This window comes from Notamacropus eugenii, chromosome 1, assembly GCF_028372415.1.
Source record: "Notamacropus eugenii isolate mMacEug1 chromosome 1, mMacEug1.pri_v2, whole genome shotgun sequence".
NCBI classification, from domain to species: Eukaryota; Metazoa; Chordata; class Mammalia; order Diprotodontia; family Macropodidae; genus Notamacropus; species Notamacropus eugenii.
This window is the reverse complement of record NC_092872.1, coordinates 137,404,929-137,523,796: the sequence shown is the minus strand read 5'-3', so window position 1 is coordinate 137,523,796 and position 118,868 is coordinate 137,404,929. Positions and strand designations below refer to the sequence as shown.

The 118,868-nt window shown below is 37.2% G+C and overlaps 1 protein-coding gene and 1 pseudogene across 3 annotated transcripts; one reads left to right on the top strand and one right to left on the bottom strand.

Annotated features, from left to right (window-relative positions):
• The first annotated feature begins 11,751 nt into the window (after window positions 1–11,751).
• MINDY2 (MINDY lysine 48 deubiquitinase 2) lies at window positions 11,752–118,518 on the top strand. 3 transcript variants are annotated; one of them, XM_072615679.1, is made up of 9 exons: window positions 11,752–12,684; window positions 31,345–31,402; window positions 49,534–49,598; window positions 60,306–60,464; window positions 70,782–70,884; window positions 87,257–87,399; window positions 100,435–100,608; window positions 114,187–114,393; window positions 116,294–118,518. In XM_072615679.1, the coding sequence occupies exons 1-9, from the start codon at window positions 11,872–11,874 to the stop codon at window positions 116,417–116,419; spliced, it is 1,848 nt and encodes a 615-aa protein (XP_072471780.1). In that variant the 5' UTR covers window positions 11,752–11,871; the 3' UTR covers window positions 116,420–118,518. The 3 variants fall into 3 exon arrangements, with proteins under 3 accessions (XP_072471780.1, XP_072471776.1, XP_072471781.1); XM_072615675.1 differs by having other exon boundaries at window positions 116,291–118,518; XM_072615680.1 differs by lacking the exon at window positions 60,306–60,464 and having other exon boundaries at window positions 116,291–118,518.
• Window positions 73,575–74,315, bottom strand: LOC140529095 (RELT-like protein 1 pseudogene; annotated as a pseudogene).
• Window positions 118,519–118,868: the final 350 nt, after the last annotated feature.

The window sequence follows — 118,868 nt, the reverse complement described above, 5'->3', positions numbered from 1 at the left end:
TCCATTTCTGGGTGGTTGCTGTACGTAAGTGGTACCACTTACATCATGGTAGTCATGATGCATGTTACTTTCCTAGACCTGCTTACTTCACTTTTCATCCATTCCTTTCTAGTATGTCTTTACACGCTTCTCCTGCAGTCATCCTGCTCCTGGTTTCCCACAGAACAGTAATATGGGATGACATTAATGTGGTAATATCAATAACTAATTGCAAAGCCATTTATAAATATCGTCTTGTCCTCCCAACAAACGTGAGAGGTAGGTTCGATTATTATCATGCCCCTTATGCAGATAAGGAAACTGAGGTAGGCAAGAATTGAGGACTCGAAATTCTCATAACTGCTGTATGAAGCAGGTTTAAATTCCTGTCTTCCTTATTCCAGGTCCAGCACTCTACCCAATACGCCACCTAGCTGCCTGTCATGCACCACAACTTCAGCCGTCCCCCAGTAGATGAACAATTACATTCTTTCCAATTCTCTGCAACCACAAAAAGTGCTACTGTAAATATTTTGTATCTATTTAGCTTTTATTTTTGTCAGTGACTTCCTAGGACTCTATTCCTAGCAGTTGAATACTTGGATAAAGAGTATAAATAGTTGAACCACTTTGTTTCCATAAATCCAAATTGCTTTCGATCACAATTGGACCAATTCACATCTCCACCTGCGATACTTTAGTATGCCTGTCTTTCCACACGCTCTTTAGCACAGTATTGACTATTCTCATCTTTTGTAACATTTGCCAGTTTACTGGTTGTTAAGTGAAACCCCAAAGTTATTTGAGTATCTTTCATATGGCAAGTTTTCTCTGGAGGATGGTTCATGTCCTTTTACCATTTTTCTATTGGGCAATGGCTTTTGGCTTTACCTATTTGTTTGTATTGCTCAAATATCAAAGCATTATCAGACAAGTTTAATGCAAACATCTTTTCCCAGTTAATGCCCTCCCTTTCTTATCCTAGATGCAATAATTTTATTTGTACAAAATGTTTTTAATTTCATGTAATCAAAATTATCTATTTTTGTCTTTGGTAATTGCTTCTTTCCTATAGTTTTTTTATAATCTACTTTTCTAATTTTTTTAATGGTATAATCTTTAACACTCAGGTCATATATCCATTTTCAATTTGCAGAACATAGTGTAAGATGTTGGTCTAAATCAGACTGCCTTCCAGTTTTCACAGAACTTATCAAATAGAAGTAGCTGATGTTTTATGGGTTATCAAACACTCTTATTGAGGTCAGTTATTTCTGATTATTTTTTCTCTAGTTTGTTCCACTTGTCTACTTTTCTATTTTTTAAACATCACAATATGGTTTCAATGATTTTGCTTTATAATGAAGTTTGAGGTTTGGAAGTTCTCATACCCTTTCATTCCTATATTTTATTCATTATTTCCTTTGATATTCTAATTTTTTTGTTCCTCCAAATGAATTTTATTATTTTTTTCTAACTCTGTAAAATATCCCTTCAACAATTTTATTGGCATACTATTAAAATGATACCATACTGCTAAATAACTTGTATGGCTACAACCAAAAACACAAAAGCAGTCCTCCATATGTCATAAAATTCAGAATAAACTACAAGTCAGACATAAATACAAAGTTCTTCCAACAGTAAAACTACCTCCATTGGAAGTCAGCGGACACACAATGTCTACGCATGCTGTTGTGTGCCACAAAAGAAGCAAAGGCAGTGGAAATAATTTTTTATCTCACTTTAGGTCCTTCAGGATCTTCAACCTAGAAAGTATTTTTTTTTTTTGCATTAGTCCTTCACATTCTACACATAGGTTGCAACACCTAAATCAGGAATTCCCTAATCTCTTCTCCCTTCATTCCCCAAGATGCTGAATCTTGGTACACTTTTTAGATGGTTTCTCAATAGGAAAACATGTAATCTAAAACATTTTTTAACCTAGAACTTCTTTCTTGTACCTGTTTTGATTAGTCATTCTTCTGTTTTGCTTGAAGCAGTTGAATGTGAAGGAGCGTATTATTTTTATTATTACATTATTATTATTAATAGTAAAGTGTCATTCTTACAGTTTTTTAACAATAACATGTGAGAAGTTTAAAATGCTTTATTTTAAACTGAATAAAATCTAATCAGAGTCATGTAAATATAATTTAAATTTTCTGGTCAGGAAACTGATCATTTGGGGAGGCGGGGAAGGGTATATTAAAGAAACCCCAAATTAACTGAAAATTTCTAATCAAATGTGTACAGTACCATAAGTAGCAGGATATGATGAACATTTTTTACCATGGGAAAAGCGTCCCAACCTTAAAGCACAGCTGCTCTTTGGATTTTATATGAGAATTCTGCTATTTGCAGGGCCCTAGCTTTATTTTGTTCTCTTTTAGTCATTATTTTCATCAGACAGTATTTTTCAGGAAAAAAAAAAAGAGAAGGTATTTTTATGAATATTCACTGCACATTTTCGCTACCAACAGTCATGATTGCTTGGGAAAGTAACAAACTCCCAGACAAACTCATGGTCTCATGTTCCTTAATTGTAAGTAAAGTGGTTGTTTGAGATGATCTCCAAGGTCTCTTTCACTTCCCTGTTCTATTCTTTGAGTCTATCTAAATGAGAGGTTCTTAATATATGGATAGCTTTAAGGTAGTGTCTGATAACTTGGATGGGATAGAAACTACATTTATATTTCCATTAATATCTAACAGAAATTTAGGTTTTCCTTCACTTGTAAAGTTTTTTTTTTAAACTATTTTCAGATAGTTTCATAGACTTCACCAGATAATCAAAGAAAGGCCTCAGTGACTTTAAAAAAAAATGGTTAAAAAATCCCTGATCTAGATTATAAAAACCTAAAGGACAGGGATCTCATATGTACTTTACTTTTTTGTAAATCCCATACCATGGCTTTTAATGTTTTTAATCAACTAGTGATCTTAAAGATTTGACTACTCCTTAAGTGCTGAAGACTCAAACCTCTCAATCAACCAGTATTCATTCCTATCAGCTGGAGTCAAGAAGAGTTCAAATCCAGCCTTAGACATTTGCTAGCTGGGTAATTCACTTAACCCTGTTTGCCTCAATGTCCTCACTTGTAAAATAAGTGAGAGAAGAAAATGGCAAACCACTCTAGTATCTTTACCAAGAAAACCCTAAATGGGGTCACAGAGAGTCAGACACGACTGAAGAACAACAATAAAAATGAAAGGAAAACATCTGGACCCACAACGATTTTAAAATGCAGCTGTAACAATCATTGACAAGATAAAACTTACTTATCTTTTTTTGACTAGTAGTTATGTACTGTAGTATGTCTTATCTCATCAATGAAGCCGCAACAACAACGACAAAGGCATTGTTAGAGACTTTACTGGGAGTACAAATAAAACCATCCCTACTTACAAGAAGCTCGCATTCTAATGGGGGAGACAACGAGGATACCTAAAAGTGTATACAAAATAAAAATACAAAGCATACATCAAAAATAAATACAGACTTGTTAATTACAAGATAGTTTATGATAGTAGGCACTACCAATTGGGAAGAATCAGGAAAGATTTCAAGAAGAAGATAGAGAAGGAATTGTATCTTAAAAGAAGAATGGGACTCTGAAGTGGAGGTGAGCCTTGCAGACATGAGGGACCCCCACAGCAAAGGTCTAAAGATGGAAAACTAATTTGTCTGGATTGTAAAGCATGGGAGAGACAAATTACTGTCAATGAGGCTGCAAAGAAAGGCTGGAGACAGGTTATGAAGGGCTTTAAAAGTTAAACAGGAATTTATATTTTATCCTTGAGGAAATAGCCACAGGACTTGCTTGAGTAGGGGAGTGATATGGTCAGGTCTTCACTTAAGAAAAATCATTTTGGCAGCAATGTAGAGGATAGAATAAAGCAAGGAGAGACTTGTGACAGGGAGATCATGTAGGTGGGAGGCTATGACAATCTAGGTGAGAGGTAATGAGCACTTGAACAAAGGTGGTAGGTGTCAGTAGAGAAAAAGGCTGGAAGAGATATTGTGGAGACAGAAATGGCAAGATTTGGCAACTGACTAGATTTGTAGGTTGAGGAAGATTAAAGAGTTGAGGATAACACCAAGGTTACAAACCAGGGAGACAAGAAAAAATGATTAGCCATTTGACAGAAACAGGGAAATTTGGAAGAGGGGTGGAGGATTGTCCATGGCTTTTCATAAATTCTCTACAAATGATTTACCTAATGTACTGGAGAACTTCTTTTTAAATTTTTTTTGGTACCAGTTCAGCATTCCAGGTGTCTTGTTTCATTTATTATTGCCCATGGTACCCCTCTTCAAATAATAAATTATTATGGTGTTTTTATATCACTTCTTGTAAAAAAGAAAAGAAAGGGAGAAGGAAAAAACCAAGCATAGGATCATAAATCTGAGGCTATAAAGGAGCTTAGCAACCATCTAGTCCAACTCCCTTATTTTTTGGATAAAGAAACTGAGGCCCAGGGTAGTAAAGTGATATGTCCAAGATCACATAGATATTAATCTGCTAAAGCCAATTTATAACCACCAAAGAGTTCTCCATTATCAAACTTCAAGTTACCTGCAATTTGATTCTTCAGAGATCCTGGTGGTCACATATAATATATTCAAAAGAATATTAGTTTAAAAAAATAGATTGTGTGTGCGTGTGTGTGTGTATGCGTGTATATGTGTGCATGTAAAAGAGAGAGCATCTTGGGACCATCAAAAGAATTGCTCAGTATTTCTGTGTGTGTGTGTTCATCCTTTGTTGCCCAAGAAGACCATGCCATCAGAGAAATAATGACATGATTTGCACTTGACTTTGTTTAGAGTGGGGTAGGACTCTGCAGGTCACTAGCCTCACTTCTCCTCCAGAGCCATCTGAATCCAGTGACCAGATATTCATCAGGATGACTGGAGATGACCCCAGGATGAGGCACAGTTGGGGTTAAATGACTTGCCCAAGGTCACACAGCTAGTGAGTGTCAAATGTCTGAGGTGAGATTTGAACTCAGATCCTCCTGACTCCTGCACTGGTGCTCTATCCACTACACCACCTAGCTGTGCTCCATATCCCAAATGCAATACAAATGACTCTTCTCTTCAGTTCTGGGATTAGCTCATTGTTCATTTGCAGAAGCAGTCCAAAATACATTACTTATTCAATTTATATGAGTGACTCACTATCCAACTTAAGTCAAAGCATATACTCTGATTTATAGGTATGGTAGATGATAAATATTTGTTGATTGTGGGCAAAATTATGAGACATATTTATAGTGAATTACTGTTACCACCACCAATTTTTATTCCTATCAATTAGTCTAAATCATATAAATTAATCTATTAGTCTATCCTGAATTTCTTGTGTTTGATACTGTGTTTGACAGAGTAGAGAACAATATGAGGAGTAGAAAACCACCCTTGAGGATCGTCAGAAAAATCATTTTAGAGGAAAAATAGTAATATATGAAACAATGACAAAATAATGATTATGTATTTTCTACATTAAAAAAAGATGTAAATGGTCAATAGAAACAGAGGGGGAAAGAAGCATTTATTAAGTGCCTAATATTTGCCAGGCACTTTACAAGTACTATCTCATTTAATCCTCACAACCCTGGGAGATTGGGGCTATTATTATTTTCATTTTAAAATTGAGGAAACTGAGGCAGACAGAGGTTAAGTAACTTCCCCAGGTTCACACAGCTAGTATCTGAGGCTGAATTTGAACTCAAGTCTTCCTTACTCTAGGTCTCTCCACTGTGCCACTTACACTTCATGAAGTACCCTTAGATTTCATGAAGAAGATAAAACAAGTTTTACTTTGAGGAATGACTTTGGAAAAACAGAAAATAAAAGGGAGAATATTCTAGGTTAAAGATACAAGGAAAACTAAGGGAGGAATGTCTGAGGGGCAGTAAGCAGATCATTTTAGACAAAGTAAGGATTCTTGTTAGAGATAGTAAGGAGGTAGAGCTCAATAAATGTTGGCGATTGTGAAGGATTTTGAATTCTATCCTAAAGGGTTTTATCATACAGGCAACAAGAAACCATTGAAAATATTTGAATTTGGGAGAAACATACTGAAAATTACATTTAAGGAATGTTCATCTGGCAGTGTACTAGATGGAAGGGAAGAAGAGACTAGAGACAAAAGACCATAGCAAGGTAGGATTGTGGATTAGGTCACTGTGATAAGATCCAAAACAATAACGCAGTAATTGGAAGGGAAAATAAAGGGTAGAGAGGACTCAGAGACAACTTTAACCTGGGTGACATTGCTGGAATCATTCACCTAAATAGAGAGGCTAAAAGCAGGACTGATTTGGGAGAATGATATCAGTATAATTTCATTAGTATTTAGATGCAAGCTTGATATAATGGTCCATTTAAAGACATATATCCAATAGTTAGCTAGACAAAGACTGAATTTTAAGAGAGTCAGATAAAATATTGGTAATCATCTATATAAAGATGATTTCATAAGTTGTGAGAGTAGATGAGCTGGGAAAAAACATATAATAAAGACGCCCGTAACTTAGTCTTGGGAAATGCCTAAAATTAGGAGATAAAAGAATAATGGAAAATAAGGTTAGATATTATTTGGCCCAATTATGGAGACTAGTAAATACCAGGCCACAGAATTAAGTGTATTTGATAAGCAACAATGAGATATCATAGTTTCTCTAGTAGAGGAAATGACATAGTAAAAGTGAAATGACATAGTAAAAGTGATGTTTTCAAAATATTCCTCTAGGAAGTGGGGGGGGAAGATGGATACAGAGACAGGAATCAGGAATACCAATGAGGAAGACATTACAATAATGCAAGGATAAGGAAGGCTGAGGTGAGGATGGTAATTGTGGGAATATAGATATAAAGTTCCCCTCCAAGGTTTCTATCCTGAGAGACTGAAAGAATCATGGTACTAATTATTCCATCATCAGTATGAGGAAATAAAATCCTTGTCTTCTAGGAGTTTATATTATACTGGAAACTTCTATAGTGGTAAATACAGAGGAAGACAAAATAAGTCTGGAAACAACAAATATAAACAGATAAGTAAATACAAAGTAATATCCGGAAACAATGTATAAACAGATAATAATATACAAAATAATACCAAGTGCAGTAGGGGAGAACACAAATAACAGGAAGGAAATGGAAAGCTAGCATTTAAGATTTTAGTTGACTTGAACCCTGAAGGGAGCTGAGGATTGCAGAAGACAGGGTAAGGAGAGAGAGTCTTCAGGTGTAGGGAATGGAGGGAAAGCCTAAATGTTTACTCATCAGAAGTGAAGTTTAAAGAATTTGAGGACAGACAGCTTTACGTTTATTTATATCTTGAGCTAGAGTTTATAGCCTGAAGGCAGTTGTAGAAACAAGATCAAAGTTACAGATTTGGGGGTCTTTGGGTAGAGGTGAAAGTGAAAAGCAGGATTTCTCAGGATTAAAGGCAGAGAAGATCAAGAACTTTGTCTAAAATATATCCAAAATACTACATGAAAGATTGTTGTTGTTCTCGAAGAAAACCATGATATCAGGAAGATGATGTCATGCATTGCAAGTGAATTGGATTTAAGCCTGGGAGAAAGGTAACTCGCTTTCTCCTCTGGAGTCATCTAGGTCCAGTGGCAAAATATAGATCAGGATGACTGGAGATGGTACCAAGATAGTATAATTTTAAGGAAGCCAAAGGAAAGGAGATATTCAAGTAATATTGTCAAATACCACAAAGAGTTTAGTCAAAGTAGAAGGAAGAAAAAGACATTGGACTTAGGTAAAACAAAGTTATTGGAAAACTTAATTTTGAGAGGTTATATAAACTCTTTGAGGGCTGAGATTATATAAATCCTGGAACTAGTCTTCTCTGTCTTTGGAAATTCCGACCTTTATTCAGGTCGATTTTAAACCCCATTTTCCTGATCATCAGTGGTGCCAAACATGGCAGAGGCAGTGAGTACTAAAACTACTAGCCTCTGATATGTCTATACAGTGGTGTAAGGAAGCCAGGCTCAGGAGAGCTGAATATTAAATTATCAGTGTGAGTGCTTATACCTCAAAATCTTGCTACAAATTAGGGCTTTATTTATTGCTTTGCTGATTGGATAGACTTAAGAAAGTAATCTAGAAAATGTTACTAATCCAGACTAAATTTAAAAGTGTTCAAAATGTGTTCAAACATTTACAAATACACTCCCATGTCTTCATCGCTCATTTTGAGTTTTAGTTATCTTTTTATTATTATACACTAGATTTTAAGCACATTAAAGAAAACTATGTCTCATACCTCTCTTAATGGACTTATTCAGTCAGGTGGTGTTGCCAGGTACATGGTAAGTTATAAGAAATAAGTAAGTGACTCATTCTCTGAAGCATTTAGTAGAGCTCTTCTTTGGAAAGGGATTATATCTTTCCTGGAAAATTAGTTGTAAAGTAAAATTCTGGCTGACCTCTAAGGTCCTTCCTAACACTATATCTATGATACCATGATACAAGATGCAGTTTTATCATTGACTCCCATTATTAAATTAGAAATGTATTTCTCCAGAAAAAAAAAGTAATCCTAATATAATAAACTCACATAAGAATATAACAAGCCTGTAAAATGAACTTTAAAGAATGTGGATAAACATAAATCGGAAAATATTACAATTGAAATGTCAGTTGATTTCTGTGCAAAATGGGGATTTGAAATCCTAATGGTTTCACCATTTTTCAATCTTTCCTGCTTCACACTACGTTAAAAATTCTTATTTAGCCTCAATAATTACACTTCCCTGTACTTCCTTCACTTACACTTCATAACCTCTTCCCAGACATTTTTGCCTTCAGAAAAATAAATTCTGCTTACAGATTTTTTTCATAGCATACTGAACCAAAAAAATCAAGCCTGTATATCTTCATATCCTTATGTCAAATTTCATGAAAAACCCATCAAAAACGACATTATATGCCTACGTGAATATTCTTACTGCTTTCCATTTTAAGGATGGTAGACTGAATGACAAATCCACCAAAACATAGCTTGATGTCTTTTATTAGTATATCGAGTTTTTTCAAAATAGTTTAACTCCAAGAACTTTTGGAAGGAAATATTAGGTGTCTAAGTTAAAAGAAACCTCGCTTTTTCAGCTACATGGCCAGGGCAATATATTGTGGAGTCTTTATCCAGATCATTGTGTCCAAAGATTACATTAATAACTTTCCTTTCTTTCTCTAACACTCTTAATGCTGTGGAAGCCCAGTAGAATGTAAACTCTTTGGGGGACAGCTTATTAATTTTTTTTTTGCCTCCTCAGAACATTCTAGACTTGTAAATACATTCTTGATTATTATATTTTAGCAATAATAATAGCTGCTAGCATTTACATAGTGCTTTGAGGATTGCAATATGTGTTATATACAACTCTATTTTAAAACCAGAAAAATACTATTTTGGATTCTCTTGCTTTTTAAAGTACATATTTGAGCATTTGAATGTATGAAAATCTTTTAAAAAAATTTTACTAGCTGTAGTGGGCTTTCTTTTGGGAAGGGTCTTTTACAGTGTCCCTTATTATATGTGTTAAGGTTTTATTAAACTGTGCACATGTTTATTACATAAGTGTTATTAACACTTGTCATGAGTAATACTAGATTCATAAAATGCTTTAAGGTTTACACAACCCTTTCTTCACAACTTTGGGGAATAGACAATGCAAATAGTATCCCTATTTTAAAAATTTTGAAGTTAACAGTCAGTGTCAGGACTGCAACCCAATTCTCCTGATTCCAAGTCCCGGAATCTGTCTGTCATAACATATTGTCTTTCGAGAAGTAATACTTAAGTTTGCCACTGATCCATTTTCTCATAACAAATTATATGGGGGAAGGGAAAGGAATAAGTATTTACACAGCGCCTACTACAGTACGGTACTAAGCTAAGCACTTGATCCTAACTAGGACCCTTCCAGGTAATTGTTATTATAATCATTTTACAGTTTAGGAAACTGAGACTAAAAACAAAGGTAAACTAAATCCACCCAGGGTCACTCACACAGCTATTAAGCTTCCTTATTGCATACATAGCACTTTCTTCACAACAATCCTGTCGGGTAGACCCTGTAAATACTACCACTATTTTATAAATTTTCACGTTAACAGTCAAAGTGTGGATTGAAATGGAGGTCCCCTGATTCCAAATCCAAGAAGAATGGAAAGGTGGGAGTAGGCCAGCTTATGCAGAGCTTTGAAAACTAAAAGATTTTTTATTTGACCGTGGAAGTAATAGGGAGTCACTGTAGTTTATTGAATGAAGGGTGACGTGGTCAGCCCTGAGCTTTAGGAAGATCAATCTGACAGCTGAGAGGATTGACTAGAGTGAGAAAAGACTTAAGGCTGGGCAAAATAGTAAAAAACAAAACCTCACAGAGTCTGGTTTAAGGGAAGAAAAAGCTTCCCCACTGTCTTCTACCTGGAGAGCTGCATAATATCCAAGTGTTCTAAGTGTGATTCTTCAAAAGAGATAATAGTTTATATTGCCCATTCGCAGGAAAATGCCCCTAGCAAGCGCTCGATAAACACTTCACTCCTGAGCAGTTTGGGGTTTGGTTTTTTTTGTTTTTGTTTTTTGGCAAAGTTTTAGAAAGCAGTAATTGATGGGCGTTAAACAGGAAGAAAGCCCGGCAAATCCACCATCCCGGCTACTTTCCCAGGACAACTTGGGTAGAAAGGTCCTGGATCCCTCCGCCGGCGGCAGGGAGAAAAAGTTTTCGATTTTGTTTTATTTCTCTTTTCGTTCTGTTTTCCCTAAGTCTCCCGTCAAGTTCCACAACTTTCTGGCTTGAAAGGAGCCGCCAAAGCTTATAGGAAACGACGTCCTCGCTGCAGACCAAGTGACAACGCAGAGCCGAGCTGGCCAAGCCGCAGCGACCGGGGCCGGGGCCGGGGCCGGTACGGGGAAGGGTTCCGTCTGGGCCTCCGACGCCGCTCCGGAGGGGTCCTTTCCGCGGCGGGTCAGCACTGAGCCCAAGTCTCCTCCACGTGTCAAAGAGAGGGAGAACCGAGGGTTCTGGTGGAGAGCCGGGCGGGTCGGGCTTTGGATCCACCTCTCCCCAGCCCCCTCCACAAAGCGTGACCACAGTCCCCGCCCAGGGAAAGACAGACGGACAGAAAGAAGAAAGGAAGGAAGGAAAGAAAGGGGGAGAGGAAGGAAAAACGAGAAAGGAAGGAAGGAACGAAGGAAGAGAGAAAGAGAAAAAAGAAAGGAACGAAGGAAGAGAGAAAGGAAGGAAGCAAAGAAGGAAGGAAGGAAGGAAAGAAGGAAGAGAAGGGGTGTTGCGGAGAAACCAGCCGCGTCCTCTCTGCGCAAGCCCGGCCGCGCTCAGACCCCATTTCCTGCACGAGAAGATGTTTTCCTACTCCCGCAGCCGCACGACTCCCGGCGACGCCGCAAACCTCTAGGGCGCGGACGGGCGCGCCCCCGGCGCGCCCCCGGCCCGCCCCCTGCGCTCTCGGCGGAGGGTGGGGCGCTGCTGGCCCACCTCTTTCGGCAGGGACGCGGGGGCGCGCCCGTAAGAGCTCAAGGCGGTGCTCTGGGGGCTGGACCTCCTTCTCCCTCCCTCCTCAGCCCTTTGGAACCCGCCCCCTCGCCCGCTGCCCTATCACCGGGCGCGCTGCCACGAAGAGGCGCGCCCGGAACCCGCCGGCTCGCGGGCAGAACGGGCCTGGAAGGGAGGGGCCCGAGGAGCCCGGCTTCTGCTCCTCCGCGCGCGCTCCCGCCCTACACCCCCGTGACGTCCCGCGCCGAGGCGCTGTAGCTGTCCGTACCGCTGTCATGGCGTCTACGCCTCTCTGGGAAGAGAAGCGGCCGAAGTCTAGATAGAGTCGGGGGCTGGCGGCTCGGCATGGAGAGCAGCCCCGAGAGCCGGCAGCCGCTAGGACTCGGGGCGGAGGCGGCCGCGGCGCCGGCTGCCGGGACGGCTTTTCTCGAGGGAGGGGCAGATGAAAACCAGAACAGCGCCGGGCACAGCCCTGAAGCGAAGCCGTGTGCGGAGCCCGGCGGCGCCCGCGATGGGCAGGGGGCGGCGGCCGGCCCCGGGAGCCTCCCGCAAGCGCCTCCGCCCGGGGTCGCCGCTCCGGACCGCGGAGCCGGCGGCGCCCGGCCCGGCCCGGAGCGGAAGCACGAGCAAGGGAGCCCCGCGGCCTCGGAGGCTCCGAGAGGGCAGCGCAAGGTGACCGCTGCCTCGGAGGAAGCCGAGGCCGGAGCGGGAGCGACTCCCGCGGGGACGGGTCCGCCGGCGCCGGCGGCCGCAGATGCCGGCGGCGGCGGCCTGAGCTGCGGCAGCAGCCCCAGCAGCAGCAGCCCCAGCAGCAGCCCCGGCAGCAGCAGCGTTCCGAGCCCTCCGGGGGAATCTCCGAGCCTGGATTCCCTGGAGTCCTTCTCCAATCTGCATTCCTGTCCCAGCAGCGAGGACGGCCCCGAGCCCCGGGGCTCGGGGGAGGAGGAGGCTGCGCCCGGCGGAGCGGCGCCTCTCTGCCCGGGGGAGGGAGAGGCTGCCCAGGTGCTGGCGGCCTCCAAGGAGCGCTTCCCGGGCCAGTCTGTGTACCACATCAAGTGGATCCAGTGGAAGGAGGAGAACACGCCCATCATCACCCAGAACGAGAACGGCCCCTGCCCTTTGCTGGCCATCCTCAACGTGCTGTTCCTGTCCTGGAAGGTACGTGCGGCCGCCGGCGGGGAGGCTCGGCGGTCCGTCCTGCCCGTCTTCTCCCGTTGCACGGAATCCACTTCTGTAAAGGGAGATTCTCAGATGAGTATCCGGTGTTGTCCTCGACGCTTCCTCGTGTAGTGCTTTAATATTCGTTCAGATTTTGTACCTAGCAGCTAAAGCATCTCCCCCGCAAAAAACTTACATCTTCCTACTCCCTGCCCATTTATGAACCTCAGGTGTCGTCTGTTTAAAATGAGAAGCGTTGAGAAGAGTAACTTATAGGTGTCACTATGAATCTGATGTTGTTTTAGACCGAGTTCTGCAGGTCTTCCCTATTTTTAAATCTCTGGTCACTCAATGTGGGATAGAGAAGACCCTCACACTTTTTTTCCATTTAAGGAAAACTGTTGGTCTTGAGCACAAAGAGTACTGTAGTTTCTTTAATTTCTCTGTGCAAAGCCTGCATTCTCTTTGCTCTTTACTTGCTGGATGTTTTATGAATACTATCACTTTGCTCTCTGTTTACTACATATATGTAATGTCATGTATACTGCTGTGTATCGCTAGTTGTACACTACATATTACCATCAGCAGTAATAGATCTCTATGCCACTGGGGTTAGTAGTGATGTCAGAGTTCAAAAAACAAAATCCAGAAAGGGGATAGAGGAATATTAAGATATGAGACCACGATATAAATACTTGTAATTCTGCAAGGAGAAACAGTTTAACTAGGTCATATTAAAGTAAGCATATGTGTGATGTTTACAGTACAGTAAAACCCCAGTAATTTGGGACCAGTTAGGGTGAAGGTCAGGTAAAAGTCAACGTGCTTTTGTGGTTACTTCTTTAGGGATAATAAGTGGAAAACCGTGCATGCCCTTGAACTTATTGTCTATTTGAACACACAGTTTATTTTATTAGAACAGCTAGAGAAAACAGAACAAGACATAGTGCTAGATCCTGTGGTACAGACTACAAATGCCAGATGAACTCCTAGAAGTGAAAGGTCATTGTGGATTAGAGTAGAGCCAGACAGCTTGTCGGAATAGCTGGGTTTGAGTTCTTGTCTGGGATAGAGTACTTCAGGTGGAGGGAACCCCGTAAATGAAAGTTTAAAAGCCAAAATGAACTTGGAAGTATCAGGTTGTATTTTTTTTTTTTGTAAAACTGGAGGAGTTGATATCGATTTTAGAGTAGGAAGTTCATGTTTGTGAATAGTAAAAGGGAGGAGTAAAGTGGACACAGTTGATGGAGACCTTGGATAACGAAGCTGAGGAGTTTAGTTAATTGTTTTAATCTAAGAGTCTCCCTCTAAGAATCTAAGAGTATTTTTGAGGAGTTACTTTTTGTAAGATGAAGATCATTGTAGATTCTAGAGTTAGGATGAAACCTGGAAACCAATTGGATGGGGGAATGTGCATCATTTGAAAGCTGACCAAATCAATTAGACCATTGCAATATTCCCAGTATCAAAGAATGTTAACTCAGTTCAACAAATGTTTATTGAACTCTCCTATTTGCAAGTCTCTGGGGATACAAAGACAGAAATGAACGAGGCACTTATGTTCTACTGGAGGATACAACATAAAACAAAAATAAGCAAATAAGAAGTAATTTCAAGAGAGACAGTGTGCTAATAAATGGGTTGTGGGGGGTCATAATAAAGCTCTCATGTAAGGGATGTCCATTGAACTGTGCTTTTGAAGGAAGCTTTGAAAAAGGATGAGGTAAGGTGGGGATCAGTGGAACACAAAATGGTTATCTTCAAGAATTTCAAAGGCCATCACATGGAAGGAGGAGGAGAGAATATATCTGAGAAATGGAGGAAACATAGCCAAGAAATGGAATGTAATTTATAGGGAAGAGTTAGTAGGCTAGTATGACTGGAGCCTAGATCTTGTGAAGGAATATAAAATGAAATAGGACTGGACATGGTAAACGGGAGATTGCCAAACAGATGATTTTATCATACAGACATTGTATTCTATCCTACAAACAACAGAAGACATTGAAAAATTTTTTAAGTTTTTATTCATGTCTTTTCTCATAATTTTCCCCAGTATACCTCCCTCCATCTCTCCCAGAGAGCCATCTTATATAACAAATATTATTTCTAAGAGGAAAAAGTAAGAGGTAGAAATCACTATAACTGATTTTAAAAGTCTGAAAATACGTGCAATGTACAGTACTTGTAGGACCTCCCACCTCTGCCAAGGGGTGGAATGGGAGTGTTTTCTTATATCTGTTCATTCTAGCAATGGTTATTCCTAATAATTTTGCAACATTCATTTTTTTAGGTAATTCTTTATATTTACATTGTTGTCATCTTTGTGTATATCGTTTCCTTAGATCTGCTTACTTCATTTTGCATCATTTCATGTAGATTTTCTCATGCTTTTCTGTATTCATCACATTCATCAGTTCTTAGAACATAGTAATATTCCATTCATTCATGTACCACAGTTTGTTTAGCCATTCCCTAATTGAGGGTCATCCACTTTGTTTCTAAGTGGTCTTTATCACAAAAATTCTGCTATAAATATTTTGGTTTTTATGAGAATTTTCTTCTTATTAATGACCTCTTTGGGGTATAAGCCCAGTAGTGGAATCCCTGAGTCTAAGAGTGTGGATTTTTTAGTTACTCTTATTTGCAGAATTCCAAATTGCTTTTCAAAATAGTTGTACTGCTTTACTGTCCTACTAACCATGCCTGTCTCCCCACGATCTCATCCAGCATTGATTATTAATGTGTCTTTGCCAATTTGCAGTGTGTTATGTGAAACCTCAGGGATGTTGTGATTTGAATATCTTCTTACTGTTGATTGGGAGCATTCTTTCCTATGATTGTTAGTAGTTTACAATTCTTTTAACAATTTTCATAGCTTTTGACCACTTGTTGCAACAACAATCACCACCTCCAAAGCAGATGGAATGAGGAAGACTTTTCTTCCTAAGTTCATATCCAGACTCAGACACTAGCTGTGTAACCCTAGGCAAGCCACTTAACTCTGTTTGCCTCAGTTTCCTTATCTGTAAAATGAGTTGGAGAAGGAAATGACAAATCACTCTATTATCTTTGCCAAGAAAACCCCAAAAGAGGTCATGAAGAGTTGGATGTGACTGAAAAATGACTAAACAAATAAGAGAAATTTAATACAGATATTTTCCCCATTTTTTCCATTTCCCTGATTACCTTCTTAGTCTGAGTGCAATAATTAATAGTTTGTGCAAAAGCTTTTCAGTTTCATGTAATCAAAGTTATCTATTTTATCTTCTGTAATTGCTTCCATCCTTCATGAGGTCCAGACTACATCTGACCATAGATGTGAGAGGTATCTGATTTTCTACTCTTCTGTTTTTTATAGTATGATCTTTACTATTAAAATTATTTATCCATTTAGACTGTATCGTGGAATATAGGATGAAATATTGGACTCAGCTTAAAATTCAGGCTGTTTTCCAGTTTTACTAGCAGTATTTTTAATCAAAGAATGTGTTGTTTCCTAAGTAATTTATGTTTTCCACTTTATTGAACCCGAAGTAAATTGAGTTCGATTGTTTCTGACCCTCTAGTCTGTTCCATTGAGCTGCTTCTTTACTTTTTAAGCAATGCCAAATGATTTTGATAACTACTGTTGCTTTAAAATATAGCTTGAGGTCTATAAGTATATTCCTCCTTCATCTCTATCTCATTTTATCATTTCCCTTGATATTCTAGATCTTTTATTTGTACAAACAAATTATTTTATTGTTCTATCAAGTGTCCCTTTGATAACTTGATTGGTATAGCATTAAAGTGTAAATTAACTTGGTAGTATTGGCATTTTTGTTATATTGGAACAGTCCATTCAAGCACTAAATATTCCTCCACTTATTCAAGTTTTTTTTCTTCAAGGAGCATTTCATAATTGAATCTATACAAGTATTTTGTGTGCTTTGGTATAGTGATCCCCAGATCTACATTTTGTAGTTATTTGGAATGAGATTTCCCCTTAATCATTACCTCTTGGTTTTTGTTATTATTACATAGATTTTTAAAATATATATTATATATTTAATATAAATAAACATATATTTAAATATATATATAGCTGAAACTATTTTGTCAGTATTATTGCTGATTCCCTGGGATTTTTTGAAGGAAACCATATCAGCAAATAGAAATAGATTTATCTCCTTTTTACTTATCTTTACAACTTCAGTTTCTTTCTGTTGTCTTATTGCTAAGTTCATTTCACAGTTGCATAAAATAATTGTGAGGAGATTGGGCATTCTTGATTTACTCCTTGATTTATCAACAATTGTTGGGGATTTTTGAGTCAGAGGGTGACATGGTTATATTTTAGGAATATCAGTTTGGCAGCTTTATGAAGAATGGGTCATTCAGGAGAGAAACAGAAGACCCAGAGACCAATTAGGAAGCCATTTTAAGAATCCAGGTGAGAAGTATTGAGGGTCTAAATAGCACAGTCTGTGGTTTATGCTACAGTAGTGACTCAAAAACTAGGACCAACAGTATGGGGTGTTATATGCCTCTGTAATCTCTGCTACTAGGGTTGTTGTTGTTCATCCTTCCTTCTTTTAGAGGAGCAGTGACATCACAGAGTGATGTCTTGACTTGCTCATGAACTGCATTTAAGTGAGGCAGAACTGCAAAAAATTTTGAGAGTCCTCAAAGGTGGGTGGATCACTTGAGTTCAGAAATTCCAAGTTTCAGTAGGACAGAAGCTAATCATTGTCCACATTAAGTTTGGTACCAATATTGTATAGTGAGCCCCAGAGTAGGGAGAGTGAGGACTCAGTGCACTAGGCTTATTAATGAGGAGCAGTTTGGAAATAGCTTCTGTGCCAATCAGCAGTGGGATCCTGAAGGTTAGTGGAAACTGTAGTTCCAGCCTGGGCAAGATAGGGAGACTCAGTATCAAAAGAACAGACGGTCCCAAGCTCGGATATATTTCACCAAAGAGGACTTAGTGAGCAGGTAAGGAAGATGAAGGAGAAGGAAGAGGCACTGTCTTCAGGACTTTGAAAATTGGAATCCTTATAGTGATGCAGTTAACAGCAATAGAAAAGCTGAATATTTTTTTCTCTTTTTTATTTTGTATCTCTTTTTTATGAGAGGGAGAAGGAAGTATTTTGAAATGAAGATGGTATAAAAAGTGAAATCAATTAAAAAAAAACTTTTTAAAACAATGGAGAAGTTGGAAAGGGGAGCCAGTTTATGGGAGGGAAAAATGAATTCTGTTTTGGGCATGTTAAATTTTAAATAGTCTGCAGATTTTTTTGACATGTATATGTTGATTTGTAGATTATGTGATGATCTACTTTGGGTGTCATCAGGACATAAGTGATAACAAATCATTGGAGTTGATGGGCACTATCTGCAAACACTTAATTGAGTATCTCTTCTGCCCAAGTTAGTTTTAGGTGTGGGGCTGTAATGCAGTATAAAACTGAATTCACTCTCAGGGAGCTAAAAATTCCAATGTCAGTAGTGGTAATCCAGAGATATTTATAAAATAGCTTCATTTTGTACAGCATTTTAAACTTTGTGAAGCACTTTGGCTCTTTTGATCCTCACAATAACCCTGTGAAGTAGTATTATTATCCACATTTTACAGATGAAGAAGCTGAGATATAAGTGAAGTGGTTTGTCCAGAATCACATAACTGATAAATATCTGAGGCAGAATTTAACCTCCAGATAGGTTTTGATGACTCCGAAACCTCCAAGTATGTCTGCTATTTTATGTTACTTTTGAATAATTAATGCCACCTAGATTCAGAAGAGAGAGAGATTAACATGAGCTATGGTACAAATGAGAAAAAACCTCAAAGAGGTGGTAAGACTGAACTAAGTCTTGAAGAAAAAGTGAGATTTAAAAAGAAGAAGGCATTCCAGATATGAGAATGTGATTCGCGAAGCTTTGGAAGTGGGAATGAGCATGACATATTTTGGGAACATTGAATAGAAGAAGTTTGCATTGTAGCGTAGTGGGAGATAAGGATAAAAAGAGAATTGGGGTGAGGTTATTGAGAACGTTGAAAGGCGGAAGAGTTGAGACCTCATGCCATCACCGATAAGGAATTTATGATGTAAGGAGCAATCACTCAGATAAAAGAGGTATTTCAGAAAACAACTTGCAGTAGTATGTATGATGGACTAAAGGGAAGAGAAAGTACAGTAAGAGAAACCTGTGTTGCAGTATAAAAAGTACTGGATTTGGAGTCAGAGGACCTGAACTTGAATTGTTGCTCTGTCATTTAATATCTGTATGACTTAGGGAAAAATCTCAGGGCCTCAGTTTCCTCATCTTGAAAATGAAGTAGTTGGACCAGATGTGTTCTACAAGACTTCTTCTAGTTCTCAAACTATGTGACCACTGAAGTAGGAGAGGGCCTGAATTAATGTTGGCAACCAAATAGGAGGAGAATGTGAGAAAGAAACAATTTTTAGTTTAAAAAGTACATTTTAATGTCTTTTGTCTTTACATCATAATCATTTCTTCCTGTCCTTAGTGAACTCTCCCCTGCGGAACAGCAAATGGAGTTAACCAAAAGCATCTAGTCAAAGAGAGCATGTCTGATAGAATAGTGTGTATACTGTCAGACATGCTCTCTGTGTTCTTACCACTATGATAAACATTTTGAAGGACAAATTGACATGAATGAATTAAAGGAATGTAAGGAACAAGGAAGGTTAAGTTGAGTTGTGAAGCCTGTTGGTGGTAGATCAAGAGAGTGAGGTTATAATAGGGAATGATGATGAAATTGATTTTGGAAATGTTGAGTTTGGGCCATATTGGGCCATACAGATGAAAATATCTAGTTGGTAATGGCAATATAGATTCAAGCACAAGTAAGACGGAATTGGAGAGAAAGAGGTTTAGGAGTCATCTGCATTGGCTGCATGAGAAAGGTTTTCTAGGGGGAGAAGAAAGGACCAGGGCCTGAGTTTTGAGGAAAATTCCAACAGTTAAAGAGGAAAGGAACCAGTGAAAGCTTTCTGAGAGACATGGAAAACTAGAATAGTGATAAAATCACGGAAATAAGCAAAAGAGAGTTTCAAAAAGGAATGTAACAATTTTAGACAAAAATGGAACCGGGAGATGTGAACCAGGACCCTTTAAGAGTCAAGAAGAGATAGAATCAAGAGCCCACCAAGGCCTATCTTCGTCTTAGCCTACATTAAAAAATATGAGAGGATTAATGGAGAAAGGTAAGGTTGTGGTGAGGTGATAGAGGAAGCAGGAGAAATTCATGCTGCATAGTTTCAGTCATTTTGACAGACTAAAATTAGAACTCATCAGAAACTGAGTATTTTTGTTGTAGAGAGTAAAGTTTAAAGAAAAAAAGTCTGGCACAACCTCACAGATAATAAACCAAGGATTCCATGAAGGATGTGTTAAAATGCTCAGCAGTAGCCATGGCTGAATTGGAGTTTTTTAATATAAATACAATTGACCAAGTCTACATGATTTTGAGGCTTTCCTCAGCAGTTATTTGGTATTTGGCAACATGAGTAGGGGAGCTCAGAATGAGTATTAGTTAAAAGATGAGTTTGGAAATGGGTAGAAATGGAAAATCAGTTAGGCAAGTGAGTCCATCTGTGGCAAGGGTCAGCAACTTTTTAAAAAAAGGAAGTGCCATTTGTTATAATATTCTCAGCATATGATGTTGTAATGGTATCTAAGAATAGTAAGGTAGAGGATAGTAACTAAGGAGAGAAGGCCCAAGTGGGAAGAACAAGTAAAGGCTTTGTGCTTTGGGCAGTATTGAGTATAGGAGGTGAGCCACAGGGGGATCCTGAGAACGCTTACCTAAACTTTACTCATATTTAAGGCTTCTGCAGCTATATAAATCAAGACATTTGAAAAAAAAAAAAAAGCTTTTTTTTTTTTTTGCTAAAAGCTACACATATGTAATTAAAGAACATGTAAATATGTATTATGTTTTATTAATTGCTAAAGCATGACCATTGGGACCTATGTATGATATAGGAAAAATCAGACGTAACTATAAGAAAGGTAACAGTCTATTTGAGAGAATTTGAGTTTTCAAAGTAGTGCATAGGTCAGGATGAAATATAATAGGTTAGATGGCTTAAGATCAGAGATTCTGAATGTTGAACTGGAAATTTAAGTGGTGAAACAGTAGCTTGAGATTAAAAAGTGTAGCATAAAATCCTTACAATTTGAGACCACGCAGTCTCTTACTGATAATTATACTGTATTCAAGCAACACTGCAAAATTGAAATCTAAATTAAATTGCCACTTTAACTGGCATCAGGTCAACTCGCATATTAATAGATTGTATTTTCTGGAATATTTTGGCAGTAATTTAAAGTACATCTGGTGTTTTATCTTCGTATTTTTCTCATGTCCTCAATTTCTTTCTTAAGAAAGAAAAACATTTTAGGATGTTTTTAAAGATTATGAGCCCATATAAAATAGTGTGTGTGTGTGTGTCTGTCATTGCACCATTGCTTTATAAACTACTAAATTCATTACATTATTAAGATTGACAAATCAAATAATTTCAGCAAACATTTCTCAAGCTCTTGGTATATACAAAGCACTGCTCAGAAAAGAGGTATAAAATAAATTTTTTAAAAAGTGATACTGTAATCTAATGTGAAAAATAAAATGTACATAACTCTAATGCAAATTATGATTATAGCAAGTGAATAAGAGAAAGTGCAGAGTGCTAAGAGAATGCAGAAAAAGGAGGTCACTTCCTGCTGGGTGAATTGGAAAGGCTTCATGAAAAAGAGAGCATTTGAGCTGGGCCCCAGATGATAAGTAGAAAGGAGAAAATAAATTCTAGACATAGAGAGTAGCATGAACAAAGGCAGAGAAGCAAGAAAAAATGAAGATGTTGTAAGAAATTAATACTAAGTCCAGTTTGAGGCATACAGTATTTGAAGAGAGTAGTGTAACATATGATTGGGAAAAAAAAGTAAGTGGTTACAAATTGTGGGGGACCTGAATGCTAGAATAGGGAGTTCAAACTTTACTCAGAGGATAGGAAGCCACTGAAAGATCTGGAGGTGTGCTTTAGGAAAATCAGGTAGTGGTACTTAATCTCCTTGAGAGGTGGGGTTATTTAATGTTTGTGGCTTTGTACTGTCAGCACTCAGTCACAGTGTTTAGTACTTAATAGGCACTTTTACACTTGCTTGTTGATTAATTTCCTGGAGATAAATCTGGAGTAGTTGTCTAAGCAAAAGTGAACAAGAGCCTGAACTGATGGTGTTGCCAGTGAGAATGGTAGTAAGGGAGCACATATGAGAGACATTAGGGGAATGCAATAGCAAGAGTTGGTGGCTGGATGATAAGAATAAAGGAGAAATGATCAACAGTAACTCCTAAGTTTTTGAGCCAATCAACAAAGATAATGAACTTTGTCAGTTTTCTAGAAGAGCGGGCCTTAGAAGAAATAAAGAGCAGGGGATGTTGGTTTCAGATGCTTGCAAGATATTTAGATGGTTAAAATCCAGTAAGCATTTGGAAGGTAAAGCTCAGAAAAAAGTATTCATTTGGAGATAGAGATGTAATAATATAATAATATATTATTTAATATAATTCTATTGACCATAGAAGTAATAGACATGACCTAACGAAAGGGTATAAACAGAGAAGAGGATTAAAGCAGAATTAGTAAATGTTTACACTGAGAGTGGAGGAGGGAGATATGGAGGTAGAGGAAGGGAGAGAGAAGATTCAGTCAAAGAAATAGGAAGAGCAGCTAACCAGTCACAAAGTATTTAGTAAGCACCTAACATGTGACAAGCATTGCTTGCTACTGGGGATACAAGTACGCAATGTATGAAGCAATTCCTTCTCACAAAGAGCTTACATTAATTTTTATTAGCATACAGTTTTAACCAAAAATAATATAATCTTACATGGATACTAATAATTTATAAAAGTAACCATAATAGCAATATTAACGTGTTGGTTGGAGTTGTATTATGGTATATTATATGTTTCAAAAAATGGTGTCTTTAGAGACAATGCTACTCATAGTTTTTTTTTAAGTATTTAGTTTTTTTCCTTTTTACTAATCCATCCCTCCTACTACCCTAACCTCTCACCCATTAAGCACTTTAAAAACCGAAAAACTAAAAATAAGGCTTCCAAATGCATACTTGCAGTTAGGCAAACAAATTCTTATATTGGGCATTCCTGAAAACATATCTCTTTCTGAATTTTAAGTTCATCACCTCTCCTGAGATGAATGGAATGTTTCATTTTCATTCTCTTATTCTTTTGCTGATCAGAATTCTAAAGTCTTTCAGAGTTGTTTTAGGCTATGTTATCGTTGTATAGATTGTTCTGTTAATTTTGCCCATTTCGCCCTGTATAAGTTCATAAGGTCTTCCCAGTTTCCTCTGAAACTGTCTACTTTATCATTTCTTATGGCAAAATAATGTTCCGTTGCATTTATAGACCACCTTTCTTTAGCCATTCCCCAATAGGAGGACACCCCCTTAAGTTTCCAAAATTTGGCTACCATGAAAGAGCTATTAACATTTTTATACACATATGTCTCCTTTTTTGGGGGGTTATTTTGTTGGGTTTTTTGAAGGTAGAGTTCTAGTAATGGTATTGCTGGGTCAAAGAGTGAACACAGTCTAGTAACTTTGGGGACATAGTTCCACATTGGTTGCCAGAATGGTTAGAGCAGTTCACAATTCCAAAAGTGCAAGTAGTGTGCCTCTTTTCCCACAGTTCCTTCAGTATTTGACATTTTCCTCTTTTGTCATCTTTGCCACTCTGATACATATGAAATAGTTGCATTAATTTGCATTTCTCTAATTAAACTGGTGATTTAGATAATTTTTTAATGATTGTTGCTAGCTTGAATTTCTTCCTTTGAAAACTTCCTGTTCATGTCTTTTGACTATTGGAGAATGATCTTAATCTTATGAATTTTAATCAGGTCCTTACATGTCTTAGAAGTGAGACGTTTATCAGATAAATTTGCTGCAGATTTTTACCTCCAGTTATCTGTTAAGCAAGCTTAAATTTTTAAAAATTCAGTTTTATTTTCAAGTCGACATTCTCTTCCTCCTTCGCCAGAGTTACCAGTGTCCCTCTTAACTTCCAAAATCTAATGATGTTTTCTCAATTCTCATCTTTCTTAACCTCTCTGGAGCATTTGACGCTGTTGGCCATTCTCTTGTTTTCTGGGGTTTTATGACATTGCTCTCTTGGTTCTTCTATTTGTGTAACTTTTCTTTCTCATGTTTTTTTGCTGGATCACCAGCCTAACTCTGGGTGTATCGCAGGGTTCTATCCTGGATCCTCTTTTCTTTACTTTGTGTACAGTCTCAGTGACCTCATTAGCTCTCAGGTATTTAATTGTCATCTTCACGCAATGACTTCTAGCTCTCGTAACTAGAGTCTAGTCTCTTTCCTGAAGTGAAGTTCCATATTACCAACTACTTATATTATTGCTAGGATCAAATTCAGATTTCTCATTGGAAATTTAAAGTCATTCACAATTTATCTCCAACCTGCCTTTCCAGGTTTATTATACATTACTTCCTTCCTTTGCTGTTCCTGATAAAGAAAATTCCATCTGTGGTCTGTGTGACTGTGTAGACTGACTCCCAGGAATGTACTTCACCTCACTGCCACCTCTTAGAATCCCTGGTTCACTTCAAGGCTCAGTTACACCCTGCACTTTGATCCTCAGTTGCTAAAGTCTTACCTGAAACTATCTTGTATTTAAATCCTGAATATTTTGCAAATAATATATATCCATTTTATTTCCCCTTATACTATAGAATGTGAGCCTTGAAGGAAGATATTGTTTCATTTTTGTTTTTTATTCCTTAGCACCTAGCATAGTGTATAGGAAGTAGCAAGTAGCTTCACCTCATAAATGTCAGTTGATTGATTCAAACAGTTGTTTGGTTCTGTCACTTTTTCCTGTGAAATATCTTTTGGATTTTTTTCCTCATATTCCGACTAGTACCCAACCACTGTTGTCCAAGAGTAAGACAAGTTGACCTTGTAAAAACAATCTTAAATAAAAGACCTTTTATAAATTGCCAGATCAATTTCACATTATTTAATTTAGTAATAATTTATCAAATGGTTACTGTGCTCAGTGGACCTTTGATCCAATGATATTATTGGATTAAAGGGTATGCACAATTTAATGGCTTTACGGGCATAGTTCCTATATAGCAAGTCCAGTTCAAAATTCTATCAAAGGTACATGAATGTACCTGTTTTTTGATAGTCCCTCCAGGGTTTTTTTTGGCCAGTTTTGCCAATGTCATGGAGGTGAATTGAAACCTCAGAGTTGTTTTAATTTGCATTTCTCCAGTTAAACATTTTTCATATGGCTATTGGTGGCTCAGATTTCTTCTTTTGAAAAGAAGTTTTTCATACCTCTTTACCATTTATCAGTTGAGGCATGACTCTTACTTTATAAATTTGAATAAAATCCTTGTCTGTCTTAGACCTTCATCAGAGAAACTTATTGCAAAGATTTTCTCCTCTTTATCTATTAAATAAATGTATTTCTGTACCCAGCTGTGTATGTTTGTGTGTGTGTGTGTCACACAGAAGTGTCACCCATTCCTCCCATCTACTTTGTTTTTGTTTATTCTGCTTGCACACCTCAATTATATGATATAAATTTTCCCATTCTTTTTCTCTCTTTTTGCTCACTTCACTCTGCATTAGTTAAAACAGGTTCTTAAAATCAGTTAAAACTATTTTTTTTCTGAAGCCATTTCCTTCATCATCTCTTATACAACCATATTATTCAGTCACATTTCTATAACATAACTTGTTCATCTCTCCTTTTGATGGGCATTCCCTCAGTTTCCATCGAATCTCATTTGTTAGGGTTTATTTTACTTATGACTGGTCTCTCATTCCAGTTCCTCCACCACCCGTAAAAAAGGCAGGCACTGTGATATCAATTTATACTTTTCATTTTTAAAAGATCATTTTATATTTTTCTTGACTTCCATGTTTAGTCTTCAAAGTTTCTATTCAACTCTTGACTTTTCACCAGGAATTCTTGAAAGTCCTCTGTTTCATTGAGTCCCTTTTTTTCTGGTTATTTATTCTTGGTTGTAAGACTATATCTTTTGCCTTTGGAAATAATTGTATTCCAAACTCATTTATGAAACCTTTAAAACTCTTTTTAACTCTTGTTTCATCTCTTCCAGTAATTCTAGTTTAATTCATGTTCACACTGTGTTCTTTGAGACATTTTGCTCATAGCTATTTGGAGCCATCCTCTTTGAGTGTCACTATAATAGTTTTTTATAATAGATTTTGTTTGTTTGCTCATTCTTCCAACCTGCTTTCTATCTTTGGACTTGATGTTAGGGCAGAACTTTCTGTACTTCTGGAGGGAAGATCTGGGCTGGTCCTGTAGCAGTGTTCTTGAAGGTATTGAGTACAACTTAGACTGGATACCTGCAAGTTTTCAGTGTTCCCAAAGTAGTCTGATCCAGTGCAAAGTCTGATTTTTGCCCTCCTGGTTTCAGTTCTGCAAGCTCCTGGTATGGGTTTGGGTTTAAATGACACGTCTATGAGCTTGTTCCTGATTGGAATTTCTTGTTCAGGACTCAGTTTGACACATTTTCTAGGTCTGAGATCTGTATAGGAGTTGTGTGGTAGAGGTTGGCTGTACATCTCCTGCTGTTCCATCATCTTGGGTCCGCTGAAGACCATTCGAAGCAACCAGATGACTGATGTTTCAGAAAATATCAACATCTCTCTGAATGACTGGTTGGTTATTTTGAAGACCTCCAGAGGAACTCTTGTGAAGTGATTTTGATCATATCAGTGTTGAATTCAATGTCCCTGAAATTTTTTTTTTTTTCAAAAATAGGGTTGAGAGAAATACACAGTAATTATAACTGAAAAAAAAATCTACAGCAAGTTTCTCTAAAAAACATATAGAGGACTGGGTCAAATTTTTTTTTAATAATAAGAGCCATTCCTCAATTGGTAAATGGTCAAGAGGTATGAACAGGCAGTTTTCAGATGAAGTAATCAGAACTATCTATTAACATATAATAATCAAAATGCTCTAGATCAGTATTGATCAAAGAAATGCAGATCAGGACAGCTCTGAGGTGCCATCCCATACCTATCAGATTGACTAGTATGAGGGAAAAGAAGGGTGGCAGATATTGGAGGGGATGTGGGAAAATTGAGACACTAATGCACTATTGGGGGAGTTGTAAACTGATTCAGCCATTCTGGAGAGCAATTTGGATCTATGCTCAAAGGACTATAAAATCATACATACCTTTTAACCTGTAATACCACTACTAGATCCATATCCCAGAGAGATTTTTTAAAAAAAGGAAAAGAACCTATATGTACACAATACTTATAGTAGCTTTTAGTGGTGACAAAGAATTGGAAATTGAGAGGATGCCCTTCAGTTGGGGAATGACTGAACAAGTTTTGGTATGTGTTTGTGAAGGAATACTATTGTGCTATAAGAAATGATGAGCAGGATCTTCTCAGGAAAACCTGGAAAGACTTACTTGAACTGATGTAAAGTGAAATGACCAGAACCAGGAGAACTTTGTACACAGTAACAACAATATTGTACAATGAAAAACTGTGAATTACTTAGCTATTTTCAGCAATCCAAGAAAGATTAGAAGGTCTTATGATAAAAAATGCTATCTATCTCCAGAGAAAGAACTAATGAAATCTGAATGCAGATTGAACCATACTTTTCTTACTTTAAAATTTTTTTATTATTATTTTTTGGGTCTGTGTTTTCTTTTACAACATGACTAATATGGAAATGTTTTGCATGACTGCACATGTATAATGTATATCAGATTGTTTGCCTTCTCAATGATGGGGGATGGGAGAGAGGGAAGAAAAGAATTTAGAACTTAGAATTTTCAAAAACAAATGTTAATTGTTTTTACACATAATTGGGGGAACATAAATATATATGTATGTACACATATATATTTTAAAAATTTAAAAGTTGCACATAACAAATGATGGAAAAATATGAACTAAGTTACAGTTTACCTAATCTATAATAATATGCAAAGCCTGATCAAAGGCATTTTTGATGCAAGAAGAGATCTTTCTCCTCTGTCAGTGTTGTTATTCAATGGAATGGCTCACTTGTCAAAATCAAAAACTTCTTGGTTTAAAAATATATCTGCAAATTATGCATGAGACCAGGTGTTACCATTGCCAAAAGATGAGTTAATGCCTAAAAGAAATGATACAGAATTTTGTATTAAAAATCAGCTGTCCTGGTCCAATAGTCTATAACACTTAAAGGGGAAAAAAAAGTTAGGAAAAATTTGGTTGGAATCTGTATCTAAGAATGTAACATTGCAACTTGATGAATAAATTCTAGAAATTATCAATATTCAATAAACATTTATTAATCTCCTGCTCTGTGCCAAACACTGCGCTAAGCGATGGGAACATAAAAGAGTGATCTCTGCTCCTAGAGGCAGTAGGAAGTCACTGGAGTTTATTAAGGGGTTGGGAGATGGTACGTGTGACATGATCAGATCTACATTTTAGGAAAATCACTTTAATGGCTGAATGGAGAATACTTTGGAATGGAAAAGGACTTGAGACAAGCAGACACACCTGCAGACTATTGCAGTAATCAAGACGTGAGGTGATAAGGGCCTGCAGTAGAGTGGTGACAGTGTCAGAGCATAGAAGGGGACATATTTGAGAGATGTTACAAAAGTGAAATCAGTTAGATCTTGGGGACAGAGTGGAGATCAGAGATAGTGAGGAATCCAAGCTTACTCCTAGGTTGTGATCCTTAAGGACTGAGAGAATGGTTTTGCCTTCTACAGGAATAAAGAAGGTAGGAGTTGGGAAGGGTTTAGGGGGAAAGAGCATGAGTTCAGTTTTGAACATGTTGAGTTTAAGATGTCTATTGGACCTCCCATTTGAGATGTCAGAAAGGCAATTGGAGATGTGAGATTAGGAGAAGGGAAAATAGATTTGAGAATCATCAGCATAAAGGTGGTAATTAAATGCATGGGGACTAATGAGATCACCAAGTGAAGTAGTATAAAGGGAGAAAAGAGGAAGACCCAAAATGAACCCTGAGGGACACCTATGGTTAGAGGGTTTGATCTAGAAGAGGCTCCAGAGAAAGAGCAGTCAGATAGGTAGGAGGAATACTAGGAGAGAAAAATGTCCTAAAAACCTAGAGAGAAGAGAGTGTCAAGGAAGAGAAAGTGTTAAAGGCCAAGGACAATGAAGATTGAGAAGAGACCATTGGATTTGACAACTAAGAACTCCGTAATAACTTTGGAGAGAGTGGTTTTGGTGGCATAATAAGTCTGAAGCCAGATTATAAAGGGTTAAGAAGAGAATGAGAAGAGAGGAAGTAGAGGCATCTGCTGTAGAAGGCCTTTTTGAGGACTTTTGCTACAAAGGACAGAATGAGAAGAGAAATATGACAATAGTTATCAAGGATGCGAGGATTTAAGTGAGGGCATAAGTGAGCAAATGGCCTCATTTTCTTTTTCTGTAAAATAGGAGACAGTGTTCTCCACTGAGAGAGTGGGGTGGGATGAGGTTTAAGTAGGGTGAAAAAATCCAGAAGAGCTGCTGTGGATAGTGAGGTAGCATGTTGATAAAGGAGGTATTGCCTAGCATCAGTGAGGACCCAGTTGTGGTTCTGTTACAGGTTTGTAGTGGACCCAGTCAGAACCGTTGTGTCATTTTCTCTGTCTTTGTTCAGTAGCATGAAGGTGATGAGTAGCAAGAGTAAGCCAAGACTGAGACTTGGCTATGCATAATTTGTAATATGATAAGGGGGCAAGCAATTCAAGAAAGGAGGACAGTATAGAGGTGAATTGCTTCACCACAGAGTCAAGATGGAGAGAAAAAGAGAGGGTGGCTAGTGCAGGGGAGATAGCCTGAAAGAGAATTAAGGGGTCAAGGGATTGTTCACAGTGAGGATGAAGAGAAGAGCTATATAAGGGAAGAAAGAGGGAGAGGTGAAAAGCCAATAGATTATGGTTGAATAAGGGAATTTCAGAATTCTTGAACATAGAAGTGGTACATTTGTGGGTGATGGCAAGATTGAGAGTATAATCATATTTGTGTGTGGGTAAGATGGGATGGAGGAGTTGCTTTTAGGAGAGTAGGCTCAGGAACTGAGTGACTAGGATGTTTGAGGGAGAATCAGTAAGTATGTTTAAATCTTCTAGTATGAAGGCAGGAGTTGGGGAGGTGAGAAAAATGATAAACCATGTATTGAGCTCATTGAGGAAGGAAGAGTAGTGACCTAGGGTTCTGTAGACAACCACTACCAGGATTTTGAGTGGGTGATAGATATGAATAGCATGAACCTCAAGGAAGTTACTCAGTGAAGGAAGAATAGGGAGCCTAGAAGCCTAGAGGAGAGCAAGGAGTATTCCAGCTCTCACCCCTTGACCAGTGAGCTGAATGAAGGTGCAGATAGTACTGTAAAGAGTGGCCAAGGACACAGTCATCAGGAGAAAGCCAAGTTTCAGTAAAAGTTTGTAGGTGGAAGGAGTGGGAAAGGAATAGATTTAAGATGGAAAGTAGTTTGTTACTTATGGAACAGGTATTCCAGAGGGCACAGTGGAAGAGCTGGGTAGAGTTAGGATGAAACTTTGGGGTAGGAGAGTTGAGGGGAATAAATAATTAGGTGGTGAGTTTGAGTGGGGTTTGGAGAGTCACTGAAATATGAAGGGTCTGAAGGTGTGAGAATGTGTCACTGAGCATAGGGTGCTGCTCTTCTACCATCAAAGAACAGGTGCAGTGGGAGATGGGAGGTCTGAAGTCAGAGGGAGAGTTACTCTTCTTTACATCAGATGTTCTCCACATCCTGTTTGGGAGATTAGACTGGCAGCAGAAGGTGGAAAAAGACTTGTGCTGGTCCAGATGAAAGTGGTTGTTTTGGTGCAGATGGAAGATTTCTGGCTTCTCCTCAGAGAGCCTTTCCTCAGGGAACATCCTGGGCCAAGTAGGGGATGGAAGGCTCAGGGTGTTAGCACATTCATGATCTGAGGTCTTCTCACTTAAGGAGGATGGTTGTACAGAAAACAGGAAAGGCAACGTTCTGTGGACTTCAGATTTATTTAACTGTTAAAATATATTTGGTAAAAAAGAAAAGAATAAAAGAAGACATTTTCTCTCCTTAAGGAACATAAATTACAAAAGTGGGGTTAAGATATATAAATAAAATGTAGCAAATGCAAAAGAGAGATCCAAACAGTTTTATGAGAAATTTGTGGATAAAGAGATCACTTTCAGATGGGGGTGGTTCATAAAACATTCTGTGGAGGAAATAGGCTTATGAATTAAATGACAGTTTGGTACCTTTTAGTGGTTTTATAGGCTGCACAGGCTAGTTGATGATTATAGCAGATGACTGCTAGTCTGTACCTCAGGGACTGAAATTTTCATGATACCTATGCCATCTTCTTAGCTAGTTGGTTTTATTATAAGAAATTTTGGTAAATTTACAAAATTTTGTCAAATGTAAGGCATCTAAAAACAATTATTAAAATATTTATGTCTGTATACTGTAAAAGATGTAGATATATCAACTTTTATCAACTATATTAAGCAATTAAAATTTATTTTTATGAAATGCTTTTATTTTATTGATGTAATCCTTTATCTTTCAGGTAAAACTGCCACCAATGATGGAAATCATAACTGCTGAACAACTGATGGAATATTTAGGTTAGTGTTGAACAAAATAGATTATTTGTATCTCTTTCAAAGGAAAACATTTTAAAAATTTATCGTGTTACAAGGTTTGTTTGGGGGTACTATAAAAAAGCATAAATTTAAATAATGAAATCAAGTTATTTGGTTTATTTTTAAGTTATTGTTCTTAGACATTATTTCCCTGCCTTTCTGCCTAAATGTAAGATTATATAGTGGCAAAAAGAAAATGCAGTATTTTAGAAAATTATATAATTCATATTAATTCCAAAACAGTAAAAATTAAATACTTAATGGTAGAATTAGGGTTTGTAATTTTATTTGTACATTTTCACTTCTTGTCATTAGGTTTTTAGTGTATGATATAAAATCAGCTCTAAAACAACTTCTCTACTGGACTCAAAGTCTTGCAATATTCATTCTTATTCAGCTTTACCACTATAGAGCTATGTGTCTTTGAGGAAGTTACCCTACTTTTCTGAGCCTCAATTACCTTGCATGTAAATGGAACTATTAAAAATGGACACTTGATAGGTCTGTGATTTCATCAGTGTTAATCATTCTCTCCAAAGATATGTATTGCAATTTATCAATGCCTGTCCAGCATAGATGACTTGCTCACATCCTCCTATAAATTTACCTCCAACTTTCCTCATCTGTAAAATTTGGATTGTATCTCTTAAAGTTCCAGCTTGCTCTATAATTCTGATTCTTTTATAACTGTTACTTCTAATAAAATAGAAAAATGTTGTCTTATTCAGAGCCAGGGTTACCACTCCACAGGGGAAAAAAAATCAAATTAAAACAAGTTTAAAAGTCACTTCAATTGTTTTCTTTAAGAAGAAATAAATTGTTTTAATAATGTATATTTTAGATTGACTGGACAGCATAGCATAGTAAAAAGAGATATACAGATCTCACCACCGACACTTAAAATTTATTAGTTGTTTAATCATGGACAAGTCACTTAACCTCTTTCAACGTCAGTTTTCTCATATATAAAATAGGAATAATACATATATATAAAATGGGAATAAAACATAGGAGTTATTGTGAGGATCAAATGAGATAATACAGGCTTTGTTTTATAGCACTATATAAGTGTCACCTATATTTGAGTTGCTGTAATAGAACTAAAGTCTGATTTATATCTGATGGTAATCACATCTCCAGATTAAATTAAGATTATATACCTGTAATTTATATGGAGTCTATTATTTTTGAAGACTAGTTAATATTTTATGCTTGAAATTCAAGTCTATGAATTATTTCCCCTGTACTCATTAGATATCTTATTATTTTTAGCATTGGTAGGGACTGGATTTGATTTTTTTAATTTCCATGGGGCAAAGAAGTCTCTAACTCCAAATCTAAGTTAAATTATATGGGAGGTTCGAGGGGCCCACAGGGAGGATTAGAGATTTCCAAATTCTCCCTCTGTTTCCAAGTTTATTGCCTGAGAATCTGAATTAAAAAGAAGAACATGTAGTGTTTTTACTTCAGTTCGGATGGCATTTATTAATTGCTCATTATGTGCAAGGCAGTCTGGGTGCACAGACAGACATAATAGTTTCTGCTCTCAAGTAATTTGCATTCTGCTGAGATACAAAGTAAATTCAGAACAAAAAATTCATAAAGGTATACAAATAGGACAATTTTGTTACTGCTTTGTTCAATTTAATATACATTTCTTTTAAAAGAAACTATACATTACAAAGGTTCATGGGTTTCATATGCAATTTTTTTCTTTATAATTACAGTTTTTGAGTTTATTCATGATTAAATTCATAATAAAAAGATTTTTTTAAAAGAAATTTCAGAAGGGAGGGAAGCAGCACCAACGTGTTGGGAGGATCCAGAAAGATGGATAAGGAGGTGACACCTCACTGAGTCTTGAAGGAAATTGGGGATTCTTTTATTTGTGTATGCTTTTTAAAATGGATTTTTATTGGTGTTTTTTTACATTACCTACATTTCCTCTTATATTCTTCCCCCTCTTCTTTCCCTTATAACAAAGTTTTTTTCCAATTAACATGTGGGAAAAAATCTGACATTATTTGCAGAGCTTCATATCTGTAGACCCCCTTGTATGAAAAGGAATGGGTGTGGGGATAGAGAAGAGGTATCTACTCAGACATCTTCTTTTGGGTCAAGTTTTTCCTTTATAATTTCATGACATTCAGTTTTAATTATTTTGTGGCTTTTCTTTCCATTAAAATGTCAGTGTATATTGAAGTCTTTCTGTGCTTCTCTGTATTCAGCATGTTTAATTTTTTTTCTTATAACACAGTAATACTCCGTTATATTCATATACCACAATTTAAGTATTCCCCAATTTATGGACATCTTTGTTTTTTCAATTAGTTACTATCACAAAAAGTACTGATGCAAATATTTTGATGTACCTGAAACCATTCTTTTTATTAGTGACTACTTTGTGGTACATACATATATATCTCGGTCAAGTATTTATTTGTATACACCAATTTATTTGCATAAATTCAAATTGGGAAACTAGAAACTCTGTGAAGTAGAAGTTTTGTTGGAAAATGCATTCCAGGAATATGAACCAGTCTGTACAGAGGCACAGAAAGAAGAGTTGGTATGTTATATTCTGGGAATAGATCACTTTGACTGAATGTGGAGTGCATGAAGAGAAGTAATTGTGAAGTGAATTTAGAAAGATGAATTGGACCCAAATTGTGGAGGGCATCAAATGCTAGGTTGAGAAACTTGTATTTTATACTAATAGAAATAGGTAACCACTGATGATATTGATGGTCTTATATCTTTAAGATTATCTTGGCTGCACTATATAGAGGACAGGTCAGAGAGCAGAGGCCTATTCGTTATTACTATAGTCAGTAGTCAATAAATGCTTATAAAGTAGCTACCATGTGTTAGGCACTGTGCTAAGTGCTGGGGATACAAAAAAAAAATGGCCCCTGCCCTTAAGGAGCTTATATTCTAATGGGGGAAGACAACATGTAAAAGAAAACTGAATGGGGGAGCAAGGGAAGGTACCCAGTGTGAGAATATGGTGGAGAGATCTCAAGGTAGTATAGCCAGGTGGGAAGTGAGGTGATGAGGGCCTAACCTAGAAAAGTAGCTATGTGGGTAAAGAGAAAGAGATTAATTGGGAAATGTATTGTGGGGATAATGATGGGCAAGGCCTGATGATTGATTGGATGTAAGGATAAGGAAGAGAAGAGTTGCAAATTTTTGGTAATTAGAAGGATGATGATACCCTCAACAGAAATAGTTTTAATGAAGAACAGTTTATCAATTGACTTAATGTACAGTGCCTTTAGTTAATGTCTGATTATTTATTCACCTTAGGATAGTCATTTAACCTCTCTGGGTTTCTGTTTTCTCACATGTAAAATAAGAATATTAAATTAGATAATCTCTGTGGTTTTTTCCTAACCCTAAACCCTTTGTTCCTCAATGTATGCTTTATTAATATTTGCTACCCTAGTGCTGTGGATTGGTTCAACTCTTCTGGGGGGAAAAATGGAATTATTTGGAAAATGTAGCTTAATTGTATGTATCCTTTGGCCCAACAGTCTTACTATTAGACTTGTACTGCAAGGAGGTCAAGGACTGAGGGAAAGGACTCACATGTAAGAATATTTATAGCAGCACTTTTTGTTGTAGCAAAGACCTGGAAACAAAATAGGAACCTGTTAATTGGAGAGTGGATGAGCAGTTTGGGGCGTATGAACATAATGGAATTTTATTGAGCCATTAAAAATGATGAATATGGGAAATTCAAAGAAATTTGGAAAGACCTATATGAACAAGTGAAGAGTGCCATATAATTATTTAATAGAATTGATGATATTTAGCCTGTAGAAGAGAAGATTTAAGGGAGACATGGTAGCTTTTAAGTATTTAAAAAATTGACTTTCTTTTTTTTATTCTGTTTTTTTTTTTTTATTTTTATTTATTTATTTATTTATTTAGTTTAACTTTTAACATTTATTTTCACAAAGTTTTGGGTTACAAATTTTCTCCCCTTTTCTCCCCTCTCCCCCCAAACCCAAGCATTCTAATTGCCCCTGTGACCAATCTGCTCTCTCTTCTATCCTCCCTCTCTGCCCTTGTCTCCGTCTTCTCTTTTGTCCTGTAGGGCCAGATAGCTTTCTTTACCCCTTAACCTGTATTTCTTATTTCCTAGTGATAAGAACATTACAGTTGATCCTAACACTTTGAGTTCCAACTTCTTTAGCTCCCACCCTCTCCACCCCTTCCCTTTGGAGGACAAGCAATTCAATATAGGCCAAATCTGTGTAGTTTTGCAAATGATTTCCATACTAGTTGTGTTGTATAGGACTAATTATATTTCCCTCCATTCTATCCTGTCCCCCATTACTTCTATTCTCTTATGATCCTTTCCCTCCCCATGAGTGTCAACCTCGGATTGCATTCTCCTCCCCATGCCCTCCCCTCTATCCTCCCCCCCACCCTGCTTGTGCCCTTATCCCCCACTCTCCTGTATTGTGAGATAGGTTTTCCTATCAAAATGAGTGTGCATTTTGTTCTTTCCTTTAGTGGAATGTGATGAGAGTAGACCTCATGATTTTCTCTCGCCTCCCCTCTTTATCCCTCCACTAATAAGTCTTTTGCTTGCCTCTTTTATGAGGGATAATTTGCCCCATTCAATTTCTCCCTTTCTCCTCCCAATATTTCTCTCTCACTGCTTGATTTCATTTTTTTTTTTTTTGAGATATGATCCCATCCTCTTCAATTCACTCTGTGCACTCTGTCTCTATGTATGTGTGCGTGTGTGCATGTGTGTGTGTGTACTCCCACCCAGTACCCAGATACTGAAATGTTTCAAGAGTTACAAATATTGTCTTTCCATGTAGGAATGTAAACAGTTCAACTTTAGTAAGTCCCTTATGACTTCTCTTTGCTGTTCACCTTTTCATGGTTCTCTTCATTCTTGTGTTTGAAAGTCAAATTTTCTTTTCAGCTCTGGTCTTTTCATCAAGAAAACCTGAAAATCCTCCATTTCATTGAAAGACCATTTTTTCTCCTGAAGTATTATACTCAGTTTTGCTGGGTAGGTGATTCTTGGTTTTAGTCCTAGTTCCTTTGACTTCTGGAATATCCTATTCCATTCCCTTCGATCCCTTAATGTAGAGGGTGCTAGATCTTGTGTTATCCTGATTGTATTTCCACAATACTTGAATTGTTTCTTTCTAGCTGCTTGCAATATTTTCTCTTTCACCTGGGAATTCTGGAATTTGGCCACAATGCTCCTAGGAGTTTCTCTTTTTGGATCTCTTTCATGCAGTGTTCTGTGGATTCCTTGAATATTTATTTTGCCCCCTGGTTCTAGAATCTCAGGGCAGTTTTCCTTGATAATTTCATGGAAGATGATGTCTAGGCTCTGCTTTTGATCATGGTTTTCAGGTAGTCCCAGAATTTTTACATTGTCTCTCCTGAATCTATTTTCCAGGTCAGTTGTTTTTCCAATAAGATATTTCACATTATCTTCCATTTTTCCAATCTTCTCGCTATGTTCTGTGATATCTGTCTTTCTCATAAAGTCCTTAGCGTCCATCTGTGCCATTCTAGTTTTGAAAGAACTATTTTCTTCAGTGAGCTTTTGAATCTTCTTTTCCTTTTGGCTAATTCTGCTTTTGAAAGCATTCTCCTCCTCATTGGCTTTTTGAACCTCTTTTGCCAATTGAGTTAGGCTAGTTTTCAAGGTGTTAATTTCTTCAACATTTTTTTGGTTCTCCTTTAGCAGGGAGCTGATCTGCTTTTCATGCTTCTCTTTCATCCCTCTCATTTCTCTTCCCAGTTTTTCCTCCACCTCTCTAACTTGATTTTCAAAATTCTTTTTGAGTTCTTCCATGGCCTGAGCCCATTGGGTGGGCTGGGACACAGAATCCTTGATTTCTGTGTCTTTGTCTGATGGTAAGCATTGTTCTTCCTCATCAGAAAGGAAGGGAGGAAATGTCTGTTCTCCAAGGAAGTAGCCATCAATAGTTTTATTTCTTTTCCCTTTTCTGGGCATTCTCCCCAGCCAGTGACTTGACCTCTGAATATTCTCCTCACACCCACCTCGCCTCCTGGTCCTCCCAGCCAGCGATTGGGGACTGGGATTCAAATGCTGCTTCCCGCCTTAGGGCTTTTGGCGGGGGCAGGGCTGCTATTCAGTGTGAGAATTAAGTTCAGATGGTCAGGTCGGGGCAGGGCCACCTCTCAGGCTCAGTTCCCTCAGGGGGTTTATGTACAGACCTTCCACAATGGATCCAGGCTCCCGCCCGCTTGGGGAGCCCCTGTCTGCAACCGCCTCTCAGCTTCTATCTCCCGGGGGGGCCCGAGCCATGGGGGCACCCCACTGCCCTCTCGACCCGCCAAAGAGACTCTCTCACCGACCCCCGTCACCTGTGGGTGGAGGGGCTTGTGCGGCCGCTGGAGATCCCGTCCCTGAAGCCTTCTTGGATCTGTACCTCTCGGAGCCGCGGCCGCCGCAGGTCTGGGCTGGGCTCCGCGTCTGCAGCGCGACGGACCTTTTGCAAGAGGTTTGCAGGTCCCTCTGTGGGTGGAGGGACCCGCATGGCCGCTGGAGATCCCGTCCCGTAGCCCGCTCGGATCTTTTCCTCACGGTGTCACAGCAGCTGCAGGGCTGCACTCAGCTCCCAGTCCCGGCGCCCAGTCCGCAGCACCAAGGACCCCCCGCGAGAGGTTTGCAGGTCTCTCCAGAACAGAAATCTCCCTCGCTCCAATATTCCGTGGCCTCTGGGTGCAGAATTCACCGTGAGTTGGTCCCCTCTAGCGGTTCTGTGGGTTGTGGGTTCGGAGCTATGTGTACGTGCATCTTTCTACTCCGCCATCTTGGTTCCGCCCCCCTAAAAAATTGACTTTCGAAAATGAGATTGATTAGATTGTTCTACTTGGCATTAAGAGGCAGAACTAGTGGCAGAACTAGGAGCAGTGGAGAAAATTTGCAGAGAAACAGTTTTAGGTATGATGTAAAGATAGAAATTTCATGGGTATAGCTGTCCAGATCTGAAGTGAGCTGCTTCGGGAGTAAGTATCCCCTCACTGGAAGTCTTCAGAGCAGGTACTTTTTAGAGAAACTGTAGAGAAAATTTCTGACCAAGTATGTCAGACTAGGTGACCTCAGAAGTCCCTCCCAGCTCTGAGCACCTGTGATGTCATAAACCAGACTCATCACTTTTTCACCTGAGCCTGCTTGCTTTCCTTACTCTGCCATTTCTGTTGTTATGCTATTCTGTTCCTTCAGGCTTGAAGCTTGGTTATTTTTCTTCTCTTTTCACTTTGTTCTTTAGACCAATGAATCAGTTATGTGCCAAGCACTGTGCTGAGCCTGCAGATACAAACAAAAAGTCAAATTAGAGCCTTCCCTTAAGACACATTCTTACAGAGGAGGCAACACATTTATACATATAGTTATATACCAAACTGATACAAAATAACTTTGGAGAGGGAAAGCGCAAGCAAGTAGGGTATCAGGAATGGTCTCTTGCAAATGATATTTGAATTGAGTCTTAAAGATTCTAGGAGTTGGGAGTGAAAAGGGAAAGCATTCTAGGCAAGACTGATGCCTAGTGCAAAAATAGTCTCTCTAGATAAGAGGTGGAACATTGTGTGTGAGGAACCACAGGTAGACAATGTGGCATGATGAGAGAGAGAGTCATAATGTGTAAAAAGACCAGGAAAAATAGGAAGGGACCAGATTATGAAGAGTTTTAAATACCAAAGAGAGGTGTTTTTATTTGAGTCTAAAGATAATAAACCACTGGAATTTATTGATTTGGAGATAAGTTTTTACATTGTCAAACCTATGCTTTAGGAATATCAATTTGACAGCTGTGAGGAAGATTGGATTGGAGTGGGGAGAGATTTGAGATAAGAAGACCAATTAGTAAGCTACTGCAATAATCTATGTGGGAGGCCTGAACTAGTGTGGTAGGTGTATGAGTTAGAGAGGAGACATGTTAAGGGAGCTTTTGAAGGTAGAAATGTCAGGATTTGACAACCGATTGGCAATGTGGAGTCAGGTAATTTATGGATGACGCCAGAATTGAACACCTAGGTTACCTGAAGGATGGTAGTTAGAATTTAAAGCCATTTTAGATAAAATTTTATGATCTGACCTAACCTCATCTCCAACTTTGTGTTCTGCTTTTTCACATGAACTTTCTGCTCAATTCTAGCTAGTCTTCTTAGTGGCCTTCCATATAGCCTGTTTCCTGTCACCTCTGGTTTCACCCATGACATTTTCTCCACCTGCGCCATCCCCACTTAATGAAGGAGCACTTCCCTCTCTTCCATCTAGATTTTTAGCTATTCAGACCTATTTCAGATTCCCTCTCTTTCTTGAAGATTTTGTGGAAGATTCTAGGCATCAGAGCTATTTTTCTTTAATAATTCCTCAGGAATTTCACTAACACTACATTATATGCTGTCTTATTCTTCAGTTGTTTTTTCCTGTGTATCATCTTAACACCTAAACTCTAGTCTTGGCCCAGTTGCAATATTTAATTGTATTTCAACTTGTCAGCAGATCTGTAATCTCACTGATGTGGATTTCCCACCATTGGTGCAGGTTGTTAAATATCATGCCCTCTCATCCTTCATGATTGCTGTCCATATAGTCTCCCGTAGAACCTCCACAAAAGAGCCTGCTGGAGTCCACAGCTTTTCGGTCTTCTTACTTTTGTGGGTTCCATTGCACATGCAGGCTATTTGTCTGTTGCTCCCTGCTCTTACTAAGTGATTGACCTACCACTTTTTCTAATTGTGCATTTATTTCCTGGGCAGTATTTGTATGCCACATCTTATATGTAGGTAATTTTTGGAAATATGGTAGGGATTTTTGACAAGATACTGGGATGAGTGGTTATGACTCAAGCTGGCTCCCCTTACACCAACCCAAAACAACAATAAATGCAGCTTAGTTTTTGTTTTGTTTTTTTTAATTTATTTTTAACACAGTTTATAACAAGTAAAGCAATTCCAACTTTTGGTCAGGTGATACTTCTTTTTAAAGCATTTACAATATGGACCACAAAAGAAATTTTTTTTTTAAACATTAACCAACTGAGACACAAATAATATTTGCGTTGCTAACTTCACAAGCTCTTGACCTAATTGTCTCCACAGTATTACTAAGAATTAAAGGACCCTAACTTATTGTTGTTGGTCTCAAGTCCTATGCCTGATAGCTTAATTTTAGACAACCTCGGATGTTCCCCTACCCATAATCTATAATTGAATAGATCTGGTATTAAGCTTACAAACCTTTTGACTATAGGAAATTGCAACCAATAGAATGGACTTTGCAGGGATACAATATTTCCCCAACTTCCCGTCAATTCCAGGCAGAATTAGATTATCCACTTGCATTCAATCAGGCTTAAAGTCTGCCAGGTGTCAGTGGGGAAATTGAGTCAGGAGAATCCCACCTCAGCCCATGCTGAACAGCCACTCTCCCACCCTTCCCTTGAGATCACCTATACAGTTCATACTAGCATCTCATCAGCTTACTTGCATCATGTATTGGAGGCTCAGATCGCTTTTCTTGCTACCCATACCTGGAGTCAGACTCAGAAGAACAGTCACTTAATAGTCCCATAGCATCTAAAAATGGCAAGTTCCAATAACCAGGTTTCAAATATGATTATAGTTTCACTAAGGAACATCATTTGAGGCAAGTCTTAAGTGGCCTACATGCCTTTCTATACATGTTCTTGTTCCTGGTTAAATGGCAATCATAAAATCAAATTTACCATTAAACTTGACTTTTCCATCAATGCCAAATTTTACCCAAGGTTACCTTCCTCTAGGAAATTTAGACTGAAATTCTTTTTTCCAAACTAAAGATGTCGTTGATTTATTCTCAGTAATTAATTCAGTCTATTATTTTAATACTAATTGCTTTTACCTCACTTTGTAACATGTCCAATTTTTCTCCCCGTCACTCCCCTCCCCCCGCTTCCTAATACCTTGCATTCTGATTACTCCTTCCCTCAACGTACCCTCTCCTCCACACCCCACCCCTCTCCTATCCCCATCTTCTCTCTTTTCTTGCAGGGCAAGATAAATTTCCATACCCCTATCCCTGTAGTTCTTATTTCCAGAATATATGCAATAAAAATTCTCAACATTCATTTCTAATACTTTGAATTCCTACTTCTCTCCCTCCCCAGCCCTACTGAGAAGGCAAGTAATTCAATACAGACTAAATATGTGTTGTTTTGCAAAAGACTTCCATAGTAATCATGTTGTGTAATACTAATTATATTGCCCTCTGACCTACCCTATCTCCCCTTATTTTTCCCCCCTACAATTGACCTTGTTCCTTCTCGAAAGTGTTTATTTCTAGTGACTCCCTTCTCCCATTTGCCCTCCCTTCTAACATTCCCTTCGCTCCACTTGTTGCCTCCTCTCCTACTTTCCTGTGGTGTAAACAGATTTTCATATCAAATTTAGTGAGCATGTTATTCCCACTTTCAGCCACACGTGGGGAGAGTAGCTTTATTTTTCCCCCTCTCCCCTTCTCCCTTATCTCCTCCATTGAATAAGATTTTTCTTATCTCTTTTATGAGTTATCGCATACCCCATTCCATTACTCCCCTTTCTCTTCCCGGAATTTTCCTCCTTCACCCCTTAATTTTTATTGTGTGTGTGTGTGTGTGTGTGTGTGTGTGTGTGGATGGATATCATCTCTTCTGATACAACATACCCTGTACTCTCTATCTCTATGTATGTGTGTGTATGTATGTACAATCTCTCCAACTACCCAAATACTGAGAAAAGATTCAAGAGTTAAAAAAGTTCTTTCTATGTAATAATGTAAATAGTTCAGCCTTAGAGAGTCTTTTATGATTTTTCTTTTCTGTTTACCTTTTCATGCTTCTCTTGATTCTTGTCTTGGGAAATCAAATTTTTAAATACAGATCTGGTCTTTTCCTCAACATGAAATCTTGAAATTCAACTATATCACTGAATGACCATTTTTTCCTTTGAACTATTATATTCAGATTTGCTGGGTAGGTGATTCTTGGCTTCAATCCCAGTTCCTTTGACTTCTGAAATATCCCACTCCAAGCCCTTTGATCCCTTAATGTTGAAGCCGCCAGATCCTGTGTTATCCTGATTGTATTTCCACAGTACTCAAATTGTTTCTTTCTAGCTGCTTGCAGTATTTTCTCCTTGATCTGGGAACTCTGAAATTTGGCCACAGTATTTCTAGGAGTTTCTCTGTTCGGGTTTCTTTCAGGAGGTGATTGATGAATTCTTTCAATATCCATTTTACCCTCTGATTCTGTAACATCAGGGCAGTTTTCCTTGATAATTTCATGGAAGATAATGTCTCGGCTCTTTTTTTGATCATGGCTTTCAGGTAGTCCAATAGTTTTTAAATTATTTCTCCTGGATCGATTTTCTAAGTCAGTTGTTTTTCCAATGAGTTGTTTCACATTATCTTCTATTATTTCAAATTTTTGGTGTTGTTTACTAATTTCTTGGTTTAACTCATAGTCATTCGTTTCCCTTAACTCAATTCTCTCTTTCAACAAATTATTTTGTACAGTGAGCTTTTGAACCTTCTCCTCCATTTGGCTAATTCTGCTTTTTAAAACCTCCTCCTCGCTGGCTTTTTGGACCTCTTTTTCCAATTGAGTTAGCCTCTTTTTAAAGCTGTTATTTTCCTCAGTATTTTTTTTGGTTCTCCTTTAGTAAGCTGCTAACTTGTTTTTTAAGGTCTTCTATTGCCTGAGGCCATTTTAAGTTCCCTTTGGAGGCAGAGGCCTTGACTTCCTCTGACAGTATGCCTTGTTCTTCCTCATCCAAAAGGATGGGGGGAGACACATGTTCCCCAAGAAAGTAACCTTCTATGGTCTTATTTTTTTTCCCTTTTTTGGGCATTTTCCCAGCCAGTTACTTGACTTCTGAGTTTCCTCTCCACAACCACCTTGCCTCCAGTTCCACCCAGCCAGCGCTTGGGGGCTGAGATTCAAATGTGCTGCTCCCAAGCATTAGGGGTTTTCAATGGGAGCGGGGCTGCTGTTCAGTGTAAGATTAAGTTCAACTGCTCAGATCGGGGCAGGGCCACCACACGGGACTCAGTTCCCTCGGGGGGTTTACGAAAAGACCTTCAACAATGGATGTGGGCCACTGCCTGCTTTGGGAGCCCCTGTCCGCTGCTGCCTCTGCTGCTGCCTCCTGAGGGGGCCTGACTTATGGGGACACCCTGCTCCCCCAGCCAAAAAGACCCTCTCACTGACTTTTGGCGCCTGTGAGTTGAGGGATCTGTGGTGCTGCTGGAGATTTGGTCCCTGAAGCCTGCTCAGATCTGCTCCTCTCCGTGCTACGTGACCAAGGCAGTGCTGGGCTCTGCTCCGGGTCTGGTGCACGACAGACCTTTCCCGTCGGTTTTTCAGGTCCTTCTGGAACAGAAATCTCCTCCACTCCATTGTTCTGTGGTTTCTGGTGCTCTAGAATTTGTTGAGAGTTCTTCTTTACAGGTATTTTATGGGCTGTGGGGTAAGAGCTAAGCGTATGTGTATCTTTCTACTCTGCCATCTTGGCTCCTCCCCTGCAGCATAGTTTTTTAAAACAAACTATTAGTTGAGGAAAAAAGCCTTCACAAAAAATGTTAGAAGAAAAAATTTTCACATGAAATAAATGAGTAAACAATGGTTTTGTGTTGTTGCCTTACAAAGCTCCAGGACCATGAATAAAAACTGTAAGTTAAAGAACACAAAGAGAAATCTTCAGAAGGAAAGGACAAGAACTCAACAATAATATCCACCTCTAAAATAAAGTAGGGACATGCAGTAATATGCCAGGAACGTAGTAGTAGGTGTTTAATAATTACTTGCTGATTGACTTATTGGTTGATTTAGACTTTTCATAAGATAGAAAAAGAAACATATCATTCATATAATTAGAAGTAGATTGCTGAAGGAAAGCAAATATAAGAATTGATCATGACAGTGGAAAATGAAGCAGTAGACTTCCAAAGGAGCAGTATCACTCAGGTAGAACAACAACAAAATGCAGTGATAGAAGAACAAATTGAACAAAATCAGGATGGCAAAACTGAAATACCTTGCATCTCTACAACCTAAAGGACAGAATTGGTGAGACAATCTGAGAACTATTGATTTTCCAGTAAAATAAAAAAAAAACTATTCTGAATTCTGTATTCTAGGAATTCATACAAGAAAATTGCCTTAAAGTATAGGAAACAGTAGGCAGAATACATATTTAGAATCCATAAGATTCCAACAGAAATGAACTCTTAAGTTGAAGTTCCAGACTTTCAAAGACAAAGAGAGAATCTTCTAAGTAGTCATTAGGAAACAATTGCATAGCAACAAATAAAAGTTCAGTAAGGAGAAGAAATTAAAGAAATTGCAATACTATGGACCAAAAAGTAGAGAAATAAGCCTCCACTTTAGAATTTACTATCCTACAAAATGAATATACTTCACTATGAAAAAAACATGGTTCTTTGCAATTATTTGTTGGTAAGAAATCCAGTACTGGAGAGACCATTTAACATGCTGCCGAAACTTAAATAAAGTAATCTAGGCTTGAGTGCAAGTAAGAAGTACATGATGTGAACATTAACATAGATGTAGAGAAAGGCAAGTCTCCTGTAGATTTTAAGTAACACTTAGTAGCATGATAATAATAGCTAGCAATTTCTATAGTGCTTTAAAGTTTGCAAAGTACTTTACAAATATTCTCATTTTATCCTTGAAGCAATCCTGGGAGAATGAAAGGAAGTGATTTCTAAATCACGTTCTTATTTCGGCTTTTCAGGAAAAGAATTTTAAACGATTATATCATTAAAAATAAAAGGATGGTCTGTCTTTTATGTGACTGCAAGAAGAAAAGAGGAGGGTCAAATAAGGTTGTATTCTTAAAGAGAGAGTTAGTGTGAATAGAGTTCTGGGTTTGGAGTTGACAAGATCTCAATTCAGGTCCTGCTTGTAACACTGATTGTACCCTTTGACAAGTCATTCAACCTCATTGAGATTCAGGCAACTTCAGGCAACTAGTAGATAGAACTTATCTACTAAGTCATAAGTAATTGGCAAAGGGAGTTCCCAAAGAAAGAACTCTGTGTCTGTATTGGTGTGGTCAGGGAGGTGGGGAGGACAGAACTGGTATTTTTTTAGCATATTTTAGTATAGGTAATCAGACTCTGCTTTTTAAAACAAAATACTATACTGCCTGTGTGTGTGTGTGTGTGTGAATGGTCATAATCCAGAATATCCAAGGGCTAAATTCGCCAGTAATAAAAATTAGCAGAATAAATTAGAAAACCCCACATTTTGCTGATTAGTGGGGAAAAAATTACTTTAAAAGCCAGTGATTTCATACAAATTATAAGTCAAATAAAAGCTGTCATTTCAGCTGAATTTTAAAAAAAGACAAAATTATCATATTAATCATGAATTCAGGTAAGGCAGTACATGCCATTAAGAGAGACAAATGGGTAAACTACATGATAGACAAATGCATTTAGAGTTGAAAGAGACTTTAGAAGTCATCTAGTCAAAGCCTCTCACTTTATGGTTGAGCGTACATGTCCAGAGAGCTTAAATGAATTGCCCAGTGTCACAGAGGTAGTTGAAATTGTAGAATAAAAGATAAGATACACAGTATTGACCATATAAAAATAAAAAACATATAAAATGCATAGAAGAGAGATATGGGCTAGGAGAAAAAATCTTGTAACCAAATATCTGAAATTTAAAGAGAACTGACATAAATCCCTGAGTTACTCCTAAATAAATAAACGTTTGAACAAAAAGGCGCACATATTTCTCATAAGAAACACTATCAATAACCATCTTTAAAATACTCGCAATTACTAATAGAAGAACACAAATTAAGTCAGTTCTTAAGTTTCCATACTTGTCAAATTGGCATAGATAGTAATGGAAAAATTCATTGGGGAAAATGTGGCTCAGTAGAGTCACTGATTCACTGTTGGTGGAGCTTGAGTTGGTGCAGCAGTCTTGGAAAATGATCTAGAAAAATTAGAGAATTGTTCTTTGAGCCAGATAGCCCACTATTTGTGGTTATTAGCCAAAGGCTGTTATTAACAACCAAAAGGACCTATCTATTGAAAGTAAAAACATTATTCCTTATAATAGGAAAAGCCTAGAAACAAGGCTGCATGTTGGACATTTGAAGAGTAGCTGAACAGATTATAGTATATTAATAATATTTGATAAAATATTACATCTTACCACAAGGAACAATAAATACAAAGAATTCAAAGAAATGTAAGAAAGCATCTTTAAAGTAACGTATGATGAACCATGCAGAACCAGAAAGAACAATATGTACAGTTACAATAATCATGCAGATCAAAATTTTAAGTGGTAACAAAATTTAGATTTTCCTTTTGAGTAATAATGGAAATCAGTAAAAAAGTACTACTTTGTGTCCTGACACAGTTAGCACATTATGCAAAAAGAAGCATAAAAATAGTATGGGAATCCCTCTTCCATTGAATGCTTTATAGGACATCTTCTATAAGAACAGAGAAAACTTTTGACTAGTGAATTTCGCCTTGTTTTCTGTCTTCCTTGAGACAGATTATCAAAGGATCACTGAATATAGTTATCTCCTTGGTTTCATTAATGAAAGAATCCTTTATTACCTTAAAATTAATCTGTTATGATCATTACAAAAAAATTTGACTCAGTACAGGAAAACCTTAGATTCTTCTCCAGTTAATACATATATTAAGTATCTACTATATCCCAAGCTCTCTGCTAGGTACTAGAGATACAAAGACAAAAATTAAATAGGTAACTATCCTCAAGGGGCTTATGGTCTTTTTGGGGAGACATCATGTATATAAATAAAAGTGTGTGCCAAATAAAAGGATTTTTGAACAAGACAAATTTTTTGAATACCATAATAGCTGTTTTTCTTCTTATTTGGTAATCAACGAAAAGTAAAGGTATGATTAGATTCTTATACTCTCATTTTGGAAATCAATAGAGTTTGAATAGGTGAGATTCTAATTGTTGTAATTATGGATAGTGTCTTCTTTAGTCTTCTAATTTGATGCTGATTTTGATATTTTAGTTAGTTGTGTTTCTATAATGATGTGGTTTGGTGTATGAAATTGTTTATAAGTGCTTGCTTGATTCTTTCTTATACTTTTATCAAACTTAGCCTTGGTATATGTTATAACATGTTTATAAAGGTTTTTTTTAAAAATGAGAAAGGTAGTTATATATGTCCTCTCAATTACTTTTTTGAGTTAATATTATATACATTTTCCCCCCTATTATTTTTGTGTCTTCTTCTGAACCCTAGAGATCTTGTTAGGTGGCACAACATTTTTAGGAGCAGTTAGTTGGCACAGTGGGTGGATTGCCAGCCCTGAATCAAGACTCATCTTCCTGAGTTCAAATCTGGCTTCAGACACTTACTATCTGTGTGACCCTGGGCAAATCACTTAACCCTCTTTGCCCCAGTTTCCTCATCTGGAAAATGAGCTGGAGGAGGAAATGGCAAGCTACCCCAGCATCTTTGCCAAGAAAACCCCAAATGGGCTCAAGAAAAGTCTGACACTAATAAAACAATTTCACAGCAACAACAAGGTTTTTAAGATTGTGTCAACTACAAGATTGTTGTATACTTTGTTAGTAAACATCAAAATTCTAGTATTAGGTCCAAATATGGTAATTCCACTATTGTTAATATTGAAAATGGAGCATTACAGAAGCATCAACCATTCTTTTCCTTTCCCCATCATTTTTTTGTCCTGTTCCTTTAATTAATGAATGCTCTTGAGAGGACAGGATACTCTTGAGTCTCAAACCAGTAGAGTCTTTATGTGTTATGAATGCTCTTCACAATAGGATTGAATTGAAGCCCTTTTGAATATCTTAGAACCTGCCACAATTTCCACTTTCCTTGCATAATCTCTGAGAGTCTAGGCCCACTTTTATTTCACAGTGAGCCATCAGAATAGAACTTTGTAGAAAAGTTTGGGTATAAATATATTTATACACATGTATACATATAATTAGCATATATCTAAATATGTTAAATGATAATTAACATATTTATAAATAATTAATGTTGAAATATACAGAATATATCATTCTGACACTCCTAAAAGGATATCTAAGGAACCTTGAATGATTACAACTTTCTACGTTATCCGTTATCTTTCAGGTTCACCATCAAATATGGACCTACTAGGTTAGAGGAATGTGACAGTGCTTGTTTATTTCACAGTATCCATAATATCCTAGTATGAATATGACTTTCAGTAATGAAGATTATAACTCCACTGTGCTTTCTTTGTCCTGAGCAATTAATTGGTGCCTTTCCATAAATCCTTTATACCTAGCATAGTGGAGGTCTCTTTTGGGCCTTTTAATATTTCATGAATGTCAATGCAGTGCTTGGGCTGTTTGGCTGCTATCTTCTATCTCATTACATGGCTTGCCTATCACCTTTTTTGGCCATATATATATCCTTTATGCCTTTGATGACATTTGTCATGTAGAGGTGATTTTGGTGGTTTATTCTAGCCTACATCTGTCCACCATACGTCTTTCCATTGTCCTTAGAGTCACTTTCAGTTTTGATTTTTCTGAGATTGTGGTGAGTTTAATTTATAGCCATGTAGCATCATCAGGAAAATATTGCTATTAAAAAGCTGTGTTTGTGGAGTATAGAACTATACAGTGTCCAAAATGTGATCTAACCTGTTCTCCCATTCTGTTCTGATCCTTGCTTGTTCTCTTACCCATTGGCTGTTAATGTAGTACATCAGTATATACATCTTTACAATTCACAGTCATTGGAGTAAATAATACAAAACATTTGCCTTAAAATATGATTTAAGATACATGCTGTTTTAAAATCTTATATAGTACAAAATGTAGCTTCTCATAAATCATTTTGACAACTTTTATCTGACTGAATAAATTGCTTATTATATTTTATGTTAAAAATAATTTTAAAATGTCATTTTATAATGTAAAATAATTGATTTTAAGAATTATGTTACATGTTATTTTGTTTCCAGAGCCAGAACACTTGAAAACATATGCCAGTTTTTAAGTTTACATTGAATGAAATTTTGTTGTTTGTTTTTATAGGAGATTACATCCTTGATGCAAAACCAAAAGAAATTTCAGAAATTCAACGTCTAAACTATGAGCAGGTAATTAAAAAAGGTTGTTACAAAAAGGAAATAATTTTGCATGGTTTAATGTAAATTTAGTATCCCTTGATATATATGATACTGTATTCTTGAAAAATGACCTTTAAACTTATCTCAGATGTTATTTTCTCATTCACATTTTTAAATGGAAAATGTGGCTTGAACAAGAAAATCGGGAGTGCAGTGTTTAGGAAGTGTGAGTGAGAGAGTGTGTTCTTCTTTTTCTAAGTCCCACTAGTTGCACACTGTGCACAGGTAAACCCAGTAGTTTTATAAGGAAACAGAATTTCTTCCGTAGTTGTCTCCTCTTCACAGTTGTTAACTGGCTTGGTAGCAGAAATGGGAAAGAGATTAGAACTGTGTTTGTGACCCTGGACAAATCATTTTACCTCTGCCTGCCTGAATTCTTTTTCTGTAAAATGGGGATAATGCCTACCTCATAGAGTTGTGAGGATCAAATGAGAGCATTCATTTAGAGCACTCTGTGACCATCACAGTGCTATATCAGTGCTCACTGTTATTTGAAGGAAAGAAGGAAAGACTTCGTAATAAAGAAGGGACAGGGAAAAAGTAGAGGGGAAAAAATGAAAATATAAGTCTAGGGGAAATACACATTTAAAAATTGTAATTGTGAATGTGAATGGGACGAATATACCTATAAAATGGAAGAGGATAGTAGAAGGAAATAGAAAGTAGAATCCAAAAATATTGTGTTTATAGAAAATAAACTTGTAATGTAAAGATATACAGTTGGAATTAAAAGGGTTGAAGGAAAAAATCTGTTATCCCTTAGCTGAACTTAGAAAAGCAGAGATAGAATTCATCAAACAAGACAAAAATAATAGATTTGATTAAAAGATAAGGAAACTATTTTGTTGGAAGATACTATAGACAGTGGATGAATTTTAGTGCCTAGCTCTATATACCAAATGGCATAGCATTTAAATATTTAAATGAAAAGCTAAACAACCTATGTAGAGAAAAACAGAAAAATTCTAAATGTGGGATACTTCACACACCTTTCCAGAATTAGACAAAGCTAATTTAAAAAGAAAGAGATTAAGAATCTGAATAGGAATTTTAGAAAAGTTTGGTATGATAAATCTCTGAAAACTAATCATTTGGAATAGAAATACATTTTTTTTTTTTTTACTGTGTATGGTACCTTAACAGAAATCAGTCATGTACAGGAATTGAGTCAAATCTAGCTCACCTCTTGTTTTTTATACAGTCTGCAAGTGAAAAATTGTTTTCAATTTTAAAATAAAGTGTTAACCCCTGTATCAGAGCATAGAAACCTCACAAACAAATATGGTAAAGCAGTGATACTAAACACATCCTTTACTGACTGCAATGCAGTAAAAATTATATTTAGTGAAGGGTCATTGAAGAAAGGACTAAAAATTATCTTAAACTAAATAACTTAATCATAAAAAATTAGTGAATCAATAAACAGATTGTAAAATGATGGATAATTTCATTAAAGATAATGACAACAGTGAAAAAACATGACAGGTTTGGGGAAGTAGCCTGAGTAGGCTTTATATCTTTGAACACTTTTGAGTGGCAGTGAAGAGAATGAACAGATCAGTAAACTGAGCATAATGACTTTTTAAATAGAAAACTAATCAGTTTTAAAACCCAAATTAAATGGAACTGGAACAGTGAAAATTAAGCAAATGATTAACAGAATTGAAAGCATAAAGACAATGCCATTAATCAAATTAGCAGTTTAAAAAAATAAAATAAATCATTAGTTAATTTGATTGAAAACAAAGACAACCAAATTACCAGTATCCAAAAATGAAAAAGGAGAATTCACAACAAATGAAGAAAGTAGTTTTGACAAAATACAACAGTCATTTCTCTTAGAAACACTAAAAAAACTCGAGGAATAAATTGAACTTTCCTTAATATTTTAATTAGCATTAAATAATATAAATATTAAATATTTCTGTTTATTATAAATAACATGCATCAGGAAGAAATAGAAAATGAGATTCCGTTCAAAGTTAATATAAAATATGTAAAATACTTGGAATCAACCTACCAAGATACACAGAAGAACTTTTTAAATATAATTACAAATCACTCTCTATGGTAATAGTGACAGACCTAAAAATCTAGAGAAATATCAATTGCTCATCATAGTAAACCAGGCCGTTATAAAAGATGACAATATTAAATAAATAAATACAGTAAAATATTAATTTTCTCAGCGGCGTACCAATCAGGCTACTAAAGAATAACCGTATGTAACTAGAAAAATCAGTAGCAGAGTTCATGGAGAAACAAAAGGTGATGAATTTCAAAGGAAATAATGTGGAGATGGAGGGGGAAGTGGGAAATGGCGTAGCAGTATCAGATCTCAAACTTTACTACAAAGCAGTAATTATCAAAAGTATTTTTTTCTGATTGAAAAATACAGGGGTTGAACAATGGAACAGATTATGTAGACAGCATACCAAAGCAATTGAACCAAGCAGCCTCTTATTTGATAAACTTAAAGACTCTAGCTACTAGGGTAAGGACTCGCCAATATTTCAAAATTAACTGACAAAACTGGACAGCAGCCTGGCAGAAAATAAGTTTGGACCAACACCTCACACAGTATACTGATGTAAGTTCCAAAGGATACCAGATATAAAAGGTCATATATCATAAACAAATTAGAGAAGCAAGAAATAAAATATCTTGCAGGTCTATTTATAGGTGGAGAATTATAACCAGTTGAGGAATAAAGAGGATCACAGAAAATAATATGAACAATTTTGATTACATAAAATTAAAATTTTTTCACAAATAAGCCAATATATGTAAGATTACGAGAAAAACTGTTAAATTAGGAAATAAATCTTTGCAGCACAACTTTCTCTACTAAAGGTCATTTTCCAATATATATAATAAACTAATTCAAATTTATTAGAGTGAAGAGCTGTTTTCCATTTGATAGTCAAAGAATATGAACAAGTAGCTTTCCAGTGAAGATATCTAAGCTATCACTAGCCATATGAAAAAAATATCCTAACTCACATAATTAGCAAAATGCAAATTAAAACAGCTCAGAAGCAACCTTATACACATCAAATTGGCAAAATTGACAAAAAGTGAAAATAAATAATATTGAAAAGACTGTGGAAATCAGACACATCATTGGTGGAACTAAAACTTGGTCCAGCGATTCTGAAAAGCCGTTTGGAATTATAAATTATGCATACCCTTTGACCCAGTGGTACCATTACTAAGAGATTAAAATGCATTAGAAAGAGATAAAATACATTAATTAATTAAAGAGGAAATGTTCTACATGTACAAAAATATTTATGACAACCCATTTATAATAACCGAGAGCATTATATACAGTAACAGCAATGTTGTTTTAAGAATGACTGAGCAAGTAAGTTATTTTGTCTATTACAAATACCCAAATTAACTATAAAAAAGACGTATGAAGAAAGATGCTATCTGCATCCAGAGAAAGGACTGAAAAATAGAAGTTTGTATAGAATAATTTTACATATATTGTGTGTGTGTGTGTGTGTGTGTGCATTTGTGTCTAATGGTAGCTGTCACTAGGGCAGGGAAGAGGGGAGGGAGGAAAGGGGGAAAAAACAAATTTGCTTAATAATTTTGTTGTGTATTTTAAAGGAATGGCAAGTTGTGCAGGACAGATTTGCAGTTTCATGTGCAACTTTTTTTTTGTACTGTTATGGAAATGCTTCTTTTATTCCATAAATTAAAAATAAAATTTTAAAAAATATTTATAATAGCTATTTTTGTAATAGCAAAGAGCTGGAAGCTACAGGTATGCTCATCAGTTGGGAAATGGATGAACAAATTATAGTATATGAATTAATGAAATACTCTTGTGGTATAAGATACTATTGTGGTAAAAGAAATGATAAAAAAGAAAGTTTCAGAGAATCATTCAGAGAATGATTTGTATAAACTTATGCAACATAACTGGACAAACAATATATACTATAACATCAGCATTATAAAACAGTTTTGAAAACTTAAGAACTCTAATTCGTACCGTGATCTACCATAATTCTAGAGGATCAGTGAGAAAGAAATTTAGACATCTTCTGAGAGTTGATGGATTAATATGCTAGTTATATGCAGGATACAAACATTTTTGTATATGACCAGTATGTTGTTTTGTTTGATTATATTTATTTATTGAAAGGGTTTTGATTCCTTTTTTTCCAGGGCAGGGGGAGAGGGAAGAACAGTTACGACAATTGAGAAATGTGAAATTTAAAGACAAAAAATTCATAAATGAAGTTGCAAAACTGGGTGACTTCTATTGGAATAGGCCAGTTAGAAGGAAAGTTGAGGCTTTCAGGAAAGATAATGAGTCTCTTTTGGACGCATTCAGTTGTAGATTAAGTCTGTGGGAATAGCAAGGTGATGCTGTTTACCAGGTAACTGCACATGTGAAGCTAAAACTCAGGGGAGATAAGGACTGCATTTGCGGATGCAAGAATTATCCATATGGAGTCATTGAACTCATCAGAGCTGGGAAGACTGTACAGGCTTTTGGGATTCCTTGTAACACAGAGGGTGTAGTTTGTCTTCTTTTGGGTCAGGTTTGCTTACTCCTAAGTCACCCTCTGGGCGCTCCATCCCTTGATCCGCCACCTTGGCGTCTAGATTTCTCAGGCTTTTTCCAGCTGAATTGCTGTTTACTTTGTTGTTGCTTTTTATATTGAGTCTGTATTCTTTTCTTTCCACAAATAACTCCCAGGCTGTTGAGTTTCTTCATGATTGGGTTGTCCTGTTGTTTAACTGATGCTAATTCCTCCTTCATTTCCTTAGTGACTTTTGTTTTTTAAATCCAGTTTCATGTTTTTCATGGGACCCGTTTGACTTTAATTCATTATTTTTTTATTTTGTTGTTTTCATTGTTTTTCCTTTCTTTTGTTGTTCATTTGGAGGTCTTTGTTGTTGTTTTTTCCTTTTGATTCATTTCTTCTGCTTTTTCTTTTCTGAGAGATTATTCTGATTTGAAGTTGTTTGATTACATTCCTCTGTGCATTTTAGGGCAGGGCAGAATTTGTCTTCTTGTGGGGAATCTGACAAGTGTAAGATCTCTTGTGACTTCACACTGTGCTATCTTGCAGGAAATTAATTTTTTATTGTGACATTTGTCTTTTTAATTATATGGCCACCTTATATTTGAGGTCATATATTCGGGCCAAAATGTGGTCCTTAAGTTCTCTTGAATTTTAAAATCATCAAATATTTAGAGTTGGAAGAGACCTGAGAGGCCATCTAATAGAACCCATACCTGAGCAAGCATGTCATCTACAACCTGGGGGTCTAACATGTAGCATCCCGAGGGCATGAAGTCCATAATATTCCCTAATTCAGCCAAACCAGATTAAAATATAATTGGGGAATATTTAGTTGAGTAAATAAAAATACAACAAAACAGATAATATTACTATTTGGTTTTCTAAGTCAGTATGTACCCTTGGTTTAGTGGTTCCCACTTCAATTTGTTTGATACCACTCCTCCACAATACTCCTGAGAATTGATCATAACTTTATTTAAAGGATTCAAGTGAAGGGGTTCATATTGCTGTTCAGAACAATCTCATTGTTAGGATGTTTTATCTATACTGAATCTAAATCAGCCACTTTACGACTTTCACCAATATTTCCTAACTCCCCTCAAAATAAATATAGCTCCTCTTCTAGATGATAACCTCTTCTCCCTCCCCTCCCATCTCCCTTCTTCACTCTCTTTCCTTCTCTTCCTCCTTCCTTCTCCCCAGGTTTCTTTCTCTCTTTCTTTCTCTTTTTCCTCCTTCTTCCCTGCCTTCCTTCCTTCCTTCTTCCCTCATTTTTTTCCCCTCTTTTCCTTCCTCCCTCCCTCCCCTCTTTCCTTTCTTCCGTATCAAGAGTCATGCTTCTTTCCCACTCTCCCACAAAAAAATAAACAGAAACAAAGGAAAATAAAACTCTTACAAAAAAAATAGTAAGACAAAATAAATTCCTGCATTGACCATGGCCAAAAATATGTCCATTTGAATCTTGTGTTTATCACTTCTCTATCAGGAGTTGCATGTTTTATCATCAGTTCTCTGGAATTAATGACGTATTATTTAACAGTTTTTTAAAAGTCTTTCAAAGTAAAAAAAAGTCTTTCAAAGTTACTTTTCTTTGTTATTGTAAAAATTGTTTTCATGGTTTTATTCATTTCATTTGGTATCAGTTTACTAACATGTCTTTTTATGCTTCTCTTAAATAGTCCCTTTCATTATTTCTTATGGCACAATAATATTCTATTACTTTCATACACAACAACTTGTTCAGCACTTCAGTATTTGATAAGTTCTCTCTTAGTTTCCTTTTTTTGCTAGAATAAAAAGAACTGTTATAAACCTTCTTCTCTTTTCTTTTTCTTTTATCTCTTTGTGAGATAGATATAATAGTAGTATTGCTACCCACCATCAAAAAGTATGTATAATCTAGTTATTTTTTAGATGTAGTTCTAAGTTGATTTCTGGAATATTTGGAATCCCAGGGTTGGGGAAACCTGTAGCCTCAAGACCATGCCCTTTGAATCCAAACTTCACAGAACAAATCCCCTTAAAAGGATTTGTTCTGTAAAACTTGGACTCAGTTAGTGTTCAGAGTCCTTCTAGGTCCTTGGGTGCAGCCTTTTGACTGAGGGCTGCACTTGAGTACCTAGAGGGCCACATGGGTTCCCCACCCCTAACCAATTCAAAGCTCCACCAAAGAGTGCATTTGTGTGACTATTTCCTCAAGATCTTTTTAGATCCCGACTCTTGTATTGCATGCCATCCATGTTGCTGAGAACAATTTTAAACAGCAAGGTCAAGGACAGATCCTTGGAGTGCTCCACAAATCTCCCTCCAAGTGAATATTAGTCCTTCAATACTTTTTGGACAGTCATGCAACCAATTCTAAATCCTCTTCATTGGTATTGTCATCTATCTTTCTCCCTGTCTTGTCTACAAGGATAACATAAGAGACTTTGTTACTTACTATGCTGAAACCTAGGTATAATTAGCATTTCACTGAAATAACAATGGGGTAATTGTCCAAAAAAAAGTAAAACAAAAGACAAAAAAAAGGAAATTAGGTTTACGTGGCATGATTTGTTCCTGATATCAAAGCCTTGATGGCTTAATAAATAGCATTTCCCCTTTAAAATCTTCACAAACCATCCTATAGTTGATAATCCATTTATAAGGCATTTCAATGTTTATAAAACTTTCATTTTGTAATAAATATATTATAGAATTTTGCCAGGAATAGAGGTCAAGTTTTTTGGCCTAGAGTTTTTAGTATCTACTTTCTTTGTTTTTTGAGGAATTGAGATAATTGCCCTTTCCTAATACCTCACTCATTCTGCAGCATCTTTCAAAGATCACTAAATCTTTGAAAAATTAAAAAATATTTTTTGGCTTAAAATCACATCTGCTGGTTTTTCAGTACCTTGGGATTGATCCCAGCATAGGACATGCTATCTTTCTCTTTTCATATTCCCCCTCCACTAACTACTTTGACCCTACTCCATTGACAGTGACTTTGCATCCCAGTTACGTAGAGAGTAGGTATTTTTAAAAACTTCATCATACAAATGCAACAATTTGGATAGTTACATTAATATTTTAGCATTGTATATAGTTACAGCACCTGAGGAGTGTACCAAAGAATCTTTGTTAAATTGATAAGACATACGAATTTGTTGAAGGCCCATTAGTAAGTCAGACCAGTTCTAAGCTGGCGGCTAGTACACAAAAGCCGATGGTATAATGTTTTTTATTAACATAAGTTTCTGCCTATGTATTCATCTAAGCTGTATTGATATAATTGAAAACATGTTCAGTAAGCTTGTAATGAGCACAAGTTGACTGAGGAAGACAGGCAGTTTATACTAATTTGTACAAATTAAGGAAACAAAGAGTGCCTCTTGGGATAAAATTCCATAGGTACCAATTGAAATGTGAGTGACAAGTTACTGGTATAGCTAACTCTTTTAATATTCAGGATAATAGGGAAAAGTACAGACATATATTCAGGACCCTTGATGCCTGACATCATATAGATTATGTATTAGAAAAGGCAGGTTAGGTCAATAACTATAGATTATTTAAAAATGTTTATCAATGCACCTTCCAAATATGCTTCATTTTTAGAGTTCAATTTTACCTTTAGAAACAGAGTTAGTTGTGTCATATTGTGGCTTAAAATTTATTTGCAGCATTGTAGAACTAGGCAACATATCAATAATTGATTAGAGCTCTTTTTTGTCACTTTTAACTTTTGTTATTTTTTGCTTTTTTTCTTTTAAAACAAGCAGTGTCTCTACTAACATATTAATAGGGTTATAGCACATAAAAATTGAGAATTACTCTTTTAGCTTTATCAGCTTCTGGTTAGGCCCTTATTGGAATTTAGTTATCTACATTTACTAGGAGGATTAACAAATTGGGGAGATTCCTAGAAGCAATAGAAAACATGCATAGAGTGATATATTAGGGGAGTGTGGAAGAAATTACATGTCAGATCTTTGGATAGGGGAAGAATTCATAACTAAAGAAAACTTGGGAAGTAAAATAGATAACTTTGATTACATAAAATTTAAAAGGTGTTGCAAACAAAGTCATACAGTTAAAATTAGAAGGAAACTGGGTGGAAATTTTTGCAGCAAATTTCTCTGATGAAAGATCTTATTTCTCAAACATATAGATAACTGAGCCAATTTTATAAGAATAAGAGCTATTCCCCAGTTAACAAATAGTCAAAGGATACGAATAGGCAGTTTTAAGAAAAAGAAATCAAAGCTATCAATAGTCATATAGAAAAATGCTCTAAGTCACTCGTATTTAGAGAAATTGAAATAACATCTCATACCTATCAGAAGGGCTAACAAGACAGAAAAGTACAACAACTGCTAGAGGGGATGTGGGAAAATAAGTATACTACTGCCACTATGGGAGCTGCAAAGTAGTCTAGCATTCTGGAGAACAATTTGGAGCTATGCCCAAAGGACTGTAAAACTGTGTATATCCTTTGATCCATCAGTACCATTACTAGGTCTGTATCCCAAAGAGATCAAAGGAAGAAAAAATTTTTTATAATGGCTCTTTTTGTGGTGGCAAAGAATTGGAAACTGAGGTGATGCCTATTAATTAGGGAATGACTGAACAAGTTATGATATATGAATATGATGGAATACTGTTGTGGTATAAGAAAAAATAAAAAGGATGGTTTCAGAACAATTCTTTTTTTATCACTGACTCAATAGTCTAAGTCAGAATTTTTTAACTTTTTTTTTTTTTGAGGCAGTCGTGGACCTCTTTTACAGTCTTGTGAAGCCTGTGAACTACTTCTCAGCATAGTCATTTGTTACCTAGTCTCTTAATTACAGGAGTCCTGAATTTCAGTTAGTTTAGTGAAAATCAGGGTATTTTTTTTTCTCATTCAGGTTCATGAACCCTAGGGGGTCAATGAACCCTAGGTTAAAAGCCCCTGCCTGATGTAGAAGTGGAGGAGTTCTACAGGACTTCTTCAAAATCTAATGCCTGGAGTTTCTCACAGGGCTGATCTTGAGCTTCCAGTGCTTCAGGGAATTCTTTAAAGTTGTAACTGATTGGGATAGAGTCATGTTCTGTGTTCAGAATATATTTAGTATCACTTCTTCTAATACTTATAAAAACTATGTGAAGAGGCCCCAACCCAACAAGCAGACGTGATTTACTTGGCCAGTCATCTTCCTATGAAAGCCAAATGGATGGTGTCTGTGCATGAACATAGAGTAATTCCAAGGCTTCTGTTATAGGCTGCAAAAATCATGCCTTATCATCATGAGTCTTAGTAAACTAAGGTACTAACAGTCAGATTTAGTATCCTGAAGTCAGATTTAGAGATATAAAATCCATTTCTGGGACCATAAACGTTCTCTGAGATCCCTTCTAGCTTCCAAGTGCTGGTACACACCCCAGCCTTGACCATTCACCTTTGAAGCCTCCCCACACCCTTCAGACTTTAAATCCATTCTCCACTTTGGGCTTTCAAGGAGAGAGGAGAGACAGGAAAGACAAGGTGAGAATGAAAGGCTAGAGAGGAGACTTGTCTTCTTAGAAACAAGAGAGACCTTATTTTGAGTGCTCTGAGCATTTAAAAAGTGCTTTTAATTAAAGAATTCAAAGCACCAAAAGAAGAGCATGCCCATTCTCCCTCTTCCATCTCAAATGCTTATTCTCTATAGAGCAGCAGTTGAGAACAGCAGATTCTGCTATTTAGAGCTTGTGTGTACATCTTTGTTTTCTGTGTCCTTACCTTTACTGGCAGTTGGATTAGGCAAGGAAACATTTTGGTTTGGGATTATTCCGTGGTAGAATCTGTGTACGGGGAGAGACCCTCAAATTTCTTTTCCTTCCCTAATGCTGGTGTCAACAAAACAAACCATTTTGCACCCCAAATTTTGTTGATAAGAATTTACTAGGAGAGTCCAGTTATTTTTTTTAAAAAAAGCTTTTTGAAGGGAGATCTCAGAGCAAAGTATTTGAACATATATTGGAAATGTTGGTACAAATAATGGATGACTGCTTAAGTCAGTGAAATGTTTTATTTGCAGGTATACCGTATAGAGAGTTTGAAATAGTCTTAAATTTAAGCCATCGTTAGGCTTTTGATTTCATGTGTCTTTTCTTTTACTTGCAGAATATGAGTGATGCTATGGCAATTCTGCACAAACTGCAGACAGGTCTGGATGTAAATGTGAAATTCACTGGTGTCCGAACATTTGAATATACACCTGAGTGCATTGTTTTTGATCTTCTTGATATTCCATTGTACCATGGATGGTTAGTGGACCCTCAGGTAAGCAGAGGAATCTCAAATGTAATGAGAAGTTTGATCATGGGAGAAATCATCCCCAGCTAAGCAGGATTAGAGAAGTCTTCATGGAGAAGGTAGCACCTAAATTGAGCTATGAAGCAAGGAATGGTTTTCAACCAGGAGAGATGGGAATAGAGAGGAAATATTTATTCTAGGGATAGGAGGGAACAAGAAAACAATTCATTTCAGTAGTAACATAGAGTACATGAAGAAATCTAGAAAGGTATCTTGTAATCCAGTCCCAACAGGCTTTGAATGACAGATTAAGGAGCTTATTATTATTAGGTATATTATTAGGTAGACAGTAGGGATGTAAGGCGATGTTGAGCTAGAGGAATTAAGTGTGCAATACATTAACAAGAGTGTATAGTCAGTGGTAATAGGAGATGGTTTCTGAGGACCTCTGAGTCTGAGATACTCTGATTCTCTGAAAAATATATTGGAGGGGGGTGAAAACCTGGTAGAAATACCAGTTAGGGTACTATTAAAATAGTTCTAGTGAGAGATGATACGACCCATCAATTTGAGGGACTACATTTTTAGAGTAGTGATGGTCAATACAGCATTTTCATATGAGTAAGAGAAAGAAATTGGATAGAACACATGTACGCTGTTATTTATAGGTCCTTATATAACCTAGTGAAAAGAAACCATATTCACTTATATGTTTTGAACATTATAGTTAACATTTTGCTTGGAAACTGTACATGAAATTTGAACTGGTATCTGTCAGTTTAGAGGTTTTACTGATGTAATAGAGTATTTTATGGTTACCAAATGTAGCAAATGGCTTCTACATTGCAGTAATTTTGCCATGCTAGATTGTTGAATTGTGAAGGCTTTTTTCCCCAAAAAAACATAATTTAGTTAGGAATAAGAGAAATATAAAGCTAAACTTAATGTTTCAGATAAATTTTCAGATTCTCTGAACTCCTGGTATATGTTTAAAAGTTGCTTTAGTTAGTCAAAAGCAAGCTCTGTGTTGAGCTGATTGTTTTAATTCCACCTTTACTAAGGAAATCTAGTTCATTCAGCTTGAACTCTCTCACCCCAATGCTTTGTTCCTCTTCCCTGCAAGAATTAAAGCTTCCATCTGCTCTACAGATTTCATTCCTTGCCAACTGGAAAGATTTTACTCTTACCTAATCTTTCTTTTTCTAACATGAAGCACTTGAATCTTCAGTTTCTTCCTCTTTATTGACTACCTTCACATATACATGGCTCCCCATCTAGAAAAAAATTCTGTCAAATTTTTCCATCCTTTCTTTTTCCTGCCTAATTTCTCTAACCAGTAGTCTCTCTTCATTAATTTTGTTTCCTCACCATACTTTTCCTATTCTACCACCTTCCATTTCCACCATTCTCATTAAAATGGAATATAATGAAAAGTAATAGAAGCTGGAGAACTTCTAGAGGAAGAGATCCAAGATGATAAAAGACCTCAGATCCATGGCACATTAGAATTAGTTAAAAGAAACTGGGGAGAGTTATTCTGGAGAAAAGAAGACCCAAGGGAGAAGTGATGGACATTTTCACATATTTGCTAAGTTGTCACATGGAAAAGGGATTAAAATGATTCTCTGCACTATTTGACACTGCCAGTCATCCTTTCTCCTGTATATTCTCATCTCTAGATTTTTGACACTGCTCTTACCTAGTTGTTCTTCTTCCAGTTTCACTACTTCTTTTCTTTTTTCTTTCCTTCTTTCTTTTTTGGAGACAATTAGGATTAAGTGACTTGCCCAGGTCACACAGCTAGTAAATGTCTGATGTTGGATTTGAACTCCCATCCTCCTAACTCTAGGGTCAGTGCTGTATCCACTGCACCACCTACCCACCCCTCACCACTTCTTTTCAATCTCCATTGCTGGGTCTTCCTCCAGGTTATAACCACTAATCATGGTTGTCCCTCAAGGGTCTCTCCTCTTCTTCCTCTGTACTCTTTTGCTTGGTGATCTCTTCTGCTCCCGTGAGTTCACTTATTATCTTTGTGCACTAGAATTCCACATTTTGGACATCTCAAACTGAATATTCCCTGTGCACCTCAGATTTACAAAACAAAATTCATTGTATTTCCCTCCAAATCCTCTACATTCTCAGCAACTTTCCTAATATTGTCCAGAATACCACTATTTTCTTGGTTATTCAAACTCACCATCTCAGTCTCATCCTTGATACTTTAATCACATTCACTCCATATAACCAAACTATTGCTACATTTTCTTATTTCAATTGTTACATCTTATATCTTTATTTCTGTCTTTACATCTTTCCATTCATACAGTTAGCACTGTACTATAGGCTCCCTTCACTTCTTGTCTGAATTATGACAGTAGCCTTTTGTCATGTCTCCCTGTTCATATGTGTCTCAGACTCAGCTTCCCCAAACTTTGTATTCTCTCCAACTTCCCTGTTCTCCCAGTCACCCGTATTCACAACTTCAGTGTCACCCCCAAATTCATTCCACATATCTTATCTGTTGTCACAGTCTTGTCATTTCTGAATTCACAGCCTCATCTGAATGTGTTTTCTTTCTTCTCCTCTCACAACAGTGTCCTGTTACAGACCTTTTTACCTCTTGCCTCGAATATTGCACTTTAAAGGTGTAAAGGTTTGTCTCCTGCATCAAGGCTCTTTTAGTTCTTCTCCTTTCTCCAGTCAGCTGCCAAAGTCATTTTCCTAAAGGACGATTTGACTCCTATTTAATAAGCTCTGATGATTCCCTACCTCTCAGATCAAATATAAAATGCTGTGTTTGGCTTTTAAAATTCATCTCAAACTGACCCCTTCCTACCTTTCCAGGCTTTTAGCACCACTGCCCTCCATGAACTCATGACACCGGCCTCCTTGTGTTGCACACAACACTCCCCTTCCAACTTTTGTGCATATTCACTGGTAATCCTCCATGCCTGAAATGCTCTCCTTCCTCATCTCTGCCTCTGAACATCCCTGGAATCCTTCAAAACTCAGTCCAACTCCTTCCTTCTGCAGTAAACATTTCCTTGTCTCCATTTATGCCAGTACTTTCCCTCTGATTGCCTCCAAGTTTTATACACACACATATACATACATATGTGTGTATATGTATGTGTGTGCACACACACACATCTTATGTATATACCTGTTTACACATTGTCTTCCCTATTAGAGTAAGTTGGATGCCTGAAATTCTGTGATTCTCTGAATTCCTAGCATTGAAGTCACTGAAACAAAAGGTACCAAATTTCCAAGCAGTCTGTCAGTAGACATTTGTTAAGCATCTAAAAATTCCAAGCACTGTGCTAAGTACTAAGTTTCTGTGACTTTTTGTGTGTTGCCATATATACGTATAGTCAGGAGAGAAAACATCAAATTTTTCAGTTACCTGCAGAGAACTTTCTATGTTTGTGTTTCTGCCATAGCCAAGTGAGTGTTATATGCTATTATATGCCATCATATGCCATCAAAATACAAAATAGCACCCCTTCTAGAAGATAAAGTGAAGGGGCACAAAGACAACCTCTCCATTCTCCAAAATATCAGCAGGAATGGAGTGATCCTTTGTTTAGGGGAGGGGGAACAGCAACTGAAAAGCATTCATATGAAGGCAAAGAAGAAAATGGCGTTGAAGAGGCACTGGTAAACCTCGATCTGTGTCAAGAGGTTGGGGTGTGGAGAATGTAGTGTTGAGAAGAAGAAAGAAGGATCACCGAATACTTAAAGCTGAATCATAATTTTGAGACTCTTCCTAAAGATGAGGAAGCAGATACTTTTCCTCCAGTAATGATGATGTAGGTCTGTGGATACTATTATGATAAGAAAATATCCAGGAATGCTCAGAAGAAGAAATAAGTATGTCTCTGGTGACCTCCTCCTGAGTACTGAGTCCTCGTAACAATGAGAGCATCTGTTGTATTACAGGACATATATAAAAGATTTTTAAAAACAGACAACTATTACAGATTTCTGGAGATTCACATGAGCCCAGATGATGTTGCCAGAAGGAATCCGAGAAGCCTTGCTAAAGACTGAAATCTTATGCAAGAAATTTAAAACCTTAAACGCACATTATTTAATCACTGCTATTGATTAAAATCAAGGACTTTAGAAAAGTATTTTTCATAAATAAATCAATGTTAGAAAGATACTGTCTTTTTTTTAAGAGTGTGTGTGTGTGTGTGTGTGTGTGTATGTGTGTTAAAGAGAAAATGGTATCCAAGAACAGCCTTTGGATTTCTGGAGGGTAGCATAAGATACTGAAATAACAGGTTCCTGGCCAGGGACAAAGTATATGCCTCAGAAGATAATAAGAATGCATTAGTCCCAAGTCTTCAAAATCTAATCAGAAGGAAAGAGGAGGTCAAAAACTGCCTAACAAATTAGATATCATAGAACAAGAATACTTAACCTGGGATCCATGAACAAATTTCAGGGGGGCCTGTGAACTTGTATGAAAAAATACTGAATATATATTTTCAGTAATTTTTGGTTTCTTTTATAATCCTGTATATTTTATTTTGCTGTTAAAAGCATCGTTCTGCCAAAAAGGTCAGACCATATAGGGTAACTGTAGTAAAGGAAGAATGACATTAGAGACAGTAGCGTCACCCAGAAGTTCAAAGGTGATAGAAGCCAATAAAAAAACAATAAGACCCCTGGCCTCAGATTTTCATGCATAAATCATAGATAACAACATAAGGTGACAGAATGACAAAATATCGTTCCAATTAGGAGAGATAAGACAAAACCAATTGAAAAACTGAAAAGAAAACTGAAAAGTTTAATATTCATTTCAACCAACAGGTGATACGGAATCATGAATAATGCATGCAAAGTATAGTATTTTATAAAACTTGATTATAAAATGGTCATGTTTAGTATCTTAAATGTACAAATACAGTTCATTTATGAATTAAATTTTGTCTTTATCCTCCTTTGTTAATTTAATCTGACTTTAAATGAAAAGCCAGGATCTGTCCAAAGGAGCATTTGAACCTGAGTGTTCTAGACTCTGAAGTTGGTTTTTGATCCACTCTGCCTCCACAAACTTCATTTGTTGATTATAGAACTCTAAAAGTAGTTTGTTCAGACTTTCTGATGAATAAACAAGATCATGGTAGGAATAGTTTAAAAATTTCCCATGGATTTGCAAATTTAGTTATTGATAATGCTGCTACAGAATAACCCATCATTCTCACAGGTGCATGGCCACCTTTTCCTCACGATCCTTAGATTTCATCTTATCTCGGATTAAACCTTCAAGAGAATTTTTGTTGGAAATACTTTCAATACTAAGTTATTTGAGAGTGTTGCAATGATATTTTTACAGAAATAGACACAAACATAACAGTATGACTCTTGGATCTAAAATGCTAAAATAGAATTCTCTTGCATTTTCTTAATTCTAGTCCTTAATTTTTCAAATTTATAGAGGAGACTTCTTTTAAACAGAGATGATAGCCTATCATCAATAGCATTTGGAACTGTGCATTTTATTTGATGGTGTTTATGAGGTCGTGTTTGTGTTTTTCTCTGAACAGTTTAGAAATACTAGATTATGTAATAAAAGATCTCGTTGTTTTGCTTGAAGGAAATAAAGTAGAAAAATATAGTCTAGTAGCTAGCATTCAAGTTAACACTAGCTGTAGAAGGTACAAATTAAATAGTTGCAGCTTATCAGAGTAAACTATAAGTAATGTTTTAGTTCTGGAAGCTTTATCTCACTGGTAAAATTAAGCAGATTATTTTGCCACTGGATTTGCCAAAATTCATTAATGTTGCAAATAATGACAATATTTTATAGTCATTTGTGTATTGTAGTTTAATATTCTGAATTCAGCAAAAAAACAACAACAACACAAACCCTTAGTTTCTTATCTTATAATAAGTGATTGTCCTTTCTTTTAACTCCTTTGTAAATTTGAAGGTTACAGATACTTTGAACTTTCTCTGCCAATGCTGTGGTTGGTTGGTAAGCCAAATTATTTTTAAAATATTTTGCTAAATTTACTGTTTTATTCATTAAATTTAAATTAAATGAAATTATTAAATGAAAATTAATGTAAGTTTTTATATTTTAAAAATCTTTTTTCATCATTTAAAAAGCTATTGTCTTTCCTCTACCAAGCAAGCTAAAATTTTGTAACTAAAAAACTTTTTAAAGGGAAAAAAATGCAGTTAGCAAAGCAGCCAACTATAATCTCTTACTTCTGCAATAGTGGAAGGGAGGTGAATTTTCTCTTCTTTTCTTCTGCTCCTCCTCTTCTTCATTCTTCTCCTCCTCCCTTCCTTATCTTTATCCTCCTCTTCCTCCTTATCTTTAACCACTCCCTCTCCCCTCCCCACAATTGACATAATTTTTCTATGTATTGTTTTCTGGGTTCTTCATTCTTCACTCTGCATCAGTTCATATAAATCTTCTATGCTTCCTTTGCACTAATCAGATTAACTGTTTCTCATGGTGCAGTCGTATTCCATTCCAATACACATGCCACAGCTTATAAGGCCATTTCTCAGTTGGTATTTACTACCACAAAAAGTGTCACCATGAATATTTTGGTGTATATAGCCATGCTTTTCTTTCTATCTTTACCTCATTGTGGTGTTTGTTTAGTGTCAAGATCTGTTTTGTTAAAGGGGGATGGGCATTTGAGTCATTGATTTAGAATAATTTCAAATTGTTTTCCAGAATGGTTGCAACAAATTATAGATCAATCAGTAGTATATTATTATTATTATCTTTCTGAAGTCCTTCCAATATTGATTCTTTTCCATTTTTTGTCACATTTTCAATTTGCTGTCCATGAGGTAAAGCCTGACGTAAATTTCTCTTATGAGTGATTTGGAGCAATCTTTCGTATGATTATTAATCGCTTGCAGTTCTTTTAAGAACGGTTTATTTACTTTAGGCCATTTGTCCAGTGAGGAACTTATCTCAGTGAAGTGTTTACTAAACTTATATGAATGGGTGCAAAGAAGATTGGTGCTTCTATATTCTTCTGCGTACTCTGTAAGGCTTTAGGCTTTTGTTCCTCTTAAGCGATATTATCCAACATATACATATATACATATATCTATATACACATATACATACAAATATATATAAACCATCTTCCCTTACTGCCAGATTTGGCTGTTGAAATGGCTATTAACTTATATGTTGACTTAACCTAAAAGAGTTTACTCAAGATCTTTTAGAATTTCTCTGTTTTTTCATCTATTGGTAATATATAACATGCAGTTATCTTCATAGCAGTCATCTTGCTTATTTTCTTCTTGAACCTGAGGGTCAGGATGACAGTGGTCCAGGAAATTATTTTTCTGGTTACCTTTGGGTGAATAATTAATTAAATTATTTTACATCTCTCCTAGGAAAACCTGTTAGTTATCATTCTATGTAGCTATGCTTTGTTAAATTGTCTTTATAATAAGGATATATGTATTGGTATAATTCATTTCCCTAGAAATTTGTTGGCTCTAGTTGTCCAGAGTTCTTATATTTAGAGTTCTGTCTGTTGACTCTCTCTCATATTGGATTGCATTCCTTTCTCACTTCTGCTGCTTAAAATCTCATTTCCTTCAGAACTCGTCTTAAGCTACCTTTTACTCAGAGACATTCCTTATTCAACTAACTACACCTGCACAAATTACCTTATATTTGTTTTGCATATATACATATGTTGACACCCCACCCCACAATAGAACATAAGCTCCTTGAGTTCAAAGGTTTCATTTGTATCTTTGTGTCTTATAGGGTCTGGCATGTAGCAGATATTCAGTAAATATGTATTGATTGGTATAGTACCAACAGTTAAATTAATCTTTATTAATATGCGACTCCTAGTATTTTCTGAGGCCTGTTCTTTTGTTAGTCTACCACCATACTGCGGAAAGACAAGGAAGCCACAGAGATCTGATAGACGTTTTGTGTTTTTCTTTGTTTCATGGATTTCCAGGATTAAAGAGTTCATCTTTTAGTAAATAAATAATTCTTAAGCACCTACTATGTGTACTAAGTGCTGGGAATACAAGTATGAAAAAAGAAAGATAGTCCTTACCCTCAAAGACTTTACAGTCTAATTGGAGAAGATAACATATAAAAGGAAGTTGAAAGGGGCTGGGAAGAGTAATGATATCTGGCCCAGGGACATGATGGAGAAGTCCAGAGGAGAAAACAGTGGGTAGAAAATGAAGAGGTAGCTGCCCCAGGCACCTTCAGTAAATGAAGGTTCTGAAAGGGCCTCTTCACACTACAGTCAGATAGGGTAAAGGGTATTGATGAGATGAGTTCCATGGAAACCTACTGGTAATGAATGAATTTATCCTTAGGTATGCCGATGCTTGGACAGAAAATAGTCTCTCATTAACTGTAGTTGAACTCTACGTGGCCTCTCTAGAGCTCGTACTTTACTGGTACAGCCTTCAAGAACACAGTCTTTCCTGTGCCATGATGAGTTATCAAAATATAACTAAGATGGAATATATTGGTTTACTTGAGTTGTGTTTTATAGGAATTGCCTCTCTTCTTGTCCTCGTGTATTGAAAGGGGCAAAAAATTAAAGCAAATGTCTTTGATTAATCCATGTGTATTTTCTAAAAGTGACTTTCAGGACTTTAAAATTTGATACAATAAAAAATAAATGCAAATGATCAATAAGCATATAAAAATTATTAAATCATTAGTAATAAAGGGAAATAAAAATGAAAACAAGTCCTGTGTTTCATAGTTGGTTTTTTTTAAATGATGAAACAAAAATTAAAGTTTCAGGGACCAGTCAATTTTTATTGTGGGAAGAGAGGCAGCACTAATATATTGGTGTAGTTTTCAGTTCTTCCAGTTCAGGACAAGTTTTCAGTTATTGAGGGGAAAAAAAAATCATTACACTATTCATGTCCTTTGGCCATCAATCCTAGTACTGGGTTTATATTCCCATGGAGGTCAGTAACAGAAGGGGGTGGTGAGGTTCAATATATTACAATATTTCTAGCCACGTTCTTTGTGTTAGTAAAAACAAAATCGTTGGAAACTAGGGACCTGTTGATTGCAGGTTGATTGAACAGATTGGAACATGTAAATGTAATGAAATATTATTACACTAAAAGAAAGCTAAATATGAAAAGTTCAAAAACCATGGCAAGGCCCATATGAAATGATGCTAAGTGAAATAAGCAGATCCAGAGAATAATATGCACAATGACAGTAGTCATGAATGAAAAGAACACTAGTACTAACCATAGATAGCTTGTGATGCAGCATGCTTCATCTTCTCTTTGAAGAACTACATGGTTATTTCATCAGTCAGATTTGCTTAACAGTTTCCATTGTTGCAAGTAAAGGTTAAATTCCTGGGGGACTAGGGAGGGAAAGAGAAGATATTTGAAAATTGCCAATACATTTAAGAAGGAATCAGTTTAAAAAAATGAAAAACAATGCTTATTTACTAATTGTGTATTTATGTGCTAGGTATTGATAATATAGCAACCAAACAGTCCTTGCCCTCAAACTTGCTTTTTACTGTAGCAATTCAAGATTACATAGTTAAAGAAATTCAAAATAATTTGATGAATGAAAGACCATTATCAACTAGGAGATTCGGGAAGTTTTGGAAAAAGAATCAGTATCCCAACTGAGCCTTGAAAGAAACCTAAGCTTTTTTGAAGCAGAAGTAAGGAGGGAAGTTGTCAAAGGCATTTAGGAACAGTTTGTATAAAGGCATAGAAAAAAAGATAAGGAATGTCAAATTTGGACAATACCTGGTAGTCTGGTTTGGCTCAAATGTAGAGTGTCATGAAGGAGAATAATTATTAAATCTCTAAAGAATATATTATGTGCTAAAATTGAATGCAAAATAAAATGTTTATCAGTTTTTTACTTTTAGTTAGAAAAACTAGGTCTAGCCTAAAAATTAATATTACCTTTAGGCAAGCCTTTCCTTGAATGTACAATTTTCATTGTTGTGGTAAATTAAATAAAAATTATATTAAAACTTTATTCCAGCATCTGAATAATCCTAAAATATTACTTTTTATTTCATTCATTTAAATACACATTTAGGTCTTAATCAGCAAATTGATATGTAGGTATATCTTCTAACCCTAGACATTTCACATAAGTACAGATGAAGAATACATTTATAGTGAGTTAGAAAGGATATGTCAAAAGGTACTTGATACTGACTTTAGTGTTTTGCTTGTCACTAGTAAAACTTTACTCTTATTGATACAAAGTTAACTTGAATTTTTACATAGTCTGACAATATTAGAGAGAATGGCTTTCCCTCGTCTTCTACAAAATAAGTGAGTTAGTTATTTTTCTTGCAGATTACTGACATTGTGAAAGCAGTTGGTAATTGCAGCTACAACCAGCTGGTGGAGAAGATAATTTCCTGTAAGCAGTCAGACAACAGTGAGCTGGTTAGTGAAGGTGGGTGAGTGCTATTACTCCTATTTTTAAAACATAATTTGATGTGCCATCTAGTCTTTTACATTTATTAGATTATTTCAACAAATATTTAATAATGAGGCTTTTTATAAATATACTTAAAGATACTTATAGAAATTTAGGGAGTAAATTTTCCAATTATTAAGATTTATATAATGCTTTAAAGTTTTTAGGCCATTTTTCTCACATAGCTTTTTGAGTGACTAACATCAGCATGTTCAGATTCTCTAGAGGTTATTCAGATTTGTTTTTAATTATTCTTATTATTTTGGGCTGCTTCTGTACTTAGTAATTGTTGACAGAAGACCAGTACAACTTGGATCAATCAGTAAGTATTAGGCAATTACTATTGATCAGTTGATATTAATTATCTGATATGTGCTAGGTGCTGAGGATACAAATATAGTGAATGACACAATCACTGATTGCAGATTTGCGTTCCAGTCAAGGGACCACATAGATAAAAGCTTGCAAAGAATAAATATAAAGTAATTTAAAATGAAGTCATTTGAAAGGAGTGCAGACTATCCATTTAAAGGATCACAAAAGACTTTCTATAGAAGATATTGCTTGAGTTACTTCTAGAAGGAAGACTGATTTTTTTTTTTTGAGTTTGAAATGAAGAGGGAATATATCCTGTTTCGGGGAACAAAGGAACCAGTTTGATTGGATTGCATAATATAGGAGGAGGCATAACATACAACAATTCTGGATACACAGATTGAGGTCAGATTTTAAAGGGCTTTAAAAGCTAAGCAAAGGGGATTTTGAGAAGATGGTAGCATGTTAGAACCTCGAAAATCTCTATTAAATGCCCCAGTAAAGTTTTTAAAATGCACCAGAAGAAGCTGTGATAAAGTGGGAAGAATAGGGGGATGATAAAACTAAAGAGATCTTGATTTAGTCCAGGATTCCACCAAAAATACTGCCAGAACCCTGGAATATCTAAGCAGAGACAAAGCAGGATAGGTAAAATGCAAAGCGTGCAAGCCACTCAGATCCAAAGTGAGAGGAAAAGCTAGACCAGCACTCAAGCAATAATTCCCCCCATCCACAGTTGGAGATAAAGCCAGAGCAGTAGCCCACCTTCCAGAATAGGGCACAAGTAAAAGAAGCTGAGTACCTAAACTTAGGCAGCATATGCCTAGGCCATAACAGGAGCCACAGTAGGAGAAAAGGCCATAGTAGTACCTGGAAAGCAAAGCTCTTGGGGTCTGCAGTTTAGATGGCCAACATCTGGTTGACCCCATCAGACTTAGAGCAAGGGACAAAGTCACCTATGGGTTTAGAACTGTGAAAGAAGAAAAAGAAGGAGCCAAGACCAGATCTAAGTTGAACCACTTGGGAACTCAACCAAAAATCAGGAATTCCTGTAGTAGATGAGGTAGGTCTTACCTACCATATCCAGAACCAAGCAGGATCTCTCCCTGCCTTCCATGAGTATGGAAAGGAGTAAAGCTCCAATGTACAAATTGAGACTGTAGAGACCAGTACCAATAATAACAAGTAAAAAGAAGAAATTCTAAGCATATGAAGAAATGCCATGGACTGGGAGAAACCCAAGAGGTAAACTCAGAAGAAAAGAGTAACTCCACAACTAATCCAAGGAAATCCTCAGAGAAAAGAAAACATATCATTCTCATCAGGAAAGTGATGCCATGACATAAAAGTGAATTGGATTTAAGTGAGGGAGAGCTGTGCAAAGTTACCAGCCTCACTTTCTCGTCAGGAACCATCTGGGTGCAGTGGCCAGATATGGATCAGGATGACTGGAGATGGCCCAGGATGCAGTGGGAGACCTTGGCCTTTTCAAGCTAAGGTCTTTAACAGGTCTCAGTTTGACTGGAGCAGCCACCATTCAATGATTAAGGCTTGATAAAAATGAATTGAAGAATGGCCACTTTAAAAAAAAAAAAAGACCTAGGAGAGGAGAACCTACTTGGAAGGCTTAATAAACAGTATCATTTGAATGCTCATCAATACTTAAAGACCATCAAGTACATCATGGAAAAGACCTGGAAGAAGTTACAGCCTCTTGTCCTACACCAGAGGTGCTTGTTTGAGCCTTTGGCTGTCAAAACAATAATATTTGATGGAATTGAAGTCATTTTTTTAATCATTAAAATGGGATTGTTATTACAATTTTAAGTCACTTCTAAAAGGATGCCATTGATAGTCTAGGAATGAAATGTGATTATGATGAAGTGGGGGAGGGGCACGCTGCAGTCACTGCCTGTTACTTCTATAACAGTAAAATTGATCATGCTTACTGCCTCTTCTCCCCACAGACATAAAAATAAAAGAAGCAGCAGAATGGGCTTAACAAAGAGGTACACAGAGGGAAAAAAGCACAATCTCAAAATATTCATTAATATTCTCACTGGTACATACATGCTACTGAAATGAGAAAAATCTGCATATATACACAAGGACAAAGGAAAAGACTGAAGTTAAAATGCTACTATATCTTGCCTTTTTCAAAAATTTAATACACTTTCGTAAGACATAAGAGACGTAACCAATTATGGAGCTGACGCATGAAACTTGGCATCTAGCATAACAATGGTGTTCTATTTTAGAATCTTAAAGTCATGGTAGAAATGGTACAAAAGATGTAGGAAAATATTTTCTTAGGCAGTTGGCTTTGCACATCACTTAAGTTTTCATTCTCTTTAAAACTTCTTCAAATAAAACTCTACCTCCTGCCCCGTGCTACTTCGTTCCCTTTTCACATGTACCTTGCCATTGACATTTTCTATGCCACTCACAGAAAAATCAATCAGACTTCATTCGTTGGTGTGGGTTTTGTGTTCCACTTTTTTAACTTTAAATCTGCCAAAATAGGAAGTTCTCTTGATTAAGACTTCTTCCTTCTTTAGATTTGTTGCTTGGTTTTATGAAGTGCCATCATTTATGAGTGCAGTGCTGACATAACATATCTTTCTACTGCCCCTCAAACAGTATGTAGATGGTAGCTACATATATGCTTTTGTGGAGTACCTCCTGGTGACAAGGTACTAGCATTCATTGGAGGACTGCCTGGAGTGCTAGAAGTCAAAGGGCTTTCAGGATCCCAGATGCTATTGTCTTCCATCATGGCCTTTGAAACATCAGCATTTGCTTCATTTTTCATGATGTAAATGGACAGTTTGTTCACTAGTATCACTATTCTTGTGTTTGCTGCCATTCAATTATATCTTTTCAACTTTTTCCTCAATATCTTGTTTAGCTTCTGCTGTACACTGATAGCCTTCTTCTTATGCAGATGGAAAGTAAAGACTCCAAAAAGTCCCATGATGAAGAAAACTGGAACTAGTATAATGGCGACATGGGTGTCCATTCCCACCACTGTTCATAGCAGATGGAGTTGTCCTTCCACTGGATGAAGCCAGGGCACATCCTGCCTCTAAGGCAGGAGATTACTACTAACCATCAAGCTGCCCCTTGTGGCAAGTTCCAAGGGAAGCCGTTGGTGTTTCCCCTTCACACTCCTGCCCCAGGCAACCAGGTTCCCAGTCACCACAGTTCTAAAACTGTCAATGGTACTGATACAATGCGATTTTTTTTTTAACACTGTAATTTTAAAAGAAATGATAGCTAGGGAGGAAAAGCAAGACACATAAAAGTAATAGCTTAGAATAGAAGGTAATAAAAACCTTACCCCAGAATTGAACATCCTGAAAATTAAAATACACCAAACAGAAAGCAATGACTCCATGAAGTAGGAAATCTAATATCATTGGACTACAGAAAATCATGAGCCTCCCAAAAAAGCCCAGAGAACCAGAGGACAAAATGAATCCACTGGGCACCTCCTGAAAAAAATCCAACATGAAAACTCCCAAGAACATCATAGCCATAATCAAGAACTTCCAGATGAAAGAATAAACATTACAAGTAGTGAAAAAGAAATTCAAGTAACATGGAGTCACATGGTCACACAAGACAGCTGCCACTCTGGAGAGAGCATGGAGAGAATATGGAGTGTACTATTCCAAAAGATAAAAAATAAAGGCTTACAACCATGAATCATCTTTTTGACAAAACTGAGTATAATCTTTGGGGGGGAAGGAGATGAATTTTTAATGAAATAGACTTTCAAGCATTCTCAATGAAAATGGCAGAACTCAGTAGAAAGTTTGAAATACAAATATCAAGAGAAATATGAAAAGGTGCACACATTTGATCAATTGGAAGTGACTATATGATAATGGATTGTTTACATTATAATAGGGGGATTAGAAGCAAAACCCTTCAAGGATCATAAAGTTATGTTTAGAAAGATAAGGAGAAAGCCAACAGGTGGTTTTATTCTGTTTTGATAGTCTTAAGAGAAGAAATCAGAAGAAAAGCAGAATACACTGGGAAGAAAGTAGGAGGGAGAGGGAACGTACTTTCTCATAAAAGAAGGGTTAATGAGTTGAGGAGTAATCAAACATATTAGAAGGAATAAGAGGAATGAGCACCCCATGAACCTCACCTTTATATGAACCAGACAAAGCAAGGTGGAAAACATACACACACAGGCTTGGGGTCGAAATTGATGAAACTCATCAAGAAAATAAGTGAGATGAGGGAGACGTGAAAAGGACAGGATAGGAGAGGGAATATGCATTTGTAGAAGTACAAACTCCACCATCCAGAGAGTACAGCATGAAAAGGAGAGAAGCAAAGAAGAAAAAATTATGATTAGGGCAGTGAAAGAGAAGGAGAGGAAATAGATTCAATACAGAATATTTCAATATAGAACACAAGTACTAAACAGACTCATTTTTATCTTTTTTTGGCAAAGAGGGCAGAGTTGAAAAAGCAAAGAAAAGACTGCTTTAAGGAACCTTAGATAAATCATTATCAGTATTTAATAGATATGCATTGAATATCATAGAATCTAAATATTTAAAGGAGAAGTTAATCAAAATGGAAGGAGAAATAGTAAAATTTAAAGAGTAGCTTAGTATATCCCTTTCATACTGGACATTAGAAAAAAAAAAGTTGAAGATTCAGAAAAGTTAGAAATGTTAGATCTCTAGCAATTACTGAATGAGAATAGAAATGTTTATATTTTTTGATGCTGTGCATGGTACTTTTGCAAAAATTGGGTGTGTGTTGAGGGTAAAACACCTCACAAACAAATGCAGAAAACCAGTGAAGATTGTATTCAATGAAGGAACTCTGGATAATGGACTAAAAATTAATTGCAGACCAAATAATTGGTGGGTCAAAGAACAAATTGAAACATGGAAAATGTCATCAAAGAAAACATCCAACAGCATAGCAAATCATAAGGGATAAAATGATCCTCAAAAGGAAATTTATTTCAAAATCCTTTAAGCAACAAAATAGAGAAAGAACAGGTGGATTAACTTTTTTTTTAAATAGAAAAATGTCAAAAGATTCCAAATAGGAATGATAGTTGAAATTCTGAAAATAAAAGAAGAGATTAACAAAACCGAATGAAAGAAAAGCACTGAGTTGTTAAAACTAAGGAGAATTTAAAAGAAATTTTAAGTTACTACTAAGGTAGTTACTTACTAGTAGGTAAGTGGTCTGATTTTTAAAAAAAAGAATAAGGAAAGCTAAATCATGTGAAAAAATGAAAAAAAGATGAGAAAATTAATTCCCCTTCCATGAACAAGATACTCTGTCTGTCACTCTAGGCCTTTTCTCTGGCTGTCCCCCATTCTTGGAATACTCTCCCTCATCATCTCTATCTATTGTCCTCCTGACTTCCTTTCAATCCCATTTAAAATCTCATCTTCTATGGGAAACCTTTCAGTGTCTCTGGATCAAAGAGTACGTGTTTCAGAGTGAGATATAAAAATACTGAAAACCTAAGAGAGAGTAGGTTATAAAGGACTTTGAATGCTAGAGAATTTTGCAGGTGATCTTAGAGGGGATAGAGAGCCACTGAGATTTACTGAGTGAGGGACAGGGTTGGATGGGGTGGGGTGACATATTTGGACCTATTCTTTAAAAGAAAATTACTTTGATGCATGAATGGAGGATGGATTAGAGTGGAGAGAGACTTGAAGCAAGCAGACCTCCCCCAGCAGGCTATTACAATATTCCAGGCATGAGGTGATGAGGGCCTAAATCTGAAATTAATAGGTCTTGACAACAGATTGAATATAGAAGGTGAGAGATTGTAAAGAGTCGAGGGTGACACCTGGGTTTCAAGCTTAAAAAAATGAGAGAATGATTTGCCTTTGACAGGAATAGGGAAGAGGGGAGGCAAGGTTTAGAGGGAAAGATAATGAGTTCTTTTTTGGACATGTTGAATGTAAAATGTCTACTGAATATTCCAGATGAAGGCAGTTGGAGACTAACAGAGTTTAGGGCAGAACTGGTAGATTTGAGAATCATCAGCATAAAGGTGATAATTAAATCCATGGAAGCTGCTGATATCACCAGATGAAATAGTAAAAAGATAGAAGAGGGCCAGGGACAGAGCTTTGTGGGACACCTAAGGTTGGAGAATGTGATCTGAATAATGATCCCTCAAAGGAGACTGAGAAGTGGTCTGATTAGGTAGAAGGAGAATTGGAGAAAGTGGTGTTCCAAAAACCTAGTGAGGGAATGTCAAAGAAGGGAGGGTGATCAGTGATATCAAAGACTACGGAGAGGCCAAGAAGCATGGAATTTGTGAGAACATCATTGGATTTTGCAACTTAAAGACCATCAGTAACTTTGAAGGGAGCGCTCTTGGTGGAATGATAAGGTCAGAGGCCATATTGTAAGAGGTTAAGAAGACAGTAAGAGGAAAGAAAAAGGAAAGCGCCATTATAGACAGACTTTTCAGGTTTAGCCACAAAGGACAGAAGAGAATTAAGAAGGTTTGGAAGATTGAATGAGAGAGACACTGGTGTGTGTGGTGCGTGTGTGTGTGTCAGTGTGTGTGTGCACGCACTCTGTAGAGAAAGAACCCGAGTGGGTAGTCTATAGAAGGGACCTTGCTCATGAGTGCTAATTCATTTGAGACAAGGGTGAAGTAGGAGATGATAGCAGAAAGCATGTGAGTGATAGGTAGGAGGTAAGGAAGAAGGGAGAGGGAGATTCAGAGCAAATAGACTCCAGTTTTTCCTGTGAGGCAAAGTTCTTAGCTGAGGGGTTGGGGAGATTTGAAAAGGGATAATAAAAAGGTTTGGAAGAGCATTTGTAGAGAGTAGAATAGTGAGTTGATAAGAGACATAGAGTAAGACTTCCTTGCAGCAGCCCAGTCAGTTATGTAAAATAAATTTATAATGGACCTAGTCAGAATGTGTGGTTTTTTTTCTCCCTCTTCATTCAGCACCACATACATAGAAGTGAAAACAAGGAGTGTTTGGAGTGATCCAAGGTTGAGGCTAGGCAGGGCATAATTAGCAGAATGATAAGAGGGCTAAGACCTCAAGAAGAGGACAGTATAGAACTGAACTGGTTCAGCAGGGGTTACTATAAGGGAAAGTGCTGGGGAGATGGACTGGGAGAGAGCTGAGGGGATGAAAGATTGGTCACCAGATGGGCAAAGAGGAGAGTTTAGTCAGGGAAGACAGAAAAAGAGGTAAAAACCAACAGATTGTGGTCAGACAAGGGATTTCAGATTTCTTGAACATGGAAGTGGTATATTTGTGAATGATGGCAAAATCGAAGCTGTGTGACTGGTGTTAAATGAAGGTCATGGGAAGTGAGTTAAGTTGAGAAACTGAGTGGATAATGTATTTGAGGGAGAGTTACATATGTAAGTCCCCACATATGAGATCATGAATTGGGGAAGAGATAAAAATTGACAACCAGGTCTTGATTTCATCAAGGAAGGAAGAAGAGGTCTGTAGACAATGGCTACCAGAATGGACAAATCACTTACATGCCCTGGCAAAGTTTCAGTAGCCTCCTCTATGAGGTAGCTTCTGATGTCCTTTTTAGCTCTGGTTTTTTGTTCTTATGAATGGGAAAGAGGGCCATATTACAAGCATCCAAGGGAATTCAACAAGCATTGATTAAGCTTTTCATATATGGCAGGCACTATGCTGGGAATACAAATACAAGAAAGACTCTGACTTGGAGAATCTCGTATTCTAATTGGGGAACACATTAGAACAACACATACAAGGAAGTTTAGAAAGGGAATGAAGAGAGGTGAAGGTGTTCATCTGTAGGCATGGTAAAAAAAAAAAAAAGTCAAGAGTGCAGAATGGAGAGGAATGAAGACAGAGGTAACTGGGTCTTCCTTAAAGTGGAGGTTCTAGGAGGAACCAGCCAGGCATAAGGAGAGACCATGGAGCACAGGGTACTTCTGTGTGTGGAGTGAGCTTCAAGAATGGCATAGTAGAGTAAGTATGGAGAATCAAGAGTGTCTCCTAAACCCCATGCCCTAAGGAAATGAAGTATATAAAATACAGCAAAACTTGGATTAGCTAAAATCATTAGTTGGATGGAATTTTTAAAGATGAATTTCATTTTTGTGAGAGAGAAACAAATTAATTTTTTAAAACTTGATATAAACATTCAGAAAGGCAAAAAAAATTTTAATATTTATCAGAACAGATTTTTCTTGATCTTTGCATTCTATAACAAACCCAGTATATTGATTATTTATTTCCATATTGATCCTGACACATTTCATGTTCAATATAGTCATTGAATCAGGAAAGCAGACATTTTAGAAAAGTTCTTCAACAACAAGGGCTGAAGAAAAATGCATTTTCTCTTAAACAGTAAATCTATTGATTAGACAATCCTATTCTTCAAATATAGTATTTCTCATGCCATAGTATGTTAGTATTAAATACTGCCACAGATATCTACCTGAAACCTGGATGTAAGGAGTAAGTTCAAATGCCATATTCTTCCTTCACAAAGACTTCTGTTACAAAACTAGAGGCAAATCAACGAAAGTAATTTTTAGATATAACAAGGTTGAAAAGAATGTCAAAAGAAATGCTTGAAAGTGATATTTGTGAGCAAGTTGTCGGTAAAAACTTAGTGAATCATTATCAGTGCATCTTTCTCCAAGAAGCATTTTTTTTAATTAAATTTTTTTTCAATTAGCAAAAATTTCTATGCTTCCTATGCTTCCCCTTCTCTAGAGGGAAAAAGAAAACCTCATAAATATTTGTGCACATGTGAGTCCTTTTCTTTTCTAATCTTACAATCTTACAATAATCTTCTTTTCTAATCTAATCTTAGGTTCAGAGGGTATGTATAGTTCAGTAACTTATGGAGCATAGTTCAAAATCGCTTCCTACAATGGCTAATTCACAGTGCCACCAACGGTGGTGACTCCCCACAGCTCTTCCATTATTTGTGGACTTTTTGTTTGTTTGGGTTTTTTGCCAACTTTTCTAACCTGTTGGGTGTGAGTTAGAACCTAAGGTTACTTTGCATTAGTTGCAGAGTTCGTTTGCATTTCTCTAATTATTTGTGATTTTGGAGCTTTTTTTTCTGTATCGATCTGAAAAATGGCTCAGTTCCTTCCTTGAAAATGAGACCATTATCAGAGAAACTTGCAAGCAACCATTTTTAGGGTTTAGTAACTGAAGCCACAAGTGAACCATATACACCAATAACCACATAACCCAAAGGCCAAAATTTGCTTGACTACCACCTACTGCTTCTACCTAGCTTATTCTAAATGGAGAACTGGCAACGTTTTGGCAGTATTTCCCTAAACTGAATAGCTGTAGTGGAGCTGCTGTGTTGACACTAGCAACTGGAGAATGAGAAAGCTGGGGGTTTTTTTGGTTTTTTGTTTGTTTGGTTGGTTGGTTTTTTGGCAAAAGCTACTTACCTGCTTATTGTGATAATACAGTAGTTTATAACATGCTGGAGAGACATTCCCTTACTTTTGTCCCTAAACACTGGATTGAGTTGGTATTTAATTCTTTTATTTTCCCCATCATTTCTCAGAAAACCTGTCTGCTTTCGTGTACTGTTTGGCTACTATCACATTTTTCATTTTGAAGTCCAGCTGTCTCTTCTAGTTCCTTTCCCATTCACTACTTCAGTTCTTACCATCCAGGATCCCTGAAATTATCTTTTGTCACTTCTTATGAGAGAACATTTAGCCATTCCTCACTTGGCTAGGAGGCGATCTAAGCCCCCCCCCCTTCAATTCTGCTTCTCTTAGGATCTCCTGTCCAGTTATGCTTGTGAATGTTCTTTTCTTCCTGTTACTTTCTGTCCTATCCCCTTCCCACTCCCCTTATTACTTGTTTTCCCTTTGAGTTTGTTACGTTTCTACTCTGTACGATTTTTAGGTGTTTCCAACTCTTTGTTCGTTTCAGATAAGAGGAGGTTTTATCTGATTCCTCTTCCCCCCAGCCCCTTCCTCTATTTTTAAGTACTCTTTTTATCCCAGTTGTGAGACATAGCAAGTTCCACTTCCTTTTTCATTCCTTCTGCCCTGGCGAATACTTGTCTGTTCTTTTGGCCCTCTTAAAACCTTCGGAATACAACCAGTCTTACCTCTTCCCCACTTCCCATCCCCATTTTTATTAATTTCCTCAATCCCTTTTGAAGACATTAAGGTTCTGAAGGGATCCTTGTTTCTTTTCCGTTAGAGTGTTAATACTACATCATCAAATGGCTACCTCTTGTTGCTCAAATAACTTTAGCTTTTTAGATTCCTCTGGACTCTTGTGTTAGTATATCAAAGTTCTTATAGAGCACTGGGTTTGGTTTGGTTTGGTTTGGTTTTTAGAAAGACTTGAAAGTCCTCTGTTCTATTAAAAAGCCTTTTTCCCCTCTGTAGGAATGCATTCAGCTTCACAGTCTAAATCATTCTTGGTCATAAGCCTGTATCCCAGGGTGTGCTGGAGCCAGCTGGAGCCACCTCAGGAGAGCTGGCTATGAAATTTTCATTGAAAGCATTTAAACCTCAGAAACTTACAGTTCTATAAATCAAAGCTCATTTTGTTGCTTTGTTGGTTGTTTACATTAAGAAAGTGAAGACTATGTTAATAATGTAGCTTAAACTGAAAGACTTGTCATGCATAAATTTTTTCCCCTAGGGAGCCAATTGTTAAACATTCACCAGCACATTCTCGTTGGGAATGATCCTTACTGTTTCCTTGGTACTTGAATTGTTTCTTTTTGGATGTTTGCATTACTTTTTCTTTGATATGGAAACTCTGGATTTTGGGTATGGTATTCCTGGGACTTCTCCCAGAGAGGTGGTCATTGAATTCTTTGTAACTTTACATTGTTCTCTGATTCTAATAGGGCAGATTTTGTTTTATGGTTTCTTGAGATCTAATGTATAGGCTTTTTAAAAAACCATGGTATTCAGGGAATCCAGTGATTAATAAATTATCTCTTCTTGACCTGTATTCTGTTTTGTTTCTAAACTTCAGATGTTACATCTTCTTCTATTTTTCCAGTCTTTTGATTTTTGTTCTATTATTTCTTGCTATTTCTAGGAGTCTTGGATCTCTGTTTGGTTTATTGTAGCTTTCAGGAGATTTGCTACTTGGGCAAGGGATTCTAGAACAAAAGACAATGTAGAATTGAAATGGCCAGCTGTTGTTTTGAAGAAAGTAAGGTCAGCCTGAAGTTAATGGTCTAAAAAGGTACCAATGAATGGAAGGATTACAGGGCTGAATGAGGGTGAGAAGAGACATGGGTAGAATTAATAAGGAGGTTATGGTCAGGTGGGGAATGTCAGCTTTTAATTAGAGAAGTGGACCATGTATAAGTAGTAGGTCTAATGTGACCATCTCTGTATGTTGCTAAGATGGAGCAAAAGAATAGGTAATAATAGGTCATAGGATTTAACGAAGATAAGAAATTGGGAGGTTAGGGACTTTGAAGGAACTTGGTGACCAAGTGGATAGAGTACTGGATGTAGAGTCAAGAAGCCCTGATCTCAAATCTGGCCTCAAACACTTAGTAGCTGTGTGATCCAGGGCAAATAATTTAACTTTCATTTGCCTCAGTTTCCTCATCTATGAAATTGGGATAATAATAACATCTACCTTCCAAGGTTGTTGTAAGGATCAAATGAGGTCATTAAAAATGTAAGATGTTTATCTATAGTGCCTGGCCCATAATAGGCATGCTATAGTTTGTAGCAGTGATTGTTATTGATATTGGTATTATTATAAAATTCAAATACCCTAAGATAACAGCAAGAATTAGGGAGGGGAGGAAAATGGTGAGACAAGTACTGAATTCCTTGAGAATGACCTGTGCGTTGATAAATTACAGGTACCATAGTTTGGATTGGGTGGGAAATTTTGATTGAGGTCTTTGAGTGAAGATAAAGGAAAAGTCTGGAAATAGCAGTGGGGAGCAACAGATATTTTGATTTCTCCTCCAGGACTAGTGTGTCAGGGTATGGGAGAAGGTATATCCAGCGCTAGAGAGGAGCCAGGTTTCAGTGAGGGCTAATAATAGAAAATGTATGAGCAAAAGAGGTCAAGGACACAGTGAAAAAAGTAAGCAAGGTTAGAATGGAGCATGAGTTGGACTGGAGACAGTTGAATACTTAATGACAAGTGATTGATAGGCTCAGGAATAAGGAGGAAAACAAAAGAACCCATAGTGGTAGTAATGGGAGACTGTAACAGGAAAGTTTGGAGGAGTGTAAAGGGTATGAGGGAAAATAATGAGTGCTGTTTTGAACATGCTGAATTTAAGATACTTATTGAACATACCATTGAGGATGTCCAAAATTCAGAATCCTGGTTCAGGAGACTGAGTATATAGACCTGAAAATCATCTGTATAAAAGTGATAAGCTTCGATGGAAGCTGATTGAGATCACCACGCAAGGTAGTATAGAGACAGAGTTCTTAATGTTTTCTGTCATTAATGCCTTCTAAGAATAATATTTTGTTTTTCATTTTTAATTCATACTTAAAGGAAACATGAAATTTCACTTAAAGGTTAGTGAAAATGAAGACCCCTCGAACTTCATGGACCCCTAAATCTATTTCCTGGGGATCCGTAGACCTCTGGTATAATGGGAGAAGAGGAAGGGGCCCAGGACAGAGCCTTTGGAAATTCCTATGGTTAGTGGAGGTGATATGGAGGAAGATCTAGTAAAGGAAGCTAAGAAGGAGCTGTTAGATAGGAGAACCAAGAGAAAAAAGTGTCATGAAAACCTAGACAGGAGAGTATCCAGGAGAAGAGGGTGATTGATTGATAGTATCACTTGTTCCAGAGAGGTCAAAAAATGAAGAAGATTGAGACAGGGCCTTTAGATTTGGCAATTAAGAGGTCATTGGCAGCTTTGGAGAGAATAATTTCAGTTGAATGATGAGATTAGAAATCAAAATGCAGAGTTATGAAGCAAGTGAGAAGAGAGGAAGTTGAGGAATCTAGTGTAGACAGCATTCTGTAAACAGGAGTTTAACAGACACTAAGAGAAGAAATGTTGGACAGTAGCTAGCAAGGATGGTCAGATAAAGCCAGAGTTCTTTAAAGGTAGTGGAAACATTGGTATGTTCTTCAAAAGCAAAAAATAAATTGGTTGGTAAATGTTGTACTTATTTCTCGAAGAGGACCAAAACGATATAACTATGCTAGAGTCAAATTACAATGTGTCTGACTGTGGCTGATCAGACCAATATGAGCTCAAAATGCCCTACCACAGGTCGAGCACAGATAGTCCATGTGAGCATTTGGTGTGGATTCACTAAATTGGCTCCATCACTTAGGGAATGATTGAATATTAGAAAGAGTAGGGATGGTGGTAGAGGCAATCTTCTAGAGAAAACAGGAGAAAATGAGACAGAGTACATGTAAAAGTATTTGCTTTGGCCAGGAGAATATCAGTGAGAGACTGAGGATGCAGGGGAAGAGGTAGGATCTTTGTCAAAGACAGGAATGAAAGAGGAAATGATGGGGAAAGATGTCTAATTGATGTAAGATGAACAGGAGTGAAGAAGAGGGAACTCCTAATGAGTGATCCCATTTTTCTTTTAGTGAGGTATAAAGTACAGTCCTTTTCTGAGAATGGAAAGGGATATAATGGAAGATTTGAGAAGGGCCAAAAAGATTTGTGTTATCCCCTATGATGAGATAGCTGAGCGATTAGAGAAATATAAAAGAATTGCCTTACTCCAGTTGAGATTATCTAGTGCACCCAATCAGCAGTTTGGTGATTTTTTTTTCCCAACTCATCAGCAGAAAATGATTGAGAGTGAGGGAGTCAGACAATGATAATACTTCAGAGTTAAGATTTGGTAAAATTAAGCAACAGGAGAAGAGTAAGGTAAAATATTTGAGAGTATAGTATATAAAATAGAGGTGAAATGATTCATCAAAAGATTGAGATAGTATAGGGACAAAAATAGAGCTGGTGCAGAGATAATGGCCTGGGAAAGAATGAGAACTGTGGCTTAGTGGCTATGAGGCAGCCCTGGAGTAAAGAAAATGTAAATTTGAGAGACATTGTAGGGAGCAGATAGAGAGCTGGCTTTGAAGTCAAGAAGACCCAAGTTCACTTTCTACCTTTAATACTGACTAGCTCTGTGGCCTTGTCCCAGTAGCATAAGCAGCTTGCTAAGACTAGAAGTCTGAGATGAATTTCTCTATGAATTGAAATAGAGGCAATTCTCTTTATCATGGAATCAGAAGTGCAGCCCCCATTGTTTATGTATATACCTGCATATATCCATATGTGTATTACTTTCCCTTGTCCTATTGCCAATGATCATAAGTTAGAAAAGCCCACCCCTGGATTGCGCCCACCCTCCTCCTTGTTTGCTCCTAGTCAAATGCTGCTGACTAGAGCCTAAGAAAGTCACAAAACTGTGCTGATTCCATCTACTCCAAATTTAAGTTACATAATTTCAACTGAGCTTTCAATATAGCAAAGGCAATACTTTTCTACTTTCCTTAACCTTGCAGAGAAAATAATTGATCTTTACTGGAATAAAGGACTTTTTATATACATTTTATGTACACATGAATATATGTATACTTCTAGATTGTGAACCTTCAGTTCCTCTTCATTCTTTTGTAGTTAAATTGTCCCCTTCTGCTCACACCCTCTCTATTCCCTCCACCCTCACTTCGCACAATCAGCACATCAACACTCACAGCAGCCCTTGAATAGATGCAAAAATGTTATTGACAATCAATCACCTGCCCTTTCACTTAGGAAAGGAAATTGAAACTTTATTTGTTACGTGGGGTTTGGTTTTTATTTGTTTTCAGTGTGGGAAGAAGGTCATGTGAAGAAAAAAATGCTTGATAAGGGAAAAAACATTGAATTAAAAAAGAAATTTGAGAATAATATGTATGCTGCCTAGCGACTTTTCCTAACTTACTACCGCTTTTTCATCTTTTTGTATCTCTCTCCCCTTCCCTCACATACCCAGGTATCTGGCATCCTAAGGACATACCTTTTCTGCTATAATGCTACCTCCTCATCCCTTGTCACAAATGTGCCATCTGTCCCAGCACATCCTCAATTCAGATCATGTTAAAAACTTTTAGGGGCAACTCCTTTCTCCTCTTACATATCAGGAGTTCTTAGCCTTTTTTGTGTCAAGATGCCCTTTAGTAATCTAGTGAAGCCTGTGTACCCCTTCTCAGAATAATGTCTTTTGAAAGCTTAAAATAAATACACAGGATTATAAAGGAAACCAATTTTATTGAATTGCAGATCAAACTGTTTTTTAAAAATATCTTCACAGACCTCAGAAGAATCATTGTTCTATAGCATTCCCTCTATTAAATTAAAACCTAAAATTCACTGTCTTTAATTGGATTTTTGAAAAATTACGTACTAGTTAAAATCTCATAAACATATTTGCTACCTTTTTATATATTTCAAAAGTGAAAACCGTTTAATGTGTCTTATTTCCCAAGAAGACAAGCCTATACAATGTGTAACATATCCCCTGAGGGGTCAGAATAAGAAATGGCATGCAATACAATTATTCTCAAGTCTCCTGCTTGAATTTTCATGCTTCTGCTCAATCAGTTTTGCTGACAATGGTCTCTTGGGACATATAGAAGATTTCAAAACCTGCAAAACTTTGTTAAAGACCAAAGCCATGATAAACCTACCAGTGATCTGTAATAAGAGCTTCTGACTGTGGCATTCATGCTTGTTTTGGATAGCAAGTGATTTCTAGGTTTCATTGGGTAATTTATACACAGATGTGTGTGTGTATGTATGTATATATACATACATGTATACATATATATATGTCTGTTCTTTTAAATAGGAATGTGTCTGTAGAGATAGGGATTCCCCACAGCAGGAGAAGGCATTGCTTCCTCCAACACTGTGTGCACAGATCATTCTAAAGAAGAACCATTACTTCATTTGATTCATTTCTGGAACAGTGTAAATAAAATTTTAAAAATTATATGAATCTTGAGATTATTCTTCTATCTAATCTTATGCATTGGTTCCATAGGCTTTGTAGCTGAGCAGTTTCTAAATAACACAGCCACTCAACTGACATATCATGGATTATGTGAACTTACATCAGCAGTTCAGGAAGGAGAACTTTGTGTATTCTTTCGGAACAATCATTTTAGCACCATGACCAAATACAAGGTATGATATAGAAATAGCTATTTTGTTATGTTTTCCTCAATTAAAGTTGTTTGATTTAAAAGATGTCTTATGATATACTTAGCAATTTTAGCTTTTAGCAGAAATCTCTTAGCTATCAATAACTATGTTGGTAATTATTAAACGCTTATCTAAGGTAGTATGGGCAACTAGCTTAAATGGTCATTAAAATAAGTGGATTTTCAAAGTCAAATTAAAATTCTTAATGGTTAAATAGGTGTATCACTTAAATAAGAAATATTTTCACTATTTCCTAAAGAGGTAGGTGACTAAGGAGAGAGCTAATGATGGTTGTTTCTTTTTGAATACTAAAAGAGTACTAAGAGAAAGGCAGATACATATTTTCCTTTGTTTATGGTAGTGTGTGCTGCTAAATGATTACTGACATCACTTTAAATCATCATTATAGTCATTTATAGTCTTTACCAAGTTCTGTTGATTCCTTCCTTTACAATATCTCTTTGATATATCTATTCCTATTATGCCACCAGTCTAGTTTGAACATTTATAATTTAATATCTTGATCATTACAATTAACCTCCTTACCTTTTTTTTGCTTCCTTTCCAATCTGTGCTTTGCACTACTGATAGATTAATCTTTCCAAAATTTTACCTTTATCTTGTTTTTTCCACATTTAAAAACCTTTACTTGTTTGTTCCCTAATGCCTCCAGAATAAAATTCAAATTCTTTGGCCTATCATTCATGATTCTTAATAGTCTGACTCCAACCAATTTTTATAGTTACATTTTCCATTCTTATCTCGCACAAACTATCTATTATATGCAGACTTCTCTACCTTTTATCCAACATCTTGTCCTTTACTGTTCTGTACTTTTAACACACTGTTCCCTACTTCCTAGGCTCATCTCCTCTGGAATGCCTTCCACACATTTTTCCTGCCTGTTTATGTCATACTCATCTTTCAAAGCATGGCTTAATTCCAACTTCTTTTTGGAGCATTTCCTGACAACCTCAGCTAGAAGTGATTTCTTCCTTCCTGTGAATTCCTTAGGCGGTTATTGCCCACTCTGTTCATTTGCCACTTACATTTACTACATGGTAATAATTACCTTAGTGTATGTACTACATATTTCATCTTTCCAAATAGATTGTAAATGCCTCAGAAGAAGGGACCATATCTTCTACTTCTTTGTATGTGGTTGATTTATATAAGAAAATGAAAGCTCCTAATAACCATATTCAGTTCATATACCTGTCATATCACTTAAACCCTAGCTAGCTGAAATTAATAATAAGAATAGCATTTGTATAGTACCTTACGACTTGCAAAGTGCATTGTGTGTCTCATTACAGTGGATCTTCCCAATTACTCTGTGAGGTAGGTGCATTATACAGTTAAAGAAACAGACTGAGAGAGGCTAAGTGATTTATTTTTCAGGGTCCCACAGTAAATACCCAGGTCAGGATTTGAGCTGAAATCTTCCTAACTACAAGTTACTCTATCCACTGCACTGCTTAGCTGTCTCTTCAGCTATGGATAATGTGGTTTAAAGAACCTCTGATATTCAGTAGGAATGTTATAAATCCAAAGAAAAGACCACCTCTCCTTTCAAATTAGACTCATTCAATTTTTCTCATACTGATGTTAGTACATTACTTTACCTGAAATTTTTGAGTCTAGATAGTTGCCTACCTTGGCCACTGAAATTAAGTTGCCTCTAGTTTACTTTTTCTGCTTTGACTTCCTTGTTCCTAGACCCCTGATTTATTCATAGATTTTTGACTTGTTTCTTATAACTGATGCATCATTCTTTAACTTTCTACCTTGTTCCCCTATTTCCTACCTGTTTGGTCTTCCCCTTACCATAATTATTACTTATCCCCTAGTCTCTGGTGTCTGCATCTCTTTTTGATGATTGAATAGTCTTGTTGTAGATTAACAGAGGAATTCTAGTTTAGATAGAAGCTGAGAACAAAGCAGCTTATCAGTATCGAGAATCAGGTAGAAAGATTGATTAGCTGAGGAAGGCCAGAGGTTGGAGGGAGTATGAGAGAAGGAAGCAGGACCAAAATCTGAAATTCACAAGGTTGAAGAGAACAAGTCTAAGGTACAGCAGGTAGGCTAAAAGTTTTGTGCTAAGATGATAGACAAGGCATTGAACTTAGACAAACCAATGACAGTGAAGCTCAACCACGTGCCATCTGGGCTCCATTCTCTCAATTATCCCGAATCCCTATTGCGTGTGGAGTACTTCTGTTGTATTGCCTTCATTGACCTCCAAGGAATGATAGACAAATGGAGTGAAAGGATTGCTCACACCCTTGCCAGCTATAATGCTTCTTGTGTCACTCCAATTTTTATTAACCTTCATGGAATCATAGGATGGAGAACATTATCATAGGGCCATGGCTGTTCATGTTTAGATTGAACTTGTCCCTCTCTAGAGAGAAGTGTAACAGAGAAATTCTAGTGCTAATAAGAGACTGAGAACACAGAGCAACATGGTGCAGCCAGGAACCTTTAGGCCTATAATATGAGTATCTTAGGTTTATCCTTTAGACACCCTGACCAGGAGCTTCATGAAGCTATCATATTCCACATATACCACTTGTTTTATACAAGGTATCCTATGGTCTGATACCACAGGTTTACATACCAGACCATAAAGTGGAATGAACTAAATAACCAATGTTTCTACTTCCTGTGGATTGCAATGTATTGTAGAAACATGACATGATTGAAAAAGATAGGAGGAGGCAAAGCCAAGATGGCAGAATAGCAGGAAGTAGTATAGTGAGGCCTGCAAAAAACTTCCTCCAAACAGATCTAGAAAAGAAAATGCACCAGATTGAATCCTGATAGAGAAATCCAAAAAGTCGTGTGAAGAATTTGTCCAGCCCAGGCTAAGGTAGGGAGATTACGGACAGATCTGGCAACACCTGAGGAGAAGTGCACAAGGGCATGAAGAGATCCCAGACTCATAGTGGTACATTGCTTGTAGTGTGCAGAAACAGCTGCCAACTGGCAGCTTGGAACCCACTGCCCAATTCTAGGTTACAGATCCAGAGCAGTTTGGAAAGGGTCCCTGCTTCCTGATGTGATGTTCATAATGGTTAGGAAAGCTGAGTGTTTTGTACCAAGAGAGGTCCAAGTTTAGAAGCAAGCAGCATTGGTGTGACTCAGAATCCAGGACCACAGGGAACCCTGCAGTTCTGTCACTCTGAACCAGCAGAATTTTCTAGCTTGCAGGTGAAACCTGACTTCAACAACTTTTGCCCAGCGCAGATCCAGGTCAGGAACTTGCAGAGCCCAGACCAGGAGAACCACCAGTCAGACCCTGAGTAAGACTACTTGGCCTATTCCTGAGATCCTGGACTAACGAACAGCCCAGGCCTTCTCTCCAAAAGCATGCAAAGCCCACCCTGGATATAGACTGGAAAAATAAGAGAAGAATGAAACACACCACAAAGAGCTATTGTGGTGGCAGGGATGCTCAAGACGCAAACTCAGAAGATGAGAATGAGTCCAAAACCTCTATAAGCAAAGCCTCAGAGAAAACCAGACTTGGACGCAGATTCAACCAGAATTTCTGGAAGAGATGAAGTAAGAGTTTTAAAATGTTTTAGTCAGTGAAATGAGAGCGCTAGAGGAAAAACATTGGAAACGAAATGAGAGCTATGGAGAAAAGAATCAGAAAAGGAATTAATAGCTTGGAAGCTTGCTCCAAAGAACTAACTCCTTGAAAATTAGAATGGACCCAGTGAAAGCCAGTGACTCTATAAGAGAAGAAGATTTATTAAAGTACAGTCAGTTGTATTACGTTTTGGTTTGTTTTATGATTTCTCCCATTCATTTTAATTCTTCTATGCAACATGACTTTGATGAAAATGTATTTAATAGGAATGTATGTGTAGAACCTATATAAAATTGTATGCTGTCTTGGGGAAGGAGGGGAGAGGTAAAGGGGAAGGAGGAGGAGGGAGGGGAAAAAAATCTAAGTTACATGGTAGTGATTGTAGAACACAGAATAAATTTTTTAAAAATCTAGTTAGATGCAAAATGGAGAGAGTGCTGGATAGGAATCAGGAAGGAATGAGTTCAAATCCTGACTCAGACACTTACTGTGTGACCCTTCTGAAGCCCTTTGCCTTCACTCAGTTTTTCTATCTATAAAATGGGGGTAATAATAGTATATCTACATAAGAGATCATATATAAAGTGCTTTGCAAACTCTAAAGCACTCTATAAATACCAGGTATTAGGGACAAATGAGGTAACTTCTATAAAATATTTTATAAACCTTGAGGTATTATATAACTACCAGCTATTAGAATCAAATCAGACAATATATATGTAAATCACCATGCCAGTGTTAAAGCACTCTATGAATACTAGTTGTTATTATCATCTTTGTCACCATCATCATCAAAATCGTCCAGATACCACCTGCTGATGCTCATGCTCCATTGGCAAAGCCTTGTCATGGTGTGAGAGGGTGCCAGAGGAAGGACTTGTGTAGAGAATATAGCCAGTAAAGATCTAATGATATTGCTATTAGAGTCCCCAAAGTAACTAAATTCCAATAAAATTCATCTCCCATTCTCTGGACCTCAGTTTCTTCTCCAGTAAAATGATTGAGTTTGGACTGAGTGACCTCTAAGGCTTCTTCCAGTCTTTCATGTCCTGACTCTTCTTTTAGTTCTCTGCCCTCCTCTTACCACTTAGCCCACCAGCTCAACTAGGTAAAAAAAAAAAAAAAAAGTACAGTCAGATTCACACATGATTTGGCACCTAAAATTTTAAAGGATGGGAGAACTTGGAATGTACTATTCTAGAAGACAAAGGATATAGGCATACATCTTAAGGATAACCTACCCAGCAAAACTAAGCATAAAAAATTAACCTTTAATGAAATAAATTTCTGAGCATTCCTGATTAAAAGACCAAAGATGCATAGAAACTTTAAAGTTTAAATACAGTGGTGAATAAAAATACAAAAAGATAAATATGAATGAAAAATGAAAGGGACTAAACAAGGATAAACTGCTTACATTCAAATACATATACACATATCCCCTCTGAAACCTAACATCATCAGAGAGAGTCTAATTACACAGGGCCTTCAATGGTCATGTTGTATCTTACTGATCTTAAGGGAAGAATTGAAAGCGTGAGGAAGAGGAATACAGTGGTGGGGGGAGTAGAGGTTAGGAAAAATTGTCTCACGTAATCAAGGTACTCAAATAGACATTTACATAAACAAGATATGGAAGACTCATCTACACATACACACACAGGTGGTTCAGTAATATATTTCACTCATCTGGGAAATAGGAGGAAAGAAGGAGTTAGAGAGAAAACAGATAAGGAGGGGAGTAGAAATTAGCAGAACAAAGTATAAGGATCTACAGAAATGTTTTCAGCTCTTTTTGAGGTGGCAAAGAACAGGAATCAGGAGCTACCTATAAACTGGGAGATTGCTGAACAAGTTAGATTCTATGTAAATGTGATGGAGTACTGGTGTGCTGCATGAAATAATGAAGGAGAAACCCAGGAAGACATGTATGAACTGACACACAGTGGAGAGAACTTTAATAATACGGTTTAAAAAACTGAAAGAATAAGGCATTTTGGTCAGCGTAATAGCCAAGCATGATTTTGGAGGCCTAATTTGTGAACCATGTTTCTCACCACCCAATGGAAAAGTGAAGGACTCAAAGGATACACTGAGGTGTTTTTCTTTATTTTTTTGGACATGGCCAATATGGACATTTGGTTTGCTTGACTTGTTTATTTTGCTTATTTCCTTGTTTATTTTTTTTTGTAATGGGTTTTGTTTTTCTTTTCTCAGTTGGAGTGGACATAATTAAGGGGAAGAGTGAGAAGGCAGATTTTTACTGACTGAAAGTGTATGTATGTGTGTGTGTGTGTATAACTATATGTAATTTTTAAAAAATAAAAACTATATTTCCGTGATATCCATGAATATTCCCATTAGAAATACAGATTGTAGCCTTATATACCTTATTAGAAGGCCATAGCTACACATGAAACCACAAATATTCATCACTAGGTGGCCAGCCTTCTGATAAAGATCTTTTCCAAACTTAACTAAGATAGTCCCTGAATACACATAAAATCTATCTCTGGGTTCAACCTAAAGCTTTTCCACCGGAGTAAAACCTGCTAGAATTTACCTTTACTGGTATAGCCTTTAAGAACCAAGGATCAGTTTAGTTCCAGAGTAAGTCATTAGACCAGGCCTTTAGTAGGAACAGACCACCAAAAAAACCTGTTTACTGTGGACAGTAGCTACTCAGAGCATTTAGTTTTGGGCCTATATTACTGTATTCCTGTCTGATACAGTTATTCATTATGAAGGTGGAAACATAATTTTAAAATATTTCTGAGGCTCAGGATCTTCATTTTATTCTTCTACCTAAGACTCCAACTAGTTTAAACACAATGTTGCTGAACCAAGGCTACAAGAATATTTAAAACTAGAAGCTTTTTGCATCAAAGCTATGTTTGAGTAGTGGTAGCAACTTCTAAAAGTTTTATAATCTTCATTGTAGATACTAATGGATCACTAGTCTCAAATAGTTTCACTGAAGTGTGGGTAACTCTGCATGCTCAAAGGCCTTTGTTCTTCCCATGTTTTCAATTTGTTATAGCCTATTGTCCTGGGGCCTGTGGTGGAAAGATCCACAATTTAAGATCTGCAACTAAGAAAAGAAAGCACCAGTTTACAAACAAATTGCTGCCAATATCCCTTGGGGACATACTAGACCTAGATCTGTTTGAAAATTTGCTCTATTGGCACTTCTGGTGAATGGTCCCAGAAACCTATTGCTGTCCCACATGGACAGTAACAAAGATTTTTATATAGCACCAAACTGAATATTTAGCAAATCTGAAGAGAAGCTATGATAGGCATTGTCATCCAGCCCAGGACTACCCAGTATTAGAGCTGAAGCCTACAGAAATTAGTTCTGGCATTCATCTGAGCGCAGATAATGCCAAAAGCTGCCAGCACTTGACCAAAGACACTCCAGGGGCACATAAAGCCTATAGCATTCTGTATGTGAGTTGAGGATAGGAGTGAGAAAACCCAGAACACTCCCTCCCCCTGCCACCCTGCAGTGTGAAGACAGAAACACAGGAGAGCCTGATGTCTGTAGCAGTCCAACTAAAAATACTTCAACACAATCTAAAGTTCTCAGTCCTCTGAACCAGGATGATTTAGAGGGGCCCAGCAGTAGTACTCTGAGTAAGGTGGAAGTAGTTCTGGAAGCAGTTCAGGCAGTAGAGGTTAGCACCAAACACAAGGCCTTGAACATTCTCTATGAGAATGCAGGAACCGAAGGACCTAATCTGGCACAGCGTCTCACGTGAAATGAGATGTTAGAGATAGGAGTCAACAGAAGACACTGAATGTTGTCAGTCAATATGCCTTTGTTAAATACCTACTACATCTGGCACTGTGGATACAAAGGTGAAAGACAGTATCTGCTTTCAAAGGGCTTACAGTCTAATGAGGAACACAGCATACAGACAGTTATGTACAAATCAAGATTAATTGTAGATAATCATCAGAGGGAAGACACTAGCAATAAAGGGGATTGAGAGAGACTTCTGGCAGAAGGTGGGATGCTAGCTGAGACTTGAAGAAAGGGAAAATTCATAGGTAGAGATGAAGATAGAGAAAGTTCCAGGCAGCCAGTGAAAATGCCCACAATTGGGAGTCAGAGTGTCCAGTGTGAGGAAAAGCAAGGAAGCTGATGTGACTGGATTGTAGAGTACGTGGTGGGGATGGTAGGGGTGTAAGGACTAAGAAGACTGGTAATGTAGGGAAGGGCCAACTTGTGTGGGCTTTAAAAGACAAGCAGTGAATTTTAATTGTGATCCTGAAGGCAGTAGGGAACTGGTGAAGGTGATTGAATGGGGTGGAGGAGATGTGACATGGTCAGTCCCACACTAGGAAAATCAGTTTGACAGCCATGTAGAGACTGGACTGGACTGGCAAGAGACACTTAGTCTAGACGTGCAGTGATAAGAGCCTCTACCAAAGTGGTTACAGTGTCAGAGCAGAGAAGGGAGAGTATGTGAGAGATGTTATGAAGGTAGAAATGGCAGAACTTGGCAACTGATTAGATATAGGTGAGAAGAAGTGAGTAGAGTAGAGCCCTTACATTGTAAGCCCGGGTGACTGGGAGGATGATGGTACCCTCCCGAGTAATAGGGAAATTAGGAATAAGTAAGGGCTTGAGGGGGAAAGGAAGGAATTCCGTTTTGGACATACTGAATTTAAGATGTCTACAAGACATCCAGTTTGAAATGTCTAATGGGTTGGTGGAGATGTAAGCAGTGTCAGTTAACTGTTGAGGTCAGAAACCACACTTCAGGGTCAAGGAAAAAAAGAGGAGTACTCAGAAGAATTAAAGCTGCATCCTCATGGTGCGTTTTCCATGGTGGTCTTCTCCCAGCATCAGCTCCTTGACCAAATATGCCTTTTGGAGTCCTTCCTTCATTTGGTCTTGCTGTTGCCCTCAGCTGCAGTTTCTTACTCATAGCCTCTAGCCATCTAAATACCACCCATCTCAAGCCCATCACTTCCATGAAGCTTCCCTCGTAGTCCGTAGGCCCTCCAGGCCACCCCTGATGTCTCATTTCTTAGAAATATTTGTTAGTGTGTACTGTCTGCTACTCTTTTGAACATCTAATCAGACATTATCTTGTGTCAACTGTTTCATTTATTGTGTTTGCCCAAATCGATCGTATACTCAGTTAAGAAGGGAGCCACATTTTATGTTTCTTTAATATCCTGAAATATCATTAGTAGTTAATACAGTATTTAGCACAATATTACCTAAGGCCAATACTGAGCAAAATTATGAAATATTTGAAATTTATTAGTTCCCCATCTCTTTTTGTGCCTTTCTCACTATTCCAGATGTTGTCTTCCCTTTTCATTTTTCCAAGGTCTTGATTTGCTTTCCTTCCATCACCATTCCCCAATCAGAGCCTGTTTGTAAGAAAAAGATCTATGTAAGTCATTTATATCTTAACGTGTCTTTGGTTTATTATCTCATTGGGATATTTGCATTTTAATTCTTAGCTCAAATTATGGCATGAAAAGCCTTGTTGCCTATTAATAAATTTTAGGCAATTTATAAGGTCAGTTATATTAGGAGGAAGCAATCTTGAAATCTCACCACATAGAAAGCTAATAAGTTCTAATGCTAACTATACTGAGTGTTCTGTGAATTGAATTTCAGAAAGAAATGATAGTTATCTTAATGAATTTCTCTTATTTTTACCTGTCCAAAGCTAATGCTAACATATGAACCTATAAAATCTAAATAACACTTGTGATTACTTTTCATGTAGGTTGTAAGTGCTTAACTTGATTGTAGCTAATTCTTGATATTTCAGTGGTAGTGATAGGAAGAATAGGAAAAACTCCCCCAAGACAGGAACTCTTACATAATGCTGAAGAAGTAGGTTCTCAAAAATATTTGTTTCTTGTTTTTTAACAGATTTTAACTAATAGCTTCCACTTTTCACCTCTTAAAGTTTGTGTCCTTCTCTTTGTCCTAGTGTATCCATTCATGAAAGTGCTACACAGCTGCAAAATGGCTAAAATTTGGATTAACAGAAGGGAAATTGGGAAACATTGAAGTCAATAAACATTTATTATTTACTTGCTCTGGTGCTCTCAGTGGTATGCTGGGGATATAAAGATAAAACAGATGTAGATTATTGCCTCAGAGATCTTAGGTTCTAATGGTGGAGAATACTCTACAGAGAGGGAAAGGAAGAGAGTCAGGGCAAATTCAGGACAAGATGAGGAAATTACTTTTAGTATAGTTTGGTTGGAATTTCAAGTAATGTATATGAAATAGTGTAAAGTGAGAGTGGTAGGTTGAAACCAATTGTGGAGGACTGTATTGTCACAGTAAGGGATCTATATTTCTTCCATAATCACTAGAAAGATGCCAGAAATTTTTGAACAAGGGAGTGATGTGATCAGATCTGTTCATTTAAATTATTGCTGCAGCTGGATTAGGGATGGAAAGTAGAGTGCTGGACTTGGATTCAGGGTTCAAATCTCATACTTGATACCTGGTAGCAGTAACTGTGAGGGTAAGTCACTTAACTTCTCCAGCCTCAGGCAGCCCTCTAAGATTCATATGCTAAGCTGTGGATAGGTAGTTAGAGGGAGTTCTGGCACAGATGTATTGACAGGAAGGATGGCGTGGTTAGAAGAGGTGACACTGGAGACAGGGAACAGAGTTAGACCATTATAGTCCAGAGAGCCAATGAGGACTTAAAGTAGAGTTGTATTGATGAGTGGAGAGAATTAGACTTAAGAGGGAGATGATAGAGATATACACACATACATACATAGGTTTATTTATTATGAACTTGAAGGAAGGAAACAAATACTGAAGTACCTTCTGTGTTCCAGGCACTGTGCTAAACACTTCACAAATATTGCCTCATCTATCCTTAACAACTCTGAGTGATAGGTGTTATTATTACTCTTATTTTACAAGACTTGACAGAGTCACATAGCTAGTATATGTGTGAGGCTGGATTTGAACTCAGAGCAGTCAGTCAGTAAACATTTATTAATCACCTTCTTTGGTGCACCTTCTAGACATTGTGCTAAGTGCTAGAGGTACAAGTATGAAAAAGAGAAAGCAGTCCCTGTATTTAAGGAGCTTCCAATTTAATAGAGGAAGCCAACACTCAAAAGAAAGCTGAGAAGGGAGGAGAGGGCAATGAAAGGTATCCATCATGGGGCAAAATGGAGTCTAATCCAGAAGTGCAAGCTGGTGAGAAATGAAGAGATAAACTAGTTTGGGAGAAACCTCTTTGAAAAGGAGCTTTGGGAGAAGTTCTTTGTCATCTGATTAGAGGGACAGAGGGTACTGATGAGGTCTGAACACCAAAGCTGATGCATTCTCAAAGGATCCTCAGTTTCCTGATGATGAGATTTCCAGAAGCCATGGTGGAGTCTAGTCCAAGGAGTAAAGCTGGTGGTAAATGACTTGCCCAGGGTCACATAACTAGTACAAGTCTGAGACTGAATTTGAACTCAGATCTTCCTGATTCCGAGCCCAGACCACTCACCACTGCACAACAAACATGAACATGTCAGCCTATAAAGAACAGAAAGAGGATTGTCTGTGAAACCATGAATTTCTGTTATGCACAACTTGCTTTTAAAGTATATGTTAAATTTTAACATGATAGTACCAACACTGCTCTGCTTGTGACCCCTTCTGAACTTTCTTCTGCTCTCTTCCGGGGTTTTTCCTGGACCCATTCCTTTATCCTGTTACCTACCTACTCTCCTCCCTTACAATTCTCACCCCAAATAAAAGCCCTACCTTGTAAAAATACAGTCAAGCAAGACAAATGAACACATTGGCAGTGTGTGAAAATGTGCATCTCATTCTGTACCTCCAGTCTGTCACTTCTGTGCCAAGAGGTGGGAAACATGAATCATTAGTCTTCTGGAATTGAAATGCTGAGTCAAAGGGTATGCGAAGTTTAATGATTTTTTGTTATAGTTCTAAATTGTTTTCTACAGTGATAGGACCATGGAATTATAAAGTTGATAAGACTTAGCAGATTTAGAGGATGAGGGAAGAGTGAAAGATGAATGAAGTTTCTAGTCTGAGTGCCTGGGAAGATGATGGTATCATCAACAAAAATGAACATATTAGAAGCACTGAAAGTTTTAAGAAAATGTAAGGAATTCCTTTTTAGAATTCTTTGATTTGGATTCCGTTGCGACATTTACTTGGAGCAGAAATTAGCATTTGAAAATATGGTTTTGGAGCTTTGGAAAAAATTGGAGATAGAAGCTCAGATTTAGAGGAGAGCCCCAAAGCCATCTAGTTCAATCTATTTTTGAAGAAAAATCCCATCTTATATAACAGGCAAGTGGCCATACAGCTGTTGCTTAAAATCCTCTAATAATGGGGGACCCATTATCTCATGAGGCACCACCTCAGCTTTGTGTAAATTGTTGGGAAACTTTTCCTTATATTACATTCAAATTCATCTTTCTACAGATTTTCCTTGTTCCTAGTTCTGCCCTCTCAGATCAAATAAAATAGGTCTTGTTTCTCCTTCAGTGTTAGCTTTTCAGATACTAATTGCAGTTATGGTTCCCCCTACGCTTCTCTTCTTTGGATTAAATATCCCTACTCCTTTCCAATGATTCTCATATGGTGTGATCTTGAGACCTCTACCATTCTAGTCACTTTTTTTCCTCTGGATGTTTTTTAACATGTGTAAATAGAGATTTGGAATATATAAGCAAAAAAAGGGATTTGGAGGGAGAGTGGATAAAGGAGAGGAAAACCAGCCTTTATCAAGTACGTCCTATGTGCCAGGCATTGTTGGGTAAATGCAGAAACAATAAAAGTGAAATGTTATCTGTTCTCAGAATGCTCCAGTCCTGTTGGATTTGTGAGATTTGTACAACATTTGCATAGAAATCATAACTGAAGTTGTAAGTGGACAAAATCAACTTAGAGATAGGGTATGTTGAGAGGAGATAAAGGAATCCCTTCATAAAGGAATATGAAGGGGTAGGAGAGGAACTTGAGGAGAGAGGGTTTCCAAAGAGGTACTGTCTGCCTAAAGAGTTAAAAAGGAATGTAATTTTATTGATAGCTACCTTAGTTCTTCAGTTTTTGTTATGTCATTTTCTTATGTTTTACCTGGTAGTTTTTACTTTTTTAATTCTTGATGTGCTATTCCCCCAATGTATATTTGTAATTCATTTATTGGTTGGATGTGCCAAATGAGAACTTGTATTTATGTTTATGCTGAAATGTCCTGATTTAAAACTAGAATAGCTAGAGTCAGAAAGTTATGCAAGCAGATTTTACCAGCACACTGCCTCAATGTTGTAAAGACTGAGAAATGATAAATCTGAAAGACCAAACCACAAAATTCCTCCTAAAGTCTATGCTGAACAATGTTTGCCTGTTTTTTATGCTCTTTATTCTTTCATTATTTTTTATTAAGGGTCAACTATATTTGCTGGTAACAGACCAGGGCTTTCTTACTGAAGAAAAAGTTGTTTGGGAAAGTCTACACAATGTAGATGGTGATGGAAATTTTTGTGATTCAGAATTCCATCTGAGGCCTCCCTCAGATCCAGAAACTGTATATAGAGGGCAGCAAGATCAGATTGATCAGGTGAGTCACTTTTTTTTCTTTTTTTAAAATGTGCATCCATTCAGAAATAAGCATGTTTCTAAAGTGTTTCTTTTCAGCTAAGATTTCATTCATGAATATAACGCTGAGTAGTTACTTTACCTACTTGTCACTTGTGCTACTAACTTCTTTTTTTAAAATTGTTATTAGGGATGGTAAACTTGGTTGGGGGAAGAAACATGAAGTAGTAGGAATTTATTTTAACATCTCTGCTTAAGTTTTTGAGATTCCATATATCAAGTGGAAAAACTTATGGATGAGTAGAATTTTCATGCCTGACTTTAATTTGCATTTTAAAATGTTGCCCAAGTGATGACATTCCATCCTATCTTCTCTGGTAGATTCCAGACCCTCTATCATCCCTATTGTCACTAATCTTTAGTTACTTCCTGTGTACTGGTTGCTTTTCTATTACCTGCAAACACGCCCGTGTCTCCCCGATCCTGATCCATCTGTTGTCTGTTGCCACTGGCTTTTGTCCTGTAACTGTCATCCCTTTATGGTTAATCTCCTTAGTAAAACCATCTATCACAGGTATCTCTGCTTCCTTTCCTCTCACTCTCTTCTTAACTCTCTGCAGTCTGACTTCCGTTCTTATTACTCAGCTGAAACTGCTCTCTCCAGACTTACAAAGATCTCTTGACTGCCGCATCTGATGGCCTTCGCTCAATCCTTGTCCTTCTTGACTTCCCTGCAGGCTTTGACAGTTTGATTGCCATCTTCTTCTTGGCACTCCCTTACATTTTTGGAACACTGCTCTCTCCGGGTTCTCCTTCTGCTTATGTGACCATTGCTTCTCCTTCTTCTTTGCTGGATCTTCATCCAGGTCATGCCAGGTCACGTCTCCCAAAGCCATGCCCTTGGTTCTCCTCTTTTCTCCCTTTGTGTAATATAACTTGGTGATCTCATCATTGTCCAGGGTTTCAGTTATCAACTCAATGCACATTCTTCTAAGATTGACTTGTCCATCTCTAACCTCTTTCCTGATCTCTAGTCTTACATCTCCAGCTAAATATTACATATCTCAAACTAGTAGACCTCTTTGATGCAGCATGTCTGAAACTGAGCTTATTATCTTTCTCTCCAAAAGCCTTCCCTCTTCCTGACTTCTCTGTAACTTTGGAGAGTACCACCACCATCATCCCAATCACCCAGGCTCAGACCTAGGTGTCATTCTCAACTCCTTACTGTCTCTCACCCCTGCATGCAATCAGTGGTCAAGTCTTGTCATCTCCACCTTCACAACAGTTCTTGTGCATGCCAACTTCTTTCCTCTGACACTGCTACCATTTTAGTGCAGGCCCTCATCACCTCATAGCTGGACTACTGCAATAATACTAGGTGATTTTCTTGCCTCAAGTCTTTTCCTACGCTAATCTGTTCTCCATTCAGCTGTCAAATTGATTTTTCTAGAATACAGGTTTGAACGTAACATTCCTCTACTTAATGAGCTCCAGTGGTTTCCTGTAACCTCTTAGTATCAAATAAATCCTCTATTTGACTTTTAAAGTCTCTCATAGTCTGGCTCTGTGCTTTTCTAGTCTTCTTACACCTTAATCTGCTTGCTATACTCTGAGATCCAAGGATACAGGCTTCCTACTGTTTCTCCCACTGCAACACTCTTTTCTCTCAGCTTTGGACATTTTCCCTAATCGTCTCCCATTCCTGGAACACTCCCGCCTACCTCATCTGTGTCTCCTGACTTCCCTGGCTTCCTGTAAGTCTCAGCTAAAGTTCTACCTTCTACAAGAAACCTTTCTCACTCTTCTTTAATTTTGCCTTCAGTTTGAAATTTTCTCCAGTTTATCCTTTATATACCTTGTTTATACATAGGTATTTGCATGAACTTCTGGAAATCAGGGACGGCATTTTACTTTCCATTGTATCCAAAACACGTAGCACAATGCCTAGGGCATTTAGTGAGGGCTGATTTGTGCAAAAAGTGGTTAGTTGATCCAGGTCCATATCCTTTTTATTCACTCACAAATTCACAAGGAATTGTTCAATAAGAAACAAAAACAAATTACAGAGGATTTCATACCCAGTAAGAAGAAGTTTCAGGTTGGTTCAGGCATAAATTCTTTTTGATTGACTGATTTTTGATTCTCTAATAGTTTTGTTTTTGTTCTTTACTTTGAATGTCATGCTGTAAATCCATACTAAAGAATTATGATTATGAAATCATAAATGTATGCCTCATTTACCTTATTTGAATTAACAACTCTTTTCTTAATTAGAATTACTAGGTGTCAGTATGGTAATATGTTTTGCATGACTTTAAATGTGTAATCAGTATTGTATCTCTTGCCTTCTCAAAAAGTGGAGGAAAGGTTGAAGGGAGGGAGAGAATTTGGAACTCAGAGTAAAATAAAAAATTTTTTAAATAGTCAAAGAGGAAAAAAAATCTCTAGTGCCTTTTGAAATATAATCTCTTTTTTACTTGAGGCTTATGCTCAGTCATTATTTTTACATTAAGAACTGTAATGCAGACTTGGGATCTTACATAAATTTATAAATAATTAATTTTTCAAAGTAAGGCAACAGTAAGAACACTTACCTGTTCTTGATAAGTTTCTGTCATCTAAACTGAATAAACTTCATCTCTTGATACTGAAAGAACTAGAAGATAAAATTGCTAACCCTGCTACTAATGAATTTTGAAAGATGATGAAGAACTTGAAAAATGACAAATATCTCAGTTGTCAAGAACAGGAAGAGAATAGACTGCGAACTTTAGGCCAGTGAGCATGATTTTCATTATTGCCACAGCTCTATCATGTCTTATTTAAAATATGGTTAAGAAATGAAACTGAATGCTTTGTAATTATAGAGAGGTGTTGAGAAAATATACCTCCTTGCTTCTTTTGCAGAGATGAGGGCTTAAGTGTGTGGATCATCTCATGTATCACTAAATTCATTTAATGTATTGTTTAGTTTTTCTGAACTGCTTTTTTTCCCCTTCCTTTTTTATTCTTTGGGGAAAATTATATTCAGAAATGATGGTGTTGGAAACACAAAAGATATCAACAAAAATACATGTTTTAAAAAGGAATGGTTAGTGAATATCTTGAAAAGGAAGTAGTAATCCCAGAGACCCTTCCTGACTTCATCATAAACAGGTGATACCAGACTGTACATATTTGTTTTTTAGACATGATCTGCGGATAGCCATTTACCTAGATTTTTATCAGTGCTTTCCACCTTTCTCACATACTCTGGTTCACCCAAACTGGACTTCTAGGTAAACTGGGCTATTCCACATCTACAGTGCTCCATTTGTCTCCATGCTTTTGCACTGATTGTTACCATATCCATTGAATGGACCCTCATCACCTCTACCTCTTAGAATACCTTGGTTCTTCAGAATTCTGTCCATGCCATCTTCTGAGGCTTTTCATAACCCCACCACCAGTTACTAGTGCCTTTTTCCTACCAATAACCCTGTATTTATTTGGTGTGTACGTATTATCTCCCTTGACAGAATATAAGTCTTTGAGAGCAAAAATGTTTTTCATTTTTGTCTTTATATTCCCAGGATCTGGCACAGAAAAGATACTTAATACGGGTGGAAGTAGCTAGAAGATAATTATAGTTAGGTGGATTCAGAACTTCCATCCCTGCTACTATCATTATGTATCCATTTCTTTTACCCTTTTTGCTGAACTCCTTGAAAAGGCCACCTACAGCACATCCCTCCAATCTCTCTCTTCTTACTCTCTCCTTAACCCCTTACAACCTGGCTTCCAACCTTATCATTCCACAGAAACTGCCCTTTCCGAAGTTACCAGTTATCTCTTCACTGCCAAATCTATTGGCTTTTTCTCAATTCTCCTCCTCAACCTCTCTGCAGCCTTTGACACTCCTGGTCATTGTCTCCTCTTTGATACTTCTCTATAGGTTTTCAGGATACCACCCTTCCCTGGTTCTCCTCCTACCTATCAGACCTCTTCTTCTTAGTCTCTTTTGCTGGATCCTCCCCGATCCAGGTCATGTTCTCTATCACAGAACCTCGGGGATCCTCTTTTCTTCTCTCTTCATCCTGTTTCATTTTGTGGCCTCATCTGCTGCCTTGGATCTGATTGCCATCTTAGTACTGATTATTCTCAGATCTACCTTCTCTGCTGCTTTTCCAAGTCTCACATTTCCAAATGCCTTTCAGATATCTCAAACTGATATCTAATAGACATCTTGCACTCAGTATGTCCACAATTGGACTCACTGTCTTTCCCCCTAAATCCTTACCCTCTCCTACCTTCCCTATTCCTGTAAAGAGTAAAACTATTCTCCTGTTCCCTCAGTCTCAATTCCTCACTTTGCCTCCCTTATTACTACCTGTATATCCAAACTGTTACCAAGGGCTGTCTGTTTCACCTTTGTAGCATCTTTCAAGTGGGCCCCTTTTCTCTTCTGACAGTGCCACCACTTTGCTGCAGGCCTCATCATGATGCCTGGACTATTGGGGCTGCCTGCCTCAAATTTCTGCCCATTCCAGTCCATCCTCCAGCCACCAAAGCACAGGTCTGACCATGTCAGCCCCCTCAACTCCACTGGCTCCCTGTGGCTTCCATACAAACTAGAAAACCCTCTGTTTGGCACTCCATACTTCACTTCATAACGTTGCCCCACCCTATGCACAGCTCGCTCTTCACCACATACTCTTCAGTCTAGTGGCACTGGCCTTCATGCTGTTTCTTCAGCAAGATGCTCCATCTTTCTTTTGGCGCTTGGCATGTTCTCTGGCTTCTCCCCATGCCTGGAATGTTCTGCCTCCTCATGTCCAAACACTGCCTTCCTGGATTCAGGTCCCAGCTAAGACCTCATCTTCTACAGGAAAGCATTTCCCAGCCTCTCTTAAGTCTAATGCCTTCTGTCTCTTCTCTTCCTTGTTTTCTGCTTATCCTGCAGGTAGCTTGTTTGTTTCTTGTGTCCCTGGTCGGACTGCGAGCCTCCTTTATGGCTGGGACTGTCGCCGCTTTCTGTATCCTCAACACTTAGCACGTTGCCTGGGACACGATAGACATTTCATAAGTGTTTGTTGACTGACTGACTGAATGGCCAGAACTAGAAAGTCATAATCAGTCATTTCATGTCAAGTTAAAAGGATATTTTCAGTGGAATTCTCAGGGATCTGTGCCTGACTGTTTTCTGTTTGTCACTTTTATTGATGACTGAAAGTCAGGACAACAAGCATTTCTTAAGCACCTTTTTGGTGTCAGGCACTGTGCTAATCACTGGGAATGCAAAAGATGGCAAAAAACAGTTCCCTTTCTCTGGGAGCTCACTGTTCAGTGGGTAAGACAGCCCGCAAACAGCTATGTACAAACAACATATACACAGGATAAAGTGTAGATTACCACAGAGGGATACAAGCAAAAATTATATGCATACCAAATTTGCAGATGACATGAAGCTGAGAGAAATAGTTTACACACTGGATAAGAGTTAGCATTCAAAATTATGTTGGAAGGCTAGAATATTGGAATAAATTGAATAAGATAATGTGATTTTAAAGGAATAAATGTAAAGTTTTACACTTTTCTTTATAAAAATCAACTTCACAAATAAGATGAGGGAAGAATAGCTGGATGGTTCATCAGAAAGAAATCTCAGGGTTTTATTGGACTGCAAGTTCAATGAGATTCAGCAGTATAAATATGTCATAAAGGAAAACTAATGTGATTTTTTTTAAGTTTAGCACCATTACTTTGATAATTAGCCTTTCCTAATTAGTCTTAAGCTATGACAAATATAGTAACTATATCAACTTGTTCTTTCAAATACTGCTTTAAAATAAACTCAGGAAGTCTTACAACAATTCTTTATGCTTTGGGTCTTTTTAACAGCATCGTTTCTTTATTGAATCCTTCCTTGTTAATAAGGAAAGCAGTTAAGTAAAACAAACCCAACTAAACGACCAAGTGTGACTACATATTCAACATTCCACATTGAAAGGACACTTTCTGCTGCAGAGAGCAAAATGTATTTCAGCATTTATTGGGTTCAGCTATTAATCGGAGTTGGAGAATCTTACTGTTGATTTCATTTGCATTATGCAAATGTGATTTTAAACTCCATTGAGAAGTTACAGTCCAACTTTAGGTCCTGATCACATCACATTTGTAATGTTCTGTTCAATTATGAGTGCCACACTTGAGGAAGGACACAAGGGGCCAGGCCAGCCAGGATGGTAAGTGGTTCAAACCAAATGAAGGCTGGTTGAGGGAACAGGAGGGTTTTTAGCCACCTTGAAAAGAGGAGCTTTAGGGTGAATGTAATAGCTGACATCAAGTGTCTGACGGAGGGATTAGACTTGTTCTGCTGGACCCCAAAAGGCACTAACAGGAAGCTGCAAAAGCAGAGTTAGGCTTGATAAAAAGAAAAAAAATAACAAAGCTATCCAAATACAGAATGGGCTCCTTTCACAGTTCAGCTGTAGGCTCCATTTCCGGGCCACAGTGCTTCCATAGTGCACATTGCTTGCTTTCATACACTGTCTTATATTTTTCAAAGATTCTTGTACAATTTGAACATACTGTTCAAGGAGGGCTTTTAAAAGCAGCATTTTGTTCTAGTGAACCAAATGCTTTTTTATGATCAACAAACTGTAAGTACAGAGGGAATCTTGTACTCACTACATCTTTTTGTCAATTGTGTTTCTCTAAAGGTGTGATCTGTTCTAGGCTGTGGATTGCAAAAACTTTCCTGGATTTGATATAATAAATAATTGAGAAAGTGCAGTATAATATGGAATAAAAATCATTGAGTAAACAAGCCAGCTTAAATTTTTCTATAAAAATTCCCACATATAAATTAGTTCCACTCTCTTAAAATTCATAGACAAATTTTTCTGCCAGCTACTTACTTAGTTATGACTAAATAGTTATTATGGTTTAGGTGTGAGGTAATGGCAGTTGAGCTAAGGTAGTGTTCGGTGGAAGGACATAGTTCTGAGAAACATCCCAGAGGAAGAATGTATTTGAATATAGAGAACAAAAAGAATTGTATTTTCTTTTGCTCAAGACAGTTGGTACTCCTACACTTTTCATCATTATGAAGGTTTTATATGACAAAAACTTCATAATATATTCTTTTATATTCATTAGTAGTAAATCTTCTGCTAAAGATAACTGGGGAGCTAGTTAGTAGGATAACACCTTTTGGATATACAAGTTCTGGGATATTGGATTGAAAAAACCAATCTCGAGGGGCGGAGCCAAGATGGCGGAGTGGAAAGATGCACGTACACATAGCTCCGAACCCACAACCCACAGAACCGCTAGAGGGGACCAACTCACGGTGAATTCTGCACCCAGAGGCCACGGAATATTGGAGCGAGGGAGATTTCTGTTCTGGAGAGACCTGCAAACCTCTCGCGGGGGGTCCTTGGTGCTGCGGACTGGGCGCCGGGACTGGGAGCTGAGTGCAGCCCTGCAGCTGCTGTGACACCGTGAGGAAAAGATCCGAGCGGGCTACGGGACGGGATCTCCAGCGGCCATGCGGGTCCCTCCACCCACAGAGGGACCTGCAAACCTCTTGCAAAAGGTCCGTCGCGCTGCAGACGCGGAGCCCAGCCCAGACCTGCGGCGGCCGCGGCTCCGAGAGGTACAGATCCAAGAAGGCTTCAGGGACGGGATCTCCAGCGGCCGCACAAGCCCCTCCACCCACAGGTGACGGGGGTCGGTGAGAGAGTCTCTTTGGCGGGTCGAGAGGGCAGTGGGGTGCCCCCATGGCTCGGGCCCCCCCGGGAGATAGAAGCTGAGAGGCGGTTGCAGACAGGGGCTCCCCAAGCGGGCGGGAGCCTGGATCCATTGTGGAAGGTCTGTACATAAACCCCCTGAGGGAACTGAGCCTGAGAGGTGGCCCTGCCCCGACCTGACCATCTGAACTTAATTCTCACACTGAATAGCAGCCCTGCCCCCGCCAAAAGCCCTAAGGCGGGAAGCAGCATTTGAATCCCAGTCCCCAATCGCTGGCTGGGAGGACCAGGAGGCGAGGTGGGTGTGAGGAGAATATTCAGAGGTCAAGTCACTGGCTGGGGAGAATGCCCAGAAAAGGGAAAAGAAATAAAACTATTGATGGCTACTTCCTTGGAGAACAGACATTTCCTCCCTTCCTTTCTGATGAGGAAGAACAATGCTTACCATCAGACAAAGACACAGAAATCAAGGATTCTGTGTCCCAGCCCACCCAATGGGCTCAGGCCATGGAAGAACTCAAAAAGAATTTTGAAAATCAAGTTAGAGAGGTGGAGGAAAAACTGGGAAGAGAAATGAGAGGGATGAAAGAGAAGCATGAAAAGCAGATCAGCTCCCTGCTAAAGGAGAACCAAAAAAATGTTGAAGAAATTAACACCTTGAAAACTAGCCTAACTCAATTGGCAAAAGAGGTTCAAAAAGCCAATGAGGAGGAGAATGCTTTCAAAAGCAGAATTAGCCAAAAGGAAAAGAAGATTCAAAAGCTCACTGAAGAAAATAGTTCTTTCAAAACTAGAATGGCACAGATGGACGCTAAGGACTTTATGAGAAAGACAGATATCACAGAACATAGCGAGAAGATTGGAAAAATGGAAGATAATGTGAAATATCTTATTGGAAAAACAACTGACCTGGAAAATAGATTCAGGAGAGACAATGTAAAAATTCTGGGACTACCTGAAAACCATGATCAAAAGCAGAGCCTAGACATCATCTTCCATGAAATTATCAAGGAAAACTGCCCTGAGATTCTAGAACCAGGGGGCAAAATAAATATTCAAGGAATCCACAGAACACTGCATGAAAGAGATCCAAAAAGAGAAACTCCTAGGAACATTGTGGCCAAATTCCAGAATTCCCAGGTGAAAGAGAAAATATTGCAAGCAGCTAGAAAGAAACAATTCAAGTATTGTGGAAATACAATCAGGATAACACAAGATCTAGCACCCTCTACATTAAGGGATCGAAGGGAATGGAATAGGATATTCCAGAAGTCAAAGGAACTAGGACTAAAACCAAGAATCACCTACCCAGCAAAACTGAGTATAATACTTCAGGAGAAAAAATGGTCTTTCAATGAAATGGAGGATTTTCAGGTTTTCTTGATGAAAAGACCAGAGCTGAAAAGAAAATTTGACTTTCAAACACAAGAATGAAGAGAACCATGAAAAGGTGAACAGCAAAGAGAAGTCATAAGGGACTTACTAAAGTTGAACTGTTTACATTCCTACATGGAAAGACAATATTTGTAACTCTTGAAACATTTCAGTATCTGGGTACTGGGTGGGAGTACACACACACACATGCACACACGCACACATACATAGAGACAGAGTGCACAGAGTGAATTGAAGAGGATGGGATCATATCTCAAAAAAAAAAAAAATGAAATCAAGCAGTGAGAGAGAAATATTGGGAGGAGAAAGGGAGAAATTGAATGGGGCAAATTATCCCTCATAAAAGAGGCAAGCAAAAGACTTATTAGTGGAGGGATAAAGAGGGGAGGCGAGAGAAAATCATGAGGTCTACTCTCATCACATTCCACTAAAGGAAAGAACAAAATGCACACTCATTTTGATAGGAAAACCTATCTCACAATACAGGAGAGTGGGGGACAAGGGCACAAGCAGGGTGGGGGGGGAGGATGGAGGGGAGGGCATAGGGAGGAGAATGCAATCCGAGGTTGACACTCATGGGGAGGGAAAGGAGCATAAGAGAATAGAAGTAATGGGGGACAGGATAGGATGGAGGGAGATATAGTTAGTCCTATACAATACAACTACTATGGAAATCATTTGCAAAACTACACAGATTTGGCCTATATTGAATTGCTTGTTCTCCAAAGGGAAGGGGTGGAGAGGGAGGGAGCTAAAGAAGTTGGAACTCAAAGTGTTAGGATCAACTGTAATGTTCTTACCACTAGGAAATAAGAAATACAGGTTAAGGGGTAAAGAAAGCTATCTGGCCCTACAGGACAAAAGAGAAGACGGAGACAAGGGCAAAGAGGGAGGATAGAAGAGAGAGCAGATTGGTCACAGGGGCAATTAGAATGCTTGGGTTTGGGGAGGGGGAGGGGATAAAAGGGGAGAAAATTTGCAACCCAAAACTTTGTGAAAATAAATGTTAAAAGTTAAATAAAAAAAAAAAGAAAAGAAAAGAAAAAACCAATCTCCTTCTCACTGATACATAGCTTCTATTGAAGCCCCACTCCAATTTAGCATGACTTGGATATGACCCAGGATTCTCTGAGTTCTCAGAAGAGCACGTGCTCTGCCAAAACTGCCAAGCTAAAAAGACTGGTTTCAGATCCGTCCTCCTTGATCTCCCTGCAGCTTTGGACACTGGTGATCACCCTTGACTTCCTCGAGTTCAGATTAACACCATTCCAGTTCTTCTGCTTCTTCTCTAACCCTTCCTTTATTATCTCCTTTAATGGTTCCTCATCTTGACCCTGAAGGTGAGTCTTCCCCAGGGTTCTGCCCTTGAATCTGTTCTTTGCTCTTGCCACTCCACTTCATATTATGACCTCTCTGCAGATGACTCCCGGAGCTTTATTTACAGCCCGAATCGCTTTCAAATTCTGTGTGCAATAGTTAGCTGTTCATGTTACTCTTCTGCTAAAAAGCAAACCAGAAAGCTTCAGTGACTTTTTTTCTGTCTTTATCTCTTATTGTCCTAATACATCACATAGAATACTTGATGTACTCTGGGCATCAGCCAAACAGACCTGTTCTCTGTTCCTTAGTTTGTTTGCCTTTATATTTCTATGCTTTACCCACTACTCCCTGAGGTGAGAATGTTCTCCCTCTACCTGTTGGCACTAAATTGCTCTTCATCCCTTAAATCCCAGCTCAGAAACCACCACTCCCATGAAACTCTTCGCACTCACACTTTACGCTTAGGCTTCACATGCTGCTTTACTTTGCATTTTCAACTTATTATTCTGCTTTATACTTATCTGTATGTATATATATGTATATGTATATATCATATCCTACTAATAGACAATAAACTAAATGAGGTCATAGACTAAGATTTATCTAAATTTTGTTTTCTCCAGTGCCCTAGCTCAGTGCTTTGTATTTCATTTTCCTTTCACAACATATTATTCTGTGTTATATATCTATCTGTATATATGTTTTATCTGGCCAAAACAAATGGCAAAGAACCAGAATCCCCCCACTGATCAAAAGGCTTCCTATTTGGCTGAAAGTGAGCTTCTAGGTAAAGAGGTTGAGAGCTGCTGTGGTGGAGATGGGAGTGCCTGCATCAGCGAAATCACTAATCCTTAGAGTACTGAATTGTGTATGTGCATGTCTGATTCCATGTATGACTCTATGCATACATACAAACAAATATACATGTGGTAGAGTAGAGAGAATGCCTGAGTGAAGAAGGTCTAGGTTCAAATCCCATATCTGCCGTTTAGAAGCAGTCTGACCCTTGGGCTGCTTTCTTTTTTTGATACTCTATCTTCACTCCCAAGCATAGTGCCTGCGACATACTGAGTATTTAACAATGCTTTTTGAATGATATAGAAATAGCTTACATTTAAATGCCCTTTTAAAGTTTGAACACATCTCATCTGCTAACTCATAACAGTCTTGTGGGGTGATACTGCAGATATTGTTATACCCATTTTGCAGATGAGGAAAGCTGAAGTACAAAGCATTTGTTAAATACTCAGTATGTCACAGGCACTGTGCTAGGGAGTGAGGATACAAGTATGAAAAAAAGAAACCATCCCTATTCTCAGGGGTGAATATTTTAATAGAGGAGACACACATATATTCATTACAAAGAGAATAAATGCAGAATGCAAAGTAGTTAATTACTTGAAGGCAGTGTGGGAGGGAAGACACTTGTCCTTGGGAAAATCAAGGGGAAAAAACCGACAGAAGATGGTGCTTGAGCTGTGCCTTAAAGGAAGAAAGAGATTTCTCACAAATGTGAGAAGGGAGAATATTTTAGATTGAGGAACAGTCAGTGCAGGGACACAGAGTATGGGAGGATGAGTAATGTACAATGAGGCTAGAAAGGATAAATTTTGGCCGGGTTGTGAAGGACTTTAAAAGCTAAAAGGTAATTTACATTTGATCCTAGAGGCAATAGGGAATCACTGTAGGTAATTGAGTGGGGGTCAGATTGAGTACATGGTCACATCTGCACTTGAGGAAAATTAATATGGCAGGAGTATGTAGGAGGAATTGAAATGGAAAAAAATTTGAGGGAGACCAATTAAAGGAGTCTGTTGTAATAATGTAGGCAAAAGCGTTAGCTGTGTGAGTAAAGGAGTCAGATATGAAATATGTTGTGGAAACTGCAATATTTGGCAACTGATTGCATTTGTGGGATGAGAGAATGAGGGTTCAAGAATAATACCAGCAATATGAACTTGGGAGACTAATTTTAAAAACACATAAATCAAACTAAAGACTCTTAAAGAAATAAAAAAATTGAAAAAGAGAAAGGTTTGGGAAAGAAGAATGAGTTGTATTTTGAACATATGAAGTATGAGATGGCTCTGAGACAACCAGTTTGAAACAGGCAATTGGTGATAGGGGTCTAAAACTCGGGAGAAACTAGGACCTATTAAGTGGAGTTACTAGTCGTGTGTGTGTGTGTGTGTATGTGTATGTATGTATGTGCATGTGTAGGACTGCTAATTAAACTCATTTCAACTAATGGGCTTCCTAAGAAAAGGAAGTATACAAAGAACAGAGGATCCAGGACAGTCTTTGGAGTACACAGAATAAATGGGTGTGTTGTGGGTGATGAACCGACGGAGGAGACTGAAAAAGAGGAGTCAGAAGTGAGAGAGCATGCTGATGAAAACTGAGAGAGTTCCAAGAGGAGAGGTGTTCAGCAGTGTCAGATGTAGCATAGAAACTGAGAACGATGAGGACTGAGGAAAGACCAGAGGAGCTGGCAGTTAATAGAGAGCATTGTTAACTTGGGAAAGAGCAGTGGCAGTTGAGCAATGAGATCTGAAGCTGGATGGCAGGGGATTGAGGACTGAGTAATTGGGAAGCAAGTGTATGAGTGAGTGTGGACAGCTTCTGCTAGGTGTTTGACTGAGAAAAGGAGACAGAGAGAGCACAATAGAAGGTTTGATGGTAACCATGACAGAGACAAGTATGTCTGAAGTAAATAGAGAAGGGACCAGTAGTTAGAAGAGGTTAAAGGTTTGTGAGAGAATAGAATGATTGGGATTGCATTTTGCTGAAGAAAGGAGTAGTAGGGCACATGTAGATAGAGGGGTTTGACTTCGGCAAAGAAAGGGCAATCTCTTTGTCAGTCCAGAGGAAAAGAGAGTTGGGAATGACATCAAGGGATTTTGAAATGGAGAAGGTGAGAAAGGAGAATTCAAGTCAAATGTGTATTTTTCAATATTATATTGGTCTAAATATAGACTGTACTGTCTCCCCAAATCTAGTTTGTATAAAACTATTATTCATATTATTCATTCATGTCTGACTTTCTTTCCAAGGAATCTGATTTTATGGAGACAGTCTTTAATTTCAACTAATATACAGTTACATCTTAGTAAAATTTCATAGCTAAAAATGATAATTTTATTTATTAGGACTATCTTATGGCTTTGTCTCTACAACAAGAACAGCAGAGCCAAGAGATCAATTGGGAACAAATCCCAGAAGGAATCAGTGATCTGGAGCTAGCCAAGAAACTCCAAGAGGAAGAAGATAGACGGGCTTCTCAATATTACCAGGAACAAGAGCAGGCAGCAGCCGCGGCAGCTGCCGCAGCTGCTACAGCTGCTGCACAAGCCCAGGTAAAAAAATTAATTAAAAGACAAAGTTTCCGTGTGTGTGTGTTTAGAACTTTTAGTGATGAGAGAAAATATGAAGTTTTAGGATTTACTTTTCAGTTACATCAACATCTAATTTAGTATCACCGGCTATTGATTCTGAATCATTAACAGAAATTGCTGCTTTCCTCAAATTATTTGTCAGATTATATTCTACTTCAGAAATGACTTCTCTGTTTATGAAGCGATGATGTTAACTGTTCTTTGAAGTCAGTTCCATTGGAAAGTGTATCTTGTCAGTTAATCATGCTGTAAATCTAGGAGTTCTCTTAAAATACAGTCTGTAAATCTCTATCCCACATTCACTTTAAAACTCCAGATTGAAGTGTTAAAATCTACTGGATTCTGTACTCTAAATGAGCTCTTACTTTCATACAGGCACCCTAGTCGTAGTACCTTTAATATTCTAAAGGATGTTCTATTTGCATTAAGACTAGGGTTTTTTAGCCTGAATTTGTTTTTTGCTTTGTTTTATTTTTTTACATTTTAATAACTGTATTCCACCGAAGTTGGTTTCCTTTATAATGCTGTGTGTTTTATTTGAAGCATTTAAAAACATTATTCTGAATAGGGGCCATAAGCTTCACCATATTTCCAAAAAGATCCTTGACACAAAAAAGGTTAACTCCTCATTTAGAGCGTGTCCTTTTGAAATGCTTTATGTTAGCAAGAGAAAAAAACTGGCTCCAATTTGTTATTTTACTAGGGCAATAAAATAACTTTTTCAAAATATTCTAGTTATAATTTATAACAATAACTAAATATATTATACATTTTAATAACCTCATTATAGTACTTTGAAGATGTTGATATAACTTGCATTCTGGAAGCAAAATTTAAATTGGAATAGATTTGTTTCAGCTGAAGTTAACTCTAAATAAGATCTCTAGAAAATGACTACTCTTGTCCTGTGGCTTCATTATAAAATTAGAGCTGCATTGTCATTAGAAAAAATTGCAGATGAAGTTGAAAACTTTTTTAAGTAAAGGGTAAAAGTTGTGTTTGACCCTTTCAGATGCTAGGCATTGAAATGAGCAGTAGTGCTTACTATGCATCCCAAATCCCATGAAGCAGTCCACTTTTCCTTGTAATACTTTCCAAGTTCAGAAATTTCTGCTCTTGGCAGCATCTTGTCATCCTTCTAGATCAAAAAAAAAATTTCAGGATTTTCTTGTGATTTGATATAGTTCCCAGATTTTTTCATCTATCTCTCTTTTTAAAAATTAATTTACAATAAAGCAAAGTTCCATTATCATAGTTCTTTGCGGGGATGTATGTAACCTTCCAGCGTTTGAAGTTTAAATTTATATGGTTCGCAAAGGACTCTTGAGGCAAAATACCATCCACATCCAGAGAAAGAACTATGGAATCAGAATGCAGAATGAAGCAGACTATTTTCTCCTTTGTTATATTTTGTTTTGATTTGGTTTTTCTTGTGGTTTCTCTCACTCATTTTAATTCTTCTATGCAACATGACTAATGTGAAAATATTTGTGTTTAATAAGAATGTATGTGTAGAATATTACATGCCATCTCAAGGAGGGAGGTGGGAGGAAGGGGGAAAATATTTAAGACTTTATGGAAGTGATCGTTGAAAACTGAAAACAAATTAATTTTTTTCAAATTGGTCTCATGTGTATTATCAGTTCTTTAATTTGAAATTCTTTCCTTTGTTCATTTACTTGAGGTGTGCCTTTTCTGAGAAGAGGTAATTATACAAACTTTACTAAAGTATCTGTCAATATAATTCCTTTAATGACTGCTTTCACTATTGTGATTTTTTTAAGACTGATTAAACATTATAATTTAAAATAATGTATCCTCCTATACTTTATTTTTAATATATTTTTTTACATTAAAGCAGAGCCAGCCAGCACAAGTAACTGCCTCTCCATTAAATGGAAGACAATCTGGGAGTAATGAACGTAAACGCAAAGAACCTCGGGAAAAAGAAAAAGAAAAGGAGAAAAATAGTTGTGTCATTCTGTAATAGGTGTTGGATTCTGTTGGAGCCAAGTCCTTGCCCTGAGAAACAAAACCATGGGATGAGAGGAAGAAAAACCGTTCCACACCGTCTGTGCCTGATTACCCAGTGGCTTTTGTTCATGTTTGAGAAGGAAGATGTTGCTACTTAGTTACAATCAGACTCTCGGAGTTGCACTGCGTGCTCATTGTGAGCTGGAATCCTTTGTTACAAGTTGGAAGTGTCTGTATCATGAGATCATGAGAAATACCGCACTTTGTAGCTGAACATACAAATCCCAGCAAGTTTTGTGTCATAGTGACATTCATTACTCATCAGGTAGTAAGCTATCCCATCTTCTGTTCTAACAATGAAAGTAGATCATTGGTTTTGTCAGGTCACTTCCTGAAATCAAAATATTAGCATAATGATTTTTAAAATTAGTTTCCATGATGTTTTATTTATTACCGTACCTAGATGTGACAGCATTGTGGCCTTTAAGATGCTAGGCCTATCACTTCTTGAGTGCTCAATGCTTCAAATGTTGGATTTTTTTTTTAAACCTGCACCTATGTATTAGGGCATTGCCACCACTGCCCCATAAACACCTCTTCTTGAAGAACATGTTCACTTTAGTTAGAGCCCCTTTGAGGATTAGGAATGAAGCCTCATTTGATTAAAATGGGGGGAGGGTGGTCAAAATGAAGATCTATATTCCTTTTCACCACAATAGACAACTGGATATAATGTTAACACTCTTATTTTGTCAGAATAGATAGAAATGATTTTATAGTTCTGTGGAAGTTTATTGTTTTGGTTTGGTTTAGCATTCGTTATTATAGGTAAATTGGACCACACAGTTCCTATTTATTGACCATGTGATAAGCAACTAGTGGGAGAAAACTAGAATGTATAATAATAGTCTTATAGAAATGCAAATGTAGGAATCCAGAATTAACTAATATCTGCCTTTTTTCATAAAAACCTTGAACCTTAACACTAAAATTATGTCCACTTGCCCATTTAAGCAAGCAAATCAAATATAAATATTTTTTTAAAATCATGACTAAATATCAAAAGCACACTTCCTAATGGAATCTTGAGAAGTCCATATACTCTTGGAGTCAGATGAAAAGGCACTCATTTGTAATATCACTGTCTTATTTTAGTCACTAGGTTAGAATTTGGGGAAACTTATGTAGAAGCAATCAAATTTTCTAATTTATGGGAACCAAATAAATATGTAATATCTAATAATCTTTATAGAGGCTACAGAAAGAGAATATTTGTTAAACTTTATTATGAGGGAATCATAAATTCTCTTGTATTTCCAGATCCATTTAAGAAAATAATTATCTTAATAGTCTTTTTGATAAGCTTTCTATGTAGCAGTTTGTTTTAGTCATTTTGGAAAAAAATTATTGCTGCTCCAGAAAGTGTTGTGATTCCCAAACTAAACCTAGATAAGTACATCTACTTAAGAATACCGTAAATTGTTCTAAGCATCCATCTGGAAAATAATTTTTCTGGTTTGGAACGACGATAGACTGCTTAAAAGTAGTCTAGATTTTTAACGATGACTCCTTTAGCTACAACCATGATCAAAAACCAAGTGTAATATAATTTCTTATAGAAAAGGTAGAATCTTATTTATGGAAGAAATAATTCTCAGACAAAATCCAGGGTCAGGCTGAATAGTTAGAGCCCTCTACATTGCATACCTGTTGTGCATTTCAGAGTTCACTGTACCTTCAGCTTTGCTGTGTTAACATGAACAGTTGAAGACCCTGTTTTGGATATAAAACTTTGATCTACAGTGTTTTTGGGATCTCTTGATAACTGTTGACAACTCCATATACATTGACAACCTAATAAAGTGTATGACATCATTCTCTGTAGAAACAAACAGATTAGCTCCCACCCCAGTGCTGAAGCTGTCCAACGTAAGCGATGCCGGACTAACAGACACCATGGTTTATTTTCTTTACCCAAAAGAGATCATAACTGTGACAGAAAAAATTAAAAATGCAAAATTCAGGAAAATCTAATCTATAACTAAGGCACATTTTGCCACAACCATGTACTTATATTTATTGCTTTTGAAAAAATAAATATGTAAAAGTTAATCATATCTTCTAGTTCTTTCCAAAGATAATACTGCCATCCTGCATTCCCACTGAACAATTACTCACTTAAACCAGCACCACTATTATCAGAGCAATCTCAATGTATAGTTAAAAAATACTGAAGATTTTAATGTATTTGTTAATACCACAATTTTATATATAATATTTCCAGATCTTTCTTACATTCCTGAAATTCAGTTTGATGTATTAGGGCTAATGATGATAAAATGTTCTTTTTGTTTAAAATAGAAAGTAAAGGGGGGAAAAATGTCCTGTGCCATTAAAAGACAAAACCAAAAAAAAAAAAACCACCTTTTCATATATTTTTATTTCCCTTCAGTGAAGAGGTT

Excerpts from the sequence above, each read along its gene's own strand:
- MINDY2 (XM_072615675.1), top strand. The coding sequence starts at position 11,872 with ATGGAGAGCAGCCCCGAGAGCCGGCAGCCGCTAGGACTCGGGGCGGAG. Across the intron at positions 31,403-49,533 it reads ACAACTGATGGAATATTTAG|GAGATTACATCCTTGATGCA; the intron begins GTTAGTGTTGAA and ends TTGTTTTTATAG. Across the intron at positions 49,599-60,305 it reads AACGTCTAAACTATGAGCAG|AATATGAGTGATGCTATGGC; the intron begins GTAATTAAAAAA and ends TTTTACTTGCAG.